The sequence below is a fragment of the Miscanthus floridulus genome, chromosome 1 (assembly GCF_019320115.1).
Source record: "Miscanthus floridulus cultivar M001 chromosome 1, ASM1932011v1, whole genome shotgun sequence".
Classification (NCBI taxonomy): Eukaryota; Viridiplantae; Streptophyta; class Magnoliopsida; order Poales; family Poaceae; genus Miscanthus; species Miscanthus floridulus.
The window spans coordinates 66,743,191-66,887,369 of NC_089580.1; the positions used below are offsets into that span (position 1 = coordinate 66,743,191).

At 45.0% G+C, this 144,179-nt stretch overlaps 4 protein-coding genes, 1 long non-coding RNA gene and 4 pseudogenes across 10 annotated transcripts; 4 read left to right on the forward strand and 5 right to left on the reverse strand.

The window, feature by feature from the left end:
• The first annotated feature begins 16,576 nt into the window (after positions 1 to 16,576).
• LOC136486126 (pentatricopeptide repeat-containing protein At3g60050-like) lies at positions 16,577 to 18,483 on the forward strand. The gene has a single exon (XM_066482913.1). The coding sequence runs from the start codon at positions 16,724 to 16,726 to the stop codon at positions 18,236 to 18,238; it is 1,515 nt and encodes a 504-aa protein (XP_066339010.1). The 5' UTR covers positions 16,577 to 16,723; the 3' UTR covers positions 18,239 to 18,483.
• A 792-nt stretch (positions 18,484 to 19,275) lies between these two features.
• Positions 19,276 to 20,814, reverse strand: LOC136486131 (heavy metal-associated isoprenylated plant protein 39-like). 2 transcript variants are annotated; one of them, XM_066482934.1, is made up of 3 exons: positions 20,590 to 20,814; positions 20,427 to 20,505; positions 19,276 to 19,682 (listed from the first exon to the last, which is right to left on the reverse strand). In XM_066482934.1, exons 1-3 carry the CDS (start codon positions 20,596 to 20,598, stop codon positions 19,456 to 19,458), a joined length of 315 nt encoding a protein of 104 aa, XP_066339031.1. In that variant the 5' UTR covers positions 20,599 to 20,814; the 3' UTR covers positions 19,276 to 19,455. The 2 variants fall into 2 exon arrangements, with proteins under 2 accessions (XP_066339031.1, XP_066339020.1); XM_066482923.1 differs by having other exon boundaries at positions 19,280 to 19,682; positions 20,427 to 20,508; positions 20,590 to 20,808.
• A 390-nt stretch (positions 20,815 to 21,204) lies between these two features.
• LOC136458179 (uncharacterized) lies at positions 21,205 to 25,595 on the reverse strand (annotated as a pseudogene).
• A 3,405-nt stretch (positions 25,596 to 29,000) lies between these two features.
• LOC136486137 (valine--tRNA ligase, mitochondrial 1-like) lies at positions 29,001 to 52,567 on the forward strand (annotated as a pseudogene).
• A 737-nt stretch (positions 52,568 to 53,304) lies between these two features.
• LOC136486146 (uncharacterized) lies at positions 53,305 to 59,943 on the reverse strand (annotated as a pseudogene).
• Positions 59,944 to 73,054: 13,111 nt separating this feature from the next.
• Positions 73,055 to 78,963, reverse strand: LOC136486164 (uncharacterized). Of its 2 annotated transcripts, none has more exons than XR_010766692.1 (2): positions 78,645 to 78,963; positions 73,055 to 73,319 (listed from the first exon to the last, which is right to left on the reverse strand). It is a non-coding gene; the product is annotated as an uncharacterized lncRNA (long non-coding RNA). The 2 variants fall into 2 exon arrangements; XR_010766689.1 differs by having other exon boundaries at positions 73,055 to 73,324.
• On the forward strand, positions 73,379 to 78,113 carry LOC136486154 (putative disease resistance protein RGA3; annotated as a pseudogene).
• Positions 78,964 to 116,389: 37,426 nt separating the features above from the next.
• On the forward strand, positions 116,390 to 118,576 carry LOC136486178 (uncharacterized). Of its 3 annotated transcripts, none has more exons than XM_066483039.1 (3): positions 116,390 to 117,238; positions 117,339 to 117,408; positions 118,289 to 118,576. In XM_066483039.1, exons 1-2 carry the CDS (start codon positions 116,517 to 116,519, stop codon positions 117,349 to 117,351), a joined length of 735 nt encoding a protein of 244 aa, XP_066339136.1. In that variant the 5' UTR covers positions 116,390 to 116,516; the 3' UTR covers positions 117,352 to 117,408; positions 118,289 to 118,576. The 3 variants fall into 3 exon arrangements, with proteins under 3 accessions (XP_066339136.1, XP_066339124.1, XP_066339129.1); XM_066483027.1 differs by having other exon boundaries at positions 116,391 to 117,238; positions 118,244 to 118,576; XM_066483032.1 differs by having other exon boundaries at positions 116,391 to 117,238; positions 118,295 to 118,576.
• An 803-nt stretch (positions 118,577 to 119,379) lies between these two features.
• Positions 119,380 to 122,487, reverse strand: LOC136486192 (vesicle-associated protein 1-2-like). 2 transcript variants are annotated; one of them, XM_066483055.1, is made up of 9 exons: positions 122,345 to 122,487; positions 122,152 to 122,222; positions 121,942 to 122,023; positions 121,703 to 121,818; positions 121,424 to 121,621; positions 121,261 to 121,329; positions 121,114 to 121,155; positions 120,440 to 120,517; positions 119,380 to 119,735 (listed from the first exon to the last, which is right to left on the reverse strand). In XM_066483055.1, exons 1-9 carry the CDS (start codon positions 122,397 to 122,399, stop codon positions 119,628 to 119,630), a joined length of 819 nt encoding a protein of 272 aa, XP_066339152.1. In that variant the 5' UTR covers positions 122,400 to 122,487; the 3' UTR covers positions 119,380 to 119,627. The 2 variants fall into 2 exon arrangements, with proteins under 2 accessions (XP_066339152.1, XP_066339143.1); XM_066483046.1 differs by having other exon boundaries at positions 121,703 to 122,023.
• Positions 122,488 to 144,179: the final 21,692 nt, after the last annotated feature.

The following is a 144,179-nucleotide window of genomic DNA, read 5'->3' on the forward strand; positions in this document are numbered from 1 at the left end:
CAAAAGGTACTCTAGTGGATTGCTCGTGGCTTGTGTGATCATCATCTTGTGTTGGTTGTGCGGTACCCTATTGAGGGTTTGGTGTGTGAAGCCAATTAGCGCATGAACCTCCAAGTGAGTGAATCGCCACAGCGAGGAGTAGCTTGTCGGCAAGCAAGTAAACCTCAGTAAAAATCATTGTGTTTATCATTGATTCTGAGGTGATTGGTCTTCATTATTATTCATCCTTGTGATCAATTGGTTTCTTCATCTACACGGCGGTATAACCTTCTTGATCACTCTCTTTACTTTTCCGCAAACTAGTTGACAAGCTCTTTAGTGTAGCTAGTTGTGGAGCTTGCTTGCTTGGTTGGTGTGGCTCTTTAGTTAGCCTTTGAGAGCATACTAACATAGGGTAGTGTCATAGCTTTTGTGTGAATAGACACTATCTAAACTAGAATTGTGGTAGGTGGCTTGCTTTTTGAGTAGGCTAGCGCAACACTTGCTTCACCTCATAATTGTCTAACCATTTTGGTTAAGTGTTGTTGTAGAAATTTTTATTAGGCTCTTCACCCCCCCCTCTAGCCATTAGGACCTTTCAAGTGGTATCAGAGCCGAGGTCACCGTTATTTGAGGCTTAACAACCTTCGGTGTTAAAATGGCTCAAATCAACAACACCAAGAAGCCACCCCAATTTGATGGCTCAAATTATTCTTATTGGAAGTCAAAGATGACCACACATATTAAGTCAATCAATAGAAAGGTGTGGAAGGTGGTAGAAACCAAAATTGAGATTGAGGATCCAGAAAATCCCACCACAGCCGAAGAAGTGCTTCTCCAAAACAATGACATTGCTCTAAGTGCCATTCATGATGCAATTGATATGAGAACATTTGAGCAAATCAAGAATATTGAGATGGCTCATGAAGCTTGGAAGAAATTGAAAGAATCATTTGAGGGCACTCAAGCCGTGAAGGGTGCAAAGGCATATATTCTCAAAGAGAAGTTTGCAAGCTTCAAGATGAAGGAAGATGAGAGTGTGCCAGACATGTTCCATCAGATGGAAGTGATTGTCAATGATCTCAAAGCACTTGGTGAGAAGATAGAGGACAAGGACTTCTCTAATAAGTTCTTGAGATGTTTGCCCACAAGATTTAGCATGTTGGTCACCTTGCTAATGAGGATCGATTTGAACACAATGACACCAAACCAAATCTTGGGAGACATCATGACCGATGATGCTTATAGAGATGATGATGAGAAGGAAGAAAAGAGGGAGAAGAAAGATGAGAAAAAGGATGACAAAAAGAAGAGCGTGGCATTCAAGGCCACATCATCCAAGGGCAAAGCTAAGCAAGAAACATCAAGTGAGGATGATGATTTATGGGATGATGATGATGATGAGAAGATGGCTCTATTTGTCAAGAGATTTGGCAAGTTCATGGTGAAGAAGGGCTATCATGCTAGAAGAAAGAAGTCTTCATCCAAGAACAAAGAAGAGTCAAGAAGGTGCTTCAAGTGTGGAAGCAAAGACCATCTTGTTGCTCAATGCCCATATAATAGTGGCAATGATGATGACAACAAGAAGAACAAGAAGAAGGATAAGAAGGAAAAGAAAGAGAAGAAGGACAAGATGGCATTCAAGAAAAAGAAGGGTGGTTCATATGTAGTCACTTGGGATAGTGATGCTTCCTCAAGTGATGATGATGATGATAGTGATGATCACAAGACCACCAAGAAGAAGGTTCTAGCAAGCATTACCATCAATGAAAAGCCTTCTCTCTTCGACTCTTCATCATGCTTCATGGCTAAGGCCACTAAGGTACAATCTTGTGATGATGAAAGTGATGAAGAAAATGAGGATGAAAATGAACATGAAAATGAGAATGATAGTGATAGTGATAATGATGAACCTACTAAAGATGAATTATTTGGCATGCTAGAAGATGCTAGAGAACACTTTAACATTAAGAGAAGAGAATGCAAAAGCTTGCATAAGGAAATTAAAGCCCTTAAGCAAGCCTTTGATGAGCTAAATGCATCTCATGAGAGGCTAGAGGAAGCCAATGAGAAGCTTGGCAAAGCTCACAAAAAGCTTGAAAAGGCTCATTCCTCTTTGCTTGATGAACAAAATAAAAAGAAGCATGTTGAAACTTGCAATGTAGGTTTAACTTGTGATATAATTGATGAATCACTATCTATGCCGATCATTGTTGCTCCTACTAACCCTTCTTGTAGCACTTCCACTTCTACCTCATCTAGTAGTGATGGTCTCACTTGTGATGCCTCGCTAATGGTTGAGAATGAGAACCTCAAGAAGGAGGTCAATAAGCTCACTCACACCTTGGCTAAGGCTTATGGTGGTGAGGACCGCTTGCTTATGTGCTTGGGTAGCCAAAGAGCTTCTCTCTACAAAGAGGGATTGGGATATACCCCCAAGAAAGGCAAAGCGGCCTTTGCTCCTCACAAGACTAGTTTTGTGAAGAACAATAGTCGGTTTTGCAATAGTTGCAAGCAAGTGGGTCATAAAGAGTAAGAATGCAACAACAGCAAAAATGCTAATGTATCCTTCATAAAGCTTGATTCATGCTATATGCTTACTAAGGGTACAAATGGTGTGAAGGCTAAGTTTATTGGTAAACCACGGATGGGCTCAAAGAAGAAAGTCATTTGGGTACCAAAGAGCTTAGTGACTAACCTTCAAGGACCCAAGCAAGTTTGGGTACCTAAAAAGAATTGATCTTCTCTTATAGGTCAATTACAAAGCCAGAGGAAGGCATTGGGTTCTTGATAGTGGGTGCACTCAACACATGACCGGTGATGCAAGAATGTTCAACTCAATCAACACCAATGGCAATGATGGTTATGATAATATCACATTTGGTGACAATGGCAAAGGCAAGGTCAAAGGGCTTGGTAAGATTGCAATATCAAATGACATGAGCATATCCAATGTGTTGCTAGTAGAGAGCTTGAACTTCAATTTGCTATCCGTGGCTCAATTGTGTGATCTTGGATTCAAATGCATATTTGGAGTAGATGATGTAGAGATCATAAGTGTAGATGGCTCTAATTTGATCTTCAAAGGTTTTAGATATGAGAATCTATACTTGGTTGATTTCAATGCTAGTGAAGCTAAATTATCTACATGCTTGTTGACTAAGTCTAACATTGGTTGGTTATGGCATAGAAGGCTTGGTCATGTTGGAATGAAACAATTGAATAGATTGGTTAAGCATGACTTGGTTTGAGGCTTGAAAGATGTTCTGTTTGAAAAGGATAAGCTTTGTAGCTCTTGTCAAGCCAGCAAACAAGTTGGAAACACCCATCCTAAGAAAAGCATGATGAGCACTAGTAAAGCATTTGAGTTATTGCACATTGATTTGTTTAGGCCAACACAATACACTAGTATCGGTGGAAACAAATATGGATTTGTGATAGTGGATGACTACACTAGATACACATGGGTATTATTTCTAGTGGACAAAAGTGATGTGTTTACAACATTCAAATCATTTGTCAAGGGCATTCACAATGAGTTTGAAATAACCATCAAGAGAGTTAGAAGTGACAATGGTAGTGAGTTCAAGAATACTAGAATTGATGAGTTATGTGATGAATTTGGAATTAGACATCAATTCTTGGCCAAGTACACTCCACAATCAAATGACCTTGTTGAGAGGAAGAATAGAACACTCATTGATATGGCAAGGTCTATGCTTAGTGAGTATAATGTGAGTCAATCTTTTTGGGCCGAAGCTATCAACACGGCTTGCTATTGTAGCAACCACCTCTATTGTCACCCATTGAAAGAGAAGACACCATATGAGCTCTTGAATGGTAGAAAGCCCAACATTACATATTTTTGGGTCTTTGGTTGCAAATGCTATATCTTGAAGAAAGGCACTAGATTGGGCAAGTTTGACAAGAAATGTGATGAAGGATTCCTACTTGGCTATTCCACTACAAGTAAAGCATATAAAGTTTGGAATTTAGATAGTGGAACTCTTGAGGAAGTTTATGACATTGAATTTGATGAAACCAAGGGTTCACAAGTAGAGAATGAGAACTTGGAAGATGTTAGAGGCATTCAACTTTCAAATGCCATGAAGAACATGGATATTGGTGAATTAAGGCCTAGGCAAGTGAATGATGATGAAGATGATCAAGTACAAGTGCTCTCCAACTCAAATGTGCAAGATGATACAAATCAAGCTAGTACAAGTGGATCTTATGACAATGAATAAGATCAAGTGGCTAGTACATCATCTCAACCCAATGATCAAGCAAGTGCAAGCAATCAAGTTCCAATCCTCCAACCAACCAATATTACAAGAGATCATCCATTGGATACTATCATTGGTGATATTTCAAGAGGTGTACAAACAAGATCAAGATTGGCATAATTTTGTGAACACTTCTCATTTGTCTCATCCATTGAACCAAAGAAGATAGATGAAGCATTGAAGGATGTTGATTGGGTGAATGCTATGCATAAAGAATTGAATAACTTCACAAGAAATCAAGTATGGGAATTAGTAGAGAGACCAAATGGGCACAATGTGATTGGAACCAAATGGGTCTTTAGAAACAAGCAAGATCAAGATGGGATAGTAGTAAGGAACAAAGCAAGATTAGTAGCACAAGGCTATACTCAAGTTGAAGGTCTTGACTTTGGAGAAACATATGCCCCGGTTGCTAGATTGGAAGCAATTAGAATCTTGCTAGCCTATGCTTGTGCCCACAACATCAAGCTCTATCAAATGGATGTTAAGAGTGCATTTCTCAATAGCTACATCAATGAAGAAGTATATGTAGAGCAACCTCCTGATTTTGAAGATGATAAGAAACCCAACCATGTGTATAAGTTGAAGAAGGCATTGTATGGCTTGAAGCAAGCACCTAGAGCATGGTATGAGAGATTGAGGGATTTCCTACTCTCTAAAGGGTTCACAATGGGCAAGGTTGACACTACTCTTTTCATCAAAAAGATTGGAAAAGATCTATTTGTATTGCAAATCTATGTTGATGATATTATATTTGGATCAACCAATCAAGATTTTTGTGATGAGTTTGGAAAGATGATGGCTAATGAGTTTGAAATGTCCATGATTGGAGAGTTGAGCTACTTCCTTGGTCTTCAAATCAAGCAATTGAAGAATGGTACATTTGAAAGTCAAGACAAGTATATCAAGGACATGATCAAGAAGTTTGGCATGTGTGATAGCAAAGCCATTAGTACACCAATGGGAACCAATGGCAACTTGGATAGTGATGCAAGTGGAAATATGGTGGATCAAAAGTTGTATCGGTCTATGATTGGAAGCCTACTCTATGTGACCGCATCAAGGCCGGATGTCATGTTTAGTGTATGCATGTGTGCAAGATTTCAAGCCTCACTAAGAGAAAGTCATTTGAAGGCCACAAAGAGGATGTTGAGGTACTTAAAGCATACACCAAATGTTGGTTTGTGGTATCCCAAAAGAGTAAAGTTTGAGCTAGTTGGTTACTCTGACTTGGATTATGCGGGATGCAAGGTTGAAAGGAAGAGCACCTTGGGCACATGTCAATTGTTGGGAAGATCACTTGTTTTGCTGCGGGTTTCGCTTGTTACTCTTGGTGGTTGCCGCCACCTAGATGGCTTGGAGCAGCGAGGATCGTCGAGCGGAGGGTGGTGATTGTCTCTGGCTTCGATCGTGGTGATTGTGAGGGGTTCTTGACCTTTCCCCGGCGGAGAGTCAAAAGGTACTCTAGTGGATTACTCGTGGCTTGTGTGATCCTCATCTTATGTTGGTTGTGTGGCACCCTATTGAGAGTTTGGCATGTGAAGCCAATTAGCGCGTGAACCTCCAAGTGAGTGAATCGCCACAACGAGGAGTAGCTTGCCGGCAAGCAAGTGAACCTCGGTAAAAATCATTGTGTTCATCATTGATTCCGAGGTGATTGGTCTTCATTGTTATTCATCCTTGTGATTGATTGGTTTCTTCATCTATACGGCGGTATAACCTTCTTGATTACTCTCTTTACTTTTCCATAAACTAGTTGACAAGCTCTTTAGTGTAGCTAGTTGTGAGAGCTTGCTTGCTTGGTTGGTGTGGCTCTTTAGTTAGCCTTTGAGAGCACACTAACATAGGGTAGTGTCATAGCTTTTGTGTGAATAGACACTATCTAAACTAGAATGAGGGTAGGTGGCTTGCTTTTTGAGTAGGCTAGCGTAACACTTGCTTCGCCTCATAATTGTCTAACCATTTTGGTTAAGTGTTGTTGTAGAAATTTTTATTAGGCTATTCACCCCCCCTCTAACCATTAGGACCTTTCAGTATCAGAGCTAGGTCTCTCTTTTGTGGTCTTCACCGACCCGAGAGGATGGCGTATAGTGGGCTAGATGTTTGTGAGACTCACATTTTTTATGGCACAAACTTTGCATTTAGGAAAAATCACATGCTTGATCATTTTCATGCAAAGGGACCTAAGTTTTGTTGGATTGTCACTAGTGGTCTCACTCATGTATTGGACCATAGAAATCTCACCAATGCTCAAAGAGTTCTCTATAAACTTGATGCACATGCTTATTGTTTTCTAATGGATGCATTGAGTTTTGATTTGATGAAACAAGTAAACTACACGGGAACTGCTCGTGAGATATGGGAGTCCATCAAGCGCACCTTCGGTGATTCCTCCACATGGGATGATGGCAAGTTCAAGAAGGAAGAGCTCAAGAAGGAGGCACATGAGGATGTTGAGCATGACCACAACTCCATGATTGTGAAAGATTGCTCCACCTCATGGTCAAGTAATGATGATGATCAATCCACTACAAGTTCACTTAGCAAGATTGATGATGCCACAAGTATTGCAAATGATGATGCTACCCCATGCACACTTGATGGTTATGATGATGGATCATGCCCGGATGACATTGCTACTACAAGCTCTCCTACTTCACCACATTGATTCATGTCAAAAGGTGACACCAAGGTATCAAATAATAATGTGGTTGATTATGTTGATTCATATGATGAGCTTGTTAGTAGACTTGCTAGAATGACCGTGTCTTTAGAAAATGAGAAAGCTAAAACATTGAAATTTGAAAATGAAAACTCATTTCTAAAGAACTCTTATGAAGAACATAAGAAATTACTTAATGCTTTTAAATCTTCACATGATGAGCTAAAATTGAATCATGAGACACTTCTTGCATCCCATGATGAATTATTAGAACAACATGCTTCTCTCATTAAAATGTTTACAAAGAAACTTAAAAATAATGAGAGCTCATCACATGGATCAAATGATAAATCACAAATTGTTGCTAACCCTTGTGATGTAGGCAAGAAGCATGTATCCACCTCTTGTGATGATTTATTAGATATGCCATGCTCTTCACATATAGATGCTTGTTCTACTTCTATGTCTTGTGAAACTAACCTTTTGAAGGAGAACAATGAGCTCAATGAACAAGTGAAAAAATTGAGCAACAAGCTAGAGAGGTGCTACAACTCAAAAGTCACCTTTGAGCACATATTGAAGACTCAAAGAAACTATGGTGACAAGTGTGGCCTTGGCTTCAAGAAGAAGATAACAAAGGGCGAAATAAAGAGAGAAAGAAAGATGAAGAAGATACAACAAAGAAAGCTCTCTCATACCATGTGCTACCGGTGTCATGAAGCGGGACACTGCAAATGGTTACCCTAATATTGAGAAGCTCAAGAAGATAAAAGAACAAGAGAGGCTCAAGCATGTGAAGTGCTTAAAGTGCCGCACTTGGGGTCACCTTACCTCAATGTGTCCAACCAAGTAATTGGTGAAGCAACTAGAAAAGCCTCAACCAAAGCCACAAGTTGAGCAAGAGAAGACACCCTAAGAGCAAATCAAGATCAACCATGAAGATGGTGGTGATTTGATGATAAAGAAGAAGAAAACTAGAAGGGGTGGAAAAATAAGAGAAAGAGCATTACGTCCAAGGATGAATCAAGATGCAAAGCAAATGAGCAAGAACAAAGAAGAGAAAATGGAGAAGATTGCTCACATGAGATGCTATAGTTGTGACACATTGGGCCACCTAGCTTTGGGTTGTCCAAACAAGCTTGAGAAGAAGGCTCAAGCAAACAAGGAGAAGCAAGGCAATGAGAAGCACAATATGAGCAAGGAAGAAAAGGCTCAAGCAAAAAGAAAGTGCTACTCATGCCGGGAAAGGGGACACATGGCATATTCATGTCCCCTAGGTAACACTCCTAAGTCTATTTCAATTGATGATGATTCTATGCTTAGGAAGGATGGTAATGGTACCTCTATGGTTGCTATTATAAAACATCCCACTACTCATACTAAGACATTGCCTAAGTATGTTGCTCCTAACTTGAGAGGACTCAAAATTGTTTGGGTACCATCAAAAAATGGATGAATGTGTGTAGGTACCATGGCATTAGAGGCTTGATTCAATTGTTTTCATATTAATCACCATATGTTGAATGAAGCATTGAAGCTTAATGCAATTCTATCCCAATGCTAAGCCAAGAATTAGTGAAGTCCAAATGTGCTTCAACATACAAGTGCCATGATCAAGTTGTGGTGATTTATTGGATTATTTGATGGCTTGCTAAAATACTTGAGTTAAAGCTTGCAAATTGGATGATCATGAGCTAACCAAGGTATATATCTTGTTGATCATTTTATTTGGGTGTATATGAGTTGATTGAATTGGATAAATATGCATTGTTGCTTGCTATAAGATGTTTGAATGAATAAATTGATTAGTAATCAAGTTTGGATTAATTTGTGTTGGATAAGTTCATATAATGACATATATAAGTGGATTGAATGGATTTATGTCTTGTGAAAGTATTCAAATAAGTTGATTTCAAGTTTGATTCACATTTGAAGTATAGCTCAAGTGATTGAAATCTGTCCTATATTGCAAAATCTGAGCTAGCTGTGATCTTAGCCATGTTTGAGTGATCAAAACTTATTGTATTGGCATAAAAATTGGTGTGTATGCTCTAGACTTATGGTATAAGATGTTGTATAAATTTTATGTGAATTGGATAAGAGATGCTTTAATTTTGGAGTGAATCTTGTCAGCTATAGTGCAGCAGTTTTCAGCATATAGCAGTGGTGGAAGAATTAAAATCTGGTAGCAATCTAGAAATAAAATAAATCTCAAATTTTTACATCTTCTAGATAACTTAGTTAACCACGTCTGTACCAAATTTCGTGGCATCTAGATTTGTGTTTTGGGAGATATGCATTTTTCTTTGAAGAGTACAAAATCTGCTAGAAAAGTGACAAAATGTTGGATTGATCTAGAGTCACTTTGATTGAAAGGTCCTCAAGTTGGAAACATGTTTATAAGTAATTGAGGCACCTAAGTTTGGTATTAAGACGATCTTTAAGCATGGCAAGCAAAGAGTACAAGGCCATTTGATTGTAGAGTGTACTTTGCACACATTCGGTACTCAAATTGGAAGATCAAGATCAAACTCAAGATGAAGATGAAGTTTAAGTTCTAGTGACTATTGTAAATCATTTGGTAGAAAGGAAATGACTTAAACAAGTAGAAAGAAAATGACTTAAAGAAGGAATCAAGGTTACTCATCAAGTTAAGTCCATCACTTGGATCAATCAATCAAGTTATTTTAAGTGAGTATCAAGAATGGTTCTTGGAGAGAGGTCACTTCTCCCTAGTGTAGGGGCTTACCGCCTATGAGTAGGTAAACCAAGTGTGGTACTTGGAAGGCTAACATAGAAGTGGTGATCCAAGAAATATTTGAGATGCTTAGTTGAAGCAATCGGAAGGGTTGACCGAGAAAAGCAAGCAGCACCCAAAAGAGAGCTAATCATAATATTTTAAGTGGTATTCTCACATTGATGCTCTCATGCAAGCATTGATCGAAAGATGAAGCAAGTCAACCACAACAAGAAAGTGCACTTGATCATAAGTGGTATTCATTTCATATGGGTGAAGAATAGAATTCAAAATGGTATCTATTGGTCTTCACCAAGCTTATAATTAGACTTCACATTGCTATTGAAGTAATAAATTGAAATCTATGTGACTATCCTCTACTTCAACATAGCAAAGGTATCATTGTAATGTCCATGATTATTTCATCCCTTACTAGTATGCGGTTAGTGTATTAGTACATGCCTCATAGGATCATGCATAACAAACAAAAGTTTTACATTCATAGCCTACCACTATTGCTTGAATGATTACTTGATCTAGTGGTTAGTATATGAATTTGTTCATGAGCTAAGTAAACCCAAGTACTTGATTTAATTTGGATTGCTAACAAGTGACAAGTACAACATTGGCAAGATAACCCTTGTAAAAGGTGTGTAGAAGCTTGTCATTGGTTCCAACCAGACTTGGAAGTTTAGGCAAATCAATTTAGTTCAAGTCAACTTAGAAGCTCATGATAAGTAACAAGAGTATAAGCACAAGACAATAATACAAATGGATATCTAGATTGTTTATTACAAGTGGTATCTAGACTCGAGTATTTTATCAAGAATCTACAAGTGATGTCTAGATCAACTCACAAGTGATATCCTATAAGTGGTACTCATGAAGATAGCAAATGTTCAAGAAATGGTTTTTTATTAATAAATCCAATAAGTGGTTCCATACTAAAAGATTCTTTCAAGTGGTATCACATCTACACATGGTATCAATCATGCAAGACGATGGTTCCACAAGTGATCCTTAACTTTAAGTGATCATCAAATGAAGAATGCATCCCTCACCTACAAGAGCTCAAGTGTATCAAATGGATGACCCATGCTATCACATAGGGGGAGGTGTCCCACAAATTGATATCAAGATCAAAGATCCTATGTGTGGTATCTCAAGAAGCCCTACACAAGATACAAGTGGTACAAGTTACAAGTGGTATCTACAAGTGGTGTCATTCCAACAATCAAGTGATGTCCATCAAGAATACAAGATTCAAGCCTCAACCATCTACCCCAAATCCATACCTTTGCATCAATGAGAAGCACACCTTTTTTTGGAAATTGATGACAAAGGGGGAGAGATTGTACAAAGATATGAAAGCTTTGAGATTGAGATTGTACAAGAGGGAGAGATAAGATATGAAAGCTTTGGGAGAGATTGAGACAAAGAAGTAGAGGTTGGACATGGACATGGACAAAGAGGGAGCAACATTGAAGAAAAGAGATGGATCAAAATTCTTGGACAAGAGAAGCACACAAGTAGGGGGAGCAAGCTCATGAACTTTGATTGATTGCATTTGATATGTGCATATTCATGTGCTTGCTTGCATTGCATAAGTTCTTAAATTCAATATGCATGCTTGTGTGGTGTATGCTAGTTGTAGAATTTGTTTGATGAAATGAAAACTAGCATGCATAGGATGATAGCTAGACACTTGGTATGTTCTTCAAGTAATGCTAGTACCTTGCTTTTAATGTTGATCTCACGAGGTATCTAGTGATTTTATTTCCAAGTGATATCTAGCTAACCATGATGCTAAGGATGAACTTAAAGGTGCAACTCCGTTTGGTATCACACTTCAAAGGTTTACTCTATACACCTTAGCATCATTTGGTAGTAATTACTCTCCCACATTTCCAATCTATGCATATGTACGAACTTCAAACCAAACACTCTAGCACATATGTAGGGGGAGGCTAATACTACCATCTCGGGTTTGTGGTACTTGTCCAAAATCATTCTCACATGGTAAAATTGCTTGGACAAGCAACATGAATCTAAAAGAGCTTAATTTCCATATCTTTGTAGAGTTGACATCAATTACCAAAAAGGGGGAGATTGAAAGGTCCTTGTGTGGTTTTGGTAATTGAGTGACAACCTAGGTGGACTAATTGTGTTTATGTGAGATACACAGGTGATTAGTCCATAGGTACATATGTGTGAGCAACATATGCCATGAAGGTGAAAATGGCTTGGAGATATTGCAAAGCTCACACATGTGATGATGAAGGAGCTTATTGCACATGATACATGACATTGAGTCATGTGATCAAGGTAGAGAAGATCAAGACAAGACTTGACTTGATGGACCGGTTGCAAGCGTGAAGGGCAAGTCAGAGGCTTTGGAGCGATGGACCGTGTGGCGGTGAAGCTTGAGCAAGACTTGGCACCGATGGACGAAGGCAATGGTGAAAAGCAAGTGAAGTCAAGATCGATGAACCAATATGATCACATGATGATATGAAGTGGATCATATCATTGTTGATCATGTTGTTGCATATGTTGCATCGACATTGGAGGAGATAGAATGAAATGCGCAAGGCAAAGGTATAACCTATGGCATTTCATTTCACCGGTCATAGGTGTGTAGAGAAGTTGATGACCGGGTTTAGGATAGATGGTTGTACTATCAAGAGGGGTAAACTTGTTTGCATATCGGTCATCTAGTGCCACTCAAGTGATCCAACTTTGCATCATTGCTAGGATCGAGTGGCGTGGCAAGTTGAGTGACTAATCCTTTGGAAAATGTTTGTGAAAAGCTAACACACATACACATGGTGGTGCACACTTGGTGGTGTTGGCACATTTGCAAAGGAGAAGAAGTTAGAGTTGTTGTGAATCAACTTAGAGAAGAGAAAAAGGTTTTTCGGTGTACTCCAAACTATAAGATGGTCCTTGGATTGGAATACTGCTTTGATCCATTGTGATTTGGATCAAGTATGCATGTGGGATGTGTAGCCCTCTGAGTAAGCTTTCCAAAATGTCCAAGATCATCGAAAATCGGAGTTCAAAGCTAAGAGTTATAGCCGTTTTAGCGCTAAAAGGTCTATGACCGGATGCTGGCATGAAAAATGACCGGGCGCTCAGGGTTTGCGTCCGGTCAGCACCTATGAGTCCGGTCACAGCGTCCGGTCAGTGTTTTTAGCATGTCCAGAAGCGACCGGACGCTGGAAGAGTCCGGTCAGTGATGACCGAACGCGTCCGGTCGCTGAAAAACATCGCTGGAACATCTCTGTAAGTGACCGGACACTGGGTTCTAGCATCCGGTCGTTACGACCTATGCGTCCGGTCAGTACGCGCTTTGCTAAGTGAAGGAGTAACGGCTATTTTAGCACTTGGGGCTATAAAAGGAGTGTGTGGCCGGCTTGGGCTGGTAGCTGAGCACCCTCACGCCTATGTGGCTTGTGTAGGAGTGCTTGGATGCTCTCTAACTCACTTGTGCTTGCAAGAGTGTGAATCGATTGCGAGTGAGTGTGATTCTAGTGCGTTGCATTATGAGATTACATCGAGTGGCACTAGGTGATCGAGTTGCAAGCCGGTGGTGCTTGTTACTCTTAGAGGTTGCCACCTCCTAGACGGCTTGGTGGTGGTCTCCGTCAAAGCCTGCAAGAAGCTTGTGCGGTGCTCCGGAGAAGAGCTTTGTGAGGGGCATTGTGCTCATCCCGCGAGAGCCGCGAAGAGCAACTCTAGTTGAGCGTGTCATTGAGATACCCTCACTTTCGGGGTAGGTTCTTGCGGTGCTCGACGTACAGGCTTGGCGGGTGATACCAATTAGCCATCGAACCACCAAGTGAGCGGTCGACACAATGGGAATGTAGCGTGTTGGCAAGCACGTGAACCTCGGGAGAAAATCACCGTGTCAACCTTGTTCTTCCTGTTGGTTTGTAATCCCCTTACACAAGCTTATGATTACTTTTATATACATTGTGCTTGTGTAGTTGCTCTTGTGATTAGTTAGCTTGTGTAGCTCACTAGTTACCTTTTTGCTTGTGTAGCATAGAAGTAGCTCCCTTGCGTGGCTAATTTGGTTTGTGTAACCTTGTTAGTTACTTTGCTTAGTTTGTGTAGCTAAGTATTTGCGCTCTCTAATTTGGCATTGGTTGCCTTGTTATTGAGCATTGCTAGTGAGCTTAGTTGGTTTTGTGCTTTTGCTTACTAGCATGTGTAGGAGCTCCCTCATTGCTTGAAATACTAGTGGCATATGTTTGTGTGACCTTGCTTCTAGAATTGGTTAGGTGAGTTCTAGTTAGCCCGGCACCTTTGTTGCTTAATTAGGATCTTTGCAAGGTGCTAGAGAACATAGATAGAGGGGTGTAGTCTTGGCTAGACTGATAGTTTTAATTCCGCACTTATTTCGATTAGCCGACGTGATTAAGTTTTAAACATGACTATTCACCCTCCCTCTAGTCGCCATCTCGACCCTTCAACAATGCCAAACAGGTTTAAAAATGATTAGTTGTCTCGTTAAATTAAATATCAAGATCACCTTGAAAAAAGTTGAAAAAACTTTAAAAAACACAGAGCTTACCAGGGTTAGAACATGTTGCAGCAGATAATTGTTATTTGCATCTCATTATGGTTGAATATATAAAAAAGGAAAAGTAGTGCGTGTTAGATTATTAATTAAATAGTAAAATGCAAACAAAAATTATTTTTTTATAAAATCAACAAGCAGTTAGGTGTGAATGGCTTCCTTAGTATATGTTCGCTGAACTGACAACATGTAAATACTTTGGTGCATTTTGCATACTGACAACTGGTTTAAAATATTTGATTACAGTCACTCTACGTTACCATCTATTTGGAGGATTCATAATGATTTCACAACTGGAAGTGTGCGCATAGATAGGCGAGCTACCTTGCCCCTCGTCATGGAAGCACGGGTGCTGCAGAAGTGCAGAGTCTGGAACCAAGCATCAGGATGAAGCAGTTGTGCTGGGGCTTGGGCTTGGGGTGAGGGGCTTCTACCTTCTAGGATGCCTCCTCTCTGGCAACATAGGGGTTTCTACTTTTAGTGGTAGAATAGCAATGGCTCTTTTCTGAGCATATGGGCAGCGATGGACGAGTTTTAGCACAAATCTTATGATACACATGCAAGTACAGAGTACGGTTGATATTGATAATAAGGAGTTAAAGAGCTAGCTGATTTTCATCAGATGGTACAGGCAAATTGATTTTTCATTAGTATTCAATTCTAAAGAATGAACTGCAGGCAAGCAATTGACCCAAAATTCTAAATCACATACCTCCAAGATGTAGATAGGACTGGAGCTCCTCTTCGCAGTGGAATACCATCAAACACCTACGTTGCATCCAAAAGCAAAACATGATTAATTTAAACATGACCGCCTGCAATTGCTCCCTGCTCATATCGGGTGAAATGCTAGATCCAATGCAGATCCAGAGAGGGAGGTAGAGAGTGGACTCACAGCCATAGAGAATGTGGAGGACAGAGATGGGGAAGGCCATCGTGGAACCAGCCTCTGCCATCGCAACCATGATCCAGCCTCCGCCACCGCAACCATGGATCTGGGGTGGGGCAGCACACACGACGGAGTGGGGGTGGGGGCACCTTTGACTCTTTGAGGGAGTTGTGCCGCGGCCTCGTAAGCCATCACTATCGGGGCGGGGCGTCCTCAGATCCGGCCAGCGCCGCGTCCTCGGCGGGGGCGGTGAGATCCCTGGAGTGATGGCGGCGGCGTCAGAGCTGTGGCCGGCCAGCAAGGATCTACAGCCGGGCCGCTAGGGTTTTTGGCCTATTGCGCGTTCATCACGGCGCCGGGGTAAGAAGACAGGCAGGGGACCGGCGTCGGAGTAGGCAGGCCAACGCAGCGGCTGTGCGGCACAGGCGGGATGAAGACCGGCATCGGTGGAGGCAGCTAGGGGGGGGCTCGCGTCCTGATGTTGCGTTGTGTCGCACACAGGATGCATGGGAGCGAGCGGCTTTGGTGTCGGACCTGTGGACGGAATAGTTACGAATGTTTTAGATGTAGAGAAAAGCTCTCGCTATCTATTATACTAGTCAATGTTGATCGCAGAAGCGTCATCAAGCCAGCATAACGTGACAAGAAAATTTAGATGGTAGCATATGAGACAAAATGTTTATACGGGTAGAATCAAATGACACGAAAGACGATATGTTCGTACTAATAAATCTTGGCTCTGTTCGCTTCGCTGGAAAAACAAGCCAAAACACTGTTCCGGCTGATTTGTTGTGAGAGAAAAACACTGTTATGACTAAAAAAATAAGCTGAAAAAGACGGATTATAAGAGAAACGAACCGAACCATTATGAAGTATGGTGTGTCGTCATCAAAGTCACTTGGTCAATAGCGTATACCGGTTATAATAGAAATGAGAACATGCTATGTGCTGCAGGATGGTGCAGTCACACATGCTAACAACTACTTTTTATCTAGGGAAGGGGATCAATGCCCACCCTGACGCTTCTATGTAGTTCAAACGATCAACGTTGACTAATTATAATTGACAACGAGAGCTTATACTAGCAAATAAGCGTCAAAATAAGTTTATCAAGATTCAAACAATTCAAGCTAGGCACCAGCCATAATAGAGCATGATTTTAGAAAAAAAAACTAAAACTAGTTTTCAAAAGCTTACTGGGGGTTTTAAAAAACTGGTTTTACTGATTAGGGAGGGAAATTGAACGACCGTTATAATTGGAGATAAATTGGACCTTTTGAACTACAGAAAGAACCGGTCGTCGCTAATCTGTGGATGTTTCAAAGGAATGAGTAGGCCAGATTGAGGCCCAACAGCAACATGTGCCATATCCAGAGAAGCCCAATAAGCAGGCAACAAAGATTCTGCCCTGGCAAGTGAGTTCATTTCGTGGCGGAATTGAGCGCACGGCGGCAGCAGGCAGCTAAGACTCCTTTCCCTTGGCGCCGGCGAGCCGCCGTGCCGCCCCACCCTTGGAACTATAGCTCGGCGCCATCACCTTCCCGTGGAGCCACTCACTCGCCATGTGCTTGAGTGCGCGTACTCTATGATCACGGGCGCTCACCTACCTCCGTTCCGAGCAGCCCGGGCGATCTTGGCCCGGCTCTGCCCGTCGCGGCGTCTCTGCAGCGACGGTTCCAGAAACGGCGGTGAGAGTCCTCCAGACACTGGACAGCGCAATGGCGACGGAGTCCGTGAGGGAGGGGAGGAGGTGGCAGGCCTGAACGCCGGCCGCTTCCCGCGGGAAGTACTCCTCCGGCTGCCGCCGCCCCGAGGCCCGCCGGAGGGCGATGACGATGACGGCGAAACTTTTTCCCCTGGACACAGTTCCAGGAGGCGATTCTTCGAGGATGTGAGGCTGGAGGCGGACAGGATCTTTAGGATACTGCTGCAGGATGGCCCGGGGTTCAGCGCCCGCCAGGCGCTCGATGAAATGCGCCCGAAGGTGTCCATTGAGCTGGTGAGGGAGGTGCTGTTCAGGATTGTAGTATCCGTGGACAGTGTGAACCGTGAGAGGTACCCGAAGCTGGCGTATAAGTTCTTCATATGGGCGGGGCAGCAGGAAGGGTACCAACACGGCACGAGCATGTACAACCTCGTCATGAAGGTTTTCGCCGAGTGTGGGGAGGTCAAGGCGATGTGGCGGCTGTTTGAGGAGATGATGGAGAAGGGGCTGCCTGTCTCTTCCCGGACGTTCCACCTCTTGATATGTGCATCTGGGAAGGTTGGGTTGAGGCGGAGGCTGGTGGAGAGGTTCATCAAGTCGAGTACTTTCAACTACCGCCCATTCAGAAATGCGTTTAATGCAATATTGCACACACTTCTGACCATAGAGCAGTACTCGCTGATTGAGTGGGTTCACGAGAAAATGATCCTTGAGGGGTACTCACCTGATGTCTTGACATACAATGTGGTGATGCGTGCAAAGTATATGCTCGGGAAGTTGGATCAATTCCATCGGTTACTTGATGAGATGGGAACAAATGGGCTTACGCCGGACCTCCATACTTACAATCTGTTGCTTCATGTGCTTGGTAAGGGAGACAAACCCCTAGCAGCTCTCAATTTGCTGAACTATATGAGTGATGTTGGGTGTGTGCCAAATGTGCTCCATTTCACAAATTTGATAGATGGTCTTGGCCGTGCTGGCAACCTAGAAGCTTGCAAGTATTTCTTTGATGAGATGATCAAGAAAGGGTGTGACCCAGATGTTGTCTGCTATACTGTTATGATCTCAAGCTATGTGGCAGCTGGGGAATTTGAGGAAGCCCAGAGGTTTTTTGATGATATGCTGGTGAGAGGGCAGCTTCCAAATGTGTACACATACAATTCAATGATACGGGGGCTTTGCACAGTAGGGGAGTTTGATAAAGCATTCGCTATGCTGAAGGACATGGACTCACATGGATGCACGCCAAACTTCTCTGTGTACAGTAGTCTAGTAAGTAGACTGCGGATTGCTGGGAAGGATACTCAAGCTAATAATGTCATTAAGTACATGACAGATAAGGGTCATTATCTTCATCTGCTGTCAAGGTTTGGAGGGTTTAGAAGATGGTGAGATGAGATGCTCTATAGTTAGATGCAGAGGTTCATTTCTTCTGGCTGTTTGCGTTTCTGACAGATGGATTATGAAGGAGTATCCTATGGAAGTGGTTACACTATAATTTTTATGCTTGATGTAGCACATGTCCTGCGGGATTCTTTGTTTGTTGATGAAGTACAGAAAAGAAGTGTTGTATGCTGTTCTTGTTTGAGATAGGGTGGTGGACACTAGTCATGAGTAATCAATAAATCTTGATTCCCTGGTCCTCTGATCTGATAGAATGAAAAAGATTTATATTGCTCCCTCAACTAGATATGCTCAAGAAATCATACCTAGATAGTTGCATGACCTGTTACTGTTAGCAACATCGCTGCAGTAACTAGTGCCTTTCCTGGTATGGGTTCTGCACAGAAAGTCATTTCTGCCAACCCTAGCATAGGATTTGTTGATTACATGTTAGAAATTAGACAAGCCTGTAAAATGCATCGTGAATTATCTTTAAGCATTAAGAGGTGGAAGTCTATGCATTATTGCCCCTTTCCGGTGCTGTTTAAGATATTGGCAGTATCTGTAGCTTGTTCGGCTGGGGCTGAAACGATCGTATACGATCGTGAATTATTACTGCTGGCTGGTTTGGTGTGAGAGAAAAATACTGTTCTGGCTGGAAATTTACGATCGTTTACGACCAAGCGAACTGGCCGCTGATCACTTGACTGCTTTATTGGTACTCATACCTGTTAAAAAGTTTGCCTTTTCTTTAAGTGATAGCGATAGGTGCAACATGGCAGTTTAAGTATATTAATTATTATTCATATAGATTTCAAGATTCAGTCTGTCCAGTCCTCCGTTGCTTCAAGGAGTATGCATATGATTCTTTTTTTTTTAGATACAGGTCTGCCAGGATATTTGAGTTTCCTGATAATTGTTAGTTAGATTGAGCATCTAGCCATCTAGTCTCTCTTTTCTACCTTGATTGAAAGGCAGAGCTCCTGTCACTTTGCTGCATAAAGAAGGGAACATCTAATTACTTACGAACATAAGTTGGTTAGGAGGTAGCGTAGATGCTAAAAGCAATGCACAGATTGTACTTTTATTTTTAACTAATACTGTATGTACTCTGTAGTATAAATATTACATAGTAAGTCCACATAGCAACATCAGTCCAAAGTCAAAGCTATTGCGACTGAAGATAGGTGAGGCCATGTGATGATATTATATGTTTTATAGGTTTATCACTTCTCTTCTTTCTTCTCTTCTTTCTTCTCCTCTTTCTTCTCTTCTTTCTTTTCCTCCTTTTTCTCCTCTTTCTTTTCTTCCTTCTTTTCTTCTTTTGCAGGTCCAACAGACACAATGTCAATCTTCCCAATCTTCTTTAACTTCTTGGCAATCGCCACCGTGTCCATCTCGCCTATGATGGTCATCTTGTTCTCCTTCAGATCTGCTGCTATGGAGTCAATACCTGTGCACGGAAGAATGTATGTATCATCAAATTTTCTTGCTGACACATTGTTCTTTCTTCTTGTTCAGCGCTTTGTAGAAGTATATTTATTTTCCATTTTATGTGTTGTACTGCTGTTAAGATATGGCATGAAGAAAAACCAGACTGAGAAAACATTCTTTCGAAGATTATAACTGCTTACTGCTAACAAGTAAATATCCTCATAGCAACTAGAATCGAATAGACAGGTTGCTAAGTTTTCTTCAGTCTACACGTTTTTCAAATATTTATGTACTGGGTTTGAAAACCCCAGTTCTTTTTGTGAAACATATACCAACCCCTTGTACGCTGTTCACCTGCACCGAGCATATATAACAACTTTCATGCATAAAGAAGAGTCCTTCCGACCACACACAGATTTCCTGAGTGGTCCTCATCTTTGTGTTAGCATGTTTGATAAGCGAATTCCACCTAACATGATTTATCCTCTCAAGCTTCTGTCTTAAACTCTACTTAATGAAATACACGTGAAGTCGTGTTCTCGAAAAAAAAGCTTCTGTCTTAAACTCATCCTAATCATTGGAAGTATGTGCCTTAAAGATTGAACGGTGGGCAAACAATGAAACAAACAATATGCTAGTTTGTGCAAATACCATATCCAATGCCTTCTTTTGCAGAACATATTTTCCAAGCCTCAACAGCAAAACAATCCATCATCCAGAAAACAGGAAGACAGTCAACCAGAGGGTGGATGCAAAATGTTACCGTAAATGTCTGCAACAGCTTCGATGGCCTTCTGCTTGATCTTGTCATCTGTCATGGTTGGAACCCGGAGCACCACCTTCTGCTGCGGACCGATCAAGCAACACAGAGCTATGAGCAACCGAAGGAACTGAAGAACCAAATCAGGAGGGAGAATTCTGCATACCTGAGCCATCTCAAAGCTCTGGACAAAGGAGTGGAGGATAGGAGGGGAAAGGCAGACGCTATGCTCGAGAATGCCCTGCGATGGGTATGTTCATACACGGAGAAGAAACCAAAGCTAATGCTGCTGGTGGATTCCTTTATATAAAGGCGCGAGTGCACTTGGCCGTCTGTTCTTGGTGCTGAGTAGCCGGGTAGGCCGAGGGGGGCTGTTTTTGGCTGGCACTGCAGGCTGAGGAGGTGAGGTTGTCTATTTCGCCAACCCACAGTTTTGTGTCTTTTCTGTTTGTTTTCTTATCTTATCTTTTTTATTTGAAGGAAACAATATATTGGTGCGTTCGCGTACGTGCGGCCGGCCTGATTCAGTGCTGACGCGCAGTCAGGCTCGTATGACTTTTGTGTTGACAAAGTGACTAGTAATCCCTTGTTAGCTTCCCAGGAGGAAGGGATTGGAAAGGGGAAGGGGAAGTTGGAAGAACAGCCAGATGATGGAAGGAGAAGCTTAGTATTCAGTTGTTCTCATATGTTTTTCATAGCCCTCGGTCTCTCTCTTCCTATGTATACCGACCCTTGGCCATCGGCGTGAGTCTCACAGACGTAGCTGTGCGTATCCTATGACTCACGCCCACTCATCTCCACCGAACCGCACGTTGGTGCGTCGGACGCGACTCCCTTTCCTTGGTTCAGGTTCAGCCTGGTTCATCGAGCCCGTGACGCGTTCAGGTGCTCCGTCGTCCTCCTGGTTGGTGGTTGACTCAGGTTCGTCTTCCTTGGTGACGCTGACATCCCCTCCCCGATGAAGACCTGCTTGTCCCCAAGCAGGAGCGCGAGGAAACCTTTGCCGGAGAGCTTCAGTGTTTTCCTAGGTAGCAAGAGATGGCGGCAGATTGGACCATTGCACGAGCACCTGGGGAACGACGTTGTGGTCGGTTGTGTGGATGCGCCTCTGGAGAATCTTCAGTGGTATCTGCAACCCGTCGAGATTGTGGTGAAGATCAACCACTGAATGAGATGTGGGGATCGCCGTCTTGAGCTGGGACACATGGAAAACGGGATGAATGGCTGAATTTTCTGGAAGCTTGAGCTTGTAGGCGACTGCGCCCACGCGACCGATGACCTGAAACGGGCCAAAGAATTTGAAAGCTAGCTTTTGGTTAGCGCGCGCAGCCAAAGAGGTTTGCACATAAGGCTGCAACTTGAGGTACACCCAGTCGCCCACTGCAAATTGGCGTTCGGAACGAGATTTGTCAGCTTGTGTCTTCATGCGCTGCTGAGCCCGGGCTAGGTGCTGCTGAATGAGAGTGTTCATCATTGATTTTTCCTTCATCCAATCAGCTAAGGGAACTGAGGAAACAGAACTGTCTTCAGAGATCCCAAAGTGGTGCGGGTGATGACCATAGAGGACAAAGAATGGTGAATAGTTCAATGAAGAATGCCATGTGGTGTTGTACCAATACTCAGCCAGGAAGATCCAATCAAGCCACTTAGCTGGACAGGAACTGACAAAGCAACGCAAAAAAGTTTCCATGCACTGATTCACACGCTCCGTTTGGCCGTCGGTTTGAGGATGGTAAGCTGAAGACATCCGAAGAGTGACGCCGGCCAAATGGAAAAGCTCTTGCCAAAGTTGACTGGTGAAAACCTTGTCACGGTCCGAGATGATTGACAATGGCAGACCATGGAGACGATACACATTGGTGATAAATGTTTTGGCCACTGTAAAAGTAGGGAATGGATGAGCCATTGGGATGAAGTGTGCATACTTGGAAAAATGACCGACAATCACCAGGATACAATTCTTGCCCCAGACGGTGGAAGGCCCTCCACAAAGTCCATCGAGATGCTTTGCCATGCCATACTGGGAACCGGTAAAGGTTGGAGTAGACCGGGGTATTTGACGTGATCGGGCTTGGCTTGCTGACAAGTAGGACATGCAGCCACAAACTGTTGAACGGATGATTTCAGACCGGTCCAGGCAAAAAGAAGCTTGATGCGTCGGTAGGTGGCAGGACAACCAGAATGACCGCCCACTGGGGAAGAATGGAAAGTTGTGATAATCTTTTGTTGTAGAGGCACATCAGGTCCCACCCAAATACGGCCCTTGTACCGAAGCAGCCCTTGGTGCATAGAGAAATTAGGCTCAGAGTTTACAGAGATAGCTAGCTTGGCCATCAGTTCCTGAGCTCGAGCATCCGATGCATAGCTCTGGATGATGGCATCGAGCCAGGAATGCACTGGGGCGGAAATGGCAAACAGCTCCTCTGGATGGCCAATGCGAGACAGGGCATCCGCAACCCGATTGTCAGTACCCGGCTTATATACTATTTTGTATTGCAAACCCAACAATTTTGTGAACACCTTCTGTTGCCATGCAGTGTGAAGTCGCTGATCACTCAAATGTATGAGGCTCTTGTTATCGGTGAAAATGACAAACTCACCGAGCTGCAAATAGGAACACCACTGATCAACAGCAATAATGATAGCCATGTATTCTTTCTCGTATGCTGACAACCCCTGATTCTTGGGCCCGAGAGCTCGACTCAGAAAAGCAAGTGGATGGCCCTCCTGAAGGAGCACGGCACCAACTCCATAGTGAGAAGCATCAGTCTCAATACAGAATTGTCTTTGGAAATCAGGAAGGGCTAGCACTGGAGCAGAACTCAAGCATTTCTTCAAAGTCTGGAATGCTGAATCATGTTCAGTAGACCACACGAACAGTGAGTGCTTCTTCAACAATGTTGTCGGTGGCTTTGAGATGACTGCATAATGTCGAACGAAGTGGCGGTAGAAACTGGCAAAACCAAGAAAGCTCCGAAGTTCCTTGACTGTAGTCAGCGTTGGCCAGGAAACTACTGCCTCAATCTTAGCTAGGTCTGTAGCCACACCTTTAGCACTGATGACATGGCCCAAATAAGAGATCTCAGTTTGCGCAAACTTGCACTTGGAGAGCTTGATGTGCCACTGATCTTGGGCTAGCAAAGACAAAACCAGACGGAGATGATCGAGATGCTCCTCAAAAGACTTGCTGTAAATAAGGATGTCATCAAAGAAAACAATAGCACACCGGAGGAGGCAAGTTTTGAGAGTACTGTTCATGGCTCCTTGGAAAGTGCCAGGTGCACCAGAAAGTCCAAAGGCGACGACCTTGAATTCATAGTGGCCCACATGGGTGGAGAACGCCGTTTTGTGCTCTTCACCTTCCTTTAATCAGATCTGGTGATAGCCCGACAATAGGTCCATGGTGGAAAAATACCGAGCACCTGCTAGCTCATCCATGAGTTGGTCAAAGACTAGAATAGGAAATGCAGTCTTGACAGTAAGGGCATCGACACAAAATCTCTAGGAACCATCCTTTTTACGGACCAGCAAGACAGGTGAGTTGAATGGCGAAGTACTCGGTTGGATTATACCCTGTTGCAGCATAGAATCAATCTGAGATTCAATTTCATCCTTGAGGGCTGGTGGGTAATGGTATGGTCGTACTGTGACCGGCTGAGCCCCTTCAATCAATGGTATCTCATGATCACAGTCCCTCTTAGGTGGTAGTTGGTCAGGTGGACAAATGACAGAAGAAAACTCGGTTAGTAAGGCACCGATGGCTGGAGGGAACTGGCCCTCGGTGGCAGGAGGTTGTGGAGTGATACTGCATATGTTCACCAACAACTCATCATTCCCAAAATCCTCTAATAATGGATTGCCTTGTAACCGGACCATAGTACCTTTATAAGGAATGACCAACCAGCGATGCAACCAGTCCACCTTCATTGGACTGAAGAGTTGTAGCCAATCCATGCCAAGGATCATGTCATAGTGTGTGATGGGCAAGACCTTGAGATCATGAGTAAACTGGTGCTGTTGAATAGTCCATACTGCTGCTGGCAATTGTGCAAAACACTGCATGAACTCACCATTGGCTACTTTGACAGTTAGTGAAGGACACTGAACTGGGATAACTGACAGTTGAGATAGTTGGTCCTAGCTGATAAATGATGTGGAGCTACCTGAATCCAGGAGGATCAAGACTGGCCGCTGCTGAAACATGCCTTGGAATTGCAAGGTCTTTACCCCCGGTTGAGCTATAGTGTAAGAAGATAAGCAGTAACAGGTTTCTTCCGGCTCTGGTCCCTCAGTGCCATCTTGTGTCGGATCTTCTACTGGTTCTTCAGAGAAAAGAGCATAGAGCTCGTCCAAAACATGGAGTCCCACTTGTTGTGCACACTTGTGGTCATGATTCCACTTCTCTCCGCAGTGATCACACAAACCATGGGCACGCCGGTAAGCCTTGAGATCGGCGAGCTTCTTGTCCAGTGGTTTGTGATTCAGCAAGGGTTTGTCCACTGTACCAACTTGCAAATTGTCTTATCGTGGAGGAGGGGAATAGCCGGCCTTCTGATGCCATGGCTTGAACTCACGTTTCCGTGATGACTCCGCAGCCTCTTCCTGCAACAACGCCAAAGTATACGCAGTATCCAGGGAATCGGGGCACTGAACAAGAATGACAGTACGAATGTCTGAATGTAAGCCATCTAGGAAATGAGTGATGTAATGCAGAGCATTTGTGGAGGAATCATAGGCTGTGAGCTGGTCAACAAGTTCAGAAAAACGATCAACATAATCTTGCACAGAAGAATTTTGGCGAATGTGGTTCATCTTGCGAAGAAGGTATTCATGTTGATCGCGATCAAAACGGGTATGCAAGGCTTGACAAAATTCAGACTAGGTCATGGTTTTCAGTTTGTCAGTAACTGATTGGATCCAGCGTTTGGCAGGGCCAAGGAATTGCATGCGTGAGCATTGAATCCAGACTGAGGGATCAATAGAGTACATGTCAAAGTAATCTTCAGCGCAAGTAATCCATAGTTTAAGGTCAGTGCCATCAAAGGTTGGGAAGGACATTTTGGGAAGCTTGCCGGTGGGGTTACGGTGGGTTTTAGGTGGGCGATTGCGGGATAACACTAAGTCATATGCAGTGCCATGAAACTTAGGGGGATTTGCAAAGGAGTTGTCCATACCCGTGACCGAGGAATGAGTATAGGTTGTGACAACCCCAAACTCATTCTCCCGGTGGTGAGGATCGACGCCGTGCCCGTTGGGCCGAGCAGCCTTGTAGCCAGCAGATGCAGATGCGGCGTGCTGCTCCGACTTGACTGGTGGTTCGGTGAAGATAGCCGGCTCGAGGTGAGCGGCGGCGGACTCAATCACGGATCGGTTCTAGTACTTGTCAAGCTTGCCGATGCGAAGACGGAGGTCGTCGACGATGCCTTCATGTTCGTGGCGCCAAGAGGTGAGATCTGAAGCGGTCTTCTCAATGGCGTCCTGGCGAAGTTCGGAGTCGATGATCCGCTGCTCGACCGTCGCGTCGGCCTCCCGGAAGCGCTTGTCCAGGACTCCATCCGCTTCGGTGAATCGCCGCTCGAGGAGATCCGTCTGCTCGTCGATTTTCTTCTGGGTAACGACTTGTGTGGAGACGAGTTTCTGGAACTCCGCCAACAGGAGCTGGATATCCAGATTCATGGCGCCCCGACGTTTGGCGGAACGAGTATAGTGGAAACGGATTGGAGGTCTTGGTGGTGGTGGTGGCGGTGGTGGTGGTGGTGGTGGTGGTGGTGAGGAATCCAGGTCGCGTGTTCTCGACTCGATTCGCGGATCCGGGGATTTACAGGAAATCAATCGCGCAACCACAGCTAGCGGCGGCGCGGCAAAATCTACCAACCACGGCAAGTTGCGAATCAGAGAAGAGAAATGGCACGCGAAGAAGAATCGGAAGGCTCTGAATACTAATTGTTAGCTTCCCAGGAGAAAGGGATTGGAAAGGGGAAGGGGAAGTTGGAAGAACAGCCAGATGACGAAAGGAGAAGCTTAGTATTAAGTTGTTCTCATATGTGTTTCATACCCCTCGGACTCTCTCTCTGTTCCTATGTATATCGGCCCTTGGCCATCGGCGTGAGTCTCACAAATGCAGCTGTGCGTATCCTATGACTCACGCCCACTCATCTCCACCGAACCACACGTTGGTGCGTCGAACATGACTCCCTTTCCTTAGTTCAGGTTCAGCCTGCCGAGCCCCTAACGCGTTCAGTTGCTCCGTCGCCCTCCTGGTTGGTGGCCGACTCAGATTCGACTTCCTTGCTGACGCTGACATCCCTCCTCGCAGAGCTCTGCATTCAAGAAGAGGTACGAAAAGGACGGTTGATTATTGATACCACTCTTTCGTTTTGCCTTTTTATTATTCTGTTTGGGTACCTGTTGTGAAGTCTCTCGTTCTTAAGTCAGTCTGAATGAATTTGCGTGCTTGCAGGCGCTGTGTGTACACAAGCTGTGAAGGACGGACTGAAGGCCCCGCGACAAGCCGACGTTAATCGACCACGCCACCGAACGCAGAAAAGACGCCGGACTTCATTCTGGAACCAGGAGTGTGGCTGGATGCGGCATGCCAAGTGCCAACACGGGGTCACGGTCGAAGGCGTCGTCGTCGACCTGACGGGGTGGTGACGGTGTGGGCGGTGGCACTACGCCTGGTACAGACGTACAGTGACACCATTCTTTTCTTTATCCGATTATCCGATTCCATTTTGAGAGAGTGATGTGACTCGGGGTCTCGCAGGCGCTAGATGATGCTTGACGCGGCAGCCAGCACAGGCCACAGGGCGAGAAAAATGGGCACTAGCGGGTTGTTCGCCGGTTGTTTGGCACAACGGAAGAACTGCACGCGTGTGGCTAAAATTGTTCGGAACAGGAAACGATTAAAATCCAGAGACTCCGCCTCCGGCCTTCTCGCAGTGCTAGCGCCTGACTGGGGTTTTGAGATGAAATTTCCTTGGAAAATTTTCATTCCAGTGACTTTTTTATGTCTTTAAAATTTGCAAATTATAATACCTGTACAAAACTTCGGAATATCCTCCGGGCTCCGGCCTTATTGTTTGGTTTGCAACAGGCCAGCAGCCATCAAAGGTATGCACGGTGCACAATGCACAATTGGGCCGGGCTGGTGAACCCCGTGTTGAGTCCGGTGCAGATAAAGCCTGTCCCAGTTTTTTTTAAAAAAATTTTAGAGGGGAGCCTGTCCTAGTGCCAGCAGCAAACTGGTCCAGATATGGGCTGGGCTATCATCAACTTAGGGGCTGCTTGGATTCTTTGCTAGCCACTGTGTTGCCTTGCTCAGTGAGAAATCAGATGTGGACTTATGTTTGAATCTTGAGCCAGCTTACCCTGTAGTCCATGCAGGCAAGATTTTGCCTTGCTTCTGTGGGAGAGCCAAATTGGCTCACCCGCGCTAGCAAGGCAAGCTTGCTCGGTCAGGGCCAGGCGAGGCAAGGATTGATGTAAACCAAGTAGCCCCTCAATAACTCATGGAGCTGCTGGAAATACCCTGACAGATCAGCATGCTTATTCATCTTAAAAAGGAAGAAGTAGACCTTGTTATTGTCTATGTCACTTGTTAAAGCCATAAACCAAAATATTTTGGTCTTTTGGATGAGACTGGATCATGCTGCTTTACGCAATTTAATTTGGCCCCTCTATTAGAGGGGTTAATTAGAGATGGAACGGTTCTTTTCAAACAAACTTGGCTGTCAAGTTTTTTGCCAAATATACCTGCCTCTCACGTTTCGCTGGATCAGAGGTAAAACCTTTCTTCCGATTCTTAAGGTCTGTTTATGTTGACCTTATGCTTACTATATAGTCCCTTTATCCTGAAATATAAAATGTGACTTTACTTAAGATCAAACTTTGTCCGTTAATTTCTCTTACAACTATATAATTTATGATGAAAAATTGACAATTAAAAGATATTTCTAAATATAATAAATTCAACATAGCCACTTTTGTACTATAAACTTCTCAAACTAATTATTGTCAAACATAATAAAGTTTGAATTTTAAAATACATGCACGCCATATATTTGGGCACTGAGGGAGTAGCGTTCTTTGAGGAAAAACAGATCATGTCAACGTTGTGGTCTATGTGTTTTACACTCTGATAGCTCTGAACATTTTAGCAATTTCAATTTATCGCATTTTTTTGTTGCCTTTTCACTTTCTCAGTGACAGGTGACATACACCTCCATAACGATGTTGAACTGACTTCATTAGTCTCAAAACCCACCAGCCGTGTTTGGAAACAAAATGGGAGAACTGCTCAGTTCAAATTTAGAACTGAATCCAAGATTTAGGTCGAGACCCCACCGGTTCAACACCAGAGCCTCCAAATTTACTTTTTCTAATAGGAGTACTATGTACTCGGATTGATATGTCCTGGCAGCAAATGAGACTCGGATTGATCAAGCCCTCGCGTGCGAGGACTCGGATTACCCGTCAAGCACTCCCTGGATTCCACTTCCACCATTGGATTGGGAGCCCAACTTCTGTGGCGGGTGCCTTGCCCCTCACGAAGCCGCCTCGTACAAATCCCGGTCACCGATCACACGGCAGGCGCCGCCACTCGAGCACTTCTCCGACTTCGATCGCCCTGTTAAACCCCGGGACCGGGAAGAAGCTCCAGCACGCCGCGGCGCGGACGTGGGGGCTCCATCCGTCCCGTCACCCCCTAATGTGGTATTCCTGGTGGGAAGCATCCAGATATTTTGAAGCAGATGCAGCAAGCTCAAAGCCTCCATTTGTAATGGTAAGTGTGCCTTCATTTTCCAAAGGGTTCTTTTAAGAAGAAACATTTGCTCACACACATTATGTTGCTGTTCAGTTACATGATTTCACACAGTGAGGTTGTTTGTTTATTTATGCAATATAGGAATCATTTGACACATCTATGTTTTATACGTTGTTCAGGTCCAGCCACCCCCTAATGTGACGGGGGTGCTTCACATAGGCCATGCAATCACAGCAGCTATTGAGGTAGTGACTATTGATTGATGTCCTTTTGTTTCTTCACTATGTGTTATGATGTCGCCATTCATGCCCTTTTATTTTGATGCATTGAGAATAATTCAGGATGCTATGATTCGCTGGCGGAGGATGTCAGGTTACAATGCATTATGGGTTCCTGGAATGGACCATGCTGGCATAGCTACACAGGTATTTCTGTTAACTGTCATCAAATAAGTTCAACACATAAAACATACTCCACCCGTTCCAATTTGATAGTGCATTCTTTTGGACTTTTATATTTTAATATATTTTTTCTATAAATTTTTTCAAAGTTAGAGATATTTAACTTAGGACAAAGCTAAAGTGGCCTATAAGTAGTTGGGATACAACTATAGTCTATATGTTTCCTCTACATGAGAAATTATGTGTTATTGCAATACCACCCATGGTTGATAATTCTCTTCTTTAAAGTATGGGAGTGGGCTGATTATCTCTTTGTCAATACTCTATGGTAGCTTGCATCAGCTAAATTATTTGTTTTGCACCATCAGGTGGTGGTCGAGAAAAAACTCATGCGTGAGAGGAATCTATCAAGGCATGATATAGGACGTGAGAATTTTTTATCTGAGGTAAGTGCTTGGTTCCTTAAGCATAACGTACCTCACTAGTGGCAATGGAATTATAATGTTCAAGGTGTATTGCCACATTGATGGGCATTGTTTAACACTTAAGTAGGATTTAGTGCCAAAATATGTTTTTCATTTCATGCCAGTGTGCACTGATGTCCATACAGCGACGAAATTTTGCATACGTCAATCAATCTACCATCTGACACAGAAAATCCCAAAGTCTGTAGTGGCATTATATACATTGCTCAGTTAACTTAATTACCTGTGAAAAAGTTAGATATCATCCATATTATAAGTTGCCGGTTCATTCTTATATTTCCTTGTTGCCTTTTTTCATTTGTTTCTTTCACAGGTCCTCAAATGGAAAGACCATCAAGGTGGTACCATACTGAAACAGCTTCGCATGCTTGGGGCTTCACTTGATTGGTCACGTGGGGTATTCGTTTTTGTTTTCCTCGATGGTTTAGCTTGGGAAAAGTCTACATTTATGTATGGAATACTATTTTGTTTTGTTTCAACTCTCAAATTTCCTTGGAATCTATGTTCAGTGTTTTTCAATGGATAAGCAGAGATCAAAAGCTGTGACCGAGGCTTTTGTTAGGCTGTATAAGGATGTCCTAATTTATAGGTTAGTTTTCCATAATCTTGAAAGTTCTGTAATCTGTATGTGGTATATTTGGTTCTACATCGACAATGTGTGTGCATTTTTTCTTATTATGTGTTATTTTGGAATTTTCCCATCTTGATTGATATATGTCTTCTGGATGGATTACCCTGATCCCTGATGCAGGGCTCATCGTCTTGTGAACTGGGATTGTGCACTTCGAACAGCAATTTCTGATATTGAGGTACATGAGGCTTCCACATTTCCAACAGAACGGACAGTTTGGTTCCTTGCATAACTGCAGCACCCACATGTTCCAGTATAATATAATAATGTATCCATTACCTATTTCAGGTTGACCATAAGGATCTTACAGGAGAGACTTTGTTAGAGGTTCCTGGTTATAGATCTCCAGTGCAGTTTGGTGTTTTGATATGTTTTGCCTATCCTCTAGAAGAAGGTATTGGTGAAATTATAGTCGCAACAACGCGGATAGAAACGATCCTTGGTGATACTGCCATTGCTGTTCATCCGCAGGATGAAAGATATAAGCATTTACATGGAAAATATGCCCTGCACCCTTTCAATGGCCGAAAACTCAAAATTATTTGTGATGCGGAGTTAGTGGATCCTAATTTTGGTACTGGTGCTGTCAAGGTTGGTGTGTTCATAGTGGTGTTTTGGATATCTTGATTTTGATTTTTCCTATTTGGTCTATTTATTACATATTGCTATAAGTATCCACTCTTTTATATATATTGTGTTTATTTATTGCTATCCTGCAGATTACACCAGCTCACGATCCCAATGACTTCAAGGTTGGGGAACGGCATAACCTTGAGTTCATTAATATTTTCACAGATGATGGGAACATAAATGAAATGGGAGGCTCACAATTTTCAGGGATGCCACGTTTTGTTGCTCGTACTGCTGTTATCGATGCATTGAAGGATAAGGTTTTGCTAGATGATTTATTTTTGCTGCTATTCATAATTAATTCTATTTCTACCTCAATCTTGTAGTCGAGAAATTCAATATGGTTTGCTAGAATTTATTTTTATTTAAGTTTCTTAACCATCTTAGAGTGTATACCCAAAATTCAAGATTCAGTTGAATCAAATAGGGGGAAAAATATAGTTGAATACTGTTTGATTGTATGTTCCAATAATCTATAGAGTAATTGTGCACATATTCCTTGAACCTGAAGCTTAGCAATTGTTACAAAGAGTAAACTTAATTGTATTACAATTGGTGCATCAATACTTGATTGTTGCTTGGTACCAACATGTTTTATTTCTTCAATTGGCTTTATCTTTTCCACTCCAGCTATAATATTTAGTTAGTTGGAAAAACCTGTTTTATTTTAATACTATATGACATTTGTGTGAAGATTACTGATATTTGTTTTCCTATTTTTATTGAAAGTTTTGCCTGTTTGTTTATCTTGCTGTTATTATCCATCTTTTCCTGTATTTTATTGCTATTGTAATTGCAATATTGTAAACAGTTTGCACTTGTCAATCAAGGATCTGTACCGAGGCACAAAGAATACCGTGACAAGCTTGAGTCTTTGTTCAAGATCTAAAGATGTTGTGGAGCCAATGATGAGGCCCCAGTGGTTTGTTAGTTGTAACTCTATGGCAAAGGTAGCTCTTGATGCTGTCAAATCCAAAAAGATTGAGATCATTCCACCACAATATGAGCAAGACTGGTATAGGTAAACACTTTTCCTTCAGGCATGCATCCTTTTTTATGGTCAGTTTATGCAACATGTTCACCCTCCTGGATTACAGAATTGATAGAACAATGATCAATACCACATGACTTTTCGGTGTTGCAGATGGCTTGAAAACATACGTGATTGGTGTATTTCAAGACAACTTTGGTGGGGACACCGCATACCTGCTTGGTATGTAACACTAGAAGATGACAGAGAGAAAGATATGGGTAGTTACAGTGACCACTGGATTATTGCAAGGAATGAAAATGATGCAATCTTGGAGGCAAAGCAGAGGTATCCAGCAAAGAAATATCAGTTAGATCAAGATCCTGATGTATTGGACACATGGTTTTCATCTGGCCTCTTCCCATTAAGTGTACTTGGTTGGCCAGATGATAAACCTGATCTTAGTACTTTCTACCCTGGTTCTGTCCTTGAAACTGGCTCCAATATCCTATTCTTTTGGGTAGCACGGATGGTGATGATGGGAATGCAACTCGGAGGGGATGTTCCATTTCAGAAGGTAAGTATTCTGAGAAAACTGCAGTGCCAATCTTTTGTCAATTGCAGCCGGGCCGAATTCTTGCTCTGCCAATTCCACTTCTGTGTAGAACAGTGTAACGGCCTTTTTTTATCGTGCTAGGCACGTTTTTCATTAAGCAGGAGAGTGTAATAGCCTTTTAACATTAACATTGATCCTGGGGGCATGGACAAAACTTTAGGAACAAGGAATCTTTGATGGGGCCTCTCCTTCCTTCTTGTTGGCCCTTCATTTCTTCATAGAGGATGCAGGACTTTGGTGCTTGGGTACAGGTACAAAGCTCCAGGAACTGGTCATGGGTAGGGTAGAGGGGTTGGTTTGGGTAGAAGGCTGGTTATGAGCCCCCCTGCTGAGGTCGTTGTTGTTTTTTGTTATCGGTGATTAGTCCTAGTTTTTTTTTTGTTTTGCAATCTTCTTTGGCCTCCTAGAGGACACTGAAGTGATTGCTTCGTACGAGGCTCCCCCAATACACTGATGGATAAGTCTCTGTGTAGGTCTTTGTGGGGGCAGCAGCAGTATGGTGGTCTTGCTGCCCATCAAGAATAGCATCTTTGACTGGAGGACAGCATCTTAGCATCTAGGACAGCATCTAGGACCGCATCTAGGACAGCATCTTAGACTATCATTTTGGCATATGCTTGGCTAGCTAGCAGCCTATAAATATGTACCCCCAACCCCTCAGGTTGGCATAACATTGTGTGAGAAATAAACCAGAAAATTGCCCCAACTCCTAGTGTCATCCTCTCTCGATGAGAGTAAGAATCCTGCTACTACCAAGAGTTAGAATTCAGCGACTAACAAGTGGTATCAGAGCCGTATTATTCTATAGCCTGAGCATCTCCTGCTCATCTTCTTTTCCAGCCTCACAACAGCCCCAGCTAAGAGCAGCAGCGGCTCTAGCCGCTCCTACTCACTCCTCTTCCTCTGCGGCGTCTAAAGCAGCCCTCTCCCCACGCAGCAGCCCCCGGTAGCGCGTCATGTCCGCAAGGTAGTCTCACCGCTCGGTCGCCTCAAGCACGCGGCGTCGGCAGGAGGCCAAACTTGCCGCGGCAGAGGAACGCGAGCGAGCGGCGACAGAGACCGCTGCGACGGCGGCAAGGGCGTCGAGGCTGGCAGCGGCGGAGCTGGCGGCAGCCAGAGCGGAGGTGGAAGCAGCAACGACGACAGATGCAGCGCGTGCGGCGACAGCAGAGGTCGAGGCCCTACGCGGCAGCATCAGCAGCTCCGTTTCTGTTGACGACAGTGCTGACACGGACCTCGAGCTGCTGGGGAGGGAGGCAGGACGAGCGCGGGTGGCGCAGTGGGCAGCCGCGCACGCCCATGAGTGCGGCGGCAGCCCCGACAGGCGCGGACGCACCGGTGGCGCTCCTGGAGGAGGCGCGCATGGCGGCGGCGCTCCTGGAGGAGGCGCGCACAGCGACGGTGGCGGACGGGTCGATGGAGAGCGTGGCCTTCACAGGCAGCGTGGCTCTCTCTCTCCGGATCGGTACCGTGGTTACCATGGGCTCCAGGCTGTCGTCAGGGATGTCGGCCCCGGTGGTGGGTGGCCTACCCTCACCAAGACCAACTACATCGAGTGGGCTACGGTGATGAGGGTAAAGCTCCAGGTGCGGCACATGTGGGAGGCAGTCCGGTATGGCGACGTCGACTACGACCTAGATCGACGGGCGCTGGATGCCCTCATCGCTGTAGTCCCACCCAAGATGCAGTTCTCGCTTACCAACAAGCGGACTACCAAGGAGGCTTGGGACACCATCGCTGCGGCACGCATCGGCAGCGACCGCGCCCATAAGTCCACACTGCAGGCACTTCGCAAGGAGTGGGAGAACCTAGCCTTCAAGCCAAGTGAGGACGTTGATGACTTTGCTCTCCGTCTCAACACTCTATTGCAGAAGATGGTGCAGTTTGGCGATGACACCTATGGCGAGGAGAGAGCTGTCGAAAAGCTCTTCCGCTGCGTCCTCGAGAAGTACAAGCAGATGGCTCGCTCGATCGAGTCTCTGTTAGATCTCTCCATGATGTCGATCGAGGAGGCGATAGGTCGCCTCAAGGTCATCGACAGCGATGAGCCATAGTCTCTCTCGGGGCCCATCGCCACTGGCGGGAAGCTCCTTCTCACTCGGGAGCAGTGGCTTGCCAGCCAAGGTGACCGAAAGAAGGGGGAGCCTTCTTCCACGATAGGTGGCCGCAAGCGTGGCAAGTCGCGCAAAGCGCGCAGAGACGCCCAGGCGGGGGCGCGAGGACGTGCCAAAGGTGATGCCTGTGGAGGCGCCTAGGGCGGCGGCGGCACAAGGCGGCACGAGACGACGCCTGCCGCAACTACGGCCAGCTTGGCCATTGGGCCAAGGACTGTCGACAGCCACGACGCGGCCAGGCCCACGTCACATAGGCGGAGGAGGAGGAGCCGGCTCTATTCGTGGCACATGCAAGCATCGAGCTACCTCCAGCGGCACCGGCCGCAGCGGCTCTCCTCCACCTTGACGAGCCAAAAGCACACGCCCTCCTCGGTGACGGCTCCAGCAACGACAAGACTGACGGGTGGTGCCTCGACACCGGCGCCACCCATCACATGACCGGTCGATGGGAGTTCTTCACCGAGCTTGACTCTAGCGTCCGAGGCTCCATCAAGTTTGGGGATGCCTCCGGCATGGAGATCAAGGGCGTCGGCTCTGTCATCTTCACCGCCGTGTCTGGTGAGCACAGGCTGCTCACCGGAGTCTACTACATCCCCGCGTTGAGGAACTCCATCATCAGCTTGGGACAGCTGGATGAGAACGGTTCGCGCATGGTGGTTGAGGATGAAGTCATGAGGATTTGGGATCGCCATCATCGCCTTCTTACCAAGGTATCTAGAAGCGCAAATCGACTCTATGTCCTTAACGTGCAGGTGGCACAACCCCTCTGTCTTGCTGCTCGTTGGGATGACGAGGCGTGGCAGTGGCACGAGAGCTTCAGGCACCTTCACTTCAAGGCCCTAAAACGACTCAGTGCCACGGAGATGGTGCGAGGCCTGCCGTGCCTCGACCATGTGGAGCAGCTATGCGACGTCTACGTGTTGACGAAGTAGAGGCGACTCCCCTTTCCCCAGCGGGTGAGCTTTCGAGCCAAGGAGAGGCTCGAGCTTGTGCACGGGGACTTGTGTGGCCCAGTGACACCGGCCACATCGGGAGGACGACGCTACTTCCTGCTGCTCATCGATGACTTCTCCCGCTACATGTGGGTGATGGTCCTCGGCAGCAAGGGAGAGGCTGCGGACGCCATCAGGTGCGCGTAGGCTGCTGCGGAGGCGGAGTGTGGCCGCAAGCTGCACGTGCTGTGCACTGACAACGGCGGTGAATTCACGGCAGCTAAATTCGTGTCGTACTACGCTGATGAGGGCATTCAACGCCACTACTCCGCGCCATACAACCCGCAGCAGAACGACGTCGTCGAGCGGTGCAACCAGACAGTTGTGGGGATGGCTCGGGTCCTTCTCAAGCAGAGGGGGATGTCAGCTGTCTTCTAGGGAGAGGCGGTGGTGTTGGCCATCTACATCCTCAACCGCTCGACGGTAGGACGCTGTACGGGGCTTGGCATAGGCGCAAGCCGGTGGTCTCCCACTTGTGGGTCTTCGGCTGTGTAACACCCTCGGTGTTACATTGCACTGTTTTGCTAAAACATCGCATGAGCATCATGGTTAGGTGCATATGTGTATAACATGAATTATAAAGCAATGTTCGGTCCTTGAAACATTTATATGAAACAAGAAAGTGAATGTTATGTTTCGTGTCACATAACGTTGTTTAGTATGCTAATCGAATTTTTGTCGAAACAAAAAGGTTATAAAACGTTTTGCGAACGGCGATAAACAGGTGCGGTCGAGGACAAGGATAGCTAGCTAGTACCTCCCGTAGGTCGGATTTGGAATTCGACGCGGAATCGTTTGAATCGACGTCGTTCGCGTAAGTTTTAGAAGTGGTCGACGAAGCCACCTTTGGCAATATTTGTAGATCGATTGGCTTAAGAAGTAGCACAATGTCATGACTGCGGTTCATAGCTTGAGGTACCCTCTTGCGCATCGAACAATTAGTTTAGCGTTTGGAGCATTGCGTACAAGTTTTCTAACTACTTTAGAAAGCGTGCACGACACATGGCTTAGCCCTAGGCGTGGTCACCACCCGCAGCTGGCTTGCCAGCGCCCACTGCTGCGTAGGCCACGCCCACTACCGCGCCGGCTGCGTCCCACCGCCACGCCTGTGCTCGCGCGCGGCTCTGGCGCTGCACGCCAAGGCCGTCTGCCTCCGCTGCCGACCATGACCACCGCTGCTGCTCGCCTACCGCCATGGCTGGCTCGCCCGACGCACCGAGGCGTAGGCCTCGTCGTCATGCCACTGTGAATGCAATGCGAGCAGGCCCTGCGCTAATGCCTTGGCTGCTTGCTGCCCTCGCTGGCGTGCGGGTCACTTTGCCGGCTGACGCGCTACGTCTGGGGCACCGACCGTGTCCGCCGTGCCATGCCCTGCTCTACCTGGTTTGGCCGGAGGCGCACCGGGTCCCGCACTACACGCCGCCAGTGCCCACGCATGACACTGCTTCGTTGACTCGCCTTGGCTGCTCGCGCGATGGACGACAGCCTGCTCCCCCATCACCTCCGTGTCGCTCGCGCTGTGCCGTTCTTGTCTGGCGCTGCCCGCTGCGACACCGCGCTGTGTCTCATCGGCTTGCTACCTTGGCCGTGCGGCTAGCCGCCTAGGGTGCGTCCCACTGTCCCCTATCGTGGCACGTGTTTGTCGGTTGCATTGACGTCCACAGCCGGACCGAGCCAAGCCACGTCAGGATCTCCCCTGCCTCCGCTGTCTCCATGGTCACCGGGACGACTCTTTCAAATTCGCTGAGGTAGCAGTGCCCTATTGCAATTGGCTTCGTCCTCGACTCCGTTAGGTAGCCTGCTGTCCTACCGACTCCACATCGCTGCCTGTAGCTCCGTCATAGGCCCCAATTTTGAAAAGCCATGCCTTCGGGTCCTTAAGACCGGGAGGGCCTGCGCCATTGGCTATCCTCATAACTAAGGCATCTCGGTCCAATCCCTCGTGCTACTAGCCTCTCCTCTAGTCGGGTGTCACCATGCTCACCTTAGTTTAAGCCTTGTCGCCGTGTAGCAGTCCCTAGCGTAGCCATGCCACCGTCGTGCACCGCCGCACCACCTCGCGCGCACGTGGCCAGCTCACCTCGAGCTTTCTCCGGCCAGACCGTCAACACGAAGGTATCCGTGGGTAGTCCCTTGAGCTCTCTAGCATAGTTGCTTGCTTCGTCTTCGCTGTCACTCACGAGAACGCGCCCACCATTGCAGGAAATGGACCACCGCTGGGGAGGGGGCTCAGCATGGCGCCTCTGTTCGCCGTGAAGCCTTCGGTTGCTGCGTTTTGTCCCAAAGGTAATCACTGGCCCCTTAGTTAGGTAGTAGGGGTTCGGGTGACATCGGCGCGACCGCCCGGTGCCCACGCCGTCGCGCCAGTGTGCGCACGGGTGCTGGCGAGACTTCACCGCGGTGAAGGAGGAGAAAGGGGAGGGTGCAGCTGTAAAACCTTAGACTGGTGGAATAGTGTCCTAGAGCTCGCTGTGATTACATAGTACTTCGGGGGTGCCCGTGCATATTTGCCTTCACGCACGGGCCTTCCCTCACCGCGGGCCATTGGCCGGCTGGGCCGCGCTGCTCTAGCATGCGCGTCGCGCAGTCACGGGCCGAGCCAGCGAGTTGGGCCGAGGAGAGGGATTCGGTTTTCTTAATTTTCAGAAGATTAGAAATGTTTATTTATTTTAGTTATGAACTGAACTTTGATAAATCGTAGTAAATTGCGTAGTTGTCAAAAAATAGTGATACTAATTTTGTTAGGTTCACAAAAATATCATCTATTGGATAGTTCAGTTGGATTACAGTTAGCTATGGCGAGTATTGGGTGATAAATTCCAAACTAGAGAACGAATATTAGGTAGGTGAATAATTGTAGGGATATTTGTGGGCAATTGGTGATACCGATCGACACAAAAAAAATTTACAGTAGGTATCCTAGGCCATTATGTACTTGTTGTAAATTTTGTGGTCTTAGAATGTGTTGTTAAATAGAGTAGATATTGCCCTTGTTTATTTGTATATAGCGTAAATCAGTGTTAGGAGTAAAAATACCGGTAGTGGCTATAATAATGATGAATGTCATACTTTATGCTTGTTGTCGATAGCGATAGATAACTTAGCACCATGGTCGATAGCAATAGCTTAGTAGTTAAATCAATGTCCTGTTATTGTAAAAGCTGCTGATTTTATATTCTTAAGCATTGCATCATCATTTCATGTAGATCACGAACTGATAGATTTCGTGCCCGTCGACGAGCTAGAGTACGATGAGGTGATCGAGGAGTACGAGGAGGAGATCTTCGCACAGGAGGAAGCCTAGGAGCCTATTGGTGCTGACCCTGCTGACCCGACGCCTGCCCAAGGCAAGCCCCGGTGCATAACCCATATTTTTACGATCACTGAATATATATATGTGATGTGCATTTAAGTTACAGGTATTTTATGGAAACTACCTGCATAAACATACCTACCCATGAGTCCTACTAGTACAGGTCGAGTAGCTGCTATGCTCAGGATATCGGTAGTGTGAGTAACCTGCCGTTACTTGCAAATAGGTAATAAAAATATGAACACTCATGATAAAATGGTGGAAAGGAAAATGGTGACCGGGCAGGGATATGGTTTGGGTACTGGTGGGTGTGAGGGGTTGTGTCCTGCGGCCAATAGGGCATAGCTCGGTTACACTTTTTCCCTGTCTGTGTCAATTAAGGACCGGTCGTTGCATATGACTCTAGGCAAGTCACAGATTATTGTCTCGAGCGCATACTTGGGTATGGGCGCAGGGAAGGCTTGCTGCTCTCTTGTCGCGGATCCAGCTCTTTACGGACCGATTGATGGGAAGAGGAGGTGGTGGAGGTCCTTGCACCACACTGAGTCCGGGACTCAGGAGTGGGGGCTTGAAGTCCAAGTTTGGACGGGGACCTGGACACCCGGGACATGGGAGTGGTGGGTTAGTTCTGCTTGTGCCTGGGGTACAAGCGGTGCGTGTGTTTTTGGGGCACCCAGCTGGGCACATTGATTCGTGAATCATCGGGAAATCCGGTACGACTTGTCTGCGGTTTAGCACCGTAGTAAGAACTGAAAGTGGAAAAGGAGAAGAAATAGAACTGATTGCTCAACCCATGCTTGAAAGTAGAACATGTGCTTATATAGACTGGCTAGGTGATAACTTAATACGGCTGATAATAATAATACATAAATAAGGACTCACTATTAGTATTGCTTTCTGCTAAAGAAAACCAGCAAACCATAAAGCCTATCATATTCCTTGGAGTCGGGAAATTATTCCCACTAGTTAGATAAGTCTTGCGAGTACATTGTGTACTTAGGGTTTATTTACCCCTGTTGCAGGTGATGCTTGAAGAGTACCTTGTGTGGAGGATCCTTCTGGTGGGCTCAGACGGATTCCTCGCCCCCTTACCGCTAGATGTTATTTTTAAATTCCGCTGTTTTTCATTCCGCACTCTGGTATTTGGTATTGTAATAATGTACTTTTTAAGAAACTCAGATGTATGAAATGGACTTTTATTGTAACTCGTTCTCATTATTGGATCCTTAGGAAAAATGTGGATCTTTTGGGTTCTCCCTTGGGGTGTGCCCGACGGACACCGCTCGTGGTAGCTTGCTTTCAGGGTGCTTAGTGTCTGGTGGAAGACGAGCGCCTCCGTAAGTACGCTATTTCGGGCGGTTCTGCCACAGTTGGTACCAGAGCCAATAATGGTTACAAGTTTCATCACTCTTTTTCAAAACCTAAAATTTGATCAACAAAAGTTTTGTGAAAAGGAGGATGTGATTATATTGGGTAAATAAGTATAAGCCCTAGCAATATGGTCTATCTAGGATAGCGGCACTGATTTTATCTAATCAATTTTCTACAGGTACATTGACTTACATTGCGTAAGAAATCGCTTAGTATCACGGAAAGTGAGTGTGCGATGTGCCGAAAATTTTATGAATGCCGCTATATTCCGGCTTGAGTGAACGTATAGGTCGAAGCATGCATCATGATAATAGCATCTTCAACTGAAATTCCCCTTCACATATAATTAGATTAGTAAATTGATAGGACTAACTAACGAAATGCTTTAATAATTGTGCTACCATCTCTCTAATCCCTTGATTCTAATCGGGAGGGTGCTCTAATGGATGGTTCCTATCTATTACAGATGAACCTAAGGTCTGGACGTGGGAGCACCAGTTCTAGGGTGGCTCACGAGGGCCAGGGTGATAGTGGCCGGGCCATTGAGCACGGCAGCGGGGGAGGTCGGGAGGTTCCACCTCTGGTTCCTCATCCTTTCCCGCCGTCGCCACCACCTCCATCCATGACTCCCGCTGAGATAATGGCGGAGCTGTTGGCTGCTCGCCGGGAGTCAGCTGCTGCTCGCCAGGAAACAACTCGTGCCATGGAGATTATGGCGCAGGCTATCGCGGGCCTCGCCCGTGGAGGCCACAGGGGCCACGGTGGGAATGGGGGTGGTGCCCGCCACCCTGAGGGATAGTCCTCTTACCAGGACTTTCTCAAGACTCACCCACCCACCTTCACCCCGTCAGATGTGCCTCTGGAGGCGGAGCACTAGCTTCGCACGCTAGAGCAGAAGTTTCGGCTGCTCGGAGTGATCGACGAGCAGAAGGTGTACTTTGCGGCGCAGTAGCTTCTGGGGTCTGTAGGTGCTTGGTGGGAAACTTTCTAGGCCAAGGAGCAGCTGGATCATCCGACAACATGGCAGGAGTTCTCCACCGCTTTCTGAGAGTTCTTTATCCCTGCTGGTGTCATCAACCAGAAGGTGACTGAGTTCTTGGAGCTACGCCAGGGGAACAGGACAGTGATGGAATATGTGAGCAAGTTTAATCACTTAGCTTAGTATGCTGGTAGTCAGGTGAATACTGATGACAAGAAGAGGGAACACTTCTTTCATGGTCTCGCTCTCCTCCTTCAGGAGAAACTATATACGGGGAACTATTAGACCTTCAGGGCGCTGATGGATGCCGTCATTGCCATGGAGGGTTTTTAGCGGGCGTCTCAAGCTGATTAGAAGAGGAAGCGGGTGGACGCAGGGTCTTCTAGCCATCCTCACACATAGAAGATTCAGGTTGTCTGACGGGGGCCCTATCAACCATCCGGTGGGCCTTCGTTCTGGCAACCTCAGCAGACGTCGCAAACTTCCTCTACTTACTACCGTGCACCTCCACAGCAGGCGTAGCCATAGCAGTCTCAGGGCAGCAGGTCCCACCTCGTTAGTGGTTTGGGAACAAGCCGGGGGCTTGCTTCAAATGTGGCAAAGATGGCCACTATGCCCGGGCCTATCCCCAGAACCAGCCAGCTCAGTCAGCTCAACCGTCCGCAAATTCTAGGCTTGTTAAGAGGACCATCATCAAAAAGAAAGTGCCCAGCAAGTCCAGTCAGGTGCACTTCACAGATGTCGAGCGGGTTATGCAGCAAGAGGCAGTTATGGCTAGTATGTTTACCATCGACTCCCATTCAGCTTTGATGTTGTTCGATTCTGGTGCATCACATTCCTTTATGAGCATGGGGTTTGTAGAGCGGCACAACTTATCACTTATGGCTATACCGTATGCCTATAAGATCCATACTATGGGTTCACAAATGTTCATCAATACCCGCACGGATACAGTAAGTTTGGTATTAGCCACCCACACTTACCGCCTATAGTTCATGATTATGCCTAGGCAAGGCATTGATGCTATTCTTGGAATGAACTGATTGTGGGTGTATGGGGTAGTATTGGATATGAAGAGAAGAAGTGTGGAGTTACGGCTTCCTTCTTCTGAGGATAAGATGTCTCTTATTGTACCCTCAGAACCAGTCTTACCTGTTGCTGCCCATGCTGAAGCTGCTCCTGATCTTACCTTCATTCCGGTAGTATGTGAGTTTCCGGATGTTTTCCCTGAAGATCTTCCGGGGTTGCCACCAGACAGAGAGGTAGAATTCTCCATTGAGCTAGAGCCTGGACTGCTCCCATCTCCAGACGCCCATACCGCATGGCTCCAAGAGAACTAGCAGAAATGAAGAAGCAACTGGAAGAATTGATGGATAAAGGTTTCATCCGCTCGAGTTCTTCACCATGGGGTTGCCCGGCTATTTTTATGAAGAAGAAGGATGGTACCTTGCAGATGTGTGTGGATTACCGCCCCCTTAATGCAATAACCGTCAAGAACAAGTATCATTTGCCCTGCATAGATACTTTGTTCGATCAATTAGCTGGTGCTAAGGTGTTCTCGAAGATTGATCTCAGATCAGGCTATCATTAGATCAAGATCAAGCCACATGAGTACCTAGTGAAGTTTTTTTGTCTCACCAATGCTCCTGCCTTCTTCATGTACCTGATGAATTCAGTTTTCATGCCGGAGCTGGATAAGTTTGTGGTGGTTTTCATTGATGACATCCTGATCTATTCCAAGAATGATGAAGAGCATGCCCGACACCTACGGATAGTATTGACTCGACTAAGGGAGCACAAGCTGTATGCTAAATTCAGCAAGTGTGAGTTTTGGTTAGATCGAGTGTAGTTTTTGGGGCATGTGTTGACACCTGAAGGCGTTTCTCTAGATCCCAACAAGGTGCAAGATGTATTGGATTAGAAGTCTCCCAAGTCTATGCACCAGATCCATCAGTTCCTTGGTCTAGCTAGATACTATCGGCGTTTCATTCCTGATTTCTCCAAGATAGCCCAGCCCATGACCAAGCTGCTCCAGAAAGAAGCTAAGTTTGATTGGAGCCCAGCTTGCGAAGGGGCTTTTCAATCTCTAAAGACTTTTCTGACCACTGCTCCTGTGTTGGCTCAACCAGATATTGATAGACCCTTTGATGTATACTGTGATGCCTCGAAGACGGGGTTGGGGTGTGTGCTTATGCAAGATGGGCGTGTGATAGCTTATGCTTCATGCCAACTGAAGAAGTACGAGGTGAACTACCCCACTCATGACTTAGAGTTGGCTGCTGTTGTCCACGCTCTGAAGATTTGGAGGCATTATTTGTTGGGCAACAAAGTGCATATCTTTACAGACCACAAGAGCCTCAAGTATATTTTCACTCAGACTGAGCTGAACATGAGGCAAAGGAGGTGGTTAGAGTTGATAAAAGATTATAATTTGGAAGTCCATTATCACCCAGGAAAGGCTAATGTTGTAGTAGATGCTTTGAGCCATAAGTCACATCAGGTTGAGGAAATACCTTTGTCTCTCAACCACACAGAGGTGTTAGCTCATATTGCATTGACCTCAGAATTGCTGTAGCGGATTATTCGATAGCAGAAGGAAGACCCCGAAGAGATTCCTCACATCAGGAAGTTGATGGCTGCAGGGCGTGGCACTCATTTCAGTGTTGATGAACATGGAGTGGTGAGATATAAGGATAGACTGGTGGTCCCATCCAATGAAGAGCTGAAAAGAAAGATTTTGAATGAAGCCCATCATTCAGAGCTGTCTATCCACCCTGGCAGCAACAAGATGTACCATGATCTACGCAAATTGTACTAGTGGTCCTACATGAAGCAAGATATCACCCAGTTTGTTGCAGAGTGTGACACTTGCGGTAGAGTCAAGGCAGATCATTTGCATGCTCCTGGATATCTACAGCCCTTGCCCATTCCTGTTTGAAAATGGGAGGATATTTCCATGGATTTTATTGTGGGTTTACCCCGCACATCCATAGGCTATGATTCTATCTGGGTCATTGTGGACCGTCTCACCAAGTCTGCTCACCTTATCCTAGTGGACACTAGATACACTGCTAAGAAGTATGCTGAGATATATTTCGATCAGATTGTGACCCTACATGGAGTTCCTCTTACTATCATCTCTGATAGAGGATCGGTTTTTGTCTCTCGTTTCTGGGAGCAACTCTAGAGATGTCTGGGTACTCATCTTCTTAGAAGCTCAGCGTACCACCCCTAAACTGATGGTCAAACTGAAAGGGTGAACCAGGTGCTCGAGGATATGTTGAGGGCTTATACCATTTCTTTTCCTGAGAAGTGGGATAAGTGTTTGAAGTTAGCTGAGTTTTCATATAATAACAGCTACCAGGGGAGCATCCGCATGGCACTATTTGAAGCTTTATATGGGCAAAAGTGTAGAACGCTACTGAACTGGGTTGAAGTAGGAGACCGTGCATATTTCAGGCCTGATTTCATAAAAGAGGCTTGAGAGAAAGTAAGTATTATTCGTGACCACTTGAAGGCAGCTCAGAGCTGACAAAAGGCTTACACAGACAAGCGAAGAAGGCCTTTAGATTTTGTAGCTAGGGATTATGTGTATCTCAAAGTATCTCCTATGAGGGGGGTGCACCGGTTTGGTGTCCATGGCAAGCTAGCCCCTCGGTATGTGGGTCCATACAAGGTGTTGTAGCCATGTGGCCCCGTTGCTTATCGTCTCCAGCTTCTTGAAATCCTATCGGTGGTTCATAATGTGTTTCAAGTCTCATAATTGAAGAAATGTCTATGGGTTCCTAAAGAAGCTGTGAAAATTGAAGGACTTCCTCTCTAGCCCGATTTAATGTATGTGGAGCACCCTATCAAAATCTTAGATGAGAAGGAGAGAGTGACCAGGAACAGAGTGGTAAAATTCTACAAGGTGCAGTGGCAAAATCATTCTGAGGCTGAAGCCACTTGGGAACAAGAGAGTTACATATTGCAGCATTACCCTCACCTTCTCGCTGGCTCGGATAGTTAGTTGCTGCACAAAAATGTATTCCCCATCTCTTTCCCACACTAGGCATATGAAATCTCGGGTCGAGATTTTGTTTTAGGGGGGTAGATTTGTAACACCCTCGGTGTTACATTGCACTGTTTTGCTAAAACATCGCATGAGCATCATGGTTAGGTGCATATGTGTATAACATGAATTATAAAGCAATGTTCGGTCCTTGAAACATTTATATGAAACAAGAAAGTGAATGTTATGTTTCGTGTCACATAACATTGTTTAGTATGCTAATCGAATTTTTGTCGAAACAAAAAGGTTATAAAATGTTTTGCGAACGGCGATAAACAGGTGTGGTCGAGGACAAGGATAGCTAGCTAGTACCTCCCGTAGGTCAGATTTGGAATTCGACGCGGAATCGTTCGAATCGACGTCGTTCGCGTAAGTTTTAGAAGTGGTCGACGAAGCCACCTTTGGCAATATTTGTAGATCGATCGGCTTAAGAAGTAGCGCAATGTCATGACTATGGTTGATAGCTTGAGGTACCCTCTTGCGCACCGAACAATTAGTTTAGCGTTTGGAGCATTGCGTACAAGTTTTCTAACTGCTTTAAAAAGCGTGCACGGCACATGGCTTAGCCATGGGCGCGGTCACCACCCACTGCTGGCTTGCCAGCGCCCACTGCTGCATAGGCCACGCCCATTGCCGCGCTAGCTACGTCCCACCGCCGCGCCTGTGCACGCGCGCGGCTCTAGCGTTGCGCGCCAAGGCCGTCTGCCTCCACTACCGGCCACGACCATCGCTGTTGCTCGGTTGCCACCACGGTTGGCTCACCCTACGCACTGAGGCGTAGGCCTCGTCGTCATGCCACCGTGAATGCGATGCGAGCAGGCCCTATGCTAATGCCTTGGATGCTTGCTGCCCTCGCTGGCGCGTGGGTCACTTCGCCGGCTGACGCGCTGCATCCGGGGCGCCGACCGTGTCCGCCGTGCCATGCCCTGCTCTGCCTGGTTTGGCCGGAGGTGTGCCGGGTCCCACGCTACGCGCCGCCAGCGGCCACGCATGGCACTGCTTTGTTGACTCGGCTTGGCTGCTCGCGCGATGGACGATAGCCTGCTCCCCCATCACCTCCGCGTCGCTCGCGCTGTGCCATTCTTGTCTGGCGCTGCCCGCTGCGATGCAACGTTGTGTCTCGTTGGCTTGCTGCCTCAGTCGTGCGGCCAGTCACCTGGGGCATGTCCCACTGTCCCCCATCATGGCACGTGTTTGTCGGTTGCGTTGACGTCCACAGTTGGACCGAGCCAAGCCACGCCAGGACCTCCCCTGCCTCCGCTGTCTCCATGGCCACCGAGACGACTCTTTCAAATTCGCCGAGGTAGCAGTGCTCTATTGCAATTGGCTTCATCCTCGACTCTGCTAGGTAGCCTGCTGTCCTACCGACCCAACATCACTGCCTGTAGCTCCGTCATAGGTCGTAATTTTGAAAAGCCACGCCTTCGGGTCCTTAAGACCGGGAGGGCCTGCGCCGTTGGCTATCCTCGCAACCAAGGCATCTCGGTCCAATCCCTCACGCTACTAGCCTCTCCTCCAGTCAGGTGTCACCATGCTCACCAAGCCTCGTACGGCGTCCTGCCGTCGAGCGCCTTGGTAGGCGAGCAGTTGAGGATGTAGACGGCCATCACCACCGCCTCTTCCCAGAAGACTGTCGGCATCCCCCTCTGCTTGAGGAGGGCCTAAGCCATCCCCACAACCATCTGGTTGCGCCGCTCGACGACGCTGTTCTGCTGTGGGCTGTACGGTGCAGAGTAGTGGCGCTGAATGCCCTCGTTAGCGCAGTACGACGTAAATTCAGCCGTCGTGAATTCACCGCCGTTGTCGGTGCGCAGCACACGCAGCTTGCGGCCGCACTCCGCCTCCGCAGAAGCCTACGCGCGCCTGATGGCATCCGTAGCCTCTCCCTTGCTGCCAAGGACCATCACCCACATGTAGCGGGAGAGGTCGTTGACGAGCAGTAGGAAGTAGCGTCGTCCTCCCAGTGTGGTCGGTGTCACCGGGCCACACAAGTCCCCGTGCATAAGCTCGAGCCTCTCCTTGGCTCGAAAGCTCGCCCGCTGGGGAAAGGGGAGTCGCCTCTGCTTCGTCAACACACAGACGTCGCAGAGCTGCTCCACATGGTCGAGGCACGGCAGGCCTCACACCATCTCCGTGGCACTAAGCCGCTTCAGGGCCTCAAAGTGAAGGTGCCCAAAATTCTCGTGCCATGCCTCGTCGTCCCGACGAGCAGCGAGACAGAGGGGTTGTGCCACCTGCACATTAAGGACGTAGAGTCGATTTGTGCTTCTGGATACCTTGGCAAGAAGGCGACGACGATGATCCCAAATCCTCATGACTCCGTCCTCAACCACCACGCGCGAACCATTCTTATCCAGCTGTCCCAAGCTGATGATAGAGTCCTCAATGCGGGGATGTAGTAGACTCTGGTGAGTAGCCTGTGCTAACCACACACGGCGGTGAAGATGACAGAGCCGACACCCTTGATCTCCACGCCGGAGGCATCCCCAAACTTGATGGAGCCTCGAACGCTAGAGTCAAGCTCGGTGAAGAATTCCCGTCGACCGGTCATGTGATGGGTGGCACCGGTGTCGAGGCACCACCCGTCAGTCTTGTCGTTGCCGGAGCTGTCGCCGAGGAGGGCTTGTGCTTTTGGCTCGTCAAGGTGGAGGAGAGCCGTTGCGGCTGGTGCCGCTAGAGGTAGCTCGATGCTTGCATGTGCCACAAATAGAGCCGGCTCCTCCTCCTCCGCCTATGCGACGTGGGCCTGGCCGCGTCGTGGCTGTCGACAGTCCTTGGCCCAATGGCCAAGCTGGCCGTAGTTGCGGCAGGCGTCGTCTCGTGCCGGCTTGTGCATGCCCACGGCGCCACCCTGGGCGCCTCCGTGGGCATCACCCTCGGCACGTCCTCGTGCCCCGGCCTAGGCGTCTCTGTGTGCCTTGCGCGGCTTGCCACGCTTGCGGCCGCCTGTCACGGAAGAAGGCTCCCCCTTCTTCCGGTCACCTTGGCTGGCAAGCCACTGCTCCCGAGTGAGAAGGAGCTTCCCGCCAGTGGTGATGGGCCCCGAGAGAGACTGTGGCTCATCGCTGTCGACAACCTTGAGGCGACCTATTGCCTCCTCGATCGACATCGTGGAGAGATCCAGCAAAGACTCGATCGAGCAAGCCATCTGCTTGTACTTCTCGGGGACGCAACGGAAGAGCTTTTCGATAGCTCTCTCCTCACCGTAGGTGTCATCGCCGAACTGCACCATCTTCTGCAATAGAGTGTTGAGACGGTGGGTAAAGTCATCAACGTCCTCACCTGGCTTGAAGGTCAGGTTCTCCCACTCCTTGCGAAGTGCCTGCAGTGTGGACTTGCGGGCACGGTCGCTGCCGATGCGTGCCGTAGCGATGGCGTTCCAAGCCTCCTTGGCAGTCCGCTTGTTGGTAAGCGAGAACTGCATGTCGGGCGGGACTGCAGCGATGAGGGCATCCAACGCCTGTCGATCTAGGTCGTAGTCGACGTCGTCGTACCGGACTGCCTCCCACATGTGCCGCACCTGGAGCTTTACCCTCATCACCGCAGCCCACTCGACGTAGTTGGTCTTGGTGAGGGTAGGCCACCCACCGCCGGGACCGACGTCCCTGACAACAGCCTAGAGCCCGTGGTAACCACGGTATCGATCTGGGGAGAGAGAGACACACTGCTTGTGAAGGCCGCGCTCGCCATCGACCCGTTGGTACCGATCCGGGGAGAGAGACACGCTGTCTGTGAAGGTCGCGCTCTCCATTGACCCGTCCGCCACCGTTGCCGTGCGTGCCTCCTCCAGGAGCGCCGCCGGCGCGCCCGCGCCTGTCTGGGCTGCCGCCGCGCTCGTCCTGCCTCCCTTCCTAGCAGCTCGAGGTTCGCGTCTGCACTGTCGTCAGCAGAAACGGAGCTGCTGATGCTGCAGCGTAGGGCCTCGACCTTTGCTGCCGCCGTCGCTGCTTCCGCCTCCGCTCTGGCTGCTGCCAGCTCCGCCGCTGCCAGCCTCGACGCCCTTGCCGCCGCCGCAGCGGTCTCTGCCGCCGCTCGCTCGCATTCCTCTGTCGCGGCAAGTTCGGCCTTCTGCCGACGCCGCGTGCTCGAGGCGACCGAGCGCTGAGACTGTCCTGCGGACATGACGCGCTACCGGGGGCTGCTGCATGGGGAGAGGGCTGCTTCAGACGAGCTGCGCAGAAGGAGAGGAGTGAACAGGAGCGGCCGGAGGAGCTGCTGCTGCTGCCAACAGCTGGGGTTGTTGTGGGGCTGGTAGAGAAGATGAGCAAGAGATGCTCATGCTACAGGATGATACGGCTCTGATACCAGTTGTTAGTCGCTGAATTCGCACTCTTGGTAGTAGCAGAATTCTTAATCTCATCGAGAGAGGATGACACTAGGAGTTGGAACAATTTTCTGGTTTATTTCTCAATGCCATGCCAACCTGAGGGGTTGGGGATACATATTTATAGGCTACTAGCCAGCCAAGCATATGCCAAGATACTAGTCTAAGATGCTAGTCTAAGATGCTAATAAACTGTCCTCTAAGATGCTGTCCTAAGATGCTGCTGTCCTCCAGTCCCTGCTGTCCTCCCGTCAAGGATGCTGGGCAGCAAGACCACCATGCTGTTACATCCCCACAAAGACTGCTGCAGCCCCACAGAGACCACAAAGACTTATCCCATCAGTAATAAATGGCATATCACTGGAAAATCTTCAGAAAAAGTTGGAAAATGGCAACCTGGATCCAAAAGAGTTAGAGAAGTCAAAAGATGGCCAGAGGAAGGATTTTCCTGACGGAATTCCAGGATGCTGGTACCGATGCCCTTCGCTTTGCCCTGATTTCCTATACTTCTCAGGTTATATGTAACTCCAATTCATTTTATATTCTCTGTGTTGCCTTTGCCAAACTTCTTGTAGTAAAATATGTTGTATTGCAGTCTGACAAGATAAACCTGGATATCAAAAGAGTGCATGGGTATCGACAGTGGTGCAATAAGCTGTGGAATGCCATTCGTTTTGCGATGAACAAGCTTGGAGAGCAGTACAGGCCACCAGCAACTGTTGATGTGTGTTCTTTGCCACCAGTCTGCAAATGGATACTCTCAGTACTTAACAAGGCTATTGGCAAGACTGTGACATCATTAGAAGCATATAAATTCTCTGAGGCCACATCCTCTATATACTCGTGGTGGCAGTACGAGCTCTGCGATGTATTTATTGAAGCAATAAAACCTTATTTCAATGAATCTCAAGAGTTTGAATCTGCAAGAGGTGCATGTAGAGATACACTATGGGTATGCTTGGAGATTGGTTTGCGCCTGCTACATCCATTCATGCCTTACATAACTGAGGAGCTTTGGCAGCGTCTTCCTCAGCCTAAAGAGGCTTGGAGGAAAGATTCCATTATGATATCAGAATACCCCTCAGTTGTTCAGGTAAGTTGCTACTTTTCCACGAGTGTTTAGTGCAGTACAGACGGGCATTCTAAATACAGGCATAGGAGTTGCCTCAGCTCTTGGGAGTTTTTCCCTGAGCGTTGCTACTGTGGCACGGGAGTTTGGCATGGAGGAAAGCCACAACTCTTGTACGTAAACTCTCTTTTTCATGCTTAATTGAAGGGCAAAACTGCCCACCATTGCGGCCCAAAAAAAAAGTTGCTACTTTTCATAGCAAGTTTGTCTTTCCAAGAATTTGATGTTCTGAATTCCAATTTGATTTATTTTAGTATGCGAAAATAGATGGAGTCTGATAAATGAAAAAATTGCTATACGGTTTGAGAAAAAAATATTTAATAGAGGGAAGCAGCATTGTAGTGAATATACATATAGAAACGAACAAAATTTATAAGGCATATCTACCTCAGTTTGAGAGATTAGATAACTCCACATCCTGCAATACAACTTTGTAACCCCTATTTCACTCTAGAAACTTTTTTTTGATTGACAGAAATGGACAAATGAAAATATTGAGGATGAAATGGAGATTGTGTTAGATATCGTGAACAAGCTACGATCACTTCGGCCATCAACAGATACATATGAAAGGTTTGTTTGTGTTAATGAAATGTGTTATCTATGTTAGCAGTGTGCGAGAACGATGTGTATTGTTTCTGACATATCATTAGATTCTTCTGATTCATGAGAATTACTTCATTTGAATCTAATTCCACATTTTTCTGTGTGCATGTGAACAGACGTCCTGCCTTTGTGCTCTGCCGAAGCTTCGAGACTGTAGCCACCATTCAGCGCTACCATTCCCAAATTACAACGCTTACATCTGTATTGTCTCTGAAGGTTTGATGGATTATCCATTTTTTACGCTTCCAGTATTTATTTCATTATCCATTTTTTATGCTTCCAGTATTTATTTTACTAATATCCGTCGATGCACTGGAAAACATAAGCACTGATCCAAACGGTAATCTACCAGATCCTGACAGAGGATGATCCGACTCCACCTCACTGTGCCACACATATAGTAAACAAGGATCTATCCGTGTACCTCCAGCTTCGGGGAGCTCTGAACACTGAAGCCGAGCGCGAGAAACTAAGGAGAAAGAGGGAGGATATCCAAAGGCAAGTGTGGTCACAATCTGTCTTCCCTATTCAACCATCTCTGTATCGGACTAGTTTAGCAATTCCACAGTGTGTATTCAGTGGTCTTTTTTTCTATTACCAAAATGCAGGCAACACGACACGTTGTCGCAGAAAATGAATGCTTCGGGCTACCGCAAGAAGGCTCCGCAGAGGAAGCAAGACGAGGATACGAGGAAACTCGCTACTTTGTTGGGGGAACTCGAGATCATCGACGAGGTTGAGAGTAAGCTAGACGCAAACAACTAACGAAGTTAGATGATTGACACATCAGCCTTCTCTTCTGAACGAGCTATACGAATCACTGACGTAGATTTTGCATGTGTTTGGATGGATGATTTCGTGGAACTCTGACAAAGAAAGTATCTTCAATATGTAAATAGCTTGTCTTACAGTTTTTTTTAAAAAAGCTTGTCTTACGGCCCTGTAATTAATAACCTCTGTTATTCATTATTTTGTCAACTGACCTATGTGCCCATCACTATTTCGTCAAATGTTACTACCTCCATTCGTAGGAGTCATTTTGGCCTTATACAGTTAGTCAAATACTATATCACTCTCCTTGTTTCATATGCACTACGTCTTTTTTAAAACGATAAATAATATGGAATGGAGGAAGTAACGTGCTTGACTGTACGCGGAGCCCACCAACTCACAAAGGTGAATTATGAAAAGACTTGTTTTGACCGGTCTGCAGAGGAGATTATTAACATTTACATCTAGGAGGTAAATTGTAAAATACATTCTATAATTTATCTAACAAAGCTCATTTGATATTGTAATTATTGTTTATTGAATAGACTTAGGTTAAATTTAGGATGGTTTGACTTAATACATTTCAAGACGATGGGGGTGACGGTGCAAATGAACATATTGCCGAAGCAGACCCAGATGGCCAGATCCACCACACCCACGCTTCTGGGAGACCTCGAGTATTTCGCACCAGTATCAGGAGTCAATAAAATTATTTGTTTAAGGCAATGAGGATATAGGAAATAAAATTCAGAAACAAGTCATTAACATAAGCACTCAGAAAATTCCCCAAGCTCATTAGTCATCAGCCAGGAATAGTTTCCCGCCTGTCCAGAAACAAACTAAACTGCACCAAGCAATATTACACTGCTTTGTAAATATTTTTTCCCCCCGAGAGTAGCTCACCTTGGTAAGAGCCACATAATTCTTGATTAGCGAAGGAGCGCAAAAGGTGAGGTAGTTCCGCAGAAACAGAACCGTGCTGTCCATTTAGGCATGTGGATTGTCAGCATGCTACACGTCGCTGACAGCTTTCTTCAGGGCACCCATGTATGTCAAAGTCTTCTCCACATGAGATCCGTAGTAAAGCGAAAATATTGCCTCTGCTTGAGCGAATGTGGCCGCTGCGCTTGCCCCATCTCCCAGGGACAGCAGAATCGAAACAAGCTTGGTAAGTTCGTGCGCGATGATGATGTGTTTCGGGTGGTACAGCTTCTCGAGGATCTGCAGCATCACAGGGGTCACTTCTTCAGCATAATGCAATAGCATATGGACCTCACCTTTTGCGGAAAGATGTTCCAGATACTCAGAGGGCCCCAGACAAGTAAAAATCCTGAGTGGCAATTGAGGATGAGAAACATGGTTACCTGAATTGATGCTTCACAGTGCTTTCTTGCTCGTTCTTGGTCTCCTACCTTTGCAAAGGCCTCTGCAATTGTGTCTTCGGCCTACATACTTCCACATGTTCATAAGAACACGACTTATGTGTACAGTTGTACACAAGTGCAAGTGGACTTGGATACAGAATTTGAACAAAGACAAATGAGCAACCTCACCTGCGCAAGAGCCTTGCTATATGGGTGCCTCAGCTTCTTGAGTAGTTTTAGGGATTGTAATGCCTCTGTGATGAGAGTCTTGTCTAGCAATGTAAGTTTCTTCAACCTGTCAAGTGCAGTTGTTATCACAATTCCTGGTATGGATGAAACCCCAAATTTACAATTCCTAAAAGAACTCAAGAAGTTGAGGTAATCAAATTTGAAGTTTCATATGCAATTGTGAAGAACATACCTATTGATGGTAGATTCTTCCCTGTGTGATGTAGCCAGAGCAGACAACACATCAATATGGGATCTACAACTCGTGCAACATCCATGATCTATGTTCAGACTGACACCAATATTTCCTAAAAGAGATTTGGCGACATTCTCCATATCCTTATCAACCTTTGATACATCCTAAACAAAAAGAAACTCATCGTCATGTCATCTGTGATCCATCATCATTAAGTACTCCCTCCAGTCACAAGTGATGTTTTGAAGTTATCTTAAGTCAACCATTCAAAATTTTGATTGCATATTTCTTTTTATATGTTGAGTTTGGATATTTAAAAATAACACGAGTAGATTTGTCAGGTGTCATGAAATATTTAGTGTCATAAAAGTAAACAAATTTGCTTTGATTCATAAATATTCTGTAGCAAAAGTAGTATTCAAAGTTGTGTTTTGAAGACCATGTTAGTCTAAAAGGAAACTTATTTGTGACTAGAGGAGTATTTGTGACTAGAGAAGTAAATGAGAAGATATTTAAAAAAAAGCATAGTATACGAAAATAACCGTACAGACAATGATAGTTTGCAGACATAAGATCCTCCTAGGGAAACATTCACAAAATTCTCTTTGGACCTGTAGTAAGTTGATTCTGATATGGCACCAAGGCAGTTGCTTTGTGGACAACAAAATGAATTCAAAACAAGGTCTGATAGATTTAGCTCTGAGCAACTTGAACATTGACAACTGAAGTAGTAATTCTCTTGAAGTGACTTCTGTCTCTCTGAAAGTTGCATCTCACCAACCTAGAAATCAGAAGCATGAAAAGTTCAAAGCATAAGGCATTCAACTCTGCTCCAGAGAGAGATGGAGGAAACTGGGGGGAGGGGGGCGGGGTTTAGTGAAACCTGTGGACCATATGACAGTTCAACTGGGCTCCCGGATTTTACAAATTCTGTAGTTCTCAGCACGAGCGCACGTGAAAGAAAATATGCATGTACATTGGGCTGACATGAGTGATTGAACAGGCTACCAGATACATAAACAGCTTGAGCAACCCTGACCTGACAGTGAGCAAACAAAACACAAGACAAAGGTTACAGAGCACAAGACCACAATTTAGAGTGAGGCGCCTTTTATGCCAATAAACCAGCCTCATATACTGTGATTATAGTTACTTGATAATTGATACAATATTTTTTAATAACTTTGAATTCCTCTTTCTCCGTTTTTTTAATCTAATTCAGTATTGAGCTTCTGGGTTGGAATTGTGTTCTATCAGCGTGAGATAACGCACAATGATTAACAGGAACCAAACGACCTTTTGCAGCTCTAATAGCTGGATGATAGATTGCTCCCAGTCCCAGAAAAAATTACAGAAAGTATAAAAAGACAGACCTGCTCCACACCACACATGTTTGCACCTTCAGCTCCAGAAACACCTGTATTTACTGTGAGCTCTGGGCTTCCATCCACCGACCTCACTCGGACAATAGCAATTGAATTGACTTTAATTTGAAATATCAAAAGAACCAGCTGTAGAGGATAATCAACACATGAGTTTCTTCTTTCCCAAAATAAAATGTGAATGTGATACTCTATAATTTTTGTATACCTCAGGGAAAAAGTTTGTAGGGAATTGCAGTATATAGGAAACCATAGTAATGAGAAACAAAACCATGGTATAGATAAGAACATCCTTGAACCCAAGTACCATAGGGGTATCTGACTGAAGCTTGAGTTCCAAGCTTGCCTGATTTCTTGTCTGACTGGCATGAGGGCAACCAGTGGGCTTTAGATAAGACGCTAGACACAGTTGCAGACTTGCATTGCGGGATGGCTAGTGATCTAAAGGCTATTTACAGTCGTTGAAGACTGACTATATAACAGTAATCCTCATTGATTATGCTTTTCTTCCATATTTTGGTTGGTTTGATGTGTTTACTTAGTTTGCAAGTCAAAGACCTTTTCGTTCTGTACCACTTTTAAAAATGGAATGACACAAATTCTTGCATGTTAAAAAAATGGCTTTCCAGGTATAAAAGCAAATAAAAAATGTGCTAAAGAGGACTACACAGAAGGAAGTTCAATAAATACTGGTCTTGTTGAGATGAGATTAAGGTTACTGAGGAAAATGAAACTGGCAATCTCCAAGGAGGACTGGTTATCTCCATCAAAACAGTATGGATCAAGACATTTGATAACAATTAGCATTGTGACAAATTTATATAATAATTCAAAAACCTGGAACTCGAATTGCCATCAATTTTAGATTTCAGACCATACTCATTAACCTGGTATATTAGAACGATAATCTCTGAAGATAAATGTCATATATACCTGTGATAAAGAATCTTCTGTCCACAAAAGGTCTGATCTATAATAATTTTGGAGGCATAACAATAGGACAATTGCATATATCTGTGATTCCAACTTGTTGGCAGGAGAATGTTGATCATAATGGTGAACTAGATCCTGCAATAGCGAACTTAGCTCATTAATTCCTGATATGATATCATCTATGCCATAACATTTGGGTGCTAACAGCATAAGAGAATGTCAACCTAATTTAGAAATGAGGTACTTTACCAAATTTGGCCCGGAGATAGCAAAACTGTTTCCAGACAGCATCATTTTTTCTATGCTGCGTGCCATTATTCGTCCAGCTAAAACTACATCAGTTGGTAAAACAGCTGCCCAATTGGCACCTCCACATTCATGCTTGTGTTCAGCAAATAGCTTAGATCTTGGAGACTTGCAACTAGTAGAAGTTATACTCAGGTTTGCAATACTTGTTGAATATCCAAGATGAGTATCTTCATCACAAGAAATATCACCTACGGATTGCTCCTGGCACCTTTTTGAACAGTAAATTGGTATTGTACATGAAGGACAGAATACAACATCTGCTGGAGTTTCACTGAAGCAAAAGTGGCAGTAGTATTTCACGGGAAGATTTCATGATAATCTGCATTCAACTGTTGCACGTAAGAAACACACAAACCTTCAGTTCATGCACACAAACTGAAATTAGAAGCAATAATTATTCATCTAGTTGAGGAAAAACAGGTTCATAGACATGACATAAACACCAGACCTCAGAAAGCAATCTCGTATGCACATTAAACAAATATTTAGGGCCATTCATATATGCAAATTGTAGTGGCTTCAGCGATACATACTATAGGAAGACGGAGAAATGTCATTTGGCATAAACAGAGATGGGTCTTAATTAATACCGCGGCAAAAGGATCCTCGACGTGAATCAACGAAGCTGGGGGGATATCATCTGTAGAAGCCATTCCTCTACCTTTGTTTGGTGTTGAGATACTTTCTATAACAACCTTATGAGATTGTCCTGTCAGTTAGTCAAATAATATCTGTCACTAAGTACGCATCCAACAGAAGAAAGTAGTATGGACTGCACATAAGAAGTTCTAACCTGCAAGAGGCAAATCTTCATCCTTGCTATCACAGTTTGATGTCCCAGCTTCATTGACACTTTCATGCTTTTGCAAAATCAACTTTAGCTCTTGTTCTATGTTATTCTTCCCTGAAGAAGTCACTTCCAGGCTCAATGCAACCTCTAAATCATGTACTGCAGATGAATAATTCTTAAGCGCTGTTTTTACCATTCCCTTCCTGTACCATGCCTGAAATGCAGAAACAGGCGAAATGAAAAGAGTAACCTCCATGCTTTTGCTTGAATTCTTCAAAACAGAGACCTCAGTATAATTATGTGAAACAGCAATGTCATGCCTTAGAATAATTAGGTGAAATGGTTATGGCCCTGTCACAATCCCTTAGAGATTCTTTGAACAGACCTAATTTCTGCATAGTAGAGAAGAATGATTAGAATACAGAAACTCTTCAGCCAAAAGTACAAAGTAATATTATTTCCAGTGACAGAAATAAATAGTAGCAGAAAACACATTTAGTACATCCACTCCAAGCTTTTCAATATTTTTCACAGATCTTAACCAACAGTCTCTAAAGCTTTGTGGAACTGTGGGTATAGACTTGTTCTGCTATCCACCTGCCACAAGTATATCTTCACGTCCTATTTTCAGCCTAATAGACTCAAATACTTATTAAACTCGATACTAAAAAAGGGCACAAATTTGTCCGCTGTTCATATTCTGCAAACAAGTAAACGTAAGACTAACATGCATGGTGGAGGCTCGATTGACATATATTGCAGATACCAACTTCACATCCATGCCATCCGAATTAATCGGGACATGACGCAATGCCTGCAAGATATAATTCAAAACGTAAGACTAACATGCATGGTGGAGGCTCGATTGACATATATTGCAGATACCAACTTCACATCCATGCCATCCGAATTAATCGGGACATGACGCAATGCCTGCAAGATATAATTCAAACAATCTGTTATTATCATGATAGAATATTCATCAATCAGCCACAGCAAAATTACCATTCCAAATGGATGGATGGGGATCGGTTGTGTAAATATGCCACTATTTTAACAATCTAACTGACCACAAACTTCAATGGTGAAAAATACAATTTCTTCTGAACTTGGTAGCTGCCCACAAACTTCAATTCTAGGATGACTGCAGATGTAGCTGCTTAACTTTAGTGTTACAACAGGTGAAAAATGTAATCAGGGGCAGAGCCAGGACAGGTGCTGTCCGTGCTGCAGCACCCCCTGAGCCCATGAATGTCTAAGCAATCCATGTATTTTCAGGAGTCTAAGAACAGTTGCGAAGTTAAATTCGAATGTTATAACACCGATCTAGCTAGAATGTAAGCATAAAGCACCTCCTTTCAAACAGTCATGGCTTTCATAAAAAAAAAATTTTTTTTAAAAAAGTCATGGCTCTGCCCTCTGAATGTAATCATAGCTACAGAGACATCTGCTTTTGAAGTGTTACATCCAAAAGATTGTATATTTGGTGTGAAACACTGAAACAATACACTCATTTAAGCTCACCATCCAATTCCAATGTAGCGATATTTATCGTTTCTTTCTGTAATTCTTTTAACTGTTCCGTTGATATGCTTTCTTGGCACAGCAACAAACAAAGATGTTCAATTTAAGAACCACCTGGCTCTTATTTATAATATCAATCAAGTTTACAGCCGTTATATAATTTCGACCAACCAAAGTGAAAATTCAATCCGCATGTTCCAAATAAGTAGGTGGACGCAAACCTGCGAATAGTACCGGAGAGCTTGCCCAAACTCCCTCCTTGAGAAGCACGCATTGCCGTGGCCCTTGAACTCTACAGCCTTCACCTTGTCTTTGCGGCACAGCGCAAGTTCGGGGTCGGTCAGCTCTTGCATAACCTTGCAGTCGGAAACAGCCATTCAGAACCAGCGATCTAGCAGCCAAACTCAGGTCTCCTGGGGTAGAGCCGTAGAGGGGCATCGAGAAACTAAAGGGGAGGGTGGGCGGTGGTTACCTGGTGGAAGAGAGGAAGGGTGTGGAAGAAGGCCAACAGGCGAGAGGTGGTGGCGGGGAGGTCGGCAGCCGTGCCCTCGCCGACGGCCCGCTGGAGTTCGGTCGGCACCGCCGATTTGAGCCGCTCCATGGAGAGTCCGTGGAGGCGGCCGGAGGGAGAGTGTGGATTGGTGACGTCAGCTTTAAAACCCAATGGCGGGCTATTGGGCCATTTTGAGCCATATTTATACAAACTGTTGGTCCACTTACAAGTTTGGGCTGGGCTGGGCTAGGATAGCACAACATCTATTATTTAGTAGGAAAAAGTCAACATTACCTCCTCAACTTTCGCGAAAGTCCGTTTTTCCTCTCTAAACTCCAAAACCGAGCAAAACACCTCCCTCAACTTTTAAAACCGTTCATCTTACCTCCCTGGCCCTGTTATAAGCAGTGTTGAAGGCGGTTTTGTCTTTTTCTTTTTTATCTATTTCGGTTGAATCTTTAAAAAATCATAGTAAATCATAGAAAAAAATAGAAAATCTAATTTTATTGGACTTCACGTGAGTAGATCTACACAGTGAACATATAATATGGTATGCTTTAGTACAAAGTTTTTGCTATGGCTTTAGATCTATGATTTTATGTAATTAATTAGAATAATTCATAGCTGCAGTTTCTATGGTCCAATTGTGATAAAAATTTTTATAGTGGGCTAATTATTATATGATTGAACTGTAGTAAAAATTTTATACTCATTCAATCATGTATAGCTTAGTTATAGATTTATTTATATTTAACATGCATAAACCTAAATAAAATCTGTAACTAAGTTATACATGATCCAATGAGTATGAAATTTTTACTACAGTTTAAGCATACAATAATTAGCTCACCATAAAAAAATCACAATAATTGAACCATAGAAACTACAGCTATGAATTATTCCATTTAATTACAAAAAAGCATAGATCTAAAGCCACAGCAAAAACTTTGTATTGAAGCCTACTATATTATATGTTCACTGTGTAGATCTACTCACGTGGAGTCCAACAAAATTGGATTTTCTATTTTATGATTTTTCTATGATTTACTATAATTTTTTAAAGATTCAGCCGAAATAAATAAAAAAGAAAAAGACAAAACCGCCTTCAAAACCGCTTATAACAGGGCCAAGGAGGTAAGATGAACGGTTTTAAAAATTGAGGGAGGTATTTTGCCCGGTTTTAGAGTTTGGAGAGGAAAAGCAGACTTTCGCGAAAGTTGAGAGAGGTAATGTGGACTTTTCCTATTTAGTAAGGGTGGACATAATAATCAGAGAAACTTTTTTGAACTAAAACCGTGGGGTATCAACCCCCGGCGGAATAATAAGAGAAACTTAGTTCCTTGGTCTAAAAAAAGGTTGCATTTCCTTTCTTAGACCTTTTTGTTATGAACTTCTCTATTGCCCAAAATAAAATTTGTTTCCTTTCTTGGCCCTTCTGTTAGTCTGAGGCTATAACGGTGTTAACTTGTACGTAAAATTACCCTTTTACCTCTGGTGTCTAAGGCAACAGTACATTAGCCGTAACGTCATGTGCAACAATAGAGCCATAAAGGTCTTTCATGCTGCCTACTATCAATAATTTCTCAAAATAATGTACAATATATTTTCAAGCATGGAATCATTATTTTTTATATTTGCGCATGACATACATCACACCGACCATTTGAAATGCATATAAAATCCACAACTGCAATTCAAGTGCACACATACACAATGATGACAAATCAATGGATGGAACATTAAGTAGGTTCAGGTCATACATGAACAAGGTGCACACATATGTAAACGAGATGTCTAAGTTCACAAATAAATTCACATACATTGGCTCACATTAACCAAGCCAAACCAACATGCAGTACATGGCATCACATATGCGAACAAGCATATCGAAAATCAAAGGTTAAGTCTTCTTTTGCTTCTTGTACTCATTGTAGGGCTAGGTGATTATGTTTTTTTTGCTTCTAGTACCTATGGAGGGTCTGTCAAGTGGCGCATTATGCTTTGTACCTAGCCCTTGGTCCCGGCTGATTTGAGCCAATTCTTGACCTAGAAACGTTCGTTTTCAGCAATAAATGGTGTTAGTTTAATATAGAATATTTGAATGGAAAAAATTCAGAATTAGGAAAACTACCTTTTGGATGGTCTAAATTTAGATTTACTATGTTTTCCCTTAGTCTTACTTGAAATCTCCAAGTTTTGGCCGTGATGATAGAGAGCATCTATTTAGTTTCCTAACTAAGTTGCCATTAATAGTAACACAAAATTTCAGCATTAGTGTCAATTACCTTCTAGATGCTTCAGGAGTACAATCATCGCTATTTCTCTTTATGTTAGTTGCTTCTAAGTTTTGACTAGAATCCAACCTGTTAACACAAGGAATTCGCCATATTCACGGCCATGCAAATTTGTAGGTGATGGAAATTAAAACGACGATGCTAGACTCACCCTCCGAGCAAGTCACTTTGATCGTCGTCTCCATCAGTCACTTGCGAAGCCTGGCCAGCAACTGCCTCGGATGTCTGGGCTGCAGCGGCAGCCATCCCTGCGCTGGACTCTTGGCTCGCGGCACTGGCCACACCCGAGGAGGCGTCCAGGCCTGCGCGGCCGGCGGCCACCCCTAAGGTGGCGCCCAGACTAGCGCGACCGGTGGCCAGGCCTTGCTCGACGCCCTAGCTCACGGCGCCAGCCAACCCGATGTGGCGGTGCCTAGGCCCGCACGGGTGACTCGGACGCTCATGACCAGCCAGGCCGCTATGTTGTGGCGCGGCTGAGGTAGATCCGGAGCTGGCCTGACCACCAGCGGGACCTCGTCGGTGGCGCCCTTCTCCATTGCCGAAAAGTGGAGGCTAGGGTTTGGCCGCCCAACGCATGCACGTGCCTATATCGCGACTGCGAGCGGCTACGCTTCAACACATGTAGAAATACGAACGGGTAAGGGCATTTTGGTCTTCTCGTGTTGCTCCAAAGGGTTGGTTCACGGTAGAGACAAACGGACTGGACAGAAGAACCAAGAAAGGAAACGAATTTCGTTTTGGGGCCCAACAGGGAAGTTTTAAAAAAAAGGCCAAGAAAGGAAATACAATTCTTTTAGGTCCAATGAACTAATTTTCACTGATAATTAACAGAAACTGATAGAACGAGAAACCACAAATCATGCTACTACAATCACTTACCAAATCCATTTTCTACTAAATCATGTAGTTCACCAATATCTTTTGAAAATAAAGTATATATTTTTACCAAGAAAATTCAAGTTGCCTTTACCAATTTCTAAACCACGCCATGTGTGGGTTCCTAGTAGAACTCGTTTAATTGAAGTTCTTTTAGGACACGAAAAGAAATAGTGTATTAGGTGTGTATGGTTTCAAGTGTGTTCCCATTCTGTAATTGACTATTATAAGAAGTGAAGTTCACTCACATTTAAAAAATAGTAAGATTCCAATTATACATGGAAGAAATCAGTAACATAGACCACAGGCAATAGCTGACAGAACTCCTTCACATACCAAAAAAAAAATAGGGCGTCCATCCCTTCACATTCTTAATTATGACGGTCAAATTGATGATTTGATGGGGTTTTGGCCTGTTCTTTTTCTCATCAATTGGATGAATGAATCCCACCCTCGAGCCCGAGTGTGAAGGGCGAAAAAGACGAAATATGATTATTATATTTATCTTAGGGTTGGAATGGCTAAAGGCCACCATTTAAGGAGTAGGTAGCTCTTCGGCCTTGAGGTGTGTAATACTTTTGATCAATAAGTAATACCCGACATGGGTAGTTCTACATGCCATCCCCATCCTGCTGATTTAGATATTGAAATACGTTGGTACTATTGATCCTAAAATATTTACCTAACCCTGACAAGTCGATTTTCTAGAAGTTTCACCCAGTTTAGCTATAAAAAAGAAGAAGTTCCAATCATTTTGCCTTTTTATTTCTGTGCTACTACATTTATGTCTTTGTCCTATCCTTTATTCCCTCTTATGCACTTGGAAAACACCACGCTCTGCCACTGAGCGCGCGCGCGTGTGTGTTCACGGGCTTCCCATGTTTACTCAAATGGAATTCCGTGGAACATTTTGAAAGGATGCCATCAACTTGGAGGGGATACCATGGAAAAAGTTGAAGAGATATATTAGGTGCAACTATGGAACATATTTTCTGAAAATACTTGGCTTCTCCTTTCAATTTTGAACTTTTTGCTTCACGTTTGATGGCAACATTTAGCAAGATGCAACTTGTAATAGCACATGTAACAGGAATATCTGATGTAGGATGAGGATGACCTTTAGAACTTGTAATAACAAGAATACGTGCCTGTGCATTGCAATGGAATGTACGCCTTATGCAGGATCATCTGAACGACTTTGTGCGTCGAAGATTTAAGCCTGTTCGTTTGATCGTAAACGATCGTGGATTATAAGCCAGAACAGTATTTTTCTCTCACACCAAATCAGCCAGCAGTAATAATCCACGATCGTTTCAGCCGAAACGAACAGGCTGTTATATAACAGCCATGTTGTTTGTTCCAATAAATATTGCTGGACACACAAATACACATGTTTGTAATTCATATGTGCACGGCCATGAATCCAAGTCAGATGCGGATCAAGAGAGACACAAGGGCAGTTTGGAAAGTATGAAAAGGGGGACAGAAGAATCTCTTCAATCTTTAATATTAGGTCATGTTTAGATTCCATGAATTAAAATAATATCCAGAAAGTGCTTTCTATTTTATTATTAGATTACTTTCAAATTCATATCAAATCCTAGGAACCAAGCATAGCCTTTATTTTTTTCGAGAGTGCGCTTTACATATATTTCATCACAGCATGACTAGCGCTTGGATGTCCAGACGGCCGGCACCTGCAGTCATTTTCGCGCCGTTTCGCCCCCCCCCCCCCCCGCAGGGGCCCACATCGGCCTGAGCGTCACCACCATCGAGAAAAGAGGGGGAGGGTGCGCGGCGGATGCCTAGTCGGCGCCGGAGAAGGAAGAGACACCGATGCGAGGCAAAAAAACGAGGAGGGAGATGCAAATATCCAATCTACTTTTGAAACATCCAGATGCAACACTTGCAACGTACGTCTAAAGATAGATGCAACACTTGAAATATGCATATGAAACACTTGCTGTAACACCAAATTTACTTTTGAAACATCCAGATTGAACACTTGCAACATATGTACGAAAAAAACTTAAACACTTGGAACATACATCTGAAACACTTACAAAAATATATGCAACATCCTGATGAAACACTTGCAAACATACGTCTAGAAAAAACAGATGAAACATTCGGAACATACACTTGAAACATACATGTATAGCCATTGCAACATGTGCAACATCCCGATCTACTTTTGCAACATCAAGATGAAACATTTGAAACACTTGAACCCGATCTACTTTTGCAACATCAAGATGAAACATCTGAAACACTTGAAACATACTTTTGCAATATGGGCTTTCAACGCAATGTCATCTTGTTAAGGCTTGTCGTTGTGGAGCTTGATGGTGGCACATGGAGCTCGTCGTGCGCCAGCGGCGCGGGCAACTCGCCGACGGGACGGCTTCACACAAAGCTCACCCCGCCCCCCCCCTCGGCTGCTTGCTGGAGCATCCGTCGTGGAGGCTCGTCGGCTCGGTGGAGGCGGTCGTGGCTCGCCAGATTGGTGCAGGCGGCCGCGGCGAGCAGGCAGCGTGGTGGAGCACGGCCGCGGCGAGCATGGCCGCACGGTGGAGGTGGGCGTGCGCGACGGGGCAGCGCGGTGGGGGCAGGCAACGCGGTGGAGGCGGACGGTGGACAGTTTTATTTTTTTCGGCAGGGTGCGGACGAGAGGAAGCGAAGACACGTTAGCGAGTGGGGAGACGCGTCCAGCCGCATGGATGCTCGGGTGGAATCATTATCGATTTCATTAAGAGAAGATTGGATAGTTTTTTACACCCACGAACCGTCCTGAGCAAGCTGCCGAGAGGTCAGCACTGAACAAGGCGGTCGCCCAAAAAAGCGAAAGGAAAAAAAATGCACTACGGGGCTATTACAGGAGTATTGGCGACTGAACCGCACAACACAGGTCCGTTCACGAAGCAGAACGCACAAGCAACACCGACATGCCCGAGAAACCGTCCCCAACCCAGCAGTTCCCTCTTCAAACACGCTTGCCGACCAAACATAGCCTTAGTTACTTCTGTAGATTATTCAGGCAGTGATAGAGTCATAACAGTCTCTGTCAACTGAAATTGATGCTTTGTCCTTTTCTCTCTCTTTTTGATAAGGCATGCTTTGTCCTTAGTGCGGTCAACTTGCTGCGATGTTTCAACAACCTGATTCTAAACAGAACACTTGTAATTTAATAAGTTTGTTATTGAACTTATTTTCTGTATTCCAAACATGTTTTGATCTACTTAATTTATCTTATGTTGTTTCTTATGATTTTCTTTCCGTTACTTGTCACGGCTACTGAAGAAGTTCCTTTCAATTTCGCACCTTTTTTCCGTGAACATACGCCAATAGCGCAAGTTTTTCATTAAATGCAATTTCACACTTTTGGTTGACGTGCCGAGGGTTGACATTAGAGATGTAAATGTTGCTAATATTTTCTATAAATCTAATTAAACTTATTGGCACGCAGACCGTGGGACAGATTTTAGGGACATAGGGAGTAAATTGTAATTATCAAGCAGTGACAAAATCATGGGTACATCTCTGCTGTTGAAAGTGATTCTTTGTCCTTGGTGCAGCCAACTTACTACACTTGTCTTGATGCGAACTTGCTATGCTTCATCCATTGGTTCAAGCAGCTGGAGATTTTAAACAGTTCCTTGAGCCCTAATATTTTTTTTAATAGGCGACCTTGAACCATCCGATTTGTTAATATCTTGGTCCATTGACAATTAAACTGTGTGATTTTGGTCCATCGGACTGCTGATATTTGTCCCATTCAGCTATTAGTCATTGAAAGTATATTTTTAAGGTGCGAGTTATACTGCTGTCCCATCCTGCAGTTACCTTTTTTTTAATGTTATTATATCCAGTCACACTAATTAGTTAACAGAAGCTTAACTTATATCATGTATATATGTGAGCCGCAAAGACATTCAAAATGACAGCACCAAAGAAAACTAAGCTCTCGCAAAGGCCTAACAAATAGTAGGATTAGAACAGTTTTTTCCCCTGCCCTGTAAAGAAGATGTCATGTAAACAACGTAAATAAATGGGCAACTCTTGGAGTTTAAAAAAATTAAAATTAGGAGTCACTCAAAAACGAAAGAAACCAAAGAGCTAAAAGAAGAAAGATGTAAGCAGTTTATGTTTATATACGATCAAACTATTGATATTTGTGTATACAACAGAAAAATTGGGTGGAGGGCCAACGACAGACACAGTTAAAGGTTCCTCCAGGCAAAGATGAAGCTAGCACCCATTGTCAGTTACTAAGACTGTCTCCAACCAAGTACCCAAACCGTGACCCATACCCATTTTACATCGTGCACAGTACTTTTACCGGAGAAAATCGCTCTCCAACAGAGTAGCCAAACGCAGCAGGCATTTTGCGTCCGGCGATGGACGGTACCCAAAATTGCGTCCTCTCCTTCCCTTTGCGTCTCCACGCAGGCGGGGTCCCACCACCACGACCGGAGCCGGGGCCGAGGTCCGCCGCGCCCGCGCCGGGGCCGAGGTCCGCCGCGCCCGCGCCGGGGCCGAGCGCGCCGTGGCCGAGGTCCGCCCACGCCAGCGCCGGGGCCGAGGTCCGCCCGCGCCCGCGCCGGGGCCGAGGTCCGCCCGCGTCCGCGCCGGGGCCGAGCGCGCCGAGGTCCGCCCGCGCCCGCGCCGGGGCCGAGCGCGCCGTGGCCGAGCTCGCCGGGGCCGAGGTCCGCCCACGCCCGCGCCGGGCCGAGGTCCGCCCGCGTCCGCGCCGGGGCCGAGCGCGCCGAGGTCCGCCCGCGCCCGCGCCGTGGCCGAGCTCGCCGGGGCCGAGGTCCGCCCGCGCCCGCGCCGGGGCCGAGCGCGCCGGGGCCGAGCTCGCTGCGCGCCGCCAGGGTCGGAGCTCGCCGTGCGCCGCCAGGCCCGAGGCCGCCGGCTCCTCCTCCGTTGCCTTTGGGTTGGCTGTTGGAGAACGGAAGTTTTGGGTACGCTATCTTTGTACTGTGCGTAACCTAAACCATGGTATGAGTATTCGTTTTGGGGCTGCACCGTTGGAGATAGCCTAATATCTTTCCTTCTCAATAAACAGTGCAATAAACATCGATCTCCGCCCTATTATTGATGTCTGATTGATTGATTCTATTCAAAAGGTGGACCTCGTCGTAGTAGATGTTCATGTCAGTTGTTACCCTGGTAATCACAATTGACGACCTTGACAAGTTCCAAGTCTCCTACTGGTTCTCGATTGCCCTAGCATGTTCTTCAGTGATAAAGAATGAAGCAATACTTCGCAGAGCAGTACCCTAGCTAATCCGAACGCTCCCTAGAGTGAATAGGCAAAGAAGAACATCTACTTTCATAAAAAAAAGGATAAAGATTGAAATAAGAAAGATTGTGAATAGTTGAACAGTGTAACAAAAGGTCCTCGAACCATTCGCATACATATATAAATATAAACAAGAAGGATAGCGTGATTTGGAATAAAAATAGATAATTATATTTACTTGCATGAAGAGATAAACTATTATAAATGAATGTTAGTGCATAGTGTAGCATATTAATGTAGATAATTAAAATGCACGTTTGTGAATGATGTAGCTCATTTTTACGGATAGTTTCCATGAAAAGATAACTATCATAATTATATGTGTTAGTGGCCTGCTGATGTGGATGGTTTGTATGGAGACGTATCAGTGGATTCGCATATATATATACATACATATATAAAGGAATAAAAATGTAGCCAAAGCTCCTTGAAAATAAGATGCAATTGTTAGTGCATACCTTTCATCTCGTTAATAGCGTCCAAGACATTGGTCTTCACATTGCTATCTTCCCTGCACATGCTCTTTTTCCATTCAAAAACTGTCTTTTGGTAACCAGTCAATTGCAGTGGACCTTCACAAGTCCCTGTCTCCTGTTGGTTTTTTCCTAAGTTTTAATTTTCTTCAGTGTGCACCTAACTTAAGAGGCCCCTCTTCATTTGAAGTCACCTTCTCCTGTACTTTTTTTAGATAATGGAAAGAGTATCCGGCTTCATCCCTTGAAGAGGAATCGGACCAACTTATTACAACTCAACAATTCTAGGATGACAAATTTTTTATATAAAAACCAACTCAAGACCTGATTCTAAACGAAGAAGGCCATCCATAGGACGCAAAAGGCTTATTGGCATGGTCTCCAAAGTTCGAGAAGCCCCCCACATAATTGCTTGTTCATACTCATACCATTGCAATTGGGCTCAAAACTGAAGACAATGGGTATCCCTGAATAACACTTGCAAAAAAGAGAATTGGGTAAACAATTGTCAATTTTTTTTTTTGTTTCTTGTTATCCATATTGACCATAAAAGGGTTACTGCACCAATCAGTAAGAGTGATAGAAAATTCTTATCTTTCCAAGAGTACCAAACATCAAATAAGTTTTGCCATTTCGAGGTGGATTAATTCCTAACACCATATGGACTGCTCTCCAAACATGGCATGCGAGCATTAAAAAATATGTTGGATGGTTCAAGGTTTGCTAAAAAAAACAGCAGGACCTATCTCTATTCCAATTCCTCTTTGCCAAGTTATCCTAAGTGAGAATAACCTCTCTTTTGAAAAAACAGAGAAAGATTTTAATCGTCAAAGAGAATTCTCAATGATTGATGCTTTTTTCCGTGAGCGTGCCATGACACATATATATTTCATTAAGAGAGTGGGATAATACAATAACTACTTTGTGTACTTTGGTGGCGATGGGCACACCCATTTGTAAAGATATATAGTAAGAGAGATTACAAAGCACGATTACAACATGTAGGGAGTGTTTGATTTGTGAAATGAAGTGGTCCATCATCATCTCACTCCCTAGTTTTTTGTTTGTTTTATATAATAGAATGAGTTGATCTATTATCACTTCATTCTTCACAAGCTAATAATTAGTAGTAGTTGAGGAATAGGGTCATTCCACTAAATTTGAGGAATGGACTCATGATACATCAACTCATCTAGATGATTTTATTCTCCAAACCAAACACTCAGATAGTGAATTTGTGACCAAAAGCAAGAGAAGCTGATTGATACATTCACAACTACAAATTTAGCGACCCAAGATGCCTGTTACCAAGCTGATGAATCCACTGGCTCCCTTCCTCAACAATGCGTTGGAACACATCAACCAGCATGGCCACTACCTGGTCAAAGAAACACTTCCTCAGTTCCTTCCACATGGACCACACAACAAGTAAGACTGCAAGACGAATGAGTCGAAGCCACGTCTCGAGTTATTTGCCCCCTGTTTTTTCATGAGCGTGGAGCTCAACTCTAGTAAGGCCTCTACCTAAACTCCTACTTTATTTTTTTAGACAGAAGAACAAAAAACGGACTCCAAGAGGACCCTTACTCTAGCCATTAAAAGTAGGAGGTCCACAAATTCCCTCCTCAATCACTCGCTCCTAGGGCCTCAACCTTAGATCCGGTGTCCCCTATTCCTAGCACCGGCCTCCCTCCCTCCTGGCGCGAACCCCTTCTCCCTGGCGCAGATCTAACCTCCCCTGCGTCGGCCTGCCTACTCCTCGGCTCCCTTCTCACTTGGCATCCCCTCTCTCGACATGGCTATCTCCTCCCTAGCTCCTACCCTGTCCCGGCGCGGTATCCACACCTTGGCGTTCCCTTTCTTGGCACGGTACACACTCTCCCGGCGTCCCATCTCCCAGCATGCCTCCTTCATCCTTGATGCCCTCTCCCAACACACCCTCTGCTCTAGCTCAGCCTCGCTGTCGGCACCTCCTCTCGCTAGCCTCCACCACCATCGGCCTCCCTCCCAGTCTGCTCCTCTCTTGGTGTGCCCCTCTCCCAGCATGTGAGAAAAAATGAGAGATGGAAGAAAACAAGAAAAAAAAGGAGTAATATGACTGACAAATGGGTCCCAGAGAAGTATGGATCGTGATTTAAAGGCTGTTGTTGGAATTGAGCCCATAAATCATGGCCCTCAAGCGGATGGCATATGGCCCAGTGGTGAAGGCTCCAAGGGAGGAGCCGGCCAGCGGGGGTTCGATCCCGTCCTGCACCTAGCCGCCTCCTGTGAAGGCCGCACTAGGGTGGTGCTTTCTAAAAAAACATGGCCCTCAAAAGTACAAAAAAAACTCTCATACCAAAAGTAGGGGCCATTGCTAAAGTTGCTCATGGCACTATCATGGGCGAGACCTGAAGCCCAATCACCACTACATTTCCCTAGTGAATTGGTAGCTAGCAACAGATGGTCAATGCTCAATGGTCTCTAATGCTTGGTCTTAGAGCGCGCCATCATGATCATGCAAGAGTTTAAGTGAAAGCCATGCTTGTGATATCTCTCAGCAGTCCAAATATGACCATGGAGCGCAAACCAGAATAAAATATTGACTCGTGGTGGTGCACTCGTCTTCTACGGCTCCTTAGAGCATGCATTCATCTGGCCATGGAGGAGTCCTTGTCGCATGAGGAAAAGGAAAAAGAGCGAGAGAGGGATGGGTGTGTCATGTGTGTGTGTGGGTGGGGTTAGGGGGGGGGGGGGGGGTTGGGGGGTCCCATAGCTGATCTTGAAACCCATCCGAGCCTAGGGTGAGAACAAGTGTTGGTTCTTCTCTTTCTCTTTTCTCTCTTATCTCTCGTTCATGTAGGGGGGGGGGGGGGGCACAGCTGATCTTGAAACCCATCTGAGCCTAGGGTGAGAATAAGTGTTGGTTCTTCTCTCTCTCTTTTCTCTCTTATCTCTCCTTCATGTAAACAAAATGCTGATCAGATTTATGAGCTAGCCGATGCGTACTTGTTGGAGTAGCTCTTAATACTTTTTGCTTCTTAGGAACTCAGAATAGTTAAATATCCCCTCTTCCCCACTGATGGAATCCCCCCTTGCTCCACTTGCTCACTTGTGTCAGCTTCTGAAAGTTATGATTTGTCTTTGTACAGTGCAACTTGCTCCACTTGTCGTGATGATTCATCATTGGCTCACACAATTGGATATATTATACACGCAATGATGTAATCCCCGAAGCATAAACATGCACCGAAGAAAACTAAGGTCTCATGAAGGATCAACATATTAAGTAGACCTATTTAATTTTCCCCAGCCTTGTCAAGAATATATCTCATAGCATGTCTGTGTTCGTATATATTATTAGAAGTTAAAAAAAATAGGAGCTAAAGGAATCATTCTAAAATGAAAGAAGCCATTAGCTAAAATAAGAAATATTTTGAGCATTTGACATGATGTGTGATCAAACGATTGTACATATAAGAGAAGAGAATAGTGCTGGATCAAACGATTGGCCCGAACATTTCTGCAGTCATTGTCGCACTGGTTTGCTGCTCTGTTTGAACACCACCACGAAAGCAAAGATGATGTTCGAGTGGGAAAATTATGTAAATTCTGTGACCTTTTTTTACAGGGTACTTCATGCTTTGTGATATGCTTTCAACTAGCGGGGTACATTGTTGTGGCGGTGCGCTGGTGCCATTATTTTCAGCTTCTATGGCAGAAAATAGTCGTCTCAATAACATACAAATATCCTGAAATTATTTTTTTTCGCGAACATGCTCCGGGGCGGAAGTGTTTCATTAAGGCCATGTTCGGTTGCAGTGGAACCAATCCAGGAGGGATTGAACCAGGGGTACGTGTGTAGCGAGACTGACCATCGCGAGTCCTCCAATTCGCAGGTATGCAAGATCTTGTGCCGATGCCGTGGGAGGACCTAGCGCCGCAGCCGTCGCGCTCGCCTCCGGGGGATTCGTTCCACGACTCTAGAGTAGTGGTTTCATTCCTGGTGGGGTGCGGCCGTATAACCAGGTCTTTGCAGGCGGGGGTGCGGCTGTATAATCGAAACAGACCCGGTATACAGGGTTTCACAGGCTAACTGAACACGTATTTTAGGGAGGAATGGGATTGAATCCAGGCCAGGATTGATCCACAACCGAACATGCCCTAAGAGGGAAAATATCCTGAAATTATTATGTAGGAACTTTTGTTTTCTATATATAATTAGCAATAGGAACGCTATTTGAACGGCTCCTGCTCCAGGCTTAGACGACTCGAATCTGAGCTAGTGGAGTTACCCAAGAAACCTGTACATGAAAGTCAACTTTTTTTCTCGAATTTGCAAAAGGTATGCGCGTCATTGTATTAATATTGAAAAAGAGAGTTTTTACAACAACGCACCACGAGGCGGGTGAACTAGGAGGGGCCTATGATTTTACAATAAATTTATCCCCGCCTAGCATACTTAGTACATGGCGACTACTCGTGCAAGAGACAACCTAGCTTAGCCATCCCGGCATCGATCCACTGGTCTGCCACATGCCTGATGTGCTTGAGGATTTGCATTACCGTGGACGAGGCTTGGCGGAAGCATCTTCCGTTCCTTTCCTTCCAAAGCATGAAAGTCAAAGTCTATGAAACGGATTAAGCATGATGCCGCGTTGCTGGGGCGTAATTAAGTGCTATTACATGGTTACAATTGATGCTTCTGCGTCGAGAAAAGGATAGGCTTAACCTAGCCTTAAATGTCTAATAGAAGAATCATGGTGGGTCTTGGTTGTTTAGAGTTGACCTTGCATTGACATATTCCAAGTCTTCACTGGTTTTTGATTGGTAAGCGTTTCCTTCAAAGCTTTCTATTTATGAGGTCCCTATGCATTTGCAGCCATCTTCTCTTTTGTACCTTTGAGCATCCTTCCATTTCCATACCTCGTGAGAGCAGAGCATCATACATTCATTCCTCAGGAACTCAATCCACTCAATGGGTGATGCTTTACTCTCAGCCTTTCTGCAAGGCCCTTTTTCAGGCCATCGCAGAATTTTTGAAGGAGCAGCAGTCTGAACATCATCTTGAGGAAAGGAGGGAACATATGTTTTGTCAACTGGACATGATTCAAGCTATCCTTGGAATAGCTGAGAAGAAGACACAGCTTTCTGAGTCAGAGGAAGCGTTCTTTGCCAGCCTGAAAGATGCTAGCTACCATGGGACGGAGGCATTGGATGAGTACTACTACGAAGTTCAACGCCGCAAGGTGATCCACCATTTTGCCAATTTGCGTAATAGCCCTGTAACTTCTGTCTTGAATCCTCTACGTATACAGTTTAGGCATGACATGGAAAAGAAGATTAAGGATTTCGCCGAGAGAATTGATAGTATCAGAAATATACATGAAATGTACTCGGCCTTCCAAGCACGTGGTGGTGGGCATGAGCCGAACCTCCCTGCTTCCTCCAACCGTGGTGTGTGGTCGACATGATGATCAGGAGAAGATTCTAGAGATGCTTCTTCAATCTGATCTGAAGCCCACCAATGTTGCAGCAGTCTTGCCAATAGTGGGGGAGGCTTATATCGGGAAGACAACTGTGGCTCAGCTAGTCCTCAATGCCGCGAAGCACTTTGAGTTGAAGCTGTGGGTTCATGTGTCACATGAGTTCAATATAGAAAGGATCACTTCATCTATCATAGAATCCATAGAAGGCCTTCCATTTCAATGTGATAACCTCAACACCCTCCATACGAGGCTGGAACGGCTGTTGCGAGGAAGAAGGTACCTCCTTGTCCTGGATGACTACTGGAATGAGAACTGGCAGGACTGGGATAAACTCAAACGTTCACTTCTCAGCGGTGATCCAGGAAGCAAGATAATAGTGACAACAAGGAGTGAAAATGTTGCTCGACTTCTTGGTACATTGGGTTTGGGTCCACATAAGTTGCAACATCTAAAAGAAGAGGACTGCTTGTCATTATTCAGCCAGTGCGCCCAAGGCACAGAGCATCAAGCACATAATTCTGGAAATGTCCTAGACACAAGGTACTTTTTAGATCCTTGCTACAACTTTACTTTATTTTGTAACAGAAAAAATGTAAACGTATTTTGAGTAGAACAATCAGAAATGTAAAAAATTAGGCACCTGATAATCTCTCTGTTATTTGCAACAGTCCAGCAAGATAGGTCAGGGTAGTAAAAGGAATTCTTCCTTTTATAGATCATGTGTGGCATTATGCATTTATACTTCAATTGTGTTACGACTTACGACAACGTTTGTTTTGGCAGACTGAAGGAAGAAGTTCTACGGAAGTGCAAGGGTGTACCCTTCATAGCAGCAAGTTTAGGACACACCATTAGACTGCACCAGGAGAACGACAGAAGCAAGTGGGTAGATATTTTGCGAGAGGAGAAATGGGATTCCAGTACCAGTCATTTCAACAAAGCCCTACGACTGAGCTATGTACAGCTAGATTACCATCTCAAGCCTTGTTTTGCATACAGCTCCATTATTCCAAAAAAGTTTCAGTTTGATAAGCAATGGCTTATCAAGCATTGGATGGCTCAGGACTTTATACCTCACACCAGCGACGAAACAATTGAGGACACTGGAAGAGCTTACTTCAGATCTTTAGTTAGTCAATCTTTTTTCCAGATAAGACATGTTGACCGCACTGGAGAAGAACACAGATACATCTTGTCAGAAATGATGCACGATCTTGCTTCACATGTCTCAGGTGCGGACTGTGGAAGTTATGTGATGGGACAACCTTACAACATTCCAGAGAGAGTCCAGCATTTAACAGTAGTCTTCAACAAGGATGTGAGTGAAGACATGTTTCAGGTGATTTCCTGTGGCAAGTTCTTGCACACATTGATAGCTTTGGGTGGTTCTGAGGATTTGAATCTAAAGATCCCTGATGACATTGATAAGAAATATACAAGGCTACGAGCTTTAGATCTAAGTCATTTTGGTGTAACTATTCTGCCTAAATCGATAGGAAAACTGAAGCATCTTCGGTGTCTCCAGCTTCAAGGCACCAAGATCAAATGCTTACCCGAGTCAATTTGTGTCCTATACAATCTCCAAACACTGGGACTCAGAAACTGTTATGATCTGGAAGAGTTGCCACATGATTTAAAGAGCCTTTGCAACCTACGTCATATTGATCTGCTAATGACTCGTGATCCTCGCCACAATGTCTGCAGCTTGAGGTGTATGCCCAAGGATATAGGGTTGCTGACGAATCTTCAAACCCTGTCAAGATTCGTCATAAGCGAGAGGTCTATTGTCCACACCCACAGAGGTGGTATAGGGGAGTTGGCCAAGTTGAACGATCTCCGTGGGGAACTTCTCATTTCAAATATGCATCTTGTGAAGGATGTGCAGGAAGCCCAACAGGCTCAATTGGCTTCCAAGCGGTTCCTCCAGAAGCTGGAGCTTTCATGGAGCAACGAAGCTGAGCAAACAGTTGGGACACCCACCAGTATCGGGTTGGCTTCCAAGAAGATTTTCCAAAAGTTAAAGCTTTCCTCTAGCAGCAACAATAATGAAGAAGCTGATGAGAAAATATTAGATCACATAAGGGCACCCACCAGCATCAAGGAGCTTACCATTTCAGGTTACACCGGCATGGCATGCCCTAGCTGGCTTGGTTCTGCTTCTGCAGGCTACACGAACCTGGTCACTGTGAGCCTGTGATTTTAAGAGGTGTGGGGCTCTTCCTTGCCTTGGGTTATTATCTCATTTGGAAAATCTCCATCTCAAGGGTTGGGATAGCTTGGTCTCTATCAGCTGCAGTGAATTTTGTGGTGGCTGCTTTGGGGAAGATGGAGTACGGAAAGCTAGCTTCCGATCACTAAAGAAGCTGCATTTGGAGAGGATAGGACAGACTGCAACGTTGGGATGGGGATGGGAAATGTGCCCTCCCTAGTCTTCTTGAGCTTGTTCTTGAGAATTGCTGCAAGCTGGAACAAGTGACTCACAGCCTTCCTTCACTGACGAAGCTAACAGTGGAAGGGTCAATTCATTTTCATGGACTTCGGAATTTCCCATCTCTGAAGCACGTGAACGTAAATGCAAGTGGCAAGTGGATATGGGGATCATGGCGCAAACTTTCTTCTCCTATATCCATCACCCTTTGCAAAATGCCTACAGTGAGCTTCCCCTCGCCCTCAGAAATTGGACAATTGCATAAATCTTTACAACGCCTTGAAATCAGCCACTGCGAGCAACTGCAGTATATACCAGAGGATTGGCCACCATGTAATCTGACTCACCTCTCTGTGAGGCATTGTCCTCTGCTTCGTGAACTGCCATGGGGCATAGAACGCCTGGAAGCATTGGAAGACATGGAGATTGTTTCTTGTGGGAAGCTTACTTACCTTCCGAACATGGATGGTCTTCATTCGTTAATAAGACTTGAGATTTCAGACTGTGGTTCCATTGAGTCCCTGCCAAATAGAGGCCTGCCTAGCTCAGTGCAGGTCGTGAGCATTAACAACTGCCCTCTGCTTGCACGGTCTTGCATGAATGAGGGAAGTGCGGATCGTGCCAAGATCAAGAGGATACTAGTATGGATTGATGGACATGAAGTGTCTGCTTCTGCTGACTTGTAAGTAGCTAGCCCAGCTTGCTTTGTTATCCCGAGTCCCGACAAAGATCTATAAAAATACTGAAGTACTTCGCGCTGTGTTCTTTCTCTGAACACGATGTAGCAAACTTGAAGATCAATGAAACTTCCTTTATCGAAAACAGAAGTGTTGTGTTCTTTCTCTTCTGTTGTTCTTGCATCATATAAGCATCCTGAAGATACTCTTCATACATTCTGAAAATACTCTTCTGATCCTGGTACCACTAATTTCAGGTTTCTCTTTTAGAGCATGTACAGCTCATAGATAGAGGTGTTTTAAAAATTTTAAGGAGGGAAGGCAAGAGTTTTGCCACAGTTTTTATTAGCCGATAGCAAAAATAAAAAGAGCAAAACAAACATACAACTAGTCAGTGAAGCCACTAATCATAAAAGGGAGAAGAAAGGAAAAAAAAACTCTATAAAGGACTGCAAGAACAAAAAATGTCAGCCGAGAGGAGGATCGATACTAAACAGGGCTTGAGCTGACTCAGTAAAGTTCACTGAGGCTGTTACAAAACTACCGAGTTTCTACTAAAGATGGGCTGGAGCCAAAGCCAAAAGGTATTGAAGAATATATATCATCTTTGCACGGCACAACAACTTGTCTTGGAGTTAGCACTTTTCTGCTCAACTCATATCCCATCTTTCCAAATGTTTCACTGGAAATAGACCATGTCACCATGATCCCATCAGAATTGCCTTTCTGGCTCTTGTCAAATTTACTCCTACAGCTGGAGTTCTCACCATCACCACGACAGGCAGTCTGACCATAAGATGATCGATGTTCGATGACGTACAGCTTGGTTGGCGTTGATGACAGTTATGTCCAACTGTCGATCTCCAGCAACTGAACTTCGGCGAGGTAGAGTATGTGCCCGCCTTGGTGCCGGGCAGCGAGCACGGCAGTGATGGCTGCCCTTCTGCTTTGTTCGTTCAGATCGATGGACGTCTTCTACCATGGAAGTTGGAACCCAACGATGGTTATTAGGGCAGGAGCAGTGGCGGATCCAGAAACCGGGCACGGGGGGCTAAATAACAGAGAGCTAAACCTCACTAGCCATACACTAGTAGTAGTCTAGTAGATGTAATAAATATAACATAGAACACAATTAACAATATCAATTTCAACGTGCTCAATTAATCGTATAACATTGTAGATAGAGAAATAGCAAAGAAAGAGCATCGAATGACCAAAATTTTTTATATGTGCGATCGGCAATCAATTATTACTAGACATTGGCATAATGGCAATGTCATTCATAAAAAATTAGACACTGAACTATAGGAACAAATATATACGGGTCTTACTATGAGCTGGGATGGGCTGAGCTAGCAGAGGGCGCCGGAGCAGTGTCGCTGGAGCATGGGTGGCGCCAGGCGCCCAGGCGCTAGGCGCGGGAGGCCGGCCGGCAGCGGACTGCAGCAGGCGGGTAGCCCGGGGCCTGGCAAGCGTAGCCCCGAATCAGTATCACGGCGGACGCAGAGTGGAGGCGGCGACGGGCGGATGGGGCACGGACGCACGGTCGGTCCTCCTTGCTCGAGACGGGGCGTCGGCCGGCGGCGCCGAAGTCGCGGTCGCGGCCTCGGGGGGATGGGCCGGGGTGACTCGCGAGTCGCCACAGCCGGCACCGGCAGGGGCTGGCGCTAGACTGAGAGCAAATCGAGACCGGCCCGAGCCCGCTGGGTTTTGGCCCTCCGATAGACCGTGGTGGATAGGACCTAGTCAGAGATTTCACTGTATAGAAAAATTTTTTCGGCCCGAGCATGGCATGAAATATTTATCTTAGCTATTTTAGACTATAAAACACGATGGTGACCCGTCCAGGCCCAGCTCGAAAAACTAGGCCCAACTCGCTATAACACCTCGGGTGTTTAAATATTAAAATCTAACATGTCATCATATGTATTACAAAGTATTTGGCATTTGGTGAAAACTTTGATATACATTTACTAAAACAAGTTTACATTTGTGTAATGAGTGTTGAATTGTATTGTTTGACTCAAGTTCAAAGTTTGTCTGGGTTTTGATTTTTTCGAGAAAACCCCGCTTTTCAGCATTTAAATCCTACCCTAAAAATCCATTTCAAAATCTAAGCATATTTTAGGGTTGGGTCCAAAAGCAAAAGTGTAGAGCTTAACAAGTTATACAAAGTTTATTTTTGGAGTTTTTCAAGCTGTTTAGAAAAATTTGGAGTAATTCAAAAAGGCGTAATTCGTTAAATATCCCCTATTTGAATTTAAAAGATCATTTCAAAATCTAGACCGAATTAGGAGATGGTTATAAAAGCAAAGTTGTAGAACTTTTGATTTTGAACAACTTTTGTTTTTGGAGATTTTTGAGTTGTTATGAAAATTTGAGAGTAATTTGTGAATTTTGGCGAATGGCAAACTTGTAAATATTGTGAACAGTGTTCACCGCCGAAGCTACATAGCCGACGACCGTCTTCGGCGTTCCAGGCGCGCGCGTGGCGGCCTTGGCTTCGCGCTGGCGCGGGAAAGGCGTCGCCGTGGCTTCTCCTTGCTTCCTTGGCCGCCCTATAAAGCTCCGACGCTGTCGTCGTTGTTCTTCCTTCGCCCTCTGTTTTTCCCGACGTTGCCGATCATCTCCGGTGAGCCCTCATCGTCGAACCAGTGCCTCTGCCGTTGCAGCAAAGCATCCATTAGCTCCGCCTTATCCTTACGCGCTCAGCCAACCCATCAATTCAGCTTAATTTCGCTGGGAACCGCCACTCGTCGTGTTTCTTCTCCACGGCCGGCAGCCCCGCCGTCGAGCCCGCGTCGCCGTGGCCAGCGCGCTACGGTGAGTCTCTGCCCTTGCCGAGTCTTGCTTCGGCTTCGCCGCAATGATGTAGTGCTTTATGACCCATTGATTTCTCATTTTGACCACCACAGCTACCGGAGCATCGCCGTCGTCGAAGATCGCTCCGCCGTGACCGCTGTCAACGTCGACCCATGTCATCGTAGCTTATCCGGTCTCGTTCTGTGCTCCAACGTGTTCGTGGTGAGCTACTGGACCTTCCCATGCCCTCTGTTTCCCCATTTTCGGCTTTGTTTCGCCGGCGTTGTGTCGCCGTGCCACTGCAGCCGCCATGGCCGGCGTAGTGCTCGGTCCAGGCAGTAATTGGTCGTGTTTGTGCCATAAATCGGTGCGCCGTGATGTAGTGATCATGTTAGTGCATTCGCCGTCGCCGTTGCTCTCGCCGTCGTCGAGATATCGTCGGTCAGCGCCATCATCGCCGTAGTCAAAGCGGGAGGAAGGGGATGACAGGTGGGGTCACCATGTCAGTGACTGTAGTTCAAAAATGGATTTTTCTATTTTCAGCTTTGAATGAATAGTGTCTATTTTTGTTATTTTTGTGTAGATTTATTTAGAGCTCCAAAAATTATGAAAATTTTTGTGTGACTTCTCTGTGATGTAAAGTATTTAATAAAAATATGAAATAATGTTTTTCAAGTACTTTTTGAATGTGATAAAAATTACTCAATTTATTAATAAATGTGTTTCCATGATTTTTCTAGGCTTATTTACTTGTCCAAAAATTATGAGATTTGTTTTGCCACTTAGTTATCATGTAATGAACATTTACTAAAATTTTAAGCTCAATTAGAATAAGTTGATTTATTTCATAATTTTGAATTAAATAATTAATTCATAAAAGCAAATAGTAACCTTTAATGATTTAGGTTTTGTTTGTAATTTTGGATTGAGTGATGACCTTGGGTCATTTGTTGATAATGATCCTTGGCAGTTGATGTATGTGTTACGAAAAAGATTTAGTTTGTTTGACTTACAACTGTACCACGAAGGAAAGTTGTATTCAAATTGTTAATTTTTGTATCCATCATCGAGCATTGTATTTTCGTATTCCGCATCATGTTAAACATGGCATTATTATTATGTGTAGTGAACGAAGGTGAACACGTGGTAGTTAATCAAGCTGTTGAGGAGGTTAATCCGTCTGTTGAGGTCGGATCGAATACTTGTGTGACGTCGCAGGAATCGGACTTTTCCGTCAACGAAGGCAAGCCCCTGATGCATACAACCCTACCTTGTGTTTTATAAATTGATTTCGCTTTTGCTTTCCGTTACTGCATTAAGTGATTAAGAGTTACGTAAAAGCCTAATTGGTGCATTACCACCCTTGTTATTCCATATTTACCATATTACCAGTTTTAAACTCGTATATGCCTAGTTTTGCTTAGCTATGCGTAGAACGATGAAAGTCGGGTGACTACCTGCCACCTGCAAGTTTTAAATGGGACATTGGTTAATTATGATAGCATGTGATATGGGAATGTGGAGTAATAAATCTAGACCGGGCGGACTCGGTGTGTGTGAGCCACAAGACATGGAGGCCTTGTGAGCAGGTTCTTTCCGCCTGTGTCGATTAAGGCACGTCCGTTGTTGAATTGCATGAGGTGAGAATTTGTAGTACTAACCACATACTCCGGTAAGCCTGAACTTGGCAATTCTATTACGAGAATGGCTACTCGCGCACTGGGAGTGGAGAGATGGCGGGAATAGCGTGTACCCACGTGGCCATGGGCTGGAATGGTGGAGTACTGTATTCTCGGGTGGCGCGGACCCGTTCTTGTTTTAGAGGATCCGAGGGTAGGTTGGTATATGTAGGTCGGGGACCTGCATATGTCGTGTGGTCTGGAATCCCCAGCTGGGTTGTTTAATCGGTTCGAATCGTCGTTGCTCCTCGGTTATGGAGACTCAACTCACTGTTCATCATCGTAGTATTAATAACTGGAACTTGAATAAGGCTTGTGAAGGTGTTGGATATGAAGTTTCATGATCTCAGTGCGGATCGTGTCAGCTTTGTATATAATTCTTAAGAAGTTTTCTATATAAAGAATTTTGTTAAAAGAGCTTTTACGCAAAAGAACTTTGATCATTGTTAAAGCCATACCTTGAATCCCATGAGCCTGCATTCCTAAGTTCTATCAGTTTATATTTCAGTTAAGTCTTGTTGAGTACTTTTGTACTCAGGGTTCGTTGACCCTTGTTGCAGGTGAGCCTCATGAGCAGATCTGTTTTGGATCGTGCTGCATGACTATCGTTCGTTCTGACGATGAGAAGTAAATGTGTGATCTTGGGCAGGATGTTTATTTTGTGTGTTATGTATATGTTAATTATGCCACTCCACTACTACTATGGTTTGTAATAATTATCGAACTTAGTTTGTAAGGTTTGAAACAACTGGTTTGTAAACTATGTTATCGTAAGACTTCCGCTGTTTTTACTCTGGTACTGTTATTTGAATAAATGTTGTAATACTGCATTGACTCCTGTAACGTGATCCTGCTCGGAAATCGTGGATGATTCGGGGTTCCCCGAGGACACCCGACAGACTTCTTAAGTTACCAGGAACATATGCATTGTTGTCAAAGGTCGTTGGACAGTGACAAGTGCATGTGGGTCCTATAATTTAGGAGGTTCTGCCACAGAATGGTATCAGAGCGATCGTTACAAGATTTTTGTTGTATTGTTTTACAAAAACTTCAAAATGATTTGGGATGAACTAAATTTAACTTGATAATTTGGTCCAAATTGCTTCTGACTTATCTTATTTCTTTCTCACCATTCCGTATTTGATTAAAAAGGTTTTGTGTGGTGGAGTAGTAATATTACTATGCCCTATATAAAAATAAATGTTATTTATGTGCGTTATTAACTTTGATGTTTTTGTTCGTAAGAACGATTCATGCATCATGAATAATTCACTCGTTACTTCCTTCACCTCTTAGTCTGGAGTTGAGTAGTGAGTCTGGTTTGAGGAATGTAATCCATCTTAGCTACTTTTTGGATTTTGATCAAAGGGTCTTACTTGGATTAAATTGGTTTTCCTACAGTATGGCTCGTGCCAAGATGACGCCCCGTAAGTCCACCGAACCCAAAGGAGTTCCTCATCACCAACTTGCCCCTAGAAATGATGGTGCTAGCAGTAGCAGTACTAGGCCTGATCCTAGGCAGAGATACTAAGGGTTTCTATAGAGTTAGCACAATCTACTAGAGATAGGGCTTTAGATGTTATACAAATAGGAGAATTATAGGGTCAATTGAGGCATCTCACCACCGCGCATAGGAACTGCGAAAGCATGTTAGTTCGTACGGTGGAGGGAAGGAATGAAGCTTGGCATAGGGAAAATGTAGCTAGAGCTAGAACTCATGAGCTAGAATTCTATATAGAAGATTTAGAAGAACATAATACTTATCTACATGAGGAAGTTCATAGGCTTAGCAATCTACTAAATCCGAATCATGAGCCTCAAGCTAATGCCATGGACCCCGGTGTCATCCTTGCCGATGATGATGAATCGGGAGAGGAAGAGGAAGAAGATCCTGAAGAATTAGTAATGATCGATGAAAGTGATGATGAAGGCGGTAATAATTCCGGAATGGATACCGAGCCTGAAGTTTGAAGAAATTGAGGAAAAGAGTAGAGTTGTATAATAGTAGCTCTAGTTAAGTTACGTAGTTTTGTTGTCGTACTCGTGAGTTTGTTTGTACATTAGTAAACTCTATGTAATGTGTCTAGAGTAAGCTTTGGTACAATTCAATAAAGACATGTGAATAAAGTTTGGTTTGTTATGAGCAGATGCGTCGTACTGCGGGGTTCGTATGTTCCTGGAACTTCGCAAGATGAGGATGGTATTCTAGATCCACCACCAGTTCCAACAAATTTAGCTGATGCTATAACCGCACTTGTCAATGTGACGGCCGAAAATTCTCGTTTGCTTCATGAGATGGCTCAGAGTAATCAGAATCAGATGCACGGAAACCATGGACGCCACCATAACAGATAGGAGGCTACATATGTTGATTTCACAGACACAAGACCCCCGGTGTTCACCAAGGCAGATGAACCATTGGAGGCTGATGACTGGCTTTGAACCATGGAATAGAAATTTGACCTTATTCCATGTATAGAGTATCAGAAACCTGCGTTTGCCGCCCAGCAACTTAGAGGAGCAGCAAGTGCTTGGTGGGCAAACTTAGTGGCTATGCAACCAGTTGGCATTCCAATAACTTGGGCTGAGTTCCGTACAGCCTTCAGAGCCCACTATATCCCTGAAGGAGTGATGGCTATGAAGCTAGATGAATTCCTTGCTTTAAAACAAGGAGATCAAACCGTGATGCAGTATGTGGGAAGATTTAATCATCTGTCCCAATATGCATCCGAACATGTCAATACTGATGCCAAGAAGAAGAGGTGGTTTATGAGAGGCCTGAATACCAAGTTGCAGACTATGATGACCACTTGCACCAATGTTACTTATCATGAGGCAGTAAATATTGCAATTGCTTCAGAGTCAAAGTATCGGCAGCATAAGGAGCTCAAAAAGAAAAAGAGTGTGCCGTCTGGATCTTTTGGGGGAAATCAGAAGAGGCAGAGGGTGATTTATCATCCAGTACATCATAATCGTCCTCCTTATCGTCAGCCACAGTTCCAAGCTGGGCAACAGTCAAATGTCCGTCCTGCTATAACCTATTCGAATTCATAGTCAACCAATGCTTCTGGTGGCAATGCTCCAACATCCCAGGGTCACAACTACCCGTGCTACAATTGTGGAAGGACTGGTCATTTCTCCAGGGAAATGTCCATATCCTAGGCAGGCTAATCAAAATTATCAGAAGGCCCCTGCCAATCAACAATAGAGTCAGGCACCAAACAAGAACCCCAATCAAAATGCTCAGAAGGGCAAAGATGAGAGGAAGATAGGACGGGTGTTCTATATTCAAGCTGGAGAAATTCTAGAAGGGGAGCTAGTGATGATGGGTATGTTTCCTGTTGCCAATCACCCTGCAGTTATACTTTTTGATTCTGGCGCATCGCATTTATTCATCAATAGAACATTTATCGTGAAGCATGAAATTTCAATTGGGGCAACAAAGGAAAGTTTCTTTATACAGTCGCCCGGGGGACGTCTATGTACTAAGGAAATGGTATACCAGGTACCCGTAAACCTGGGTGGGCATATTTTTCCCACTACCATGATTATCCTTAAGGATCAGGATATAGATGTAATCTTGGGAATGAATTGGATGTATCAGCATAAGGCTGTTATAGATGCTTTGAATAGGACCTTAAGAGTGAGTTTGCCTGCTAGTAATTCTCAACTTCTCATCCAACTTCCAACCCTAAGAAGATCAGTGAGCAAGATTTGTGCAACTGCTGTCAAAGAGATTAGAGATATTCCGGTAGTGTGTGAATTTCCGGATGTGTTTCCTGAAGATTTACCCGGTCTACCACCTGATAGGGATGTACAGTTCAATATAGAGTTACAACCTGGAACAGCTCCGATTTCTCGGAGAGCTTATAGGATGCCACCTAAGGAATTGGCCGAGTTGAAGACTCAGTTACAAGAATTGATTGAGAAAGGGTTTATCCAACCTAGTTCCTCACCTTGGGGATGTCCGGCAATTTTTGTGAAAAAGAAAGATGAGACCCTGAGGTTATGTGTTGACTATCGTCCATTGAATGAAGTGACCATCAAGAATAAGTATCCATTACCTCGGATAGATTTGCTTTTTGATCAATTGGCCGGAGCCAAAGTTTTCTCCAAGATAGATTTGAGATCAGGATATCACCAAATCAAGATAAAGCCTGAAGATATTCCCAAAATGGCATTTACCACAAGATATGGATTATATGAATACTTGGTAATGTCTTTTGGTTTGACAAATGCTCCAGCTCATTTCATGTATCTAATGAACTCAGTATTCATGCCTGAGCTAGACAAGTTTGTAGTAGTGTTTATTGATGACATTTTAGTATATTCCAAGACTAAGAAAGAACATGCGGAACATCTCAGAATTGTTCTGACCCGCTTGAGAGAACATCAACTATATGCCAAGTTCAGCAAGTGTGATTTTTGGCTTAAGGAAGTGCAATTTCTTGGACATGTCTTGTCAGCCGAAGGAGTTGCAGTTGATCCTAGCAAAGTGAAGGATGTGCTTGATTGGAAACCGCCAGCCACAGTTCATCAAGTTCGGAGTTTTCTAGGATTGGCGGGGTATTACCGTCGGTTTATTCCAGATTTCTCAAAAATATCAAAGTCCATAACTGAGCTGTTGAAGAACCAAGTTAAGTTTGTCTGGTCATCAGATTGTGAGGAGGCTTTCCAGACTTTGAAGAGACTGTTGACTACTGCACCAGTGTTAGCCCAACCTGATATCGAGAAGCCGTTTGATGTTTATTGTGATGCTTCCGGTATTGGTATTGGATGTGTGTTGATGCAAGAAGGCCGAGTCATTGCCTATGCATCTAGGCAACTTAAGCAACATGAAGAACACTATTCCGACTCATGACTTGGAGTTAGCAGCTGTGGTTCATGCTCTGAAGATTTGGTGGCATTACCTGCTTGGTAATACGTGCCATATGTATACAGACCACAAGAGCTTAAAGTATATCTTTACTCAGTCAGAGTTGAACATGCGACAAAGAAGATGGTTAGAACTGATTAAGGATTATGATTTGGAAGTACATTATCACCCTGGTAAAGCAAATGTAGTTGCAGATGCCCTCAGTCAGCAAAAGTTATTGCAATTGTCTAACAGTAAGAACAATGGGTTTGAATTTATGTCAAGAAATGGAAAAGTTGAATGTAGAAGTAATTCAACAAGGAAGTTTGACCAACATAATTGTTGAAGCCACTATTCGAGATCAAGTTATTGCTGCTCAGAAGGAAAACAAGGGTATAGCCCATATCAAGGAAAGAGTCAAGAATGGAAAGGCGGAGTGCTTTAGCATAGATGATGAAGATGTGTTATGGTTCAAGGATCGCCTGGTGGTACCAAAAGTTCCTGAGTTGCGGCAGTCAATTTTAGATGAGGCACATGCTACTAGGTTATCAATCCATCCGGAAAGTAACAAGATGTACCATGACTTGAAGCAAAGATTCTGGTGGACTAAAATGAAAATAGAGATTGCTAGATATATAGCAAAGTGTGATACTTGTCAAAAGGTGAAAGCTATACATTTGAGGTCTGCTGGTGAGTTACAACCATTACCTATTCCATCTTGGAAGTGGGAGGACATAAGTATGGACTTTATTGTTGGTCTACCCAAGACATCAAAGGGATTTGACTCAGTATGGGTTATTGTAGATCGACTCACTAAGTCAGCATATTTTCTTCCAGTCAAGACAATATATCCTACGATCCAATATGCCAAGATGTACTTAGCAAGAATCATGAGTCTCCATGGAGTACCCAAGACTATTGTGTCAGATAGGGGTACATAGTTTGTCTCCAATTTTTGGAAACAATTGCATTCTTCATTGGGCTACCAAACTTCTGTATAGTACAGCTTATCATCCGCAGACTGATGGACAGACTGAAAGAGTTAATCAAGTACTTGAAGATATGTTAAGGTGTTGTGTCCTTAACTATTCCACTAAGTGGGATGAATGCTTACCTTTGGCCGAGTTCTCATACAACAATAGTTATTCAGGAAAGCATTAGAATGGCTCCATTTGAAGCACTCTATGGTCGTAGATGCAGAACATCATTGAGTTGGTCTGAGCCTAGAGAAAGAAGATTCTTTGGAGTTGACCTTGTGAAAGAAACAGAAGACAAGGTTAGGCAAATACAGAGTAATTTGAAGATAGCTCAATCCCGACAAAAGAGTTATGCGGATAGAAGACGGAGACCATTGGTATTTACCAAAGGAGATTTTGTATATCTGAAAGTATCACCAATGAAGGGAGTTACCCGTTTTGGTGTTAAAGGAAAGTTGGCACCTCGATATATTGGACCATATCAAATTTTGGAGAGGTATGGAAAAGTGGCATATCGCTTGAAATTACCTGAACATCTCGCAGCTGTGCATGATGTGTTCCATGTTTCTCAATTGAAGAAGTGTCTCCGAGTGCCTGAACAGAATAGTTGAAGTTGAAGGAGTGGAACTAGAACCGGATTTAACTTATTCCGAGTATCCTATCCGAGTGTTAGATCAGAAGGATCGTGTTACTCGAAGACGGACCATCAAGTTCTATAAAATACAATGGAATCAACATTTAGAAGAGGAAGCTATTTGGGAATCAGAGGATTACTTGTTAGAAAAGTTTCCAGAATTTCTAGCGTCAATATAGAATAGAGTAATATTAGTTGATCTAGGTTGTGTTTTGTAAAAGGGACCTCAGCTATTTTATGAACAAAGTTTGTATGTGTTCTTGCGACACATTTCCTTTTCCATTACTTACCCTATGGCTTTGAATCTCGGGGTGAGATTTCTTTTAGGGGGAAGGATTGTAACACCTCGGGTGTTTAAATATTAAAATCTGACATGTCATCATATGTATTGCAAAGCATTTGGCATTTGGTGAAAACTTTGATATGCATTTACTAAAACAAGTTTACATTTGTGTAATGAGTGTTGAATTGTATTGTTTGACTCAAGTTTAAAGTTTGTCTGGGTTTTGATTTTTTCGAGAAAACCCCGCTTTTCATCATTTAAATCCTACCCTAAAAATCCATTTCAAAATCTAAGCATATTTTGGGGTTGGGTCCAAAAGCAAAAGTGTAGAGCTTAACAAGTTATACAAAGTTTATTTTTGGAGTTTTTCAAGTTGTTTAGAAAAATTTGGAGTAATTCAAAAAGGCGTAATTCGTTAAATATCCCCTATTTGAATTTAAAAGATCATTTCAAAATCTAGACCGAATTAGGAGATGGTTATAAAAGCAAAGTTGTAGAACTTTTGATTTTGAACAACTTTTGTTTTTGGAGATTTTTGAGTTGTTATGAAAATTTGAGAGTAATTTGTGAATTTTGGCGAATGGCAAACTTGTAAATATTGTGAATAGTGTTCACCGCCGAAGCTACATAGCCGGCGACCGTCTTTGGCGTTCCAGGAGCGCGCGTGGCGGCCTTGGCTTCGCGCTGGCGCGGGAAAGGCGTCGTCGTGGCTTCTCCTTGCTTCCTTGGCCGCCCTATAAAGCTCCGACGCCGTCGTCGTTGTTCTTCCTTCGCCCTCTGTTTTTCCCGACGTTGCCGATCATCTCCGGTGAGCTCTCATCGTCGAACCAGTGCCTCTGCCGTTGCAGCAAAGCATCCATTAGCTCCGCCTTATCCTTACGCGCTCAGCCAACCCATCAATTCAGCTTAATTTTGCTGGGAACCGCCACTCGTCGTGTTTCTTCTCCACGGCCGGCAGCCCCGCCGTCGAGCCCGCGTCGCCGTGGCCAGCGCTCTACGGTGAGTCTCTGCCCTTGCCGAGTCTTGCTTCGGCTTCGCCGCAATGATGTAGTGCTTTGTGACCCATTGATTTCTCATTTTGACCACCACAGCTACCGAAGCATCGCTGTCGTCGAAGATCGCTCCGCCATGACCGCTGTCAACGTCGACCCATGTCATCGTAGCTTATCCGGTCTCATTCTGTGCTCCAATGTGTTCGTGGTGAGCTACTGGACCTTCCCATGCCCTTTGTTTCCCCGTTTTCGGCTTCGTTTCGCCGGTGTTATGTCGCCGTGCCACCGCAGCCGCCATGGCCGGCGTAGTGCTCGGTCCAGGCAGTAATTGGTCGCGTTTGTGCCACAAATCGGTGCGGCGTGATGTAGTGATCATGTTAGTGCATTCGCCGTCGCCGTTGCTCTCGCCGTCGTCGAGATATCGTCGGTCAGCGCCATCATCGCCGTAGTCAAAGCGGGAGGAAGGGGATGACAGGTGGGGTCACCATGTCAGTGACTGTGTAGTTCAAAAATGGATTTTTCTATTTTTAGCTTTGAATGAATAGTGTCTGTTTTTGTTATTTTTGTGTAGATTTATTTAGAGCTCCAAAAATTATGAACATTTTTGTGTGACTTCTCTGTGATGTAAAGTATTTAAGAAAAATATGAAATAATGTTTTTCAGTACTTTTTGAATGTGATAAAAATTGCTCAATTTATTAATAAATGGGTTTCCATGATTTTTCTAGGCTTATTTACTTGTCCAAAAATTATGAGATTTGTTTTGCCACTTAGTTATCATGTAATGAACATTTACTAAAATTTTGAGCTCAATTAGAATAAGTTGATTTATTTCATAATTTTGAATTAAATAATTAATTCATAAAAGCAAATAGTAACCTTTAATGATTTATGTTTTGTTTGTAATTTTGGATTGAGTGATGACCTTGGGTCATTTGTTGATAATGATCCTTGGCAGTTGATGTATGTGTTACGAAAAAGATTTAGTTTGTTTGACTTGCAACTGTACCGCGAAGGAAAGTTGTATTCAAATTATTAATTTTTGTATCCATCATCGAGCATCATATTTTATATTCCGCATCATGTTAAACATGGCATTATTATTACGTGTAGTGAACGAAGGTGAACACGTGGTAGTTAATCAAGCTGTTGAGGAGGTTAATCCGTCTGTTGAGGTCGGATCGAATACTTGTGTGACGTCGCAGGAATCGGACTTTTCCGTCAACGAAGGCAAGCCCCGGATGCATACAACCCTACCTTGTGTTTTATAAATTGATTTCGCTTTTGCTTTCTGTTACTGCATTAAGTGATTAGGAGTTACGTAAAAGCCTAATTGGTGCATTACCACCCTTGTTATTCCATATTTACCATATTACCAGTCTTAAACTCGTATATGCCTAGTTTTGCTTAGCTATGCGTAGAGCGATGAAAGTCGGGTGACTACCTGCCACCTGCAAGTTTTAAATGGGACATTGGTTAATTATGATAGCATGTGATATGGGAATGCGGAGTAATAAATCTAGACCGGACGGACTCGGTGTGTGTGAGCCACAAGACATGGAGGCCTTGTGAGCAGGTTCTTTCCGCCTGTGTCGATTAAGGCACGTCCGTTGTTGAATTGCATGAGGTGAGAATTTATAGTACTAACCACATACTCCGGTAAGCCTGAACTTGGCAATTCTATTACGAAAATGGCTACTCGCGCACTGGGAGTGGAGAGATGGCGGGAATAGCGTGTACCGACGTGGCCATGGGCTGGAATGGTGGAGTACTATATTCTCGGGTGGCGCGGACCCGTTCTTGTTTTAGAGGATCCGATGGTAGGTTGGTATATGTAGGTCGGGGACCTGCATATGTCGTGTGGTCTGGAAGCCCCAGCTGGGTTTATAATCGATTCGAATCGTCGTTGCTCCTCGGTTATGGAGACTCAACTCACTGTTCATCATCGTAGTATTAATAACTGGAACTTGAGAAAGGTTTGCGAAAGAGATTGATATGAAGTTCATGATCTCATTACGGATCATGGCAGATTCATATGTGGTACTTATAAAGTTTTACCTTTGAATTAAAGAATTTTGTTAAAAAGCTTTTACGCAAAAGAACTTTGATTATTGTTAAAGCCATACCTTGAATCCCATGAGCCTGCATTCTTAAGTTCTATCAGTTTTATTTCGGTTAAGTCTTGTTGAGTACTTTTGTACTTAGGGTTCGTTGACCCTTGTTGCAGGTGAGCCTCATGAGCAGATCTGTTTTGGATCGTGCTGCATGACTATCGTTCGTTCTGACGATGAGAAGTAAATATGTGATCCTTGGGCAGGATGTTTATTTTGTGTGTTATGTATATGTTAATTATGCCACTCCACTACTACTATGGTTTGTAATAATTATCGAACTTAGTTTGTAAGGTTTGAAACAACTGGTTTGTAAACTATGTTATCGTAAGACTTCTGCTGTTTTTACTCTGGTACTGTTATTTGAATAAATGTTGTAATACTGCATTGACTCTGTAACGTGATCCTGCTCGGAAATCGTGGATGATTCGGGGTTCCCCGAGGACACCCGACATACTTCTTAAGTTACCAGGAACATATGCATTGTTGTCAAAGGTCGTTGGACAGTGACAAGTGTATGTGGGTCCTATAATTTAGGAGGTTCTGCCACACTCGCCCAGTGGGACGGTCATGGGCAGAATTTTTTCACCTCGAGAAAGCCGGACTTTTTTTTTTGCCCGGCCCACAAAATGCTCAGGTCTAGCTGACGCTAGGGTTCGCTCCGTGCATATGTTCAATTCAACTCACTACAGTTTGGACTCCGCTAAGCATGGGGCTCAAGGAGCTCCGGGACTAAGACCATCTCTAAGAGTATTTCTAAAGCTCATTCTTTAAATTATTATTTGGAGAATCCTTCCTATAAAAATCACTTTCTATATCTTTCCACACTCAAACAGTTTTTATATATCTTGTTTGCACTCTAGAGTGATTAGCGAGAAATCCGCAATAGAAGATGCTATATTTGGATAACTAAATAAAAAGTTATTGGAGGTATTTTTTTCACCAAAATCTCTATTTCTAGTAATTAGAAAATGATATAGAGAGTATCTTAAGTTGCTTTAAAGAAAAAAAAGAAAAAGAAGACCAAGCCGAGTTGGACAAGAAAAGGGGGGAAAAGCTTTTTTCGTACATAAACTTCTAGATAGACACGGTTGGAGATGATTTCAAAATAAATCAAACTAAAGTACAGAATCCTATCAAACTAATTTGAAAAGAAATAGAAAGTCATTTCTTTGTCTAACTAAATTGACAATAATTTAAATAAAGCTTTAAAATTTTAAAAGAATATTGGAATCATAAATTTATTTAGTGTTTTACATGACAGTCAGACTCGTGAAGAAAGACAATGATGGTGTGCCAAGTACTCGTCAAATGGACAATATTATCTGCTGCTTCACCCAGCTCTCACCTTCTCGGGGAGCAGTTTTAAGGAGCTATCTGAGAAGCTGATTTTTTTTTAATTTATTTGGCAAAAAAAATCAAATAGGAGAAGTTGTCCAAATAAGACCCATCCCCGAGGTGCGCTGAGGATTTGGGTACTGCATCGGTATTTTTTTTAATTAACCGGAGCTTTATATTAAATCATGAGCAGCATTACAATCAGAAACGACGAGATCTCGTAGGCCCGGTGGAGTTATAAGCCACTCTTCCACCGGGTTTTCACGAGAAACTAGCCTAGCACACTCATGAGCCAATATATTACAGGTTCTACTAACAAAACATAAACTGAAATACTCAAAGCTCCGTCCGTTTGGTGGGCGCGCGGCGATGGCGCCAGCAGCTTGCGAGCAACGGCGGCGGCTGCGACGACCCCATCCTCGCCGGAGGTGGCAGATCCGACGCCGTGGAGGGTGGATCCGGCAGCTCCCATGCCGGATCTACGCTGGTGGGCCAAGCCAGGACCCCACTCTTCACCCCACTGGACAGACGCCCGCGTCGCTCGCCAAGGGCGACACGGGCGGACCAAGCCTGCGCCGCCGCACACCTCCCTCTCGCGGCCCTCATCCTCGCCGCCGCCCGAGCCCTCCGGCAGTTCGCCGTGAAGTCGCAATGACGGTGGCGGCGGGGCTCTTCGTCCCCTCCCCGTCCGTTTGGTGGGCGCGCGGCGATGGCGCCAGCAGCTTGCGAGCAACGGCGGCGGCTGCGACGACCCCATCCTCGCCGGAGGTGGCAGATCCGACGCCGTGGAGGGTGGATCTGGCAGCTCCCATGCCGGATCTACGCTGGTGGGCCTCGTGGCCGTGCGGGGCGGCGTTGGCTGCCATGGTGGTGCTCGGCTGCGCCGCCCATCCATGGCGGGGCGACGGTTTGACGGTGGTGTCCGTGGCGGTGGGCGGTGTGGCTTGTGCGCGAGGCTGGTGCGGTGGCGCCCTGGCCCGTAGGTGGTGGTGGTGGTGGTGGTGCTGTTACGGCAGCTCTCCTCCGTTGGTCCGGCGATGGCCGGCAGCGACAGCAAGTCAGAGGTGGCGGAGGGGGCGCGACAGCTTGCTGCTGCGCTCGGAGGTGGAGTGGGCGCGGGATGGTGGCTGCTACTCGCCGTCTTGGTCCTCGCCGGCGTCTACAGCGGGCGCAACAGCGGCGGCGGTGGCGGCTCCGGCTACCGGATCTGGCGCTCTGGCGGCCGGATCCGGCCTTCACTGGGCCGGATTTGGTGCTCCTGCGGTGGTAGTGACTACCGGCGCTGGTGTTCGACTGGGCACCGGCGGCGGTTTTTGTCAAGGAGGTGGATCGGCTGCTTGGTGGTTCGGCTGGGCGGCGTCTTCGGCGTCTGGGCGGCAATCCAACGGTGGCGGTGTGGTTCCTTCGGCGATGCCGTGGTGGCGTGGCCGGCCGTGGCGGTGGCAGGCCTGCGGTGCCGTGGTGGTGCTGCCGGCATTGCCGGGCCCGGTGGAGGCCACACTTCCCTGTTGGGGCTTGCCGACGCGTGTGCCCGTGCGGGCGCAGGGGGCAGCGGCGGGTTCCCTCCCTCTCTGCTCGCCCTCTCCTTCTTCTCGATGGTGGCCATTTTGTGGCGGTGGTTGGGTTTCATGCCGGCGCTGGGGGGCGGCCCGTCTATGCCGTTCTTCCCCACATGATCCTGGCTGTCGGCGCGGAGCGGTCGCAGCAAGGACAGAGGCCTCGGCGTCTTCGGGGGTGCTGGTCTGGGGCCTTGCCCCAGATCCGGGATCTTCAGGGCATGGGACGGTGCCCAAGGTGGACGTACACGGCGGCGGAAGGCTGGTTCTTCGGCATGTGGTCCGGTCGGCGGGGGTGCTGGCGCAGCTTTGCGGCTGCTTGCGTGGCCGGCGCGTCGACCCCCTCGGAGTGGCCTCGGCCGGTGGTCTGGCGGCGACGTCTTTGGTGCCTGGCAGGGACCCGGCATCTTGACCGACGACCGTGCTGTGGTTTCTTTGGGCGAAGGCCTGGTGACGGCGACACCTGCGGGTGCCGTTCCCCCCGTTGAGGGCGTCGCGTCCACAGCACTCTCCACGGGTGAAAACCCAGTCCGGCCTTGGACGAGCGACGGCGGCGCTTGGACGTCGTTACCTTCTTGAAGGCGTCGTTGTGGATTTTGTCTCGGCCGGGACGGCTCGTGGCGGGGCTAGTGCGTCGTTTTCACTGTTGTGTTGCGTGGGTGGTGCCAGTGGTGGAGAGTTTGTTCTAGTAGAGTCGAGTTGAGTGGACGTCGACCAGCTGCAAGTGGCGGCGTGAGTTGAGATAGTTGTTTAGCTGGGGTCGATTCGACAAGTTGGTGATGAATTGTTGTATCAAGTTGTGTAGGATGAGCGGGGCTCTCCTCAGTTGTATGGTTTTTGCCCAGTTTCCATTCAAAGAACTGGACGGGGCACTTGCCTTCTTTTTCTTTTCTTCGTCTAATAGAAATCGCGGCAAACTTTTGCCGTCCTTTCGAAAAAAAAAGCTCCGGTTAAGTTCCGTCATTTGGAACAGGACAGGATCAATCTCCGAACGTTGCGTTGTGCGGTTCTCCCAAAGCTCCAACAAAACCTGTCAGTCGGTTTCCACAAGTAGCTTACGCACACCACGTTCCTTCGCATACTGCATACCATCCCGGCACACCAAGGCTTCAGTGGTCAGGACGTTTAAGGAATGCTCATACCATTTTGCCGATCCCCCACAGGTCCGACCATCATGATCACGGAGAACTACTCCCGTCGCTCCTGTGCGATCACCATCAAAGGAAGCATCCACATTACATTTTACCCACCCAGGTGCTGGTTTCTGCCATTGCTGACAATCTGTTGTCGCAATTTTCTGAATCCTTGGAGGGTGACTCATTTGCCACAAATCGAAAGCCGTATCTATCGCCCATTGCACTGCCACTCGCAAAGGACAAGCTGCTTCACCATGCCTTCGCTTATTTCTCGCCATCCACAGCGACCACATGCCGCAAAGAATAATGGCCGCATCCCTCGGAGAACACAGAGCTGGATCGATTAAGTGATGTGCCCAGGTGATCGGATGCAGCCTGGGCAGCTTGACTGCAGACAGTTTCCTCACCTCTGCCCAAAAAATCTTAGCAACTGTGCAATCCATCAAAACATGTTTCACCGATTCTTCTTCCGCCCCACACACACTTCACAGTTTGGAGTCCGCTCAATATGCCTCCGAAATAAGACTCCTTTGGCCGGTAGGAAGTCGTTGATTACCCGCCACCAGAAGACTTTTACTTTAGGCAGAACACGCCAACCCCAAATCCTTTTCCAGGACTTCTACTCAGAAGCTGATGCCCGTCCGTCATTGCCTTGCTGGTCTAACTCATCATATAATCTGCGATAAGCCGAGCGAACCAAAACCATGTCGTTCCGGCTCCCAGGCCCATGAATGATGAATCATTCCCAGCACCCCTGATCGGTGTACTCAGGATGGCATGAGCATCAACCCTGATCAAGAGTGGTCAATGAGATTCTCATTCCAAGCCCCACTCAGCGTCAGCAGGTCAGCCACCACCTGGACCTGTGGATTATCCGGCAATGTGAGTGGCCGGCCGCCAAAGTGGCCTGGTAACCATCGGTGTTGCCAAATATTCGTTGTAGTGCCGTCACCAATTCTCCGTATCAAACCTTTCCTTAACACCTCCCTTCCCTCCGTGAAATTTTCGTATTTTGTTCTCTTTTGAAAACAATTTTTAGAAAAATACCAACGCCAAAACATTTTCTGAAAATAGACCATTTTTAGGCGTCTTAGCACATGACGCCGAGATATGAGGCTCGGCGTCGTGTCACTCGACGCCGAGGTATTGCCACGTCACGGACGACCGGGGTCGTCGTCGACACGTTGGCGCGTGGGTCCGAGACGTCGGCGTCGTGTCAGCCAACGCCAAGTCCCCAACCTCGGCGCGGTTGGACTGCGCGCCGAGCTACTGGCCCCATCCGAGCGCGGCCCAGGCGGCCCAACAAAGCACGGTGGCCCAGAAGCTCGGCGTTGGGTCACTTAACGCCGAGCCTCCAGACCTCGGCGTGGCCCAACTCAACGCCGAGGTCTGGACCCTTTAGGCCGCGCCGAGGCCCCTTCTTCTTCCTCCCTTCATTCTGAAACCGCCGGCCTCCCTCTCTTTCTATTCTCCCCCGCGCCGCCAGCAAACCCTAACCTCCAAAATCGACCCGGTGCCACGATCTCGGCTCCCGAAGCTTCCTCGAGGTAATGGTCCCTCCCCTCCTCCATTCTATTCGCGTAGATGTGCTTACATTGTCCCTAATCATGTGGAATCATGGTTGTTTGGTGATTTGTTATATTTGTGTTTGCATTTGCAAAATGTATGGCTTAGGATGATTGAGTGCATTGTTGTTTAACTGTTTTATGTGATGAACATGTTAGGTTAGTTTGGTTTCTAGTTATTTTGGTTATTAGGGTTATTTGTTTATTGTAGGTGTCATTAGGGTTAGTTATTTGTTGGTCATTAGGGTTACTATGTATTTTATTTATTTGTTGGTCATTATATTTTAATTTGTTATGACTAGAAATGATTATGTTGTTGGGGTTGAAAAACGATGAAATGATATATTTTAGTTTCTACTTATTGGATTGAAATATATTCATACGTGACACTACTTGTTGTGTGATGGCTGTAGATGGATAAATTAGTGAGGTTGCATCATGGAGGCCGTATTGTTAGGACAAGAGATGATAGTTTGGAATTTCTGGACATGTGTGAGGAGTTGTTGATTTTTTCTGAAACACCATCTTTGACCCAGTTAGTGGAGCGAGTGAAGGTTAAGTTAGGCTGGAATGAAGGAGACGTGCATGTTCAGTTTGAAGGTGTCATAGATGTTGGGTCATCGAAGGGTCCTCGGATCAAGCGGTTGCTCAAAATTACAAGCGAGACTGAATGGAATGATTACAAGGCAGTTGTATTGGCCTCAGAAGTGCGATCTTTGAATTTAGTAGTAAGGAGTCCGGCTTAGGAAATGATAACTTCAAAGCATGGCCATCTTCCTCCGCTCACATAGGTTATGGTCCTTTGCCTGAAGAAGAAATACTTGTCACACAACTAGGCTACGGTGGAGATGAGGAAGAGAATCCGGTTGCCGATGGTGAGGGCAATCATGATAGTGATGAAGAGGATGATGATTATGTAATTGTTGATGCAGAAGAAGGTTTGGACGACGCTAACGGAGACTTTTCTATTGAGGATGAGCTTAGCGACGAAGATGATCTTAGTAGTGAAGAAGACTTTGGTGATGCTAGGGCTACAAACCGTTTTGACATGGAGATAGCTGGAGATGATGAGTCCTTCATAGAGGAGATAGCCGAAGACTCTGATGACGATCGCCCTGTTGGTCGTATGAATTTTAGGGAAATAGAGATATTGTCTAGGGTCTTGCCTTGGAGAGATCCACTAGTTGGTGATTTCGAGGACCTTAGCCATGGTCATAGGGCAGTAGCTGATGGTGGGCCAAGTGATACAACTGTGCCTGATGTTAGCGGTTGCCTCATTATACGGAAGGGCATATTGTTTGCTACCATGGATGAGTTGAAATCATGGTTGCAAGAGTACTCCATTGTACACAACCGACCTTTTAGGGTCATCAATTCTTTCAAGGAGAAGAGGTACACTGTTGCTTGTGAAGAACAACAGTGTGGTTGGAGAGTATGTGCTAGGAAGACGAAGGCAGGCAAATGGAAGATTACCTCAGTGAAGCAACCACATGTTTGTGCCACTACTGAGGCAGAAGAGAACCATCTGCAGCTCAATTCTAGGTTTATTGCAAGGCAATTATGCCCCGTGGTGAAGCATATGCCAACCATTACGGTGTCTGCGTTGGTTGAGATCATCTTCCAACGGTACAATTACTATGTCAAGTATGGGAAAGCATGGAGGGCAAAGCAGCGTGCACTGGAAATAATATTTGGAAATTGGGAAGAAGCTTATGAGCGCCTCCCTGTAATGTTGAACGCAATGAGGGCTGTAAATCCTGGGATGCACTTCAAGTATTTACCTAAGGAGGGTGAAACAAGGAATGGTAGCCAGGTATTTGGAAGGGAGTTTTGGGCGTTCGGGCAGAGCATCGAAGCATTCAAGCATTGCAGGCCCGTCGTCTCAATTGACGGGACCTTTCTTACAGGGAAATTTGAAGGCACAATGCTTATTTGTATTGGGACAGATGCAGAGGACCAGCTTGTGCCATTGGCCTTTGCGATTGTTCGGAAGGAGGACACGAATAGTTGGTGTTGGTTTCTCAGGCTAGTAAGACAAGTGGTAATTGGTCTGGGACGTGATGTTTGTGTGATATCCGATAGGCATGCTGGCATTCTAAATACCGTAGAACAAGAGATTCCTGGTTACGGCCAAATACATCACCGGTGGTGCACCAGACACCTTGCTCAGAATCTTATAAGGCGTGATCACACAAAGGACAACTTCAAATTATTTGAGGAGGTTTGCATGCAGCAAGAGGTTCAATTATTCAAAGATAAGTTAGATGCCCTGAAGTTAGCCACAAATGTTGATGGCAGGCAATTCTTGAGCGAGTTGATGGCGTCGAAGGATAAGTGGTCACTTGCATATGACATGGGTGGTTGGAGATGGGGCTTCATGACTAATAACATGGTAGAGATGTTCAACAGCCTTCTAAGAGGTTGTCGTGGTCTGCTCCCACCTGATTACAGCCTGTCGCCTTAGACGTGTTGACCCTGAGGTCCCTCCCCGTATGGCCGCGGAGTTCTCTTTGAGGAACCTAATGAGCACCTAGAATCCTCAGTTCGAGCCATTTCTTGACGAGAGTCAATGGCCTACTTATGATGGCCCCAAGTATGTGGCTGATCTTGGTTTACTCTGGAAGAGTAGAGGACCTAGGCGGTGGGAGCGGTTCAGGATGGACATGGACCGAGCCACGAAAGATAGATCAACCACGAGTAAGGTTGGGAGACATTTTGTAGAGGACACCCAAAAGAGCCGTTGCTCTGGTTGCCATAAGCCGGGCCACAATAAGAGAAAATGTCCTGAACTACTTAGACAACAGGTATCCACCAAGCTAGCTACTAGAATTGCTTTGTGTAATGGTACATTGGTTTACTTTTGTTTTTTTTATTTTTATGTTACTTCGTACCACATACACATGCTTTAACTTATACTAATAGTTTGGCATTGCTTTTGTTGCAGGATGGATTGGTTCCCCCTTCTTGATCCAAGGTTCGATGAGCACCACCGGGCTCGAAGGATCGAGAACGGGGAGGTATATTCAACAATTCGTATGAAAACATTGCATTGTTCATGTTTTGCTCTATAGTCCATGCTCTTTATAAAGTGACATGAACTAATACTTTTTCATGCTTGTCTTTTTTTGCAGGTTTTGAATGTGCTAAGGCCAATGACACATGAGGCCTCTACGACCATGGTCTACGACGAGAGGTACACGCCCCTCTTGAAGCTGGCGAACCTTGCTACCGTTGCTCGTGTATGTCGTCGAGGCATGCCACCTTTCAACCCAGCGGCGCTGACGGCGTTGATAGATCGGTGGCGTCCGGAGACACACAACTTTCACCTACCATGCGGGGAGATGACGGTCACTCTCGAGGACGTTGCCATGATCCTTGGAGTCAAAATCCGAGGATTCCCAGTGACAGGAGACGTGGAGTCTGAAGGATGGCAGCAGCAGGTTGAGCACTTCTTGGGACGGCCCCTAGCGGCAGTTGAGGCTGGCAAGAAACGGCGCAGCAGTGGGGTGTCCCTGAGGTGGCTTCGTCAGCAGTTTTGGGAGTGCCCACCCAACGTAGACGCTGAGACCGTGACATACTACTGTCGGGCCTACGTCCTCCACATGTTAGGTACGGTTCTCTTCCCTGACGGCACTGGAGACACGGCGTCCTGGATGTACATACCGTGCCTTTTGAACTGGGAGGATGCCGGCAATAGGAGTTGGGGCTCGGCTATACTTGCCTTCCTGTACCGTCAGCTTTGCGAGGCTAGCCGCCGTCCTGGAGGCGCGCACGCTACAATGTCAGGGTGCATCACACTGTTGCAGGTAATAAAGCAAAGTTGTACAAGTTTCCACTACAATTCAATGTTTTTTCTTAACAAAAGTGATTAACATTCATGTTTCCACTCTTTTTTTGCAGATTTGGATGTGGGAGAGGCTTCCAGTTGGGAGACCGCATCAGCTTGATCCCCCACAACCTTGGTTTCCTCAAGGAGACGCAGTTGTCGCCCCTACCGTGGCACACCTCTATGAGCGAGCCCACGGAACATACCACGTGTCACGCCACGCGTACATCAGCTTCACCAACGAGCTAGACACCCTTTTGCCACAGCATGTAAGTTTCCCACCCTTTTGTCCTAATCAAGGATATGTGCACAAATTGAGCGTCGACTAGTTGATGACGACGTTGTGTACAGGTTCAATGGCGCCCATATCGGCGGAGGCAAGTACGGATTATTGCATAGTGCCTCCTCTGCATCATTGCTGTTGTCGTCGTCCGACTTGTCCCTGTTACCACTTCCAGGGCCATACTCTAGGTCAAAGATGCGTCCCTGTAGATATGTGATGTACTGTTGATGGGGATAGATAGGAGGAGGGTCGACCCATCTAGTGAAGCCATAGTTATCTGGACAGCTTGAATCCTGAAAACCCATCTACCAATAAGTACTACTAGAAACCAAATGCAAATCTAAAAAAGGAGAGAGTTCAAAGGCAATACAAATCCTCGCGGGCATCTGAAGAAACGACGGCCTCCACCGTCACAGTCGTTGTACATCTGCACAACGCAATCCAAACCGTGGCGGCATTTTAGCCAATCTTCAATGCGCTTCTCGTATGATCTAAGAGGTCTCTCACGGGTGAAGTCACTCTTCCTCTCCAAAGGAAATTCCTCTATTGGTTCTTCAAAAGAATCAGGACCCAGAGAACCCTCCCACACAATCAGAGGTCCCTTCCTCACCCCCTTTCCTCTCCCTCCGCCGAAACCCTTTCCACTCGAGGAACCTCCGCTCGACATTTGCTAAAACTAAACCAGAAAACAAGTTGTGTGGATGTGGAGCAAGACATGGAGCACTATATATAGAGATGAAGGCAGGGTCACCATGAATGCTACTTGACAAAAAGTATGTATGCGTACTCATTTATTGAATCTACAAAGGCTAGATTCTTCATCTGAAAAGCCTACAACCATGACTGGTCATTTCATCTGAAAAGGCTATACCTGTGTTTTGTCACTTCATCTAAATGCAGTACATCACTCTGATATTAATTCATTGCGTATACGGATACAACAATAAACGAAACTAGGCTTTTTAGTGAGTTTTCAAATAGACTTGTAGCCCTTTCAGTGACTGCAACAGTACTTGTAGCCCTTTCAGTGACTGCAACAACACAAGTAGTCTTTTCAGTGATACAAATAGTACCACTACAGTCTTAGGATAGTTAACGAAGTACAGGGCATAAGACCATCTGAAATAAAATCATAGTGCATTACAACATAATAAAAAAAGTCCAGGGAATAAGTTCATCTGAAATCAAAGCAGAGTGCATTACAACATAGTAAAAAAAGTCCAGGGCTACACGACATCGCTCGTGAATGAACCAAATACCTACTGAGTGCAACGAGGCCACTTTCCCTTCCTCTCGGCATCGGGATTATCCTCCATCGCTGCCTTCGCTCGGCGCACACGCTCAAGCTTCTTCTCCCTCTCCGCCCTGTACGCAGCAACACGCCTCCTTTCCTCCTCTTCCTTATGCTCCTTTTCTATAGCCTCCAGTCTGCGTCTCTACTCAAACCTCTCCTTAACCTCCGCATCCCACTCCTTCAGGCCTTCTAGACGCTGCTTGTCCGACTCCTTGATCTCAGTGTCAATCCACTGCTCAAAGTCACACAGTGGTGGAACGGTCTACAAGAAAAACAAATTGTTACAAAACAAATAAATAAGCAATACTTAATATCACAAGAAAATTAATTAACACAATAAAAATTCCTCACAAACGATGCACGGCACTGTTGCTTTGTAGGTTCCCATGCATAATTGGGACACATCCAGTACCTCTGTCTATATGTTTCCTCATCTTCAGAGATGTCTACCTTGCAAGGATCACCACAAAAGCACATTGGTCGAGGAACACCTTCAGGGAGAGGCTTTAGGTCGTAGGGATTTGCCCTCTGGCGACCATAGCTACAATTGAAAGAATTTAGTCATATTAACGGAGAACCAAACCTAAACCTAGGGTTTTCTATTTGTTGCACAGATAATGAATAAACATTGGGATTACCTTGAATACGAGCTTTACCACGCCTTGGCATCCTAACATTACGTAGAAAAAAAATCAATCCAAAGTACCTTGCAACGAATGTAAAGGTACTAACACTAAATCACCATACCTCCCAAATAAGCTTTTCATTACAAACCCTAAACAAATTTGAATCCTAACAAACACAAAATTTAACTCAATGATTATAAACCATAACATATACAACAACAACAACACCAACAACCATACATTTGGGTCATTCAATCATTTGAACCACCATACATTGCACGAATGACATGAACATGAACCAAACCTATAATGCCAAGTTCAAAAACAAACGAATCTAAATGGATGAATTGAAAGAGGGGAAAGAGGAGTACCTTGGTAAAACGCCTTGGTCATAACAAATTGAAATGTAATGACCAACAAATAAATAAAATACATAGTAACCCTAATGACCAACAAATAACTAACCCTAATGACACCTACAATAAACAAATAACCCTAATAACCAAAATAACTAGAAACCAAACTAACCTAACATGTTAATCACATAAAACGGTTAAACAACAATGCACTCAATCATCCTAAGCCATACATTTTGCAAATGCAAACACAAATATAACAAATCACCAAACAACCATGATTCCACATGATTAGGGACAATGTAAGCACATCTACGCAGATAGAATGGAGGAGGGGAGGGACCATTACCCCAAGGAAGCTTCGGGAGACAAGATCCGGGCACCGGGGGTCGATTTTGGAGGTTAGAGTTTTGTGGGGGCCGTGGAAGATTTGGGAGCCGGCGGGGGAATGGAGGAGGGGAGGGAAGAAGAAGAAGGGGGCCTCGGCCTAAAGGGTCCAGACCTCGGCGTTGAGTCGGGCCACGCCGAGGTCTGGAGGCTCGGCGTTAAGTGACCCAACGTCGAGCTTCTGGGCCACCGTGCTTTGTTGGGCCGCCTGGGCCGCGCTCCGGATGGGGCCAGTAGCTCGGCGCGCAGTCCAACCGCACCGAGGTTGGGGACTTGGCGTTGGCTGACACAACGCCGACGTCTCGGACCCACGCGCCAACGTGTCGACGACGACCCCGGTCGTCCGTGACGTGGCAATACCTCGGCGTCGAGTGACACGACGCCGAGCCTCATATCTCGGCGTCATGTGCTAAGACGCCTAAAAATGGTCTATTTTTAGAAAATGTTTTGGCGTTGGTATTTTTCTAAAAATTGTTTTCAAAAGAGACCAAAATACGAAAATTTCACCTTCCCTCCGAGATTGCACGCCAAGTATGGCTGGCATGCCTCTTCCGGGTGGCTGTTAGGAAATCAGCATCATTTTTTTTCTCGAATACGTACAAGCGATGCATATCATTGTATTAGGTAGAAAGAGTTTGAGCAATACAAGTCGTTCCACGGCCGCGTTAGCGTTTTGGAAGCGCTACATTTTGAAACCAACAACATTCAAGGGTGACCATCCCACCTACAGGTGAGCCAACGTTTCAAGCCCCCGTGCGCCGGCGTCAATCCACCGATCGGCCTCGGCCTTGACTAGCTGCAGCACCTCGTTCACCGATGAGGATGCCTCCCTGAAGCACCTGGCGTTTCGCTCCTTCCAAATACAGGGAGCCAATGCCTCGGCGCCGGACACCATTGTATGCCGCTCGTAGCCGTCGCCACCATCGCAATGTTGTAGCTACGGCTGGTTGTGGCAGTGGGCGTTGCAAGGCTTGGAGAATGTGGAACCAGACCTCTCTGGTGAGGGGGCACTCAGCCAAGATATGATCAATGGTTTCACGCCCTTGGTCGTAGAGGTAGCACATCTCCCTTGCTTCTAGCCCGTGCCTAGCTCTCCTGTCTCCGGTCCAGTGGCGTCGTCTGAAGGCCAGCCAAAGAAAGATCTTGATCCGCAGTGGAGCCCAGGTTTTCCAAATGAGTTTGTGACCTAAGAACGAAGTGGATGCTGAATGCAGCATGTAGTAGGCAGATTTCGCCGAGTAAGCTCCATCGTTGGCCCAACGCCAAACGGTTTGGTCTGGTTGATCATTGAGTTGTATGTCTTGCAGCGTATCCCACAGTGCTAGGTACTCATGGATATCTTGCATTGATACTCCTCCAGAGATGGACTGCACCCAGGACCTTATGAGCAGTCCTTGCCGCACGGTCTGTCTTCTGCGCGTTCTCGGAGGCACGGACTGACATAAGCATGGAGCAATGTATGGGACGGATTCACCGTGTATCCACTTATCTTCCCAGAACAGTGTCTGACGCCCATCACCAATCAGCGTGTAAGTGGAGGCCTTGAAGAACGCCAGGACTTCAGGCGATGTCTTGATCGGCAGTTGACTCCACGCCCTATCCTGATCAGTGTTCTGGAGCCACAGCCACCGTGCTTGCAATGCAAAACCGGCGAGCTTTAAGTCGCTGACGCCTAGCCCCCCCCCCCCCCCCAACTCCGTCGACCTACAGACGGTCAGCCACCATGCATTTTCCCTGGACTGAGGCATCCGATCCCGCCCAGAAAAATCTCCTGCATACGTTGTCAATCTCCTTCGTCGCCCATGGCGGCAGATTCTCCGCCATCATCACGTAGATCGGTACCGCACGCAGCACCGATTTAATCCACACGAGCCTTCCGCTTCTAGCCATCAGGTTGCCGTGACATGGTGGCATCTTCCTCGCCACGCCCTCGACGACAGATTGGAAGTGGGACACAAAGATTCTGGGTTCTCAACTAATCTCCAACCTTGCTTCCCTAGCATGGCCTGGTTGAATAATCTGAGATCACGAAAACCCATACCCCCTGCACATTGGGTCTTGTCAGTCGTTCCCAACGCTGCCAGTGCATATGTCGATCTGTTATCTGCCGAGCTGCCTCACCAGTAGTTCGAGATCACCGTCTTCATCTTTTGACAGGTGTCTTTTGGAATTAGAAAGCAACTCATTGGGTAGGTAGGAACCACTTGTGCAACCGATTTCAGCAGAACCTCTCTACCGGCGCAGCTGGCTTCTCGCCCACTCCGGATCCCCAGGCCTCTAATCTTGTTCGGCATATATTCAAAAGCCTCTTTAGAAGTCCGACCCAACGCGGTCAGTAGGCCCAAATATTTCTCCGCCAAAGCTTCAGTATCAATGTGTAGCACTGTCCTCACTTCTTGCTTAATAGTCTCATCACAGTCAGAGCTAAAGAAAACAACCGATTTTTCCTTATTTACTAACTGTCTTGATCCTCTTCTATATCGCCATGTTCACTTGGCTTATAAGCTATATTTTTTCAGCCAACGAATAATATTTTTCTCTCACAACAAATCAGCCGCCATGGCTTATCAGCCAAGCGAACAGGGCATATGTTTCTAGAACTTCTTCTAACAGTTGTTGACAGCGAAAACGGTCGCCTCACCGTCAGCACAGCAAGCCAGGAGAAGCCGCAAGGAGCAGATCCCGAGATCTCCTAGCACTTTGGAAACACAGGACCGGATAGCCGTGACCTAAGGCGTGTCAGTCAATTTGACCTCATAATTGACAAGGAGGAAAGATTGATCAGTAATTTAAGGTGGAACATGCCGGTGTTACTCCAGACAGTTCCAAATGTGCGGCTAAGTAGCCGATGAGATAAGGCTATCGACTAAAGAGTCGATATCCAACATGTTCATTATGCAGAGCGAATAAAATAAGTGTGTCGGTAATTATTAGGTATTCAAGCGTATAGATCTTATATGCCGATGATCATGAGAGCATGTAAAGGCATGATGAGTAAACATGAAAGCATTATATTAATGATTGAGAATCATGCTAGCTTTTGACCAAAATAAAAATAAGCATAAGCATATAGACAGCCAATGTATTCTCAATGAGCGGGCTATCAGCTAAGTATAGCCGATTCCAGTGATAAAGTTGTACGAAATGCAAGCATTCATCCATGGGATATAAACAAACCTATAAACTGACTAAACCCTATTATACCACCAATAGATTGAATCAGCTAATGCAGTATTGATGGTAGGACCCTAGATCAAAGACTAGCAATAGAAAGATCTACTTATATTTTAATAGAATCGTGAGCACACATTGTACACGTGAAAGCTCAGACTATCGGCTAGACAGCCGAAGTGTGTGAAAGTAGGCTCATAATATGCAAGCAATTAACCATTAAGCATAGACAGATCTATAAACCTATCAAGTGTAACCTATTATCTCTAACAGTAGGGTTCGATCGGATCTATAACAGCCATAATAAAGATAACAGATTAAACCTTCAAGTAAAACAAATCTATCCATACTTAACAGAATCGTGAAAACATGTTATGATCGTGAAAGTGTGGGCGGTCGGCTAAATAGCCGATGCGAACATAGCATGCAGTCAGAGGCTATGTTTGACCATAAGTGAAACCTGTCAATTGATAATTTTCGATCTATAGTGCTAACAGTGGGGGTCAACCGGATCGATGATAGCCATATAATAGCAGTTTTAGACTAGATTTCGTCAACCAACAAGCCCACCTAAGACCAAACATGCCCTGACCACATGCTATCTTCGATCAAGATTGGACTAAAACGACTAATTTAGCTGAAATCATCGTCAAAGTGTGATCTAAGCAAGATAGAGCAACGAGACGATGGTTTGGTAAGATGTAAAGCCGATCCATTTCAATCTAAATCGGGTATGGGGTGATTTCGTTACAAATAGTAAAAGTACTAATTATAACAAGATCGATAACTAGTAAATCTACTAAAAACAGCAAGGAAATCTACTCATCTTAATAGACTTAACCGATAACTGATCCGTATCAAAATTTGTACGAGGTCGGCCGAACCGATGCAGCCTTACAAATTTTGATAAAAATCGATAGGTAAATTGAATTAGGAATTGTACGAGGTCGGCCGAACCGATGCAGCATTACAATTACTGATAAAAGTTGATAACTAACTTATACAAAGCTTACAAGAGGTCGGCCGGACCGATGCAGCCTTATAAACAAAATATAAGTAGTGACGGTACTCACAAACAAACCGGAGGTCAGCCGAAGCAATGCAACCCTGCTTGTCCGAAGAAATCGCCGAGATCTACTCTACTCCTACTCTTAAGGGTGGCGTAAGCCGAAAAGATTGATCGATGAGAGATGTCTATTATAATAGCCGGGGTCCAATATTTATATCCGAAGCTTGACTACGAGCTTTGGTCGAACAAGACTGGTTACAAAATCTGGAAAAAAAAGACAAAACATCCTAAATTAAGATAAACTCCTATCTTTCCTTTTTACGAAGTCCGCTGTGCCTTCCTGCTTCTGATCACCGCCATCACTGGCAAAACCCACAGATGCCGATGTCATGAAATCCAACCGATTCTAACAGTATTTTAGTAGCCATTTTTCCAGATATTTCAGCTCTTCCTCAACAAATCTTGAGATCCAGGGCACCAACATATTGATCCAAATTTTGGTGTCAATAACCGTTCAGCCCCCCTCCGTGAGGCGTCTGAAAAAAACAATACAGTCGTCCGTGAACAAAAGATGTGAAATCCAGGGAGCATGGATACCAACCTGAATTCCTCTTGATAGATACAATGGTCCGACTGCATTTAGGAGATAAGAAAGTCCTTCTGAGCAAAGGAGAAATAAATAGGGGGATGTAGGATCACCTTGGTGATTCCCCTAGTCAGTCTGAAAGGGATTGATAGATTGCCATTCACTCATACTGAGAAGGCCACTGAAGTCACACATCTCATAACGGTGTTCACAAAACTTTCTACAAAGCCCAATCGAAGCATAATTCCCCTTAAATAATTCCATTCTACCCGGTCTAATGCCTTTGCCATATCTAATTTGATAGCACACGCCCCGTTCTTGCCTTTCTTCCTCTTGAGATAATGCGTGCATTCATACGCAACGAGCACATTGTCTGTGATCAACCGACCCGGGACAAACGCGCTCTGTTCTGCAGAAATTATCTCATCCAAAAACACCCGAAGTCTGTTAGCGAGCACTTTAGAACAAATTTTATAAAGAACATTGCAAAGAGAAATTGGTCTAAAGTTCTTTAGGTCCTGGGGATGTTTAATCTTCGGGGTAAGCACAATAGTTGTCTGGTTGACACCTTCAAGTAACTGGCCTCCATTCGAGAAGTCCAAAACTGCATTTGTAACACTAGGCCCAACAGTGTCCCAGTGAGCTTGATAGAAACCCGCTGTAAATCCATCGGACCCGGTGCTTTGTTTGCTCCCATCATAAAAAGAGCTCGCTCTACTTCCTGGCCCGTAAATGGTGATTCCAAAGCTTCATTCATCAAGTCCGTGACTCGCACTGGCACTTGGGTCAGGATCTCTTCTGGATATGACTCCGGCTGAGCCGTAAATAAATCCCTACAAAAATCAGAGGCCAAAGCCTCCAGCTAGTCCTGTTCTGTGACCATCACCCCCTGTGGTGACCGCAGGCCCAAAATTTGATTCACCTTGGCACGTTCTTTTGACTTTTCCTGGAAGAGTTTAGTATTGCAATCGCCTCCCCTGAGCCAGGTAATGCGCGACCGTTGCTTCTCCATAGTCTCCTCTCTTGCAAGCAGTTCAGAGATTCTAGCCATGATCCGGTGCTCGTGCTGAGAAGGACCGGCAAACAAAGAATTCCGCCGCACATCCTCTAGTTCACGCCGAAGCCGCGCCAAATCCTTTCGGACTGAGCCAAAAATAGACTGTTCCCACTTTCAGAAGGAGAGTTGCATCCGTCCCAGCACCACCTGTAGTTGATTCAGGTCCTGAACAACACTACACTACCCCAGGAAATTTCTTTCCTGACGGCCGACACCGTCAGGGAAAGTGGCAAATACCGTCAGGGAAAGTGATCCGTGACGGTAACCGTCAGGGATAAGCCGTCAAGAATGAACTGACAGGGAAAGTCCACTTTCCCTGACGGAAATCCGTCAGCGATTGATTCCTGACTGTTAGAGCCGTCAGGGAAGATCTTCGGTGTCAGTTTTTCATCTGCCGTCACGGAAAGTTTCCCCGTCGGTCACCTACCATCAGGCAAAATCCAAATCTTTCCTGTCGTCTCGAAACCGTCAGGGAAAATCTAAATCTTTCCCGTCGGCTACAACCCGTCAGGAGAACATAGGATCTTCCCTATCGGTTGCCAACCGTCAGGGCTCCATAAACCATCATTTAACCATTCAAATCAGTGATTCATAGCTCATTTAATCATGCATCCTATATGTCACACTAGGTAGTCTTGGTACATATAATCAAATACTCATCATTTAATCATGCATCCACACAAGCGGTAAATGTTACACTCAGTAGTCTTGGTACATATAACCATATCTTAACATTGTACATAGATCAGATAGTACAATGTACAACAAATCAATCTTAAGCTACATATGTAAGAAATAGAAGTCAAGTAACTATCCTAACAGGCCCTGTGATGGCAATGCAGCAGCTACTGCACATGTCCAGTCCCTCTCTACAATCAAAACTAGTGATGCAAGGACAGAAAATCTATATGAATCATAGAACAGTCAAATATTTTTTTTGGATAACACTACAGTCAGATCTTGTGTTTGCATAAGCGTCAGATCCTAAACAGGTCAACTAAGAGCAAAAATAATGTGAGCCGGTAATCTTACCATGTTTACTTTCTTCTTCCTTAAGCATGACAGGCAGTATCTCTATTTGTTTTTTATTGTCAGCAATGACCTGCAAAAAATTTGAATCAACATGATGGATGCTTCTTGGACGTTTATAATTGCAAACAGACTAAATCTTGGAAATCGATCATCTCATGTAATGTCCTCTGTGACTGAATAGATAATACTGTCAATGTTTTTGGAAAACATTCTTTTCTAAGTGGACATACTAAATCTTGGAAATTATTCGGTCAATGTTAAATGGCATGAAAGAAGATGGAAACAAATAACCCAAAAAGTGTTTCCTGCACAAATAGCTCATGATAGCAAAGTCATTTTCTACAGCAGATGAGCAGAGCTAGTTGTCTTCTAGTAGGATCAGTGCCAAGAACATTGAGTTGGAACGATCTGAGTTTCTATAACTTGCAGATACAAGCAAGAAGAGCCGGGGATGGGAGGGTATAGGGTGATGCTCACCACCCTTGCTGCAGCACGCGCTATCAGTGCAGAGCCTCTGCGCTGCCGCACCACATCCTGAAGCTGCCATGCTGTCGTAGCACATCTAGGAGCTGCCAACCAACCTGCCCTGCTACTGCACATCCGGACCCGGCAACACTAATTGTTAGTGTTCCACATCTGCACATTTGTTTCAAACAATTCTTTTATAGACCAGTTAAACAGCTAGTAGTGATAAGTGAAAATATTCTTGAACAAAGAGTATGCGGACACGCACCCTTAGTTAGTTCACATGATTGCCGCAAATCACCACTACCTTCAAGCACTGTCAACACTGCCTGGAAATGCCAAAATTCATTGTCAGCATGCCTACTGACTAAGCACTATGGTTGCCTACTGACTGAAACGTTGTAATTTTTCAGAAAAGAATGTAACTAGGTTCGAAATACCTCCTTTTGACTATAAATTTTGCTTTTATGCACATAAGAACATTCCTTTTTCATAATAGTAGTGCATTCTTGTACAACATAGAAAGACTGGAATTAGAAAGAAGCACAATTCTATAAAATTGTAAAGATTATCAGCAGCTGACATGTATTGCAGAATATTTAGCTGAATCAACATATGAGATTTCAACAATGCTACTTCATCCAAGCAAAACTATCTTCCAAAACAAAAGTGTACATGCATATTTTTAGAAACAAAAGTGCTCAGATTTCTATGCAGAGTACTTGCCCAATGTAAATTGACAAAAAATGCATGCGCAAATGTTAACAAATCTATTATCCTATATGTATGTAATAAGGCACGGGCCGCACAACTCAGTAAGGACAAATAGACTGCATGTCAGTTCAGCAAATGAGTGAAAAATGCAGCTGCCCAAAATAAAATTCAGTGACTATTGTTCACGTTCAGTGTTCTAGCACCTCGATGGAAGGGTAAATAAATTGCCTAAAATAATCTAAAACATTTTTCTCCTTCATGAAAGGGTAAATAAATTACCTAAAAATCTAAAAACATTCAGATCTCGTAGGCTCGTGGTGAGATGTGGATCTGCCAGGCCTTGAGTTTCTCATCCATGGCTGGGGTACATACCTCCTACAGCGCCAACATGCCTTGGACTTGAGCAGGGAGGATTAGGGCCTCGCGCGATGCTGCCACGCCATTGATCTGCGCGGGGAGGAGGGGCTCGTGCAGCGCCGCGCCGCCACCACGCTGTGGATCTCCACGGGGAGGAGTTCACCTCGTTGGATCTTGGGGATGCGACGGCGATGGCAACCCTAAGTGGGAAGGAAAGGGAGAAGCCGTGAGAGAGAGAGAGAGAGGAAGGGAAGGCAGAAGCCATGAGAGGACGTCATCTCACCGGATCCTAGGACGCGCGGCGGCGGCGGCGGCGTCCTCGCCTGCGCCGCGCCGTGCTCGCCGCCATCTCCCGAGAGAGAGAGAGGAGAGAAATTTGGGGATGGGGAGAAGTCGGGTAGGTGAGGTGATAGGATAAGGTCGCGAAATTTTTACCTCGCCCGCCCGTCGCCTTGTGTTCGCGCCCTTCTTTTTGCCACACCTCACTTACGCGTGGGCCATGCTGTGGACTGGAGCGCGCAAGTTTGGTTTTCGGCGGCGCATGCAGTGTTCCTGACGGTGCGGGCAGCTTTCTACCTCGGTTTAGCTCACACGCCAGGGAAGAGGGAGCGCTCCTGACGGGATGTTCCCAGCCGAGGGGACTAGTCCTAGCCGTAGGGAAAGAAATGATCTGGTGTGGTGCTAGCATCTCCCCACGAGTCCGCCACGAGCCGTGAGTATGAGGGGTCTCTACGCCACATATTTTCATATTTGAAGCTCCGCCTTCTTCTGCCCCTTCTCCTACTCTGGCAACGTTCAATGATCAAACAACAACGATCTGATTCAGTCGTTTGCACGTGCCACACCTTGATATCCCTGAACATGTCAGTGAAACCTGGGTTAGCAAGCGCACGGTCCAGCCGGACTTTGATGTTCTGATCCCCTTACTGTCCGTTGTCCCAAGTGTAGGCCAACCCTAAGAATCCCAAATCCGTGAAGCTGCAAACATTCACAGCCTCCTAGAATCCATCCATTTGTCGCTTAGGTCTAGTTGCTCCACCAAACTGCTCCCTAGCGTCCAGAGTTTCATTGAAGTCCCCCGCGCAAATCCACGAAGCACTATTCTGGGCTTTTAGAAACCGCAGGAGCTCCCAACTTCGGTGTCGACGCTGTCTCCGTGCCTCTCCATAGAAGCCGGTGAAACGCCACAGCTCAGCATCCGATGTTGGATCAACCACCACCACATCAATGTGAAGTTTGTCATATGATTGCAACTTCACACAGACCTCATTCATCCAGAGGAGCGCCAACCCTCCATGGCCAAAAGTACCAACGCCAACACCATTTGGAAAGCCCAAACTCCTTCGGAGGCCTTCTACATTGTTGCTAAATAATCTCGTCTCTTGAACTGCCTCGTGCTGCCCCAAGCCCCGGCAGTTCAGGCTCGTCAGTTTCATTGTGCCTGGCGGGGGCTGCTGCTCGTAGCCGCCGCCGATCCTGCATCATGTTGGTTTGTGGAGCGCTTCTGTTTCTTCGACAACTCCTCTGAGGCAGACACCCCCCTCCACATTCTTTGCCGGCTGCTGGACTCTCTACTCAACCAGTCCGTGCGGAACTAAGGTCGATGTGTCGATAACTGGTAAACTGGTGAGGTCCGGCGGGAAAGAGGATTCCACCCCCTTTGATTTCTGCTTCCGCACCTTAGACTGACCCTCACCCTTCTGAACTTGGAATAGCTGACGATTTGCATTTGCTGCCAAGCTGCTGCCACCACTCGCCCCAGGGGCGGCTGTTTTCATAGGTGAGATCACTTCATCTTTTTCCTCTCGTTCTACACCTTTCCTGGAGTCATGAGATCAGTTATCATCCGACCATGGCACTGAGCTCCGTGACTATTTGGACCCCGCAGAGGCCTCACTCCCATAGGAGTCCGCAGCTGCCTCCAGAAAGCTCTGAATCTTCTTCTTTTGGAGTTCCGGAGCTCGAAGCTTGAGATCATAAGGCAGCTTACCCCTATCATTGCGAACTACTGGTTGTTCACATTTTAGTTCTGAGTGACCCATAATCCAGCAAGACAAACAGTAGTAAGGAAGTTTCTCATAGTGTATGTCAAACAATTCAGGGTTCCCGTCCTTTCTTGTCTTCAGAAGCACCCCTCTGCGCAGCGCCTTCGCCACCTCAATGGCAACACGTGCACGAAGATATGGGCCGCTGGCCTTCCCATCTCTGTCGACATCCATCTTCTTCACCTCACCGATCAAGCTCATGGCCCTTTCACCTCGATGTCGATTCATCCATCCCAGCGAAAGGTTCAGGATCCGCACCTAAATGTCCATGCTGTCGAACCTGATCTCCGACGACCTAAGACGTTCGCCATAGTGTTGTAGGACCAAGGTGTGCTTTCCAACCATCCATGGCGAGCAGCCTAGCGCCCGCTCCATGTCTTGTTGGTGACTGAACTCTGCCACGAAAAGGTTATCGATCTTCCTTCTCGCCAATAGTCCTCACCTTCAAACCGTACGAGTTAGGTTTCATCGCGCGGAAGATCGTGGTGGCATGTACCGTCGCCGGCGAGAGAACTTTCCGACAAGGGTCCATTCCACAACCGAGACCTCCCCATCTTCCTCATCGTCGCTGAAAGCCGCCACGTCCCCTTCTTCCGCAGTCAGGTTCAGGCTCTGCAGCATATCAGGAACGTTGTCGTCCGTGTTCACCGGTTTTCCACCTCCGATCGCAGCCATCGTTGTAGATCGTTGGGGATCAAAGCAGGTATGCCACGCGCAATAGGCGACATGCACAAATCAGGTCCCGACCTAGGGTTTCTAGCGGCGCTAAAACCCCTAAGGCTCCGTTCGGTTAGCCGATCTGACGCGAGGAACCATTTCGGACGTGAAAATCTTATATAAATTAAAGAATGATTCCGGGCCGGAATACTTCCGGGGACTCATTCCCCAGGAAGCGAACGGGCCCTAAACGGGAAGTCTGTGGTTGACGGCGTCGGAACGGCTAACCGTCGATCTACAGGTGGCCGGTGCCGACTAGGGTCGGCAGCGGGGCGTGGGCACCGTGGCTGGGGTGGCCGTCGGCGTTGCTGATCTAGTTCACCGGAGGTCGGCGACTAGATCGGGGTTGGGAGCATGGTCGCCTCTGCGGTCGCCAGCCCGTGGTCTCCGCTAATTACGGAGCCCATATGGTTTGTGCGGCTGCACATGAAGAAAGGCTTTGCCACTGCATCGGTAAATTTGAGATTAACCAGGTTTGCAAGTTTGCACGGAGAATCTGGTTTTCTATTTTGCGAAGCTCATGTTCTTTCAATAGTGAATACTACCTCCGTCTCAAAAAAATACAATTGTATAACAATGTCACGTTTTAGTATATTAAGTTTGACCGATTATAGATAAAAAAAACTATCAATGTTTATGATATCAAATAAATACCATCAGATTAATTATGAAATGTATTTTTATAATAAATTAATTTAAATATATAACTGTAAATATTATTCACTAAAAACTTAGTCATACGTTAATAAGTTTTCTTGGCACGCAATACGTTCTCTTTCTGGACGGAGGTAGTATGTGGTTTGCGTGGTGGGTTTTATTTTACAGTCCCGAGAGGCAAGAGCCCCTAAAACCAATGGGTTAGACCGTCTTCAATAAGGAACTTATATGGGCATCCAAATCCAAAATGGGTAGTAAGAGATCTAAAACCAGTATCCAACAGAGTACCTATACGGGAGACCTATTTTGAGTTGTCTGAGAGGCCCGGCCCAAATATGAGTATCCTTTCTCCTGAAATATGAGTATCCTTTCTCCTGAAATATGAGTATCCTTTCTCCTGAAATTTGAGTTGTCTGAGAAGCCTGTTCGCTTGTTGGTTTCAGCCAGCCCAAACCAACCAGCCAATAGTGTTTTCCTCTCACAAAAAACCAGCACCAGCCAGCCCCAACCAGCACCAGCCCCAACCAGCGAACAGGCCAAATTGGAGATAGCCTTTACGTGTCGCTGCATCCTGCGGCGCCTGGCTAGGCTGAATCCGGAGAACCAAGACCTAAATTATTTCCCGATCCTATTCCTCTCCCGGCCTCCCACCGGCGGCGACGAGTAACCTGACCGCCGACCCCAGCAGGCAACCATGGGAGGGCACGGCGGGCTGAACATCTTGCCGCAGAAGCGGTGGAACGTCTATAACTTCGACAACCGCGAGAAGGTGCAAAAAGACGAGGCCGCCGCCGCCCGGGAGGAGCAGCTCCAGCGCGAGGCGGAACGCCGCCGTGAGTCCGACCTCCGCCTCGCTGCGCTACGCCGTAACCGCGGCCTGGTCCAGGCGGAATCGCCCGCCACTCCTCCACCTCACCCCACCGGCCCCGCTTATCCGGTGGATGCCCTTCCTTCCCCGCCCCCGTCCTCGGACGGAGACCACATCAACCTCTTCTCGGGTGGATCCGGCGTCGCCGCTGACTTCGCCGCGCTTGCCTCGGCCAGTGGTGGGAGGGGCGCGGCCCGGGAGCGGGAGCCCGACGCCGACCCTAACCCTAAGAAGCGGAAGAAGAAGGAAGAGGAGGTGAGGGTTGTGGGGCCCGATGAGGAGAAGTACAGGCTGGGCTACGGCCTCGCCGGGAAGGGCGTGGCGGTGCCCTGGTACATGTCGAGCCCTGCAGCGGCTGCGGCCAAGGAGGGGAGGGGCAGAGATGCAGGGGAAGGTAACGGGGTGAAGAGGAGTGAAGGGAAGAAGAGCATCGAGGAGCTGAGGGAGGAGAGGAAGAAGAGGGAGGCCAAGGAGAAGGAGCGCGAGCGTGCTATCCTGGTTGCTGCCGGAAGGAAGGAGAGACAGGCGGATCGGTGGCGCCCGTCAAGGTAGCGTCATGGTGGAAGATTTGTTCTGATGATCTAGTTTGCATTCTGGGCTTGTTTTTAGATGTATGATGGTTACTGTTTCTGTGTTCCTTCAATGCAGATGGGCACGGTGATGTAAGGATTTTCATGGTATAATGTCCAAGATTGCTAAGGATGTTTGTTGAATTAAGGTAAAGTATTGCAGTTCCTGATTAGTTGACATGAAACTAGTTTTGTTTTTGTGCATACTGAATGCTATTCTAATTTGAGTGACATAGATGGCTGATTGGTCATGACTGTCAACACGCTTTTGGTCGTTTTGATAGAACAATGGGTGTGTAAAGATGGGCTTGTGGCATGTGTACTTCAGATTTTATACTGTTAGTTTTTTTTTCTTTTGCTTGCTGCTCTAACAACTCCTGATCATGTTGGATGATGTTTGTGAAAAGTTGTGTTTGGTTCCTCTTTTATATGTGCTACTAGTTTGCTCCTGTCATACTGTTAGTTTTTGTTGTGATAATTAACCCATAATATTGTACAAGTGTTAATAACTAGGAAGATGCTATAGGCTCCAGGTTCCAGAACATAATATTGGTTCATGTTATATTGCCGAAAAGTGGACATTGCTATTGGTAGCTGATTGTGAACAGTTTTTTTTCTTTTCTAATTGATAGCTAGAAATTTCTATCTTGGGTTGGAATAGTTGGGTTGTGTCTATGTTCAGAATAATTGAGTATCTTATGCTTAAAACAAGATCTTCTAAATACTGTTCCTGTGTGGTTGGGGCTAGAACTTTACTTGACTTCCTTATGATGGTTTGCTTGCACTGAAGTTTTTGAGAACTTCGCTTGTACTTGAAATGTCGGCTGGATAACATTCTTTACATATATTCTAGTTGCTTGTTTTTTGGAAAAAAAAATTGCTTGCTCTTGGAGAGAATGTTCCCAAGTTTATTCGTTTATTCCTTGGAACAAAACATTCACGGAAGAATGGCTTATTCTTGTGACTGATCTTTCCCTTCCACAGTATAAGTCATTGAACCGGGCATGGCCTGACTACCTTACCAACTAGATGCAGATGCATGTGGCTGGAAGAATTACGCTGTTCAGTTGCCAAGGAAAGGATACTTGTGAGCAGTCCAAGAGCATCTTTATCAGTAACAAGAAGATTGCATTCTTTGTTGGAAATCAATTTATTTGGATCTTCTTTTGTAACATACTCCATGTCATGCACTGAGAATGCAATGAAGGCATGAAGCTAGCAGCACATGTAACACAGGCGTTGTTTGCTTGTAATTGTAAAGCTATTTATTTGGTTTGCCACCTTTTTTGAAATTTCTTCAATGCCAGATAACTTCAACTTCCTGAGTACTGTTAGAAGCATCCTGAAACATCGCCCTTCCAAGTTATTGCATGCTACTGGCATGATTGTTGTTTTGTGCATGGTTAGACACTGACTAATGATGCAATCTGGCCACAATCAAGGTCGAGACTGATGGGTAACTTGTAGTTAACTGAGAAGTCTTCGTTAAGTGCTTAACCTGCTAGGTGATTGCCGTTAGAACTGAATTTTTCTGCTGAAGGCTTGCTGCTATTTGGATCATCTGCTGAACATGGTTGTTAGTATGAGAACTGGAGTCAGAGAACTAGAAATAACCTTTGGACTAGCACATGATGCATGCGGCGCCAATAGTTTGATGTTTGTATGATGTTTAGGTGCCACGGACGGTTTATAATTAGCTCTCAAGAACAACCTCATCAATAGCAATAAGACTATTTTCATGTGTGTAATCTTCATCGTAGTTCCGAAACCTATACCGTCTAATGCACTAAGATTGTTGCGAGTTAGCAGCTCACGTATACAAATCTGGCTTGAAAAATTCTGAACTCTTATCAATGTCAGAAAGCTGCAACCTGTGAAGCGCTCGTTCTACGTGCATCCTAAAAGTAATGTAAAAAGTGTGCAAGGAAGAACCAGCATCATGGTGAAGACTGAAGTGTCAAGACTTGATCACTACGGATCACTCTGCCACGTGACACGGTTAACCTGTTTCATTTTTATTTAGACTAATTGGAGTGGACCAGCATATATGGTACTATTTAGAATCATTTGTTAACAACGTGGTCACATTCAAAAGTGGACCCAATCCACAATTTTGGAGATAATAAATTTGTAGGGGATAGAAACAGAAATCAATCAACATAAGAACAATCACTTTTCCAGTGATTTAGTTAAAGTACACCATCTGGATCAAATTAGATGCTATTACCCCCTCTCCCGGTTCTGTCAATTTGACGGCTGCACTGTTGCACGGCTCTGTAGCATTGGCAGCTGACTGATGAATGTAAGAAGCACACGATATATCACCTTTTATTTACCATAGCGATTACCCGATTAGACTATGGAATTCTCATTTCTTTACAATGTAACCTAGAACAATGCCAAGGAGCCCAAACGCTAATAAGAGAACCAACGAGAAGGCGCCTTGCTGTTTCCTGGCTTCGCACCTTACAAGTTCCTGCATGTCACAGCCACAGAAGCAACCATCTTTGAGCGAGTTCAACAAAATTCATGGCTGTTACACATATCAGGAAATTCAGAATTTCCTACAACATTTCTTACACATGGACCGATTAAGGTGAAATGCTTATTTAAATTGTTGAGATGAAATCTGATCTAAAAATTCAGAAACTGTTAGCTCCTTAGCAGAGGATGTTGTATTACCAAAAATCAACTGGAATCCATCCTTAAGATGAATTAGCCCCATTACAACATGAATATTCACAAGTTAATTAGATTCAAAGATTGTTTTAGATAGAACTCAATCCGTAATACCCCAATAAGTGTTCAGTGCACATCAAGTCCAATAGTGAATCATCTAGAATGGTTCCTTGACTGTGTTCAAAGTCCAAATGTATGCTACTTTGGCCAGAAATAAAATATACATATTGATATATGGATGCCCGTCAATGAATTCCTTATTACCGAAGAAAAGTAACAGTTGTACATACTACTGTTGATTAATGTTTGTATACAGCTGCTTCTATGCAACCTGAAGCACCTTTAAAGGGACCTCCTAGGATTGGCTATATTAAGAGGTTGAACAAGTATTCTTATGTGATATTCATCTTCAGCTTAATCAAAAGGAGAAAATTATGGTCAGGTACATCAGCCTACTAATTAAGGTGCCAATGGTTCACATGGTTTCAACCAAATACTCACCAATTCTACTTGAAGCTTTCTGTTTTCCTGAAGTGCAGAATTCTTTTCTTCAGTCAGCTTTGCAATTATAGCTGACAGCTGGAATGAGGAAAAGAAACAAGTGTACATTCACCTCAGAAACAACAATTACATGAGAAATGCTAAATGTATTACATTTACGTCAAGCAACTGATTCCTGGAAACAATCAATAGCCAAAGACTCAGAATACATTAAACTAAAAGATCATGTCACCAACTTCAGTTATATGATTTGTATCAAATTACAAAGATAGTGAACACAATGAAAATAAAATGTCATTATGCTCACAACAAACAAACCTAATTATACTCAAACAAATTAGCTAGAGAACAACAGAAATATCGGTAAGTGGCAATGAAAAGTTTGCATGTAGATAGTCCAATATAAACAAAAAAAAAATCTCAAACACACAGGAGGGCTGCATATCATTATGTTATGGAAGAAAAAAGAGGGGAAAAGAACTCCAATATAAACGAACTGAAATAGAATTTCTAAACCAAAGTTCCAAAACCTGCTATTCCATTTCTAGGCAATAAAATTCGAAGACTCATGAATGAATGAAGGGATAGAACTAGAAAGGACCTAAATGAGCATTCTAACTAGCCGAATGGAAAAGCTGTCAATATTCCACAGTCTATGCAGAATACAAGCTTACCTGATGAGATTGTTCACCAGGTCCCGCATATGTTTTTGTTGCCTAGCATTTCACATGAGACATACAAATACAACCGACATTTTAATACCCATGGGTCATGGCACAAGATATAAAATGTAGAACAAAGAATATGCATATATTACATACCGTAGCAGGTCCTGCAGCCTTCAGGAACTCCTCACTCTTCACAATTCGACCAACAGGTGATCTGACCTCCTGAAAAGATATATGAAAATCGTCAATTATTTTTCTCAGAAACTTGCAAAAAAAAGGAAAGAAAAATAAGACACAGCACGCTTGCTATCCCCACCTCAGCTGATCTCAATGACACGGAGCCACTCGATAGCTCTGAAGTACTCCTCCCATTATCCACAATCCTCTGCATGGGCACTAAAACTTTCTCTAAACCATCGTGCTCCTCTGCAATCTCTGATGGCGGTTCAGGTGGCATCACATAAGCAACCTTCAATTTCACCTCCCCCATCACATTACCCCCCTCTTTCACGAACTAAGAAGCAGGCACCAGATTACAAGTTTAGTACCAAACTGATAGCCATAAACCAAAAGGAAAAATGTATCGTACTACTACCATTTGAGAGGTTATGTCCTTGGCTGACAAGCCATCACTGACGACCACGCTCTGCACCAAGAACTTGTCCTTGCACTGCAAATCCGGAGGCACCACCTTCTGCGCCTGCATCGTGACTGCAGGAGCACAGAATGCGTAAAAACCCCAAAGTTCTCCACCAAAGTTGACAAAAGGAAAGGCTACTGTAAGCTGAGCCGTTTCTTGAACTCTGGCTGGTCGAAGTAACAGCAACACATTACCTACAACCGTGCAAGAGGATCGGGGCGGCACGACACCATTGTTGGGCCGCACGCAGTACTTCCTGGGGTTTGTCGTCTTGACCTACTACCCACACAAATCACAAGGGCGCCAAGAAAGCATAAGAGAATCAAGAATTCTTCATGGAGCTATCCGCAATTTCACAACAAAATTCCTTAGGGTTTAGCATCGCAAATCAACAAGTGAACCACCTTAAAGGCGACGGTACGGTCAGTCCTGTTGGCGAGCCGCAGGGGGCAGGAGATCTGCTTGTCGAGCACGACTGCATCCCAAGAAATCGCGAAAGAATCAGCTGAAAAATTCGGGGGAAAGAACTCGGCAAAAATCTGAACGAGAGAAGGACGATGAGGAGGTGCTAGGACCCGCTAGGAGCGGGGAGCTTACACGGAAACTGGAGCTCCGGAGGGTCGACATCGAGGAGGTCGCAGGAGGCGGCCATGGCAGCTGCCGCTGCTGTCGCGGGAGGTGAGGAAAGAAACGGTGGGAAAAGGTGGGCTTTGGAAGTCAGGCGCTGGGGCCGTGGTTTTGCTTTTGTTTTTGGCTGCAAAAAATTCTTGGAAGTTTATGCTTATTATTGTCCCCTTATAAGAAAAATGGATTCATCTTAACAGCGACGTTTCTGAACTGCCTGAGGTGGACACCGTGGCACTGTGGACCCTTTTTCTTTTTTCTTTTTTTTTTGAAATTACTGTGGACCCATTTTGGGTTCCTATTTTCTGAGTGGATTCTACATAACCTTATCAAATTTTCAGAGTGAATTCTATAGAACCCTATTAAATAATTAAAAATAATTGAATTTTAGTGGAGTGTCAACGAGAATCATTTCTTCATTTATACTATGGCCTGAAAGTAAAAAAATGTTCTTTATTGCTTCTTGTTCAATTATAAAAAATCACATATTGTTCCCCGACCAAAATTACACAATCAAAGAACGAAGGAGTGAAGCTGAAAAAATTAGAAAGTGGAGCTCTACCAGCCAGCCCTTTAACTTCTCTACATGAATCGATTTACATGAGATTTTAGATACCTAAATAATAACATAGAAGTAATCAATATGCTGATTGTGTATTTTTTTTTAGTTTCTTCCTTATGAAACTAGGTCTTACTTATGCGATGGTTAGCCAATGCAAGCGAATAAAATAAAACCATTTTGAGATACACCGCAGACATAAATCCACTCAACCACTAGTGATGCTCTCAGAATAAGCTTCCTTGCGAATACAGGCTTTGGATCATATAATCGTGCTTCATCCTAATTATGGGATATCTGATCGTGCTGTCAACAAAAAATATTATGGACATCGGATCTGCAATTAACGGTTCTCCTTTCCTTTCTCCATGGCCCGGGAAAAAAAATCTTATCTATCTAGAAACATCTAACTGCTCCCTCTCCATCTCCCCACTTCTCGAGCCTGCACACTTGTCAACCGCCCCTCCACTGTCATTTTTCTCATCGTTAGGTCCATGTTCTCATCTGTTGCCACCCTCCTCTCCCATCAATAGCTAGAGCCCTGCATATGTGTGTGTGTTTGGGATTTTCTAACTCTTTGATTATCACTTCTAAAATGGACCTCGATTTTCTCAAAGGGAAATCCACGTAAAATAAGCCCAATCATGATAGTCCTAGGAAACAAGCGCTGCCACTTGCTCACTGTCTAACTAATACCGCAGTCATACATCACGAGTACTTGTTTAAGGGTCACATAACAAGGTTTTCCATTACCACAAAGGATCCACATGGGCTGAATTACATACATATAACATCAGAATGAAGCGTAGCGAAGAACAGTGTAGCAGACGTGAAAAGTCCTCATGGCTAGAGGGGGTAACTAGCCTATTAAAATTTTTACAACAACACTTAGCAAACCGGTTAGACAAATATGAGACGAAGCGAGTGTTGCGCTAGCCTACTAAAAATACAAGCCACCTACCATAATTCTAGTTTCTATAGTCTCTATCCACACAATGGCTATGTCACTACACTAAGTTAGTGTGCTCTCAAAAGCTAACTAAAGAGCTACACCAACCAAACTAATAAGCTCTCACGACTAGCTACACTAAAGAGCTTGACAACTAGTTTGCGGTAATGTAAAGAGAGAGAGCAAGATGGTTATACCGCCGAGTCGAGGAATGAACCAATTAATCACAAGAATGAATACCAATGAAGACCAATCAACTTGAAATCAAATGATGACACAATGATTTTTTATTGAGATTCACTTGTTTGCCGGCAAGCTAGTCCTCGTTGTGGCGATTCACTCACTTGGAGGTTCACGCGCTAATTAGCATCACACGCCATGCCCTCAATAGGGTGCCGCATAACCAACACAAGATGAGGATCATACAAGCCATGAGCAATTTACTAGAGTACCTTTTGGCTCTCTGCCGGGGAAAGGTCAAGAACCCCTCACAATCACCGCGATCGGAGCCGGAAACAATCACCAATCTCTGCTCGACGATCCTCGATGTTCCAAGCCGTCTAGGTGGCAGCAACCACCAAGAGTAACAAAGCGAATCCCGCAGTGAAACACGAACACCAAGTGCCCCTAGATACAAAACACTCAAGCAATGCACTTGGATTCTATCCCAATCTCACAAAGATGATGAATCAATGATGAAGATGAGTGGGAGGGCTTTGGCTAAGTTCACAAGGTTACTATGTCAATGCAAATGGCCAAGAGACTGAGCTTGAGCCTACCAAATGATATTTATAAACACTCCAAACAATAGAGCCGTTGGCACAATTATTGGGCTGACTGTGGGACGACCGCCTAACCGCCACATGTCCTTTTCAAATTGTTTAGCCATTCCCGCCCAATGGCTATCTCTATGCATAGTAATACTACATAATCGAACACGTTGTTAGAAAATGACCAGATGCTGGAGACGCAGCGTCTGATCGAGTCTAGAGAGCTCCTAGAGCCGCTCTAGGCCGACCGGATGCGTTCAGTCACACCGGATCGGACGTAGGAGACGCAACGTCTGGTCGAGTCCAGAGAGCTCCTAGAGCCGCTCTGGGCCGACTAGGCGCGTCCGGTCACACCGGACCGGACACGGGAGACGCAGCGTCCGGTCGAGTCTAGAGAGCTCCTAGAGCCGCTCTAAGCTGACCGGACGCGTCCGGTCACACCAGACTGGATGCAGTAGATGCAGCGTCCGGTCGAGTCTAGAGAGCTCCTAGAGCTGCTCTGGACCGACCGGACGCGTCCGGTCACACCAGACCGGACGTGGGAGACACAACATCTGATCAAGTCCAGAGAGCTCCCAGAGCCGCTCTGGGCTGATCGAATGCGTCCGGTCACACCGGACCGGACGCTCCCAACGTCTGATCAATTATAATGCTGAAAACCCGAGACTTGCTGGTTCACATCGGACGCGTCCGGTGTGGTGACCGGACGCATCCGGTCACTCTCTGTGATCCTACTTTGGGCTATATCACTTTGACCTGACGCTAATCAGTAACTCGTCAGCGTTCGGTCACTCCACTGAGCCAGAGTCTGATCACCTCGACATCTCTGCCCGCGCCTAGCCAGAATACCGAACACGTTCGGTATCGATATCGGACACGTCTGGTCACGTTAGGAACACTGCCGCCTGAGACAGTACCAGACGCGTGAAAGCTCTAGTTTGGTTTTGGTGAATTGATGAAACCCTAAGTGCTAACCTAGTTTATCAAAGTGATTATGAGATAGGTAGCACTACTCCAAGTGGTGAAGCAAATGAAGATCATGACATGATGATGGTGATGCCACGGTGATGATCAAGTGCTTGGACTTGGAAAAGAAGAAAGAGAAAAACAAAAAGCTCAAGGCAAAGGTGAAATTGATAGGAGCATTTTGGTTTAGTGATCGAGACACTTAGAGAGTGTGATCACATTTAGGATTGATAGTCGTACTATTAAGAGGAGTGAAACTCGTATCAAAATGCGGATATCAATGTGCCACTAGATGCTCTAACTCATTGCATATGCATTTATGATCTAGTGAAGTGCTAACACCCTTAAAAATGTTTGTGAAAATATGCTAACACACATGCACAATGGTGATACACATTGTGTTTAGCACTTGGGAGCAAGGGTTTGAAACTTCACCGGCGGAGTGTACAGAAAAGATACGGTTTTACAGAGTGCACCGGACGCTGGTCACATAGTGACCGGACACTGGGTCCAGCGTTCGGTCAGTGGCGTGCAGTGAAGGACACCCTCAGTCTCTTGACCGGACGCAGGCAACTAGACTCTGGCTGAATACTGTTTAGCATCCAGTCGTACTGATGTGGCGGCGCACAGAGGAGACAGTGAGTGATAGGACATTGGGCGAGTCCGGTCAGTGGTCACCGGACGCGTCCGGTCATGAGTGGAACCTTACTAGAAACGACCGGACCCTGGGGTCCTGCATCCTGTCACTTCGAAGAGGCGTGTCCGGTCACAACTTAAATGTACCGATGACCGTTGAGATCGGGCGATCAGCATTTGAAGCAGGGGACATGTGGCGTGCATCGTGTGACCGGATGCTGGGGTCCTACGTCTGGTCGATCTAACCGGCACGTCTGGTCGCCCCGACTTTTCAGAGAACAGAGAGCCAACGGCTCTATTTCGTGGGGGCTCCTATTTAAGCCCCATGGCTGGCTCAAGCTGACTCTCTTGGCCATTTGCATTGACATAGTAACCTTGTGAGCTTAGCCAAAGCCCTCCCACTCATCTCCATCATTGATTCATCATCTTTGTTAGATTGGGAGAGAATCCAAGTACATTGCTTGAATGATTACATCTAGAGGCACTTGGTGTTCATGTTTCGCTGCTAGATTCGCTTGTTGCTCCTGGTGGTTGCCACCACCTAGACGACTTGGTGCAGTGAAGGAGGATTGGTATGAGTTGGTAATTGTTTGTAGCCATCTCCGATGATTGTGAGGGGACTTGTGCCTTCCCCGGCGGAGCGCCAATAGGTAACCCTAGTGGATTGCTCGTGTCATTGAGTTACCTCACTTGTGGGTAAGTTCTTGCGGTGTCCAATTGTGTGGACGAGGTTCGTGCAACACCTCTTAGCCGCTGAACCACCAAGTGTTGGTCGACACAATGGGGACGTAGCGTGTTGGCAAGCACGTGAACCTCGAGAGAAAATTGGTTGTCTCTTGTCCTTTGATATTCTCCCGGTGATTGAGTTAATATTCATCTTGTGATTGGTTCACTCCTTTACACGGCGGTATAATCACCTTACTCACTCATTTACATTCCTGCAAACTAGTTGTAACAAGCTCTTTAGTGTAGCTAGAATTGAGAGCTTGCATTGTAGCTTAAGTTCATCTAGTGGAGCTCTTTAGAGCTGCAAGTGTGAGAGCTTTTAGTGAGTAGTGACTTAGTAAATTGTGTGTCTAGTGATCATAGTAACTAGAATTGTTGGATAGGTGGCTTGCAACCCTTGTAGAGCTAGAGCAAGTTTGCTTTTCGCTATTTGTCATACTAATCAAATTGCTCTAGTTGGTTTGTAGATTTTTAAATAGGCTATTCACCCCCTCTAGCCATATTAGGACCTTTCAACGCATCCGGTACACATGTCGGACGCGTCCGATCACCCCATGACCAGTGCAATCAACTCCTTTTCAACTCTATCTTCTTTACCCTTGCTCAAATGTGCCAACCACCAAGTGTATCACATTGTGCACATTTGTTAGCATATTTTTACAAATGTTTTCAAGGGTGTTAGCACTCCACTAGATCCTAAATGCGTATGCAATGGGTTAGAACATCTAGTGGCACTTTGATAACCGCATTTCGATATGAGTTTCACCCCTCTTAATAGTACGGCTATTGATCCTAAATGTGATCACACTCGCTAAATGTCTCAATCACTAGACCAAAAAGCTCCTATCAATTTCACCTTTGCCTTGAGCTTTTTGTTTTTCTCTTACTTCTTTTCCAAGTACAAGCACTTGATCATCACCATGACATCACCATCATCAAGTCATGATCTTCATTTGCTTCACCATTTGGAGTAGTGCTACCTATCTCATAATCACTTTGATAAACTAGGTTAGCACTTAGGGTTTCATCAATTCACCAAAACCAAACTAGAGCTTTCAATCTCTCCTTTTTTGGTAATGGATGATAACCCTTACACAAAGATATGAATTGAAATTAAATTGAATCCATGTTGCTTGCCCAAGTATATTTACCATGTGTAAAAGGATATGGACAAGTTTCATGAATCCCATATGGTAGCAATTGCTCCCCCTACATATATGCTAAGAGTTTGGATTGTAGCTTGCACATATGCTTAGATAGGAAATATAGGAGACAATGTCTACCAAATGATGCTAAGGTATAAAAGATGGACCTTTGAAGTGTGATACCAATCGAAGTGCACCAATATACCATCCTTAGCACCATTAGTAACTAGACATATACAAAAACTAGAATACCTCATGAGATCAACATTAGAAGTAAGGGTCTAGTTTTCATAATGTGAGCATGAGTCTAGCTACTTAACCTATGCATGTTAGTTTTTCATTTCATCATTCAAACCTGCAACTAGCATACACCACACAAGCATGGATATTGAAATTTAAAACTTGTGCCATGCAAGCAAACATATGAAATGCACATTCAAATGCATCCACCAAGTTTATGAGATTGTTCCCACTACTTGTGTGCTTAAAATTTTAATTTATCTCCTTCCTTTGTCATATCTCTCCTTCTATGTCAATTTCTCAATCTCTCCCCCTTTGTTATCTTTTCACTATCTTTGTACACTATTTCTCCCCCTTTGTCATCAATGACCACAAAGGTTCAAAATATAGATAGGTTGAGATTATCAATGTCAATCAATGGGGTGATGATCATTTTCCCAAATTTAGTTCAATCTAGAATACTTGCCAAAGATATTTAACTCGGTTTGATCCAAGGACAAGCTTCTTCACACCTCCAAATAAGGGTTATCTTGTACCATATTGAGTTAGACATTTATATCTCATTTTCTAGATCAAACACTAGGTTTACAAGCCCACAACACATGTCATATGCTACCACTAGACCAAATTAAACATAGAAGCAATAGTGGTACCATATAAACATCAAAATCGTTTGATTTTCATGAATGAGCCTATTAAATGTGAAAAATGACTAGTGTAACACCTCTGGTGTTACGGGCTCGTTTAGCATCGAGATTCAGGCCTAAGAATTTTTTTTCCAAAATGAGTTTCTCAGATTTTTGATTTAAAACATACTTGAAGTGATAAGGGAATCATGTGTGACTCAGTTTTGTGGACTCGAATCGACGCCAAGTTAAATTTCTCAGTGCATAAAAATATATAGGAATGTCCGATAATGATTCTAGCAAGTAAAAGGCGAATGACTTGTTTATTTGATTAAGCATGAAAATAATTTTTATAAACCAAATAAAATATAGCTTGTAATCCATACTTTGATAAAAGTTTGAAGTGCAAGTTTAGTAGATAAAAATGCTATTTTTGGCATTTAAATTCTAACAAAATTTCATAAATCTTAGTTTCATGTTTTGGTACGATTTGTTGCATCAAAGTGTGTACTCGCATTAGTAAGTTGTTTTTGGTTTGCTTTTAAAAGCATGCATGACGTCGTTTCGGCCAGCCCAGCCACTGCCACTGCCTCGCTCTGTGTTGTGCTCCTACCATCTTGCGTCATGTCCGGACCCCTGTACCGCTGCGACGCTATCGACCGTCCGATGCCATTGCTGCGCGCACATAGGGATGCCCCTCTCCGCATAGCGCTATCGCCGCCTTAATGGCACTACACGCGCATGATCTCCCTGGCCATGAGTTATGTAGCGCCAGCACGTGTGCCACCACTATCACTCCACCCCGGTCTGCCTCCATTGTCTCATCGTGCTTTTGTTCTGGTCGCAGTGCCATTGTCGGCCTTCGCGTCCCACTAGTTTTGAGCCGTCTCGTCCAGGCCACTACTATCCTATGGCCGATGCCATGTGCGAGCATCCTTGCTGCTGCCGCGCTGCCGCTGTTGTTTGCCTTTAAGAAAGATGGCCGGCCTGCTCGGCACAGAGGCAGACAGCAGTGGTAGGCAAGGACAATCTGAGAGGGGCATGCAGAAAATGAGAGGGCGGACGGAGCCATGTACTGCTTTTCTTGCATCCCCACTGTGTGATCCTCCTCTGCCCCGGATGAGGACTCCTTTGCCTCTCCCTCGCCATCCTGCACCCGAGGCGCCCATCCATAGCCGCTCGAGCCTGGAACGCAGTTGCCGTGCCTTCACCCCCCCACAGCGCCTGTCGTGGCCACGCCGTCCAGTGCCGGCCCTTCCCCGCGTGAGCACACGCATCCCCTCAGTTCTATGCTAGGCCCACTGCTCCTCGGTGTGCCCATGCTGCAGCGCCCAACCAGACCGTGACTTGCCCACTGCCTCAAAGCATGCCTTGGCCATGCCCACCATTGCCCTGCCCCCTCGCGTGTGCGCGTGGGCGTGCGTGAGCTCCTCGGCCCGCACTGGAATTGCAGCAACCGTCGATGATGGCATTCCCCACCGCGCTCTACCCATCGTGGCGTCCTTGGCCATGCACCGTTGCTGTGAGTCCACATGAACCTCACAAGCCTCTCCGTCACCAGCGACCACGTGCGTGAGCGCATGTGATCTCCACTGTGCTGCCCTTCCATGTGCCTCCTCCGTAGTCCGCACGCCGTGGCCAAGCTAGCACACCGCTGTCGTTCGCGCATGGCTCTGCCTCACCTCACCGCACCTCCATACGGTCGGGCTGCTAGGCGCCATCCCCGCCATGGCCATGTCACCACAGCCACCACCGGTGCGCTGTGACTGCCCATCGTTGCCTCCCCTTCCACGGCGGTGTATGGCCGCTGTGCCGAGCTCGTCTGCTGCGGCGCCTCCTCTGCTTCGTCGGGCCACGGCCACCATCGTCCCAGTCCACATCTGCCATGCCGCTCGTGTCAGGGGCCTACACCGGCAGCGACCTCACCCAGGTCAGGTGCCGCAGCACAGGGTCAGCGGTGTCGAGCCATCGGGAGTCACCGTGTATAGCACCACCACCGGTCGGTTCCCCTTCCCCTGTGATGCTCTGTTTTGAGGTAGAAAAGGACTTGAACGCAAATATAAATTTTTATCGTGTTCAATTTGCAAAAACGCTAAACTCATAGGTTTGCAAATAAGGGCTTCGTTAATTTGAGGAAAGCTCAGGGGCCTCTTTGCATTTGTGCCATCGCCGGACCGCGTGGGTGAAAGGACCTAGGATGCCGCCTAGAGGGGGGTGAATAGGCGTTTCTGAAAATTTACACCTTTAAATGCGGAAATGATTAGTAAAGGGAGTTTTCAAAATGGAAACTCCAAATTAAGAGTAATACAACCCCTCACAAGTTAGCCACAGAGTATGTAAAAGATACTAAATAAATCTAGGAGCCACAATCCTACAACACAACGATGAGTGCACGGATCAAATAATTTTAGCACTGAGCTCTAATACCGGACGTGTCCGGTATACACGTATTCTACAGAATAGCCTAGTATAGTGATCAATACCAGACGTGTCTGGTATCTATACTGGACGTGTCCGGTATACACGGTTTTAGTGGAACAGCCCTAAACTTGCTCCTTTCAATTTCTAACTTCAAACCAAACTGTAGGTACCTACTAGAGATTACAATATACACAGATAACCTACATAAGAGCTAAAGTAACACAAATATCAAATGAAATGCGAAATGAGACACAATATTTGTTTTACCAAAGTTCGGACTCATTTGAGTCCTATTCTCCGTTGAGGGGGCTATGGGCGACCCAGCGAAGGTCAACCCTAGAGGGTACCACGAAGGTCACTCTAGTCGGAGTCTTTTCCAACTCCTTTTTCTCCTTCCACTAGTTGATTCTGAGGCGGTGGAATCGACCGTTACAAACTTTCTGAGGCACACCACAATCTCTCGGGTGCTCTCCGGCGATGCCTAGCCGTCTAGGACCGAAGAGTCCAAGAGTAACAAATGCGAATCACGAGATTGACAATATGCACAAGTGCTCAAGTGATGGCTTGCTCTCTTTTTCAACTTTCACTCAACCCATAATTGGATTTGGCAAATTTGATCAATCACTCACTAAGAGAGGGTTTGGGAGAGTTGGCAAAGCTCAAAAATATGTATTGCAACCAGCAGAATCAGCAACCTCCAAAGGTGGATCGTTGGGGGTATTTATAGCCCCCTTGGAAAAACTAGCCATTTTATAGCCGTTGCCTACATATCGGACACGTCCGGTATGACTTACACTGCACCAACGGTAACTGAGTTACAGTGATGTTGTGATGCGTCGGAACTCCCGATAAATGCTGGAACTCCCGACCATCAGAACTCTCGACTCACGTCGGAATTACCGACCCTCAGCACATTTGAAAACTATGGTAACTGATTTTAAAGCATGTGAGGTGTCGGAACTCCCGATTCACGTCGGAACTCCTGACCCTCAAGGCATTTGAAAACTAGCCATTGGCCTCTGGCCATCCATATAGGACATGTCTGGTATGAATACCGGACACATCCGGTATGACCAGGACAGTGAACTCTCCAAGTCAGTTAAGCGTGAGACGTCGAAACTCCCGACCATCGTCGGAACTCTCGACGAACCAACCCAAGAACATCAAGAATTTTATCGTGGCTGGGCACATACCGGACATGTCCGGTATCAATACCGGACACGTCTGATATTACTAGACCAGCAAAAACAAGTTAGCTTTTTTGTCTCTCAAACACTCTAAAACTCACATAGGTTGGCTTGAGCACTTTATGAAACATTATCTATCAACATGATGCATCCCTCTTAATAGTACGGCATTCCTATTAACTCAAATTCAAATGTATAACGAATTTAAACCTTTTGAGTTGATCTCTTTCAACCAAAGCCGTGTATTCCAATCTTCATCAAGTGAGGGTGCCAACATGTCAACTTTGATCTTTTTCACTTGAGCATAGCCATCTTGAGCACGTGACTTGATTCCATTCATCAAATATGAATAACTTCAAATGCATCAAGTCACTTCCAACACTTTGTCCAATATAGATTTGATCCTCCACATCAATATGACCATCATAACTTGATTAGTACCTCAACTAAATGCAAGTACTTTCTTCTTCACCCTAGCTAGATTCTTTGGTCGCCAAACCATCGCTTGCCCTTTACCCTTACTTTGTACCTCAAAGCATTTCCTTGCTATCTTCACCATCTCAAGCCATCAAGTTGCATCTTGTGTTGAATCATCCATTTATTTGTATTGTTATCTTTTTCATTTCAATTTAGCAAGCTTTAAATATGAGACCATTCCATATGCAATTCCTCATGTCTCATCAACTAATTTTTACCGGGCTTGCTTTCACATAGTACATGGAAATCCCACAATAAACAAGCTTTTGCATGAATTCTATTTGCATTGTTGTCTTGTGTTTGAACTAGATTATTTATACAACAACACATCATTCTGGCTGTCATTAAGTACCTGTGAGATAACCTATTACCTATCCACACTTAGCAAACGGGTTAGACCTTTAATGACGTTGTCATTCAATCATCCAAAACCCACTAAAGGGCTAGATGCACTTTCAATCTCCCCCTTTTTGGTGATTGATGTCAACTTGATTAAAGATTACAAAAGAATATAAACATTTAAGCTTTTGGGTTCAATGATTTATGAGAGGCTCCCCCTTAATATGTGCTTATGATTAGAATTCACAAAATAACCTCAAATGTCAATTGCACATACTAAAACATATAGAAGACTCCCCCTAAATCATTGCATCCGTGTGGTGCATGTGTGTGTGACAAAGTAAAACCGTGATGCATATGACAAGATATATCACACAAGAATAAATATAAAGGCATCACATCAAATATTTTCATTCTAGCATGCATAATCCTTATGAAAATAAATACAATACATGTATGTCACACATAGCACTCATTACACATTTTCTCAAGTCCACAAGCCACTAATATATAAATAAAGATCATGTCTCAAGAGATACATAGATAAAGCATAAGTATAAGTCTCATCTCTCACATGATACAATCTATCTCAAACTCAAGATACATTAATGAAGCTCAAACAAACTATAGCCTGTAGTACATATCTTCAGGTACAAAGATGAGCAAATGAAACAAATATCCTGAAGCTTTAATCATTCTCTCTCCCCTTTGTCATCTATCATCACAAAGGTCCAACAATGACATACTAAGGACAAAGGGGCTGCAAGCTGTCTTCTAAAAGCTATGATCACTCATCACCATCTTCATCTCCACCAACATCCTCATCATCTAAGCGTGGAGCACCGGCTGGACGAGAACCACCTGCACCAGATGGGTCATAGCCACCAGACCCATAGTAGCCGAAACCACCTATGAGGTCACTCCACCAGTCTGAAGCATACTCGTCTGTAGCACTGGGACATGGCTCAAAGTGAGTAGGCACCCAAGCCTATAGTGGTAAAGTGTTAGGATGATCTGGTGCCTACTGCTGCTGCTGCTCCTATCACTAAAGAAACTCAGCAAACTCTGAGTCGTACCTAGCCTGCTGCTGCTCCTCAGTCTCAGGCTCACTGGCTGCATCATCTGACAGTGGAGACCTAGGAGGATCAAGCTCAAGTCTAGCAGAAATCTACTTCAAAGTCTGAGTGTCCTTCCTCCTAGCCTCCAACTCCTTCTGTTGCCTGACCTGTATGTCCTTGCACATCCCAAAGATAGCACTGAACATCTTACGAATAGGAGGAGGACTACGGCGAAGTGAAGAAGAATGTGAAGGAGCATGTGGTAGAGGGGAAGCTCCTCCTGCTACTACACCACCTGCAGGTGCATCTGCCTCTGCTACTGCTACTCCTCCTGGTCCTATTGGAGGTACCCCAATCTCAGGCAAGTCTGCAACAATCTTTAGGGCCTTATGTACCTTGTCATACTCAAAGGCATGCCCTGTGACCTGCTCAATCATGTGCATAATGTAGGGAGCAAAACCATAGCCCTTGAGGGGCCTCTCTCCAACACTCCTAATCTCACACCAGATGAAGTCGAATACACTGAAGGGTCATGCATCTGGTGCCATCCTTTGGAGTAAGTTCATGGAATAGTCTGCTATGTTGCCCTTGTCTCCACCCTTGCAGTCAATGGTCTTCCTAAACATCCTGTCTAGGTATCTATAGGTAGGGTGAAGACCTAGAACCTTCCCCACTGCTCCTCTCTCACCTCCTGGTGGGTACATGTAGGCGAGCTACTCTGGAGGCAACACCTGCTCTGTGTGGATCCTGTCTCTCTAAAGATCATCCTCTGAGAAGCCAAGTAGAGCTAAAAAGCATCATAATCCACACTGTACCACTGACCCTCAAGCATCTAGTGCATACGCCTCTCATCCTCAACATACAAAGTGGCATAGAATTGAGCAATCACCTCTGTGTTCCAGTCATGCTAGAACTCCATGATCTCATATACCCCTGTATGCTCATAAATGGAAATAGCATGATCAATGGAGGACTTCTACAAATCTCTGATGTACTGCCAGTCAATCCACTGAGATCTGGCAATCACTGGGTTTCTGGTGAGGATCACACTAGTGTAGAAGTCTATATGAAAGGCTGTCTGAAATCAATGATCAAACTAAATCCGAGGTAAGCTCCTTGGATCAATTCTCCTCTCATCTCTTGCTCTTCTGGTCATGCCTTTCCCTTGATAGTCAGCTCTAGAAACATAAGAGGGTACACTAGGTGGATGTGTCTCAAGTAAGCCATAGTGCATACCCTGACTTGGCTGGTGCTGAACTAGAGGTACTGCCTGCTCCTCCTCAATCTCTTGCTCATCATCTAAGCTATCACCATCTGAACCTCAGTCAGTGCTCTTCCTCTTTCTGATACTGGGATCCACTCTATACCCCTTTGTATATGTGTTAGAGGAAGAACTGTTGTCTCCCTCTCTGTACTGTGGAGCACCCCTAGTAGCTCTAGAGAGTCCCCTGCTGCTGCCCTACTCCTACTGACTATATCTAGGATGCATGTCCTACCTTGCCTTCTTGTATTTCTCTAGTGCTGGATCATGCCTATGATTGGACCTAGGCTCCTGTCTTCCACTCATGGCTATTGTCATGTATCCAAAGATTTGCAAGGAATTTTAGATACATGCCCAAACGATAGCTTATTTTAGTTGAAATATAGAAATAAGAATAATTATCCTATGCTTTGCAATCACCTCAACCAAACTAGGTCACAAGGTTCACAAAACATAATAGACAATTAAACTTAGTCCTAAGAATCAACCACTGAGAAGATTGAAACAAGGGAGCAAAACCTGCTCTGCTGTCCCATACCGGACATACCGGACACGTCCGTCTGGTATGAGCGGATAGCAACCATAACCGGGGTCCTTCGCTCAATCTTCAACCAATCCAATCCAAACTCTGGGCATTGCTTCTAGACTAGTAATGTAGCATCTCTACCGAAGGGATTTCAAAATCATGCCCTAACCACTTAGATCAGATGAGGTCCGGGATTAGGGTACCTTGAGAGAGTGAATGAAGATGCGATTGGAAATCCAAGTCCTGGAGCCTTCGATCTTGATACAAATCTCCTCTGATCCAATCTCCCTCTCTTCTTTTTCTTGGTGGAATCACTTGATCGCCAATTCGGTGGAATAGCAGTGGCAGCGTTGGCTTGGAGGAGAGAAAAGAGAGATAGAGGACTAGGGCCAAAGGGGTACGGGCCTTTTATTGACCCGTGCATACCGGACACGTCCGGTATTTGCGGGCTGGCTATTTTTGTTCCAAAAATTCATTCTCTTGATTCCAATCCCCTTCTCTATCATTACTCAGTCCAAAAAGGTATACAATCTTGATCCAAGCTGAGAATCATCAATATTCTTATCCAATGCCATTAATTGATTTTCTCTTTTCCAAATATATGGCATAAACATGATTTTGCTTACTTGAGAGAGATATAGTGAGACATAGTAGAGTGTGGACTTAAGAAAGCCATGTCATGTGTAATTAGCCAATCAAACAATCAAGGAGAGCTATAATTATCACATGACAAGGCTAGGTCACAAAGACCAAGATTCAAATAGTTTTTCAAATTCACACCACCTACACATGCTAGTTATGGGTTTTGAAAAACATCTCTCCTATGTCACACAAATGCACATTCTAACATATAAAGGGCCTTAGATACACATACAATGCATGTATGTAAATACATACCTTTGCCTTGAGCCCACAAGAATTTCACTAAGAAGATACATAGCATGATAATCCTTATGTTGACCTTAATTGCCAAATAATCATGCTAGATATGAAATCAATTTTTCATCCAAAGGACTACAAAGAATGCTAGGTAAATTTGTTAGTCCACAAGGTGCAAAATAGAAACTGAGCTTCCCCTAAATAAGTTCTTTAAGTAATTTGAATGACTTTCAACTAGCACTTTATTCTATTAAGAATTTGGGAGTCAATTTTCTATTTTGAACCACAACCAAATAATTTGCCATATTTAAATTTGAGTTCAAGAGATGCTCACAATCCACTTGGTTTTTGGTAAACCACAGGCTTCTGAGTAAATTGAGAATTTATGAAAATATATGGATCAAAGACTCAGTTGCTATCCAATTAGTGTTCTGGTTCTTGCAATACCGAACACATCCGGTAGGTATACCGGACACGTCCGAAATACGCAGAATAGGAACACTTTCTTTCTATCCCTGGCCATACCGAACACGTTCGATAGTAATACCGGACACGTTCGATAGGTGCAGGATAGAAACAAATAACCCATTGTTTGTGATTCTTCGTTTTAGCTATAGTATTTATTTTATGTCCTGCACCTCAACAAATAAATTGCTCTACTAGAGAGCCATTAAAAGCATCATATAGCAAAATAAAATACTTTTCAATTGAATATAATTAGCCACTTTCAATATTTCATAAATATGCCTATTTGTGAACTATTGAACACAAAACGAACAATGTGGCTATCCTATAAGGTTTAGGTACTTGTTACCAATGGTGAGAATTAAATAGATGATATATTCATTGAATTATCTTTGGGTCAACCATATAAGAGATTATAATAAGAATTGGTTGATAGATTGAGTGAATATTATCAATTTGCTTGCTCAACCACCCCGATGGCCTTCATCTCATCACCAAGTACCTACATCATTAGCCTAAGCACACTTTGGTACCCAACTCTTGTTGGGTCCTTTCAGGCTAGTCAATAAGTGCTTAGGTACCCAAATGGCTTTAGTACTAGTTTGTTGTGAACACATCACTTTGCTAGTGCTAACTCCATTTGTGGTCTTCCTAAGCATATCATTATAAACAAATGTGTTCGGCTTAGGAGTTTTATCATTTGGGCATTCATAGCTTAGATGCCCCTTTCTTCTACAAGCATAGCATATGCGACCTTTGTTTGCTCTATGCTTGTTTTGCTTGTATGGACATCTATCAACCTTGTGGCCCATCTCATTGCATCCATAGCATCTTCTTGTTGCAACATGGGCTTCCTTTCTTGCCTCTTTGTATATTTGGCATTTCTTGGTAGGATGCCCCAATTTCTTGCTCATGAGACAAGTGCTTTGTTCGTCACTCTTCATTTGCTTGGCCTCCTTGGTAGAAGCCTTTTGATTGGTGGCTTCAACCTTGTCGGCCCAACTCTTGTGTGGACACATAGCCCACTCATGTCCATACAATCCACAACCATAGCACATCCTTTTTCCATATTTCTTGCTCTTGGTTGTGTTGGCCTTGCTTGAAATGTGATTCTTTTGTTGGGCTTTGGAGGAAGCAAGGTTTGAACCCTTCTCAAGCTTCTTCACCATGTTATCACGGTTATCTTGAGAAGGTTGTGCTTTCTCCTTACCTTTCAACCGAATCACATCTTTCTTTAATCTTTCTACTTCTTCTTTGAGCTCTATGTTTTCTATGAGATTTAGCTCAATCGAAGATTGGCTTGCTTGAGAAGCCCACTCATTAGTATAAGAAATATTTAATTGAGATGGTGTACTAGTGAGTGAATGTGTGAGAGGTTGAGAAAATTTTACCGATGTGATCACAACCTCATGAGCTAACTCAAGCATGATGCTTGTGAAGGGGACCGTGATGCCTAAGAGGGGGGGGGGTGAATTAGGCAACTTAAAATTATACTTCTAAACTATGGCATCTTTTTCTAACCTTAGCAAAACCTATGCAAAGGATAAACTATCTAAATGTCCAACTACAGTTTTGCTAATGTGTTGCTATCTCTACCGCAAAATGAGTAATACAATCAATGTAAATGCAGAAGCTAAAGAGCAAGATAGAGATATGCAAACTCCCATCGACAACTCCGATATTTTTACTGAGGTATCGAGAAGTGCGTAAGCTTCCCCCTAGTCCTCGTTGGAGCCCCTCGTAAGGAATCCCTTGCAAGGGCCAAGCTCCCGGTCGGGTAACTCTGTGGATAGCCTTGGGCCTTCCCCACACGCAAGTGGGTCTCCGACGTGCCTTCCAGTAAGCCTCTCCCGGATGCTCCCCGCCGTCTTCACTATCAAGCTTCCGGCCGAAACACCGCGGGCCTTGTTTCCTCCGGTATACGGTGGCGGCCACACCACAAATGTGGTTGGTGTGATCTTGCAAGACTACAAGCCCCTCCAATGTACAACAATGGTGCGCGCAAGCACCGAGTGGTAAGAGGTATGCAAACCTCACTAAACACTAGGCCTAAACCTAGAGCAAGCGCATAAGCGGTGGTCTAATCAACCTAAGCACTTCGTAAAGCACCTACGCTAATCACCTAATGAATCACTAAGCACTATGCAAGTGGAGATCACTAAAATGGTGTATCAACACCCTTGATATGTTTCCTCAGCTCTACGCTTACTCAAATGGCCGGTTGAGGGGGTCTATTTATAAGCCCCACTGAGAAAGTAGCCATTGGGGATGAAATCCTGCTTTTTTGCTACTGACCGAACGCTGATCACGTCTTGACCGGACGCATCCGGTTGTCCCGACCATTGGAGCCACGATCCACTGATTGGACGCTGCCAGCGTCTGGTCACATGCCACCGGACGCGGCCGGTCGCATTTTCACCGCTCTAGAACCTCTCTGTACTCGACCGGACTCTGTTGTCCTGCATTCGGTCGATCTACCACTAGCGTCCGGTCCAGCATCCGATCATGCCTGTTGCCGAGCCTCTTGATCGGAGCGTCCGGTCAGTTTCCTCCAGCGTTCGGTCACCTCTGTGAGCTCATTTCTTTTCGATCTTGCGTACGGCTTGGTTCCTATCTTCATGCTTGGACTTTGCTTGATATCTTGTGTCTTCGCTTGTGCTTCTAAGGTCTTGCTTATGGTGTTGATCATTGGATCATCATGTTGCCTTCGTCCAAGTCACGTCTTGCATCATATTGAACTACAAAACAATCACTTGCAAATTCATTAGTCCAATTTGGTTATGTTGGTCATCAAACACCAAAATCCAAAGTAAATGGGCCAAGGGTCCATTTTCCTTACAATCTTCCCCTTTTTGGTGATTGATGAAACACGACCAAAGCAAGAAAATAATAAAAAATTTGGAATTTAAAAACTATCTACTTGCTAGGATGCAATGCGAGGGGCAAGGTTATATGATGATAAAAAGATACTACTTGTAAAACTAAAAGATACTACATAAAAACTTATGTTGCCCTTGCAAAATGTCCCCATGTGGCATTATGGAATTAAGCCTTGCTTCCTACAAATTCTCCTCATTACATAGACTAATCCATAATCCACTATCCTCCCTTTCTTGGACCATTACTGCTTGTAGACCATTACCACTTGTAAATTATTATGATCTAGTTTATGGCCCCACAAATTAATGCTTGCTTTTGGTCCTCTAAATTCTCCCCCTTTAGAATCAAACACCAAAAAGGAAGATATTAGTAGCACAAGGGAGGGTCAAACTTTGTGATCCTTTGTGTGTAGAGTGGAATAGGTCACAAAATTTGACTCTCACATTATATAGATTAAGCTCCCCCTAAATATATGCATACATATAGTAGAAAGCAAGGCATATGCATATTTGGCAAATTATTGCTCAAGGGAATTTAATCTATATAAAGCATGGAGAAAGCATATAAATATCAAAATGAAATCAACATGATGATATCGGTTTAGAAATACCACATGTGGAAACCAATTTAATTTCTACCACTTGCAATAGGTGGTGGATATTTGAAGTATGATGCTTAACTCTGGGGACTCCATTTTTCTTGCAATGAGACTACTACACACATGATAAGCTTGAAAAGGTGTTAGTCTCAAAGCATCCAACTTGTAGAGTAACCTCCCCCTAAATTTGTGTACACAAGAGTGGGATACTTGTAGAAGTCATGTACATTGATTTTAGAATCAATAATACCACTGAAAGATGACATCTCATAAAAGTGAGAATCATTTTCGAAGATGATATTCAGGAGAAATTATCTACAATTTGGACTTTGGCACATATTAGATGAACAATTAAAAGACAAGCTATGTGCCATGCTCCTAAACAATTTAAAACCATGTAGGTTTGCTCCAAGGGTTAAGAATGAAACCGAGCAAGCCTACCATAAGATATACCTAGTGTATGCATGACAAAAGATATAAGCATTCAAATGCAAACATAGGCATGAAAGGTAACTAGATGCTTAAAGATACCAATTTGTAAGAAATACCACTTATAGGAAATGCAAATTGATACTACTTAAAGGAAATTGAATCTAGTTACCTAACATGGGAAGGGGAATTTGGGTCTATAGTATTCACTAACCCACTTGGCAATTATTTTGTCCATCATGATGCACCCCATGAAATACACCCGTACTTTGCCAAGTCTCCAAATTCCCCGAAGTCCAACGGACTTCTCACTTCCCTTTCAGGATCTAAACCTTCTTGGTGCTCTTCATGTTGGAGATGATTTCCTTTGGCACCCAAAAGCGTTTGACCCCATTGTTGGCTTGCTTGTTCACCTTGATGGCCACCACCTTGTCATTTTTCTTCTTCTTTAACAAGTATGGTGTGGAGACCTTCTTGTCCACCTTGTTGGTGTAGGTGTTGGAGAGCTTGCTTGTTTGCTTCTTCTCTTTCTTCTTTGCTCCTCCTCCATTTTTCACCTTGCACTCTTTGGACTTGTGACCTTCCTTGTGGCACATGTAGCAAACCACGGTTTGTCCTTCATCAAGCTTCTTCACTCCCTTAATAGTGTTATCTTGATGAAGTTGGGTTTGCTTCGTCTTGCCTTTCACTTGAGTCAAGTTCTTGGTGAGGCGAGCTACTTCTTGCTTGAGTTGCTCATTCTCCTTTGCAACCTCTTGTGTGCATGTATCTACAACAACTTTCTCAACACAAACTTGGTTGCACAAAGATGAGTATAAACATAAATCATTACAAGAAGTAGAGGCATCTTTTTTAGACATATTAAAGATAGAGCTTTTCTTTTTAGATGCCTTGGTGGAGGTTGTACTAATGGCTTCAAGATTAGCAACTTTATTAGTTAGCTCATCACAATGTTTGCACATGGTTTCCATTTTAGCAAGCAAACTTTTATAAGCATCTTGTGAGCTAGCTAACTTTTCTTTTAATTTTTCATTTTTCTTTACAAGTTGTTCATCATTCATTGTGCATGTATTTGTTGTTGCACTAGCCTCAAGTTGCTCAATTTTAGTAGATAGTTCAACATTGAGATTAACAAAGTTCTCATATTGTTCAAGCAAAGTTTTGTATGCTTCTTGTGAACTAGCTAGATTTTCTTTTAATTTCTTGAGCTTCTTTTGTTGGCTAGTGCAAACTTTAGCATAATTAAGATTTTATTGCACAATTTCATCATAAGAAGGCATTTCATCATCACTATCACTCTCACTAGAGGATGAGCTTTCGGTACCTCATGCCATAAGGCACATACGAGAAGAGCTTGATGATGAGTGCTTGCGGCCTCACCTATTGTGATGATGTTCTTCTTCACTTGAAGAATCATCCCATGACCTTATTGATATGAGGGCTTGGTTCTTGCACGTCTTCTTCTTTGTATTGGGTATGGGCTTGTTTGGACAAACTTTCACAAAGTGCCCCAACTCGCCGCATCCATAGCATCCTCTCTTTCTTTGCTCATTTCTTTGATTAGTGAAGATGATGTCTTGGATTTGGATGGGCACACCCTTGACATTGAGCCTTTGGATCATCTTCTCCACCTTGTTGATAAGTTTGATTGATTCTTCATCAAGGTCGGAGGTGGAGGAGGAAGATTGATCATCATTACTTGAATCATCATCATCATCATCATCATCATCATCATCATCATCATCATCATCTTCTTCTTCTTCTTCTTCATATTCACTTGAGGAGCTTGAGCTTGAGCTTGTCTCAACTTGCTTGCCCTTCATCATCTTTTTCTCGCTACATGCAAGAGCTTTGCCTTTGCTTGATGAAGAGGCTTCATCTTGACCCATCTTATGTGACATTTCAAATGCCACTATCTTGCCAATGACTATGCCTGAGGTCATGGTGCTCAAGTTCTCCATGTTGTGAAGGATGGTGATGATGCTTGCATATTTCTTTTGTGGTAGCATAGAGATAATCTTCCTCACAATGTCCACATCATCTAGCTTTGTTAATCCTATTGAATGGAGCTCATTGATAATTAGATTCAAACAAGAATACATATCACGAACAAGCTCATCATCATTCATTATAAAGGAATCATAATTTTTCTTAGCTAGACAATGTTTTTGCTCGTGGACATTACTTGTGTCATCATGGAGCTCTTGGAGTTTTAACCAAATTTCATGTGCCGTATTTAAAGTGAACACTTGGTTAAACAAATCCATACTAAATGATTCAAACAAGCAATTCTTAGCTCTAGCATTAAAATGCATTTCCTTTTCTTCACTCTTTGAAGGCTTATCGGGATTCTTAATGGGTTTCATCCCATCACGAGTGACTCTCCAAACTCCCAAATCAACCGCCTCAAGGTAGCAAGTCATTCTAGCTTTATAATAAGAAAAGTTAGTGCCGTCAAAGTGTGGAGGCCTAGAGGTATCTATCTCAACCACTCTAAATAGCGTCGGCTCAACGACGGTTAAGCCAAAGGTCCAAATTGAGTCAACCTGCTCTGATACCAATTGAAGGGGACTGTGACACCTAAGAGGGGCGGTGAATTAGGCAACTTAAAATTATACTTCTAAACTATGGCCTCTTTTTCTAACCTTAGCAAAACCTATGCAAAGGATAA

Coding starts and splice junctions, on each gene's coding strand:
- LOC136486126 (XM_066482913.1), top strand. CDS start 16,724: ATGATCACGGGCGCTCACCTACCTCCGTTCCGAGCAGCCCGGGCGATC.
- LOC136486131 (XM_066482923.1), bottom strand. Junction 19,683..20,426: donor AGCTGTTGCAGACATTTACG/GTAACATTTTGC, acceptor TTCCGTGCACAG/GTATTGACTCCATAGCAGCA.
- LOC136486178 (XM_066483039.1), top strand. CDS start 116,517: ATGGGAGGGCACGGCGGGCTGAACATCTTGCCGCAGAAGCGGTGGAAC.
- LOC136486192 (XM_066483046.1), bottom strand. CDS start 122,399: ATGGCCGCCTCCTGCGACCTCCTCGATGTCGACCCTCCGGAGCTCCAG. Junction 122,223..122,344: donor TCCGGAGCTCCAGTTTCCGT/GTAAGCTCCCCG, acceptor CTTGGGATGCAG/TCGTGCTCGACAAGCAGATC. Junction 122,024..122,151: donor ACCGTACCGTCGCCTTTAAG/GTGGTTCACTTG, acceptor TGTGGGTAGTAG/GTCAAGACGACAAACCCCAG.